At 34.7% G+C, this 124,055-nt stretch overlaps 4 protein-coding genes, 3 long non-coding RNA genes and 2 pseudogenes across 14 annotated transcripts in view; 5 read left to right on the top strand and 4 right to left on the bottom strand.

Moving 5' to 3' along the window:
- mus304 (mutagen-sensitive 304) overlaps window positions 1-15,494 on the top strand; it is a 56,188-nt gene extending 40,694 nt beyond the window's left edge. The window contains exons 8-13 of the mRNA XM_011063428.2: window positions 8,740-9,147; window positions 9,226-9,314; window positions 14,240-14,376; window positions 14,446-14,493; window positions 14,601-15,164; window positions 15,237-15,494. Coding sequence (XP_011061730.2) covers window positions 8,740-9,147; window positions 9,226-9,314; window positions 14,240-14,376; window positions 14,446-14,493; window positions 14,601-15,164; window positions 15,237-15,472 — 1,482 coding nt within the window. The 3' untranslated portion in view covers window positions 15,473-15,494. The remainder of the gene's footprint in view (window positions 1-8,739; window positions 9,148-9,225; window positions 9,315-14,239; window positions 14,377-14,445; window positions 14,494-14,600; window positions 15,165-15,236) is intronic.
- Window positions 1-19,468, bottom strand: part of LOC147909372 (uncharacterized) — a 42,652-nt gene extending 23,184 nt beyond the window's left edge. Inside the window, exons 1-3 of the long non-coding RNA XR_015545545.1 lie at window positions 16,372-19,468; window positions 5,369-7,078; window positions 2,959-5,233 (exon numbers count right to left, since the gene is read on the bottom strand). This is a non-coding gene — a long non-coding RNA (uncharacterized LOC147909372). The remainder of the gene's footprint in view (window positions 1-2,958; window positions 5,234-5,368; window positions 7,079-16,371) is intronic.
- Window positions 19,469-22,681: 3,213 nt separating this feature from the next.
- LOC147909371 (uncharacterized) lies at window positions 22,682-24,033 on the bottom strand (annotated as a pseudogene).
- Window positions 24,034-30,383: 6,350 nt separating this feature from the next.
- Window positions 30,384-34,213, top strand: LOC147909370 (uncharacterized). Its single transcript, XR_015545547.1, has 2 exons — window positions 30,384-33,449; window positions 33,838-34,213. It is a non-coding gene; the product is annotated as an uncharacterized LOC147909370 (long non-coding RNA).
- Window positions 34,214-39,098: 4,885 nt separating this feature from the next.
- On the top strand, window positions 39,099-48,874 carry LOC147909369 (uncharacterized). Its single transcript, XM_087407462.1, has 2 exons — window positions 39,099-47,847; window positions 48,481-48,874. The coding sequence occupies exon 1, from the start codon at window positions 39,225-39,227 to the stop codon at window positions 39,837-39,839; it is 615 nt and encodes a 204-aa protein (XP_087263588.1). The 5' UTR covers window positions 39,099-39,224; the 3' UTR covers window positions 39,840-47,847; window positions 48,481-48,874.
- A 6,100-nt stretch (window positions 48,875-54,974) lies between these two features.
- LOC105150398 (C2 domain-containing protein 3) lies at window positions 54,975-77,776 on the bottom strand. Of its 7 annotated transcripts, XM_087407485.1 has the most exons (14): window positions 77,490-77,505; window positions 76,733-76,815; window positions 76,346-76,549; window positions 75,270-76,180; window positions 70,325-70,426; window positions 69,695-69,823; window positions 68,102-68,377; window positions 67,725-67,996; window positions 67,254-67,403; window positions 66,992-67,177; window positions 65,930-66,919; window positions 65,635-65,826; window positions 65,249-65,517; window positions 54,975-57,043 (listed from the first exon to the last, which is right to left on the bottom strand). In XM_087407485.1, exons 3-14 carry the CDS (start codon window positions 76,510-76,512, stop codon window positions 55,627-55,629), a joined length of 5,061 nt encoding a protein of 1,686 aa, XP_087263611.1. In that variant the 5' UTR covers window positions 76,513-76,549; window positions 76,733-76,815; window positions 77,490-77,505; the 3' UTR covers window positions 54,975-55,626. The 7 variants fall into 7 exon arrangements, with proteins under 7 accessions (XP_087263611.1, XP_011061733.1, XP_011061732.1 ...); XM_011063431.2 differs by lacking the exon at window positions 76,733-76,815 and having other exon boundaries at window positions 77,490-77,776; XM_011063430.2 differs by lacking the exons at window positions 76,733-76,815; window positions 77,490-77,505 and adding an exon at window positions 77,557-77,776.
- Window positions 77,777-80,230: 2,454 nt separating this feature from the next.
- On the top strand, window positions 80,231-101,759 carry Sec3 (exocyst complex component Sec3). 2 transcript variants are annotated; one of them, XM_011063437.2, is made up of 12 exons: window positions 80,231-80,406; window positions 80,673-81,122; window positions 81,245-81,399; window positions 81,539-81,766; window positions 86,711-86,947; window positions 94,566-94,806; window positions 94,971-95,188; window positions 95,254-95,444; window positions 98,285-98,652; window positions 98,735-98,880; window positions 98,949-99,143; window positions 99,290-101,759. In XM_011063437.2, exons 2-12 carry the CDS (start codon window positions 80,675-80,677, stop codon window positions 99,440-99,442), a joined length of 2,580 nt encoding a protein of 859 aa, XP_011061739.1. In that variant the 5' UTR covers window positions 80,231-80,406; window positions 80,673-80,674; the 3' UTR covers window positions 99,443-101,759. The 2 variants fall into 2 exon arrangements, with proteins under 2 accessions (XP_011061739.1, XP_011061738.1); XM_011063436.2 differs by having other exon boundaries at window positions 80,231-81,122.
- LOC147909368 (uncharacterized) lies at window positions 101,614-106,736 on the bottom strand (annotated as a pseudogene).
- On the top strand, window positions 101,904-115,156 carry LOC105150392 (uncharacterized). Its single transcript, XR_846711.2, has 3 exons — window positions 101,904-102,557; window positions 109,747-109,993; window positions 111,215-115,156. It is a non-coding gene; the product is annotated as an uncharacterized LOC105150392 (long non-coding RNA).
- Window positions 115,157-124,055: the final 8,899 nt, after the last annotated feature.

The following is a 124,055-nucleotide window of genomic DNA, read 5'->3' as shown; positions in this document are numbered from 1 at the left end:
TAAGTATGATAACTTACTTAAGATGGTCTTAAAATACGAATCGACTATAAATATTGACTTGTGTATATTAAATATATATGTTTAAAGTATAGATGGGATTTTTTTAACTTTAGATCTTTCATTTCGATTTAATGCAGCATGTCTTTCATCAGAGACAATTTGGCGCATAATCTGTAAAAATGAAACATTTAGTAAAATTGTACTAAAAAGAGACAAAGAAGAGACTCTGTGACGGATGGCGAAATTAACACCAGCGAGCATTTCAATAATATTATATTTTAGAATACACTGTGTGTAATGTGTAGTGTATGTACAGAGTGTTTCATAAATGCATGTTAATATTCAGCGAATGAATCTTCACACTAAAATAATTAAAATAATTAAAAAATGTTATATGAATATATGCCCTACATATCTTAGTTTTCGAGTTATAGCCAATTAAAGAAAATGTTTGAAGTAGCTTGTATTTCAACACACTCTATTGCACTGAGACGTGTTACACTAGGCGTTCACTAGCGTCTGTGTAGCGTAACTCCGACACTAAACATTTTCTTTAATTACCTTAGTTTTTGAATTATAGATCATTGAAGAAAATGTTCGAAGTGTCTGTCTCGTGCTTTAACTTCTTGTGTCAATGACGGAAAAATCCGCATATTTCATTACGCCAATAAATCACTTTTGCAGTGCAGCAATTGAATTGATAATACTTTAATGTTTTTGAGGTCGCTGAATATTAATTTTGAAGTAAAAATTCCAAAATTCAAAATGGCTGACCCAAATGTGGCGGACCATACGAAAATTTTGATTATTTTTTATTTTTATGCATGAACTTTTTTATTTGATGAATTCCATAAAAATTTTATAATTAAGAATTTTTGAGGTAGCTGATTATAAATTTGATATCAGATTTTAAAAATTAAAGATCAAGGATCCAATATGGCAAATAATATAATAATTAAAACAATTTTTCCAAGTTTAATAAAAATTTTCGAAATTTAACATCAAGTTCATAATTAGCGACCTCAAAAACTCATTCCAAAATTTTTTAAGGAATTTGTCACATAAAAAAATTTATGCATAGATAGCAAAAAAGATCGAAATTTTCAAATATTCAGTCATATTCCGCCATATTGAGTCGACCGTTTTGAATTCTGAGCTTAAATTCCTGGTCAGTACCACAAAAAAATCTCAGGAAAAGTGACTTACTTTGTATTTCTAAGTTTATGGCATTGATAACATTTTTGGCATACAAGTTTTTCTTGTCTGACACTCAAGGGGTTAACGCTATTACACACCATTGAATTTATTTAATGTTAACAATATCCATCAATATTACAGTATGTAAACAGCAGTCTGTGTTGAAGCACGACACGTTAGGAGGCGGACACTTCGAACATTTTCTTTAATAATCCATAATCCAAAAACTAAGATATGTAGGATATGTTAATATGATATGTTTTACTTGTTTTATTATACAATAATATATAGATTCATCTCTTGAAATATTAGCATTTATGAAACACAAATAATTAAATTCAGGTTCAAATGAATATATCAATACAATAAAAATAATAACTTGTGTTGACTTTTTAGAGCATGTATAAAAATTAATAATTTATTTAATAAGATATAATGTAAACGATCCAATTCTTGTTTTGGGCTCTTCTCAATATATAATTATTCTACTCAAATTATTAACGTAGCAAATATTACAGTAGTTAAATGCATCTAGCCGAATCATCAATTATTCATTAAATGTTGGAAGAAAAGTTGATCAAGAGGTTTATCAATTTACTATGTATAAAATTTCTTGATTAACTATATAACAAAGCGGAAAACAATTAAAATTTTTAATAGGAAAAACAAGATATAAAAATTAATATAATGATTCACATGAATAAAAGTTAAACAAATTTAACAACCAATATACATCGAACTGTTTGGTTCACTGTGTGATAAAAGATAAATGTAATTATAATAGAAAACAATGTAAAATACAAAAAGAACATTAAAGTTCTGAGTTGAGATGAAAAATGCTCGACAATTATAAACATAATAAAGTCAGGTCAATCATATAAGTCAACTTAATAAACAAAGGAGAGAGGAGTGCTACGATTTTGTAAAAACATTTGAATATAAAGGATCCAAGAAAGTATTATTCTGTAAATTTGAACTATGTTTCTGTACCCGTTTCTGATCAACATATGACGCATCACAGTTTCTGCAATTTATTCAATACATTAGAATGAGATAATTTTGGAAGTGTTTTTTAATAAATTTGACTTTAATAAATTTAAATAGTTAATTTGTTGATATTTCTATAAGCTAGAGGAAAAAAATCAATCTTATTTCACTATTTCGTTTATCCTTATAACTTTAAAAAAAATTAAAAATTTTTGTAAAACGAATCCTTTACGAATACGCATGGCTTACAAAAGTATCAACAAATTAAGTAAATTTATTAAGGAATTGCTGGAATTGTCCTGTTTTACCGATGAAGTGTGATTAATTTTCCTTGACTCATATCTTTTAATTGCATTTACGGATTGAAAAATCCTTCTCCATAAGTAAAGAATCGACAACAATACTGGCTGTCAGTTACAATTTAATACGAAAAACGAAAGAAAATGAAAAAATTATAGTTTTGTCATCGGCTTCTGCAGTCGACTCGTCACAATATGTGCTGCATATAAGAGTTTCAGACCTTGTACATTTAAAATAAATAGCTAGCAGCGTTCAAAAAACCTTAAAGAACAATACTATGCTTGTAGAAATGAGCTAGAGATTTTAGTATAAGAGCACGAAATTGTGGAAAATTTCGTTGTATGCTACAAGTGAAATTGACATGAAACCATGAAATTAAATATTATTTTAGTTCCTTGATATTATTAGGTGTACAACTTTGCTTCCGCCGTTTTTTCCGAAATTCGAGGCTTTATTGTAAAAAACTGATAATACATTTATGATTCAAAGTATTGTCCATTGCTGGCCACTACTTTCTTCCATCTTTCGGGCAGCGTACGAATCCCGCGTCGAAAAAATTGGTCATCTTTTGGGGCGATCCACGAATCGGTCCAATTTTTGACTTCTTCATAAGACCGGAAATGCTGGTCAGCCAGGCCGTGTGCCATTGATCGAAACAAGTGATAGTCAAAGGGAGCAACGTCAGAATACGGCGGATGGGGTAGGACTTCCCATTTCAACGTTTTCAAGTATGTCTTGATCACTTTCGCAACATGGGGTCGAGCATTGTCATGCTGCAAAATCACAAAAAGTTCATCACATTTTTCTCGAAAATGGTTAGAGATAGGGAAAAGACACCTGTTATCAAAATTATAGGATAAATAGGGGAATTTATTTTGATGATTTTGAGTAACTATTAAATGTCTTTGGTTTTTGTACTACCAATAAACATTTTTTTTTAATGAGAAGGAATATTTTTTACTTGTTCTGTCGATGGTGCTTAATGAGCTGAATAATTTTGCATTATTTTTTCAAAAATTCAATTATTATTGATATAAACCAAAATAAGTCAGACTGAAAGTTTGGAACAAATTTTTTATTATTGCAATAAGTGTTCAAAACGTTCGCCATGTTGATCTAGACATGTCTGTAGTCTTTATGGGAAGTTTGCTTGGACTTCTTCTAATTCTTGAATCGTTATTTTTCGAAAAATATTTTTATTTTTTTTTTATGTTTTCTGAAGTGATAGGATATTGAAAGTAAGCTCTTTTTCAAAAATTAGTCTAAATATGTTAAATCGGGTGATTTCGTAGGGAATAACATAACATCATTTCTACCATTCCATTTATTTGGGAATATTCTGTGAGCTCTCGCCTATTTATATCGAAGGGATGGTACACTATTTAATTGAAGTCATATTCCTAGAGACCTATCTCTCAGGCTCTATCAACAGAATATCTTTTACTAAATTTGGAAAATCATTTCTAAGAAAATTAACAAACCTCTCGGTTATTAGAGATTCTTAAAGGAAAAAGAATGGTTCAATTAACCGAACGTCAATAATTTCTGCCAGAACATTAATACTTCACCAGTATTGATAATCCATAGTTCTCATCCATTGTAAGTTGACTTTGCTTTAATAATGCAAATTGTGCTTGTTAATGATTCCGTCAAATGTTGCTTCATCTGATCACTACATAAATCGAAAAATGTTAGAATCTTGTAATTATTTTTTGGGCCCACGTACAGAACTGGATCCTTATGTTGAAATCATTCTGCGAGAGTTTTTGGAGGGATCACTCTTTTGGAGTACCGATATACGATATGGGTGGAACTTATTTTTCCTAAGTGTGATGTATGAGTGACACTGAAGATTGGCACTAAAGACACTAATATTTCTATCGCAAGCAGTCTGACTTATTTAGGTTTATATTCCGATAATAATTGAATTTTTGAAAAACTGGAAACACGATTTCACGAGCAAATAGGATAAAAATTAAAAAATTAATTTTTTCTGGCACGTATAACTGTCACTTGAGATTAATATTTGCTTGATATAAAAGTTTTACAGCTTGTAGATGAAATTAAGTGAGGCAGGATTCAGATTACTTGAACGAGCAATAATGAGTATGGAACGAGCAATAATGAGTTTGTGGAAAATTAAGATTTAAAGGGTAGAAAAAAATATTTCTCCTAAAACGAAAAATTACGTGTTTTACAAGGATTTACTTTTTCCTCTTTTACAGATTCGAAAATCCTTTTCCAGGATTAAAGTATACACATTAATACGTGTCTGTGAGGTGGAATTTATTCTGAGAACGACAAAAAAATGTCGAAATTGAAATTTTAAGAATCATTTTTTGTTATTATCGGCACAAACTCCACCTCACAGACATGTAATTGCATAAATGCATTAATCCTGAAAAAGGATTTTCGAATTTGTAAAGAGGAAGAAAGTAATTGTTATACAAAAATTGATTAATCAGTAATACAGACGACTTTAGGATCCCCTTAAAGCCCCCAAAAAGACGCTCTACCAAAATTATTTTATTCTGATGTGATGTATAGAATAGATTGCAGAGACTGTGATGCGCGCGCGCGTCATATGCGTGGATATAAAAACGGATATAAAAACATGGTTTAAATTTGCAGAATGACACATCTTCCTTGGATCCTTTATATTCGAATGTTTTTACGAAATCTTAGCACTCCTCTCTCTTTTGTTTATTAAGTTGACTTACATACGAACGAACTTTCATTATATTTATAACTATTATTAGGTGTTGGAATTAATTCGTAGCGTTTTTTAATGAAAGAATGTTATTTATTTCACATGAGCATTAAAAAATACATTAATGAAAGTACTTCCCATCACTTGTAAAACGCTACGAATTAATTCCAACACCTAATAAATTGAGCTATTAGCATTATTTTCCATCTCAGCTCATATAATTAAAAAATAATATCATGTAAGTTAAAAAAAAAGGCGTCAAGTGTACGCGCTTGTGTGCTACTCCTTGAAAAAAAAAAATGATTTTCTATTCCAAACCTATTCCAAAAAAACATATTCCAAACCAATTTTCCAAAATGTCAAAGTAATAATAAATAAAAAATATATATATTAGGTGTTGGAATTAATTCGTAGCGTTTTACAAGTGATGGGAAGTACTTTCATTAATGTATTTTTTAATGCTCATGTGAAATAAATAACATTCTTTCATTAAAAACGCTACGAATATATAGGATGCCCGAAAAAAGTCGGGATATCTGAATATCTCGGAAAATATAAGTTTTACAGAAAAGTGTTTAAAAAAAAAGTTGTAGAGTTCAAACAGATCTATTTACTTATCAGTTTGACCTTGAGTGGCGTTACCAAGGTTAGGTCGAGGTCACATCGATTTTTTAAAATGATATATCTTATTTTTGAAACCTTCTAAAACTTAATAAGTGATATGCCATTAAAAAAAAATCGATGTGATCTTGATCTGACCTTGGTGAGGCCACCCAAGATCAAACTGATAAGATCAGTAAATAAATCTTTTTTTACCTACAGCTTTTGTCTGAAACATTTTTCAGTAAAACTTATATTTTCCGAGATATTCAAATCTCCTAATCTTTTTGGGGCATCCTTATATATTTTTAGAATTATTATTACTCTGATAGTTTGGAAAGTTGATTTAGAATAGATTTGAAATAGAAAGTCATTTTTTTCTTTAAGGAGCCCATATACAAGCGCGTACACTTAGAGCCTTTTTTTTATTTTTTTGTAAAAAAGTAATTTTGTCGTGATATTGTGCATTTTATATTGTTAATCGTGTAGTAGCACTAAGTTTCTTTTACTGTAAAATTGTTTCATTTAAAATAAATTTTTTTAGTTTATACTTTTATTATTTTTCAATTCTTTGTAATTAAGTTTTGCTAAGTTGGAATAGAAAAAAATATATAATTTGAGTAGAAATAGGAAGATCTTTAAATGAGAATAAAAAATATATATTACTTAGATTTAATTTTTAAGAAATAAAGGTTTGTAATAAAGGAGGAGGATTCATAAGGATCGATTTCAGCCCTATCCAAACTTTGTCCAAACTTTAAACTTATTCTTTCAGGTCAATTATATTTAATTGAAGTAATTTTAGCTTAAACGGAACGGTGATGTTGTCATATTTATACGAAAATTAATATTTTGAATACTATGTGTTTTATTGAAAAACCTAAAAAATAATGATAGTCGTGTTGGAAAATGATCTGAATCATTCTGGAATGGCAGAGTTTGTTCAATTCTCTTTACATTTGATGTCAATGCTCTTATACAGGGTGTCCCAAAAAGGTCGGAATACCTATTAGATACTATAGATACTATTCTGTGTAGTTTCAACGCGCGCACGGATATCACAAAAGAATAAATTTCACTGTCGAATATAGTGACGATAACGGAACTATTATAGTTTTCTCGACGTCAGATTGTCAATGGAGGCTGATAGAATTATCTTCGATAATTACAAAAAGCCGACTAAGCCAGATACTTAACTTTTAACTCGAATCACTTAATTGAACGCAAAAAGAGTGTCGTCATTAGATAGGTTGACAGAATCTTATTTCTATCCCATCCAAAATTCTACGAAAAGAAACATTTCTTCCTTAATAAATACATTGAGTAATAATGGATATCTTCTAAATTATTTTTATTCTTAATCATTAATAATAGGATCAAATCATTTTCCTTTAAAAATAATTTCGTAATGTTATTAATCGGAGAAATTTGGAAGTCTGACAAAAAAATTTTTTTGTCGTCCCATACATGAATAACGTGACATTAATCATTAAGAAATCTGTAAATACAATATCGATAGTATCCACCAACTAGACATGAACCATAGATTCGACAATATTAACTTGGATAATATTAACATCTTAGATTTAAAACAATTATATTGTAAACGGATGATCTCTGAAGTGATACACATAAAAAGACAAGAATTCAGTATAAATAGGCAAAATGACATAAACTGGTTTCCATATATTTTTCTTCCTATTAACAACGTTTTCTCCTCCCACTGAAGAAAAATGATTTCTCCTTCTCCACTAATTTGCTTTTCGTTCCTAATAAGATGTACAAGGAATGTTATTTTAAGAAATACTGTACTGTCGATATCACGTCATTCTCACAGAAGGTTATTCTTACCATCCTTTAATAATTAATTTGTATTAATTTGATTTAAATTTGTATTAATTGGACAATTATTGTGTAACTATTTAATGATCGCTATTGCTAGCAGGTACGTTTCAATTTAACATAAATATAAAACAAAAAAATGTTTTAGTATCAATATATTTTTTAATAGTATTTGAAAATCTTGTATCCGCACACAGCGTTTAAAAAAAAAATCTATGACATAATAATAATATTTTATACATGAATACGTAAGAAATACGAATTTTTATTATCAACATTATTAATTTGTCTAACTAAGAAATTGAAGACAGTAGTGGAAAAAAAAACATTCGGTTTTAATATGTAACATCATTCATTACTTCAACCAACGTAAGATTGAAAACAACTTGTATATTGTTAAAACATTCAGCGCAAAATTATAACATCTTTTAATATACTTTTTAACTACTGATGATGAAAATTTGACCGAAACATTTCGATCTATTAATTTTTTTTAACGTCAGAATTTTAAATAAATGGTATTTGCTAACAATATCCTGCATTGTGACTGTATGCTGGGGGGGGGAGGAAGGAGGGAGAGGAGGGAGATGGGGAAGGGGGAAGGAAATGAAGAGGAGAGGAGATGGGGAGAGAGAGAGAGAGAGAGAGAGAGAGTAAATGGACATGTACCTATTATACATTCAGACATTTACACAAAACTTTATTTATGTAAATTGATATTAGTCTCAAATATGCTTTTTAAAATATAATATTATAATTAAAATATAATCTTTAAATGCAAGTAAATACAGTAACAAAAGAAAGCATTTGAGATTAATAATTATAAATTTTGTAAGTGTCCGGATATAGGTATACTTATCCGGTCACACACATAACACTGGGACGTTTATCTTACTTGCTAAGTTAATAATTGAATAGAATAATTATACACATATTGAGAAAGGCCCAAAAAAGAGTTGGATCGTTTATTTATCTCATTATTTATCTCATTAAATAAACATGAATTTTTATACACACTTATAAATTATAACTTGTATTAGCTCTAAAAGGTTTTTTTATGAAACTCCCTATATATATATATATATACGTATTCTTTGTTTTAGCTGGTCTTAACTACAAGAGAGTTAATATTGAATGTTATAACAGTTTTGGAAACAATTTTTCAAGCTATGAAGAATGATGATATTCGAGATATGAACGACTTATATTTTTCTACAGTTTATAAAGATCATAATATATGTATTAAATCTGAATGTGAAGCAAATGCGTGGCATGAAGGAGAACGTGGTATCGAGGCTAGAAGATTGCTCGGTATACTTTCGCACATTAGTATTGAATCGTTATACTTAAGTAATTATTTAGCAGGAAAATCGCAATTGCTCACACGAAGTGATGAATGTTACAATTGTTATCTGCAACAAATGACACGTTATAATACATGGCCAAAGAAGGGCCATGAATTTGAAATGCTTGAGATTATTCTAGAATGTGTCACTTTAATAGAACATGTTGTAAGTACGTTCTAGTTTATCGTTTTAAATATTAATTTTTATCAAATAATTTTTAACAGTGATAAATATTATTTGCAGAGGAGATCTCATCAATTTACAGGTCTTATAAATGCAATTATAAAACTACTATGTAATGTACAACAGAAAGTGGGTTATTGTGATAAAGGGTATATTAATAGTATTATTATGATTGAACTGTCCGACAAAAATGGGTTTTTTTTAATACCGAAATAAGATTAGCCATTCTTTAAATGTTGTATTTCCCAAATTGCTTCATATTACAATTTTGAAAAATTTACAATTCAATTTACAAAAAGGGTTATTTTTACGTATTTTATCAGATTATAATTATGATGTACTGAAGAAGTTTCATTGTAATCAAAATTTAATTTGCTGTTAGGACTCTCAACTTTCAAAAGAATTTTTTAGTGTTGGATGCGGTTTATAAGATGATAGTTAATAAGGTTAATAGTTAAATATGGGATCTATTCCAGAAAAGCTATAAATTAAGGGTCCATTCTACCTTGAGATCAAAAAATTGAAAATTTTTTTTTACATAATTTGATAGCCTCAAGTGTAGAATATTGTGTTGAACCTTTTAACGTGGCATATAGGTGTAAATAATAAAAAAGGTAAACTTGAAACTTTAAACACGTTTTTCGCGACAATATTTTTCGATCTAACAGAAATGATAGAGCAAAAACTATTAATAAACGTATCGCTTTCAAATTTTGCACGATTACGTAATGTTTTTTCTATTGGATAGACTACAATTATACCAATATCAATGATATTTTTAAAACATATAATTAAAGAATGAGCAATTGAGAGTGCAAATATGCAGTAACTCATGCGTTTTATTTTAACAAAAAATATATATGTCAGCCTTACATAATTGAACGTTTCGGTTGCATTCAGCCATCTTCAGCGATGCTGAGAGTAATACAGTAATTATAATGTTACAAATAGTTATACGTTAATAGTAATAAAGAAGGAAAGTCTCAAATTACAAACTTTTTTGGATGAGTAACTGTCAGATAGTTGTTTGACTCAGTGAACACTAAAGAAAAATAGATATTGGTAAAGACAGTTACACATTCATGCAAAATATATTAAAGACATATTCACTGCACTCCATAACTGTACAATTAAGAGCGATATAACATGGTATCAGAAGATTAAAATTACACAACATTAAAAATTAGAGACATTTGTCTCGAACAGAGTTTAGTACAAAAAATGAGCGTTATGGAATAAATAATGTGTATAGAAATCAAAAAATAAAACAAACGGAGACAGCCAAATAAAGTTTCGAAGATATTAATGTCATAAATAAAAATTATGTAGATAGTCAAACATTTTATGATGTGCTACTATGATATTAAAACTTATTTAGAACGTTCGAATATGCATGGTGAAAAAACTTGGTGTCGGATTTAATATTTAGACCATTCTTTTGACGTCTAACATTAAGCATTTCTGAAATTAGTCTCCTTTCCAAATATTTTTTATATTGTCTAAAATTTTGGTGTTCTCTCAATCAAACTCATGCTCTAATTGTAATCAATATTCAAAAATGACAGATTCCCAGTTTTCTTATTGATGTCATTTCGACGTTCAGTTAGCCTAGTTTTTAACTTTCTGCCAAAATTGATATTTTTTTTATCGCAAAAACAAGAACACAATTTAAGGTAAAAAAATCAAACTTTTCTTTCAAATAACAGCCATTTTGTTAATTTTTATCTAAAGTCAATTATCATAGATCTATCCAGTAGAGACATTCTTTCTGAATAGGAAAATCGTTTTTTGAACTCTTTCCAATTAGAGATTCTCTAATTAGAGTCTAGCTACCTTCTTCCCAGTTTGTGACCGGTCCGACATTTTTCATCCATTCCATTTAAATGCATAATGAAAATACATTATCATGCTTCACTTTAAATTTATGATGCATGGTTATGGATTTACTGTCGTAATATTAATGATTAGACACTACTAAATTTTTACATTTTTTAAATTTTAATCGCCAGCTAGTCGCCTGAGCGTGTCAGAATGTTCATCAAAAACTACGAAGCTTATAGAGTGTCTCTATAGAGCTGGAACTTACAGTGCCATTGTAGAGTGAGATAAAGTGAAATAGCATGATTTTTCTCGTACAATTTCGATGAAAAATGGCGGCCACTTCAGGTTTACATTCTGATTAGAGGGTCTCTATTTCAAATGACTGGTGCGACCTGCAATACTTCCGTTCTGGCGCCATGTTCAAATCAGAAAAACTTCTTTCCCGAAATTTTATGTAGATGAACACTTTGACTTCATAAAATTTAAAATTAAAGAGAAGACATGTGAAGCAATGAAGTATATATATATATATATATATATATATATATATATATATATATAATATATATATAGTCCTTATTACTTTTCCCGAAAAAATTGCTAAAAATCGCTTTCTTTTTCAACCCACAAAGTAGAATAAACTCTTAGTCAATGATATTAACAAAAATTTGTAATTAAGAGGAAACCGGGGCACCATGGGTCATGGGGTACCATGGATCATCGATTGTTTAACATAATCTAGAATGTTTAAATTGATACTACTGTACAATACGACTGTTACTTTGTTTCTCTGCTTTTTATCTAGGTGGCAGTGATTAAATTTTATTGTATCGAAAAGCATCAATCATTAATGGTTTTCGTGCAATAGTAACTTTTTAATTGCATAAAAATGTTTTAATATTGTTTTTGCAGTAGAAGATGTATAAAAATAAAGTGCAAGTTTCTGCGCATTTTTTCTCAACTTACTATGTTATAAGTAATAATCTAACATTTATTTTTTATAGTTTTCTATTAAATGTATAATTAAATGTATAATTGGAATACCATGGATCATACATTAAATAGGTATTCATGATGAAACGGGACAATACAGAAAATATATGTATTAAAAGTTTATACTTCTAAGTAATCAATTTTATTTTATCATAATAAATTTTTTATCTTATATTAATGATTATTTCTCATTTGTTTTCTTATAACTTTCTATTTTGTCATTTAATAATTATTAGTTGTAATTATATTTTATTATATTAGTGATTATGTTAAGAATGTGTAGGTTAATTTAAAATACTTTCAACTTTCGTCACCGTTATTCTTTGCATAATCCTACTATTTTGTATGTGATTTATGGTACCCTGAGTAGGGGACACCGCATGACGCATTATGGGTCATTTCTTAAAACATATTTTTTTCTTAAAAACTGATAAATATTTACTAAATATATTTATTAAATTTTAAAGTCTGCATTATGCTTTAATTATTAAAAAAAAATAATACAAAAATTTATATGTTTAGATGCACTTTTAAGAATTTGAATTTTGGTGTCCCGGACTCCCCTAGATTTATTTCCACTTGAAAATTTTTTAGATTGTTGATCTGATGTCAAAATTAACAAATTCAAAATGATGTTCAATAGTGGATATCAATACTTGGAAAATGTCCAAGGTACCTATCATGGAACATGTCGGAATTAATTCCGATCGGAATTATTCCATTTTCTCTAGAAAACACAATACAAATTTAAGAAATAATTAAATAATTCCAATTTTTTCATTGTTTATAACGAAAACCTTTATTGATCATATTATAGTTATACGCGAGCATTAACATACGTTTAAATACTTCTTTCTTTGAATTCATAAGAAGGCAATTTGGCATGTATAATTATTAAAGAAATTTATTAAAATTAACTAAGTTATATACTGAAGATGGAATGACCAGATGGTCGAAAACGTTTTATAGATATATTACTTTTGAAATAAAGAATAATTAGGCAAAAAAAATATCTAGCACGAGGCTTATATGCTCATTTACAATTTTCATTTGTAAATTCAATCGGATTCCATTCCGACTTGTTTCATGATAAGTGTTCAGATTGTTCCAAAATATACAGATTTTTCACGATTTTGAATTTGTTAATTTAATATTAGATTCGTACGTATAACGATTTAAAAAAAAAAAGATAATTATTCGAATTAATGGATACCGCGTCGATGACTTTGACCTTGACATATGTTTTCAAGGCTATAATTTTCAGTGACCTTCAAAAAGTTTTAGGTGACGATTGCTGTTCGTTCAAAAGTTATTAAAATAAAGTTTAAAAATATGTCTTATATCTGCTATATACTACGAGCACAACTTTCCATGCAAAACGATTTATACTCCACTCTTTCCCTCTCTCCCTTTTATGAGATCAACGATTTTCCACGCAAAGCGAAGTTCATTCCATCTTCCCCCCTCTATCTAGGAGAAAGTCGTTCCTTGACTGGAGGAAGTAGGACTTCGTTTCGCGTTGAAAGTCGATCGCCTCTAAGCAAGAGGGAGGATGGACTTCGCTTCGGAAAATTGTGCGCCATTAGATAGAGGGAAAAGTAGAGTGGACCACTTTTCGCGTGGAAAATCGAATGCTCCTAGGCAGGAAAGGTATAGAGTAGTTTTTAATATTGTATATGATAGAAATAATACATTTTTGAAACTTTATTATGTTAATAACTTTTGAACGAATAGTGACCATCGCTTAAAACTTTTTGAAGGTCACTCATGACTTTGACAACATATGTTAAGGTCATCAGCGCGGAATCCGTTAATCCAAATAATTACCAAAAAATTTTCTAATTAAACATAATTGAAAGCTATTTGGTAAATTGTTAACACAGGATTCTCTTTTCCACACTAGACTCCATATTTAACTATGAATATTTTATTAACTATAGCCGATACTAAAAAGTCCTTTTAAGTATTGAGAATTCTAACGTATGTTTAATTTCGATTGTAATTAACTTCTCCAGCACATGTTGTGTATTGTTCTCTCACATATTATAGCTATAACAATATGTATAAAAATAGCCCTTTTTTTGTAATTTTATATATAAATTTTTCAAAATAAAATTTCGATGGAACAATTTGGAAGCGGATTCGTATTTAGCGCTTAAAAAAATTATGGAAAATGACTAATCTCGTTTTAGTGATTTTGTTTGTCGAACAGTACTATTTTGATGCTTATAGATTTTATGTAAGGGCAAATTTTTTCCAGATTGAAATATATTTGTCTTATATTTAAAGAACTCGTATTCTCAAGGCCATTATCACTTTGTTATGTTTCATTAGCGAACTTTATAATGGTTTTTAGTAAATGCGATATATTTGTATCAAAACTTTGTACAAGTTCGCGTAAGTATGTCTGATATGTTTAACAAAAAAGTTTGTCTTTTTAAACATTAATTATCATTATTTTAATAGAGTTAATGACAATAAAAAGATGGAAAGGAGTTTTACATTTTACACCAGGTTTGTTATATCATTTCGAAATAATCTGAAAATTTATGCATTTCTGTATAATAATGTATTTTATTTTTTAAAGGATATTCTTAATGATAAATGTTTTTGTGTTTTAGATGCTTGTGTCTTACAAATTCTTATGGCACAAATGGAGTATTTTTATTCGGACTTTCTTACTACAATAAATATGACGCATGCATTAATATCATCTATATGGCACGTCTTACAGAAAAATAATTTATTAAGAAGTGAAAGTTCAGAATCCTGTAATTGTTATACGAAATTATTACGATTTATAATTAATATGTTAAAAAAATGTTCTGAAAACAAATTAGATGTAATCGATGATATTGAATGGCAAGATTTATTTAAAAAAAAGAAAACATTTTATCACTTGAAGAGAATTAATTACAAACATCATGTATATCAGGTGAAATATAATAAACAGAATATAAAAGAACATCTGACAGAAATATATTCAGAAAAGTTGGATCGTAATTTTTGGTTCGATATGAAAAAAGTTCAATACAAAGTATTGAGACAAGGCATCAGATTTTTATGCCATCTTGCAATTTGTGATCCTGATTTTGTTATCCGATCATCTGATATTGAAGATTCATTTCATTTATTTATACGAAACATTACTTTTTTTGAAGATTTGGTACTTCATGAAAATGAACGTAAATATTATAATGCATTTCATAATGTATTGTTTGCTTTTCATGCAAGTATCATTTTTATTTATGTTTTAGGAGAAGCATTAGATCGTATAAAAACTACCTTTATCGTTGATAAAGGTATACAATATGAGACTGAGATACATCACGAAAATATACAGATTAATCAATTGCATATGACGAATTTTGAAAAAAAGGTTATTCCCACAACTGAGAAGTATTGTTATACTGAATCTATTGAAAATTATAATAGAGCATGCATGGCTATCAAAGCGTTGTATAATTCTAATATGGAATATGGAGACAATTAAATATATTAAATTCTAACAAAAATGCATTTTAATATTCACATCTATGGTATAATATATGGTTGAAAAATATTTTACTTTAAGATATGTATTTGCACACACACACACACACACACACACACACACACACACACACACACACACACACACACAAGAAAAAATATTTATAATACATTGATATAATTATAAAGTTGGAAATGTTTAAAAAATTTATATAGTGTCCATGATATAAATAGATTTATACTTATAATTTTATTATTTAACATATATCTTGACTGAATCATTGCCTTTTTTTTTAACATTTATAGATTTTAGAAAATACAGTAAAATAACTGTTTTATATTTTTATTTTTGAGAATACATCATAAAAAATTTATTTTATTACATTAAAACAATTTCTAGTATACTTATAATTATTGGATAAGAGGATATGTAATTAATTATTCATTAATTTCAACACCGACAAGATATTAAAGTCGGCTAATCTTATTGAAGTTCGCGTAACTGTTAAAATTTTAAGTGATTAAAAGTAAAAAATTGATAATAATTACTATTTTATGATTTATTAGTTTCGTAAACATCTATATATATTTAAAACTCAATAATACTCGATTTTTATTTAAAACAGATAAATATCCTATTTAAGGGAGCCCTCTTCAACAGACATGAGAGCGACTCACCTTTCTCACTTTTTTTAGAAACATCTCACTTTTTCTCACTTTTCTTATTTTTTTGTGTAGTGTAAATTACTGTTCATAAATTTAGGAGCGCTTGCAATTGTCTCGCATTTTTTTACAAAAACTTAAATATCTCGATGAAAAAAAATTATGGAGAAATTTTTTAAAATATAATATAAAGGCAAAAAATGTTAAAGTTAGTGGATCGAGGAAATAAACACATACCAGTGGTTTAATAGTATACAACTGTATATTTCACAGTACTACATAAAACAAGCAGTGTCTCGTATAAATGAATCACGTGTATACCGATTATCTCGTATAAGACTTGACTTGACGCGCGTGAGCGCGGGGATTAATGGCGTACATATATCAAGCGTTCGTAAAATCATCGCAAGCGAAGCGACTGCTGATGGGCTGCAGCGTTGTGCGCGCCACTCACTGTCTGTTGGAATGTCTGTCTCAACAAAAAATAGAGCTTCAAAATGGCGTTGGAGTTTTATATCTGAGACACTTTTTTTCTAAATTATATAAAATTGAAAATTGATTTCAATAATTTAACAATAAGGACTACGAGCCAGATTTTAATATATTTAAATTTTTAAACAGACATTTCGATCTTATCAAGTCTTCCTCATGTATGTATACAATATAGAAAATTAAACGCAAAAATTAATAGATTCATATAATTGTTGGATACAAATTTAAAATTACGTTAACATGATGGTCGTTTTTTCATGTATTTTATGCCGCAACAATAATGCTCTCTCTCTTGTAATTTTTTCTTAGGTACCATTCCTCTGTTGTATCAGTCACAATTTATCAATGTTAATGATCAAAATAGTTAAAAATGTTGAGTCAGGCGATAAATTAGTATAAACACATTCTGTTATAAAATTCATACAATAAATTATAGATTATAAAACTAAAATTAATAATGAATAAATGATCGTTATATTCATAAATTGTTCGTCTATAATCGTTAAGTATTAATAAATTATTTAATTATTTAAGTATATATATATATATATTAATTAAAAATTGTGTTCATATACCTCAAATGAGAAGGCCTAGCAAGAATTAATCCAATAATTAAAACAGTGAATCAAATTAATCTTGTAGAAGCAAATGCAATCAGAATAAAAAAATTGAAAATTGTTCAGTTGGAAACTTCTTGTGTTATGTTATAGCGTATGAGTGACATTCTGATGCTGTAATAGATTGTTGAAAGTGGGGATGAGATTGGGAGGGGAATATAGATAGAGATAGGAACGATGGAAGTAAGAAAGGAAGAAAGAAGACTAAGAAGGGGAAGGAGACTGCAAGATCTGTAGATAAGAATTAGGAAATGATTCCGTATGATTTTGTTTGTTTAATCTTAATTTTTGTTTTTTTATATGAATTTCGGAGATTAATCTTTTATTGTAAGACGGTTCTTTGTCTAAAATCTTTACGTCTTTCCAATTGAAATTATTGTTGTGATAATAATTATTGTTGTGATAATAATTGATACGATAAGTAATCATCGATGAAGAACTAATTTTTTTCTTAATATCCGAAATGTGTTCATCTAATCTTGTTTTTAATTTTATTTTAGTTTATCTTACATAATTAGCTTCACAGTCATCACAAGAAATTTTGTGATGTCACGTTGTGATTAGCCAAATGAATATATACATATAGAGTAGCAAAATCTAGTATGTCCTTTCCTCTAGTTACAAAGCTTTTTAATGTGTTTGGGATGGAATATACTAGTTTGCAATTACATTTATAGGCAAAAAATTTTCAGAGATAGATTTTATGTATGGAATTGTGAAAAATTTTTCTTTCATATGGATATTATATTTTATATTATTGTTATGTATGTAATATTTTAATCTTTTTTCTATTGTTGAAAAAATGAAGGAAAGAAGATAGCCATTATTTTAAAAAATATAGCATCAATCAAGTTCTTTTCATGAAAATGAGGATGAGACAATTTAATTATTTTGTCAACAAAACCAAAACCTCTCTTCTTATTATTAATGTTTATTTATTATTATTGAGCCATATATTATAATGTTATTTTTATTTAATATTTTTTATTATTTGTTGAAGCGCTGTACCGGGATGAAACTTCATTGGATAACATTTAACAAATAAACATTTTAAGGTAGAGATTTTTTTTTCTAAGTTTTAAAATGAAAAAATTGATATGATTTAGAGATACAGAGTGTTTGGGAAATAATGATAAATCTTTCGCAAAGGGGTAGAATGGACTAAACTGAAAAGAAAAGTGTTCCATTTTGCAATTTTCGCAATAATTAACAAGATATTAATTGCTAAAACTTGCCGAAAATTCTTCAATAATTTTTTACTCAAGTATTATCAACTTTACAGAAAAACTGTAAGAGACGAAAATTATTTATTTTCTTTTCATAGAACTCTACGAATTTTTTTAGAACTTTTTAGTACTGTATTTTCTCATTTTTAACAACATGAGAAAATGGTATTAAAAAATTCATACGCATTTCTTTTTTGATGGCCTTTCGAGACTTTTGTGAAAAGAAATAAATTATACATTCTCTTTCTCCTTCCTAACATCTTCTCTCCTTTTTTCCCCCTATTTTTTCGTTTTTCGTTCTCGATAATGTTTTTCTGCTTGACATTTCGTTATTTGACATCGTGTAAGTCAGATGCTTGTCACCTTTGCGAATTTGCTTATAATAACTTATCAAATAAAAAGACTATTATATTGTACCACGAAATGGACTACAGTCTTTTTTCTCGTTGTGTATTATTGAACTCTTAACAAATTTACTAAGATACATTATCATATTATTAATTTTTATGTAATTATTAGGTGTTGGAATTAATTCGTAGCGTTTTTTTAATGAAAGAATGTTATTTATTTCACATGAGCATTAAAAAATACATTAATGAAAGTACTTCCCATCACTTTCTACTACTTTTACCATCTTTCGGGCAGTGAATGAATACCGCGTCGGAAGAACTGTTCATCTTTAGATGAAATCCAGGAATCGAACCATTTTGTACAATCTTCGTAAGATGTGAACTTCTGCTCGCACAAGCTATGAGCTAATGATCGAAACAAGTGGTAGTCGCTGCAATATCAGGAGAATACGGCGGGTGCGGTAGCACTTCCCATTTAAGTGTTTCCAGGTATGTTTTTACCGGTTTTGCAACGTGTGGGCGAGCATTGTCGTGCAGCAAGATGACTTTATCGTGTCTTTCGAAGTATTCCGACCGTTTTTGCTTCAATGCACGGCTCAAGCGCATCAGTTGCCGTCGGTAGAGATCTCCAGTAACGGTTTCATGCGGTTTTAGCAGTTCGTAGTATATGACACCCTTCTGATCCCACCAAATACAGAGCAGGAGCTTTGAGCCATGGATATTGGGCTTTGCCACTGATGTTGATGGTTCGCCGGGCTTAACCCATGACTTTCTGCGCTTTGGATTGTCATAATGGATCCACTTTTCGTCACCGGTAACAATCCGATGCAAAAAACCTTTTCTTTTCTGCCGTTGAAGCAGCAGTTCGCACGTGAGAAAACGTCTCTCAATATCCCTTGGTTTCAATTCATATGGGACCCAATGTCCTTCCTTCTGGATCATGCCCAAACTTTTAAGACGTTTTCCTATTGTTGAGAAGTCAACTTCCAATGACGTAGATAATTCTTTAAGTGTTTGACATGAGTTTTCATTGAGCAGTGCCTGCAAATCGTTATCTTCAAATTTTTTCGGCTGACCAGGTCACTCCTTGTCATCCAAGTCGAAATCACCAGCTTTAAAACGTGCAAACCACTTCCTACACGTTTGCTCAGCCAGAGCATGTTCACTATACACATCCACTAAAATACGATGAGCTTCAGCTGCACTTTTGTTCATATTAAAGTAATGAAGCAAAACTCCCCGCAAAAACACTTTATCTGGCACAAATTTTGACATATTCAATGAATTATACAGTATTGTTATTTATGATTTCAAGAAAGGTTATGTACGGCAAATGACGTCCTATGATAGATGTTTACAATGTATACAGAACTATAGGTAACAACGAAATAGTGTACTGCTTGTGCCATCTCTTGTAAAACGCTACGAATTAATTCCAACACCTAATAATATTAATTCTTTTTGTTCACGGTTACTTTTCCAGAATTTTCTTATGACTTTGTTAATTTTTGATAAAAATGACTCGTAGCGTATTACACAGAAAGAAAAAATTTTATATTAAGGAATTGTAAGAATATTGTAAGACCACGTACGGATTTTTAATTTAGAACGACGTTTATATTATTGTAAAATTGCATTGAAAATGACTCGATTGGAGTTGAAACGTTTGTTTATTTTAACTGTTTTGTATTAATTTTGCTTATTTAAATTAAAATTCTTTTATACGTTATTGGCTCTTTGCCCTTCTTTTATACTACCTTTTAACAATTGATTTTTGTGTATGTATAACATGCGGTTTTGATTACACTCTTAACTTTAACAAAGAAGTGATCGTCAAGTTCATTTGAAAGCTTCTAGAACAATTTTAAATGATATATCGTTTCTAGACGTTTCTAAACTACATGCCGTACATACATGCCGTTAATTCTGTAAAATCGGCTTTACGGATGCTAATCTCGAACAGTCACAAGACTGTAATAATAAACTTATTAAGTTTGTTCAGATTCTAAAATTGGACCTAAAATACACTGTGGTAGAATTAAAACAGAGGCGCTTGTCGAAAATGTTCTAGCGCCATATGTATTAGAATTAGTACTGAGCGAAATATTTGGGTCCAATATCGGTTGCAACTGCATCAAACAAAAGCAACCAAAAAATGTATCCTGTTGCGGTGAAATATTTTTTAAAAGAGTATAATGTAAAAACTGCAATTTTAGATTTTTATGAGGATAGTAACGAATCATCTATCGTAATCAACGCTAACAATTATCGCTAACAAAATTATGGAATGTTTGAAAAATAAAGGATTGAAAGCTAATAAGATTGTGGCATATAAAAAAATAATGCGTCTATCAACTTCGGTAAACACAAGTCTATTTTTTAGAACCTCAAGATAAAATTAAATAATGAAAACATAATTCCTGGACATTGCAATGCACACATCCACAATACTGCGAAATATGCTTTGAAGCTTTTAAATTGTAGAAGCTTTTGTAATGAAAATATTTAATGAATTTTCTTCAAGTGCGAAAAATGTTTCTATTTTGCATGATTTTATTGATTTTCGGAATTCTAATTATATTAAACTTTTATGATATACTCCGACAAGATTTTTGATATTATTTCCAGCTGTTGATCGCGTGTTGTCATCATGGCCAGCTGAAATTATACTTTCTCGAGAAAGAGGAAAATGATTGTTCAAAAATTATATGATCATTTTTTGGAAAAAATTATATCGTCAATTTACTTGAAGTATACGTATATTTTGTTCATAATTTGATGAGTTTTCTTTCGACAAATCTGAAACATCTAGAAAGTGAATATATTTTTGATATATTTGATAAGCTAAGAATGGAAGTAAAAACTCGAATAAAAAAAAATTTCTTTGGGTTTAAAGCAATTCAAATGCTAAGAAATTTTCCTATAAATGAACAGCTTAGCTTTAAGGAAGATGCACTTTCTGCTTATAAACGAATTTTAAATTATTTAGAGAAGTGGTTTAACTATGTGAAAATTCCATTTATTATATGTGTAAACCATTTATTAATTTAGTAAAAGAAATTGAACTAGAAGAGGCTGTTCGTGTAGCTGAGAAATTTGGTATTGATTTCGATGGAGACGATTTATTTTCTAAACTTCATTTTAAATAAAATAAGGCAAACTTTATGTTCTGAGCAGCAAAGTATTTTAATTGCGCCATTGAATGACGTACGTAGCATATGAATGAATTATTTCCGATCCTCAGATTCTTCAAATTTGTTAAAAATAGTTTAACATACATTTATAATTCCACCAAACAATGCGCATGTTGAACAAATATTCAGTAAAATGAAGTACATTTGGAACGAAAGAAGAAGAAATCGTTTAAAAACAGAAATGATTAAGGCGGAATCATTATTTTAATATTTCATTATGTTGTGTTGAATTTTCAAAATTTATTAATCAAGTAAATGATAAGAGTAAGTCACTACTTTCATGCGCTAAGTCTAAAAAGAAATACAATTTTAAGAATGTTAAAATTTAATTTTTATAAAAATAAATAAATAGGATATATTAGGTATAGTAAAAAGAAATCCATTATTTTTCCAATAGATGGCTTTAGTAATCTGTATCTCGTCTACGCGTGATACAGATTACTAAAGCCATCTATTGGAAAAATAATGGATTTCTTTTTACTACACCTAATATATTATATGTATATATATGTATATATGTATGTATTTATATATATTTGTTTTTTTCTCTTAGGATTACACATTATTTACAAACACACTTATACTAACTTACACACTAACTTATTCTAACTTAACCTAACCTACAACTATTCCGCTCTCTCTCTTTCTACTCGCACTTGCTCACTCCGCTACTCTCTCTGCCTATAGATTTCCGTTTTCGTTTTTCCTTTCTCTCTCATCCACTCCCTCATCCATCCCTCTCCCTCTCCCCTCAGGCTCTTTTTACATGCCTTCTGCCAACTATCTTCTCCCTCATTTCAGCTCCTGTATTCCTCCCAGATAAGCTCCCAAGTCTCCCTTTGCCCTCTACACAACCGACATATCTTCCTATTCTCTTTTTCCCAATCCTCCCTTCCATTATCTCATTTCCAAGCCTAAACCTTGCTATCCTGTGCCATCTACTTTTCCCCTATCCTTTCTCCAGATACTTCAGCACTCCCTCCTCCTTTACACATCTATACCTTCTACTAAATCTCGATTTCCTTATTCGTTCCCATCTTTCATCCCTCTGTCTGATTTTTTCCCTCTCCTATATCTTTATTCCTCTATCCTTAAAAAACTGTCCCCTCTCCCTCTCCCATTTCGATAGTCTCTTCCCCCTCTCTCTTATTTCTTTCCTACATGCCAGCGCTAATTCGCTTTCCTTTTCCATATCCAATCTTTCTTCAAAACTGCATGCCCTCCCCGCTCTGCTTCTCACCATTTCCCTATGCATTTCTTCCCTTACTAAGTACACCCCGGTGTCCTTCCCTCTACCCCATCTTAAGAACCTTTCTTGCACTTGTTCTACTTCCTTTCTTTCCAATCCCATATCTCCACTCCATACCCCATCACTGTCCATACTAATATGTCAAACATCCACACCCTTCTTCTCCAATTTCCGCCACATTTCCTCTTCCCTATCCCCCATACCTGCCCCATTATTGTCGCTGCTTTTGCTATCCTTTCCTATATGTCTTTCCTGTCCTCCATTCCTTTGAAATATACCATAAATACTTGTACTCTTTCTCTTCTGTCTTTTTTCCTTTCCACCAACTCATCCTACTCATTCTCCCTCCTCTCTTCCTAAACCTTAATATCTTCGTCTTCCCTACATTAATTCAAGCCCTTTCTTATCCGAGTATCTTTCTAACCTTTCTAGCATACTCTTCATCTCCCTCTCCTCCTCCGCCATCAATATGACATTATTTGCATACTGCAGCGAATATATTCTATTCTCTCTTAGCCTTATCCCTCTCCTTTTACCTTCCTCATTTCCTCTTCTACATCCGCTATCAGTATATGAAATAGTACTGGACTTGCCGGACATCCCTGTCTTTCTCCCTTGCCGTCCAAAATCCTTTTTCCAACCCATCTCCCACTCTTACACTCTTACTCCTTACCTCTCTTAATATTTCCTCCATCTTCTCCACTAATCCTCCTCTTATTCCTCTTTCCTTCATAGAGCTTACCAACACTATTCTATTCACCGAATCAAATGCTGCCCTCAAATCCACAAATACTACTGTCATTTTCGCTCCCTTTTTTCTAATCTGCCTGTTTACCAAATAATTTAATGTATATATATTATCGTTCCCATCCCCTTTCTGTATCTTATACAACGACGGCATTCTCACCCTCCTATAATCCTCCACAATCTCCGTCCCCGCCCCCTTTTTCTAATTGGCACGACTATACCCTCTCTCCTCTGACCATTCCTTCCTCCCCATACTTTATTGCATAACCCCCATGCCTATTCCTCTATTCCTTCTCCACTATATCTCTACACCTCACTCGACACTCTATCTACTTCTATCGCTTTACCATCTTTCAGCCTTCTTATTATTTCCTTCTGTTTATTCCCCTCCTCCCTCTCCCCAGTCCCTCTCTTTTTCTCTCCCTCTGTTATTATCTTGTTTTTTACTCCTCCTAATTGTTTACGTCCTAAAAACTCTGTTCTCAACTTGATAAAAAACTTAGACTTACTCAACGGGTTATTGTACGTGATGTATGAATATGGCAGAAAAAAAGCATCAGTTCAAATTTGCTACTTAAGGCTCTTTAGTCGCGGCGGCCACGTTAGAATCGAAGAATGACACGTTAATTTATATTGTGTGCCATTTTTAAATAAAGACAATTTGGATGAAACAAAATGACGAGATCACTTTAAAACACTTGTAAAAATCGATGAAAATTGTCCTTTCTTCCCTTGACAGGCAATAAATGATTGTAAAAGGCATGTAAAGTGAGCCTATATTCGGGCAGAAACACACGGTCCGACAGCTGTTGAAACGAGTAAAATATATGCTTTTACATATAAAATTTCAAGATAACTTTAGTTTTCACCGACAATTACGACTTTGATAAATACGAGACAAATCACATTTTCACAATGAAGCAAATAATAACGAAATGGCACGCAACATAAATTTCATTCGTCAAAATATCATTTTTCCACGCCTATAAATTCGGCCATTTATCGTGGTGCGGCGCTGTAACACACAAATAAGCACGAGCCCATGTCCGTGTGCTCGCCTGCGGCGCGCCGAGAATAAACAAGACAGCGAGCTCCTTCTCACACTAATCGCTTGTTTCAAGCAATCGATAATGCTTTCTCGGCAATCTCGACTGCTCGGCGGCCCTAGTCAATAAGGGGCGGGGGAAATAACATGTAAGTTTTAATAAATTGTAGTAATAGTGTACCTCTCCTCTTAATCCAGAATAGTATAAATCATGTTAAAACACAACAATTTACGAGATATTTAGTTGTTTATGATTTTTTATGCGCATATAATATACTTCCCTTTCATAAACTCGAGTAGCAAGAATAGTTCAATAGAAATAGGATTTTACCGGAAAAAAATGTAAACTAGCATTTCTTTTCACGAAAGTCTCAAAAGACCATCAGCAAAGAAATGCGTATGTTTGAGACTCGAGACTTGTGAAGAAAATATGCGAAAAAAATCGGATAGTTGCAAAAAGTACGTTTTTCGCTTATAAAACGAAAGATATTGATCGTATGAAAAAAATCGATATAAAAAAATGTAGGTATTCGAAATAACTACAAAATGAGATGTGGAACATTAAAAGATCGATCTATTAATTCAGTAGAAAAAAAATTGAAAACCCGTATAACAAATTAAACTAATCAAGACTCCTTATAAATCAAAGAAAGGATATGGGCAGTAGCAGTCAAGCGCAGAAGACGTCGCGCAAGTAATATATCTAAGAAATGTGAAACTTCTTTATTCACTAACGCGGTTACATGTGCCACTTTTGAGCCTTCCTCAGAGACAACATAAACTAACATATATAAAAACTATAATTAATAAAAATTATCCTGACATAGTGAGCTCTCCTACATCGAGAATTTAAATGTCGAAATTAAAATCAAAAAGAGTGAAAGAAAAAGGAAAAGAAAAAAAAGGAAAAGAAATTAGGAAATATCGTAAAATAGAATATGGAGAACTAATTTATCAAACAATTTTAAGATTATAATTAATTATCCAGCAAATATAAAGACATTCACCAACATTATCAGGAGCCGATTCTTGAATTATTTTTATAGTAACGTTTGCGATATGATGCTCCTGATAATATTGGCCAGTCAATTTCAGACACAGTGAGTCATTTTTTGTTTTTTAGCTAATAATTTTCCGAGATGATAAATGGAAAAATATATCCTTAAAACGTTAATCAATTCCAAGAACAAGAAAGTAATCGATAAACACACCAGAAAGACTCATTACTTTACGGCCTCTCTTACTGCAATTTTTGATCGATTCGCCCCGATTATTTGTAGGCGTGTTCCTCGTCCCCCCGCGCGCTGAATGGTGCAGTTCGATGGATTGAGCTGAAAAGATGTGCCCTTCTTAGATTCAAGCAATCTCCTGCGGACTGGCGATGCTACAAGGGTTTGCGGAACGACTTGAATATTGCTGTCGTGAGAAAAAGTGCTTCCTCTCTATCTCCCTTACAACTGATTCCTTACTCCAATTCTGGAAAAATCTCCGTGCCCTTGGTGGTACACAATGCTTCTATACTTTTGCACTTCAGAAATCCTTCCCTCCTAAATAATCATTTTCTTGATACTCTACCTTCTTCATCTTATTCCTCTAACTCTTTTACTCACCTTCTTTCTTCCTCTCCTTCCCCGACCTTCAATTTTGTTCCAATCACTCCCAGTGATCTCTATAGTATTTTTAAGTTCGCCTAACTTCTGCTGGGCCTCTTGATCTTTCCGATCATAGCTCCTACTGTGCCTTCCTCAATGTCTTGATTCCCTTCTCTATATGTTAAATTTCTTCCTCTCTCACAAGTACCTTTCCCTCTTCTTGGAAACACTCAATTATTCTTCCCATTCCTAAAACCAATAACCCTTCTTCTTCTTCTTCTTTTCGCCCTGTCTTGCTCCCTCTTTTCCTCTCAAAGCTGCTTGAGTATATCTGCTTCTCACAGCTTGATACCTTCGTCTCCAATTTTAATATCCTTCCCTCCTGTCAATCTGGTTTTCGTCGATCTCACAGCACGATGACGGAATTATTTCACATCTCTGATGTCGTGCTTCATAATTTTGACAATTATCGCCTTACTTCCATCATTGCGCTTGACTTCACAAAGGCTTTCGGTACCGTCAATAATGATCTACTTTTAGCTAAACTGAAATTATGCTATCTTTCCCACCCTGCTCTCTCGCTAATCTGCTCGTTCCTTACAAATCGCACACAGCAAGTCCTTGTATATAATTCTTGTCCTCTTTTTTCATCTACTCGTGTCGTTCTCTCGGGTGTTCTCCAGGATTCCATTTTCGGACCTTTACTTTTTAATATCTTTGTCTCTGATTTGTCTAATGTTTCTCTGTCCTCCGAGCTCTTCATGTACGCAGATGACGTAATTCTTCTCAAATCCTTTCATCCATTTGATGTTTTAGCAACTTGTTTTGCTTTGAATACAGACTTAAAATCTATCGCCGAATGGCCCTGCATCTAAATCCTTTTAAATCATCTTTGCTAATTGTTGGTTCCTCCATTATTGTTATCTCGTATTCAGTCCTTTGACATTTCTCTATTCTAATTCCTCGCTCCTCCTCTATTAAGATTCTTGGTGTCCATGTTGACTCTTCATGGTCATTCCAATCACACGTGGCCGTCAAGTATCGGACTGTTTACGTCTGCTCGTTTTCTTAACTCCTTCGCCGCATTCTTTCCTGCTCTTAAAAACTTCTCACTTCTCAATTACTTGTTATTTTTCTATTCGATTACGATGTCGTCTACGTTCCTACTCTTAACCAACATCTGCTAAATCGTGTACAGCGTATCCAAAATTCTTGTCTCCGCTTCTCCTATTGTGTTCATAAATATAACCACATCTCTCCATATTATCAGAGATCTGGCTGGCTTAAAATTTGGCAACGTTTTATTCTCCACCTTATATTTTCTCTCCTTCGCTACTCCTCTATATCTGCGACGTCTCCTTCAAATGATTTTTTACAGTTAAATTATTAAAAAACGCCTTTAAAAAGTGGATATTTTTTTAAAAAATCGGAAATAATTTCATTAACGCATCAAATAGTCGTGTGAAGCATTCAAATTCTGACATTTTTCTACGAATTTAAAAAAAAAAGATTATCCTCCGATTATTAAGAACCGAAATAATAATTTTTTTTCAAAAAATCAATGTGACTCTAGTTTTTAAGATTAAGAGTCCGTCTGACACCAATTTGTCAAGGAAGAATTGAATTTACTGTTGAAAAATTTTCGAACTTTGCTGCCGAAAAAGTTTGTTTAAAACCATTGGAAAGTTGAAGAACGTGAGCGAGGCAGACGTGCGCCGGGCGGAGTGAGGGAAGTAGAGTTGATAAAAAAACATTCAATTTTTTTTTTGTTTCTTGAAATATGTTTTTAATGTTTTATATATGTTTTAAACAGCTTTAGAAAAAAATCATGTTTAAAACAAATATCTTTTAAACATATATTTAATATATTTTATTATAACGCATTTTTACTTTCAAGTATTTTAAAACGTTTCTGAGGTACATTTTAGCATTTAATTACACCTATTTCCTCAATTTTTTTCTTAAATTTGAGCGTATTTTCACATAAATATATGTATATCTGAATGTGTTATTTACTATTTAATTATTTGACTGTATATATTTTAAATTATGCAAATTTAAACAATAACATAGCATTTTGCTAATGTGGTCCTTTATGCGGATTGATTACTCACGGCTTTTTTGAGATTTTTATTTCAAAATAATTATTCCTTGAATTAATTATAGTTCTAATATTAATCTATAATTTACGTTACTTTAGATTTTTATAGGCTGTCGAGCTGCTTATATACAGGGTGTTTGGAAAATAATGATAAATCTTTCGCATAGAGGCAGAATGGACTAAACTGAGAAGAAAAATGCTCTATCATTTTGCAATTTCATAATAATTAACAAGATATTAATTGCTAAAAATTGACCAAAATTGGTCTTCAATAATTTTTACTCAAATACTATCAACTTTACAGAAAAACTGCAAAAGGCAAAAATTGTTTACTTTCTTCTTATAGAACTCTACCATTTTTTCAGAACTTTTTAGTACTGCATTTTCTCATTTTTACTAATATAAGAAAATACGGTATTAAAAAATTCTGAAAAAATTCTTAAAAAATTCTTAGAGCTCTATGAAAAAAAAATTAACAATTGTTGTCTCTTGCAGTTTTTTTTTGTAAAGTTGATAGTATTCGAGTAAAAAATTATTAAAGACTAATTTTCGGCAGTTTTTAGCAATTAATATCTTGTTAATTATTGCGAAAATTGCAAAATGATACAAGACTTTTCTTCTCAGCTTAGTCCATTCTGCCCCTATGCGAAAGATTTATCATTATTGTCCAAATATCCTGTATATAAAATGATGTATATACATGTGTTACATCCAAACCCTTGAAAATTTGGTCAAGGAGATAATGAGAGAGAATGGAGACGGTATGAAAGGACGGTCAGACTCAATCTCACAGGTATACGCACGGAGGCGAACACCTGTGAGTCGTACGCACCTTTTAAGTCCCGGCATGTGGGTCAACATTCGAAGGGACGCTATGACCTGTTCCACTGGATGGACAATGCGAACGTCGGTCCTACTTTTTCGGTCAAGGAACTTAATCCCTTTGACCCGGGACTGGACCTCGTGCGATCTCAGGTATTCGAGGGAAGTGAATACGAGGGGTGATTTTAATAAAAACAGAAGAATACCTTAAGTTACATTTATTAAAATAATAACCAAAGAGTTTTGTACATTATTACTTGTCTTTACAAAAATACATATTATCTATACTTGTGCGTGCGTGCGTGCGTGCGTGCGTGCGTGCGTGCGTGCGTGCGTGCGTGCGTGCGTGCGTGCGTGCGTGCGTGCGTGCGTGCGTGCGTGCGTGCGTGCGTGCGTGCGTGCGTGCGTGCGTGCGTGCGTGCGTGCGTGCGTGCGTGCGTGCGTGCGTGCGTGCGTGCGTGCGTGCGTGCGTGCGTGCGTGCGTGCGTGCGTGCGTGCGTGCGTGCGTGCGTGCGTGCGTGCGTGCGTGCGTGCGTGCGTGCGTGCGTGCGTGCGTGCGTGCGTGCGTGCGTGCGTGCGTGCGTGCGTACGTGCGTGCGTGCGTGCGTGCGTGCGTGCGTGCGTGCGTGCGTGCGTGCGTGCGTGCGTGCGTGCGTGCGTGCGTGCGTGCGTGCGTGCGTGCGTGCGTGCGTGCGTGCGTGCGTGCGTGCGTGCGTGCGTGCGTGCGTGCGTGCGTGCGTGCGTGCGTGCGTGCGTGCGTGCGTGCGTGCGTGCGTGCGTGCGTGCGTGCGTGCGTGCGTGCGTGCGTGCGTGCGTGCGTGCGTGCGTGCGTGCGTGCGTGCGTGCGTGCGTGCGTGCGTGCGTGCGTGCGTGCGTGCGTGCGTGCGTGCGTGTAGATGAGAAAGGTTAGAGGGTACGGGCAGCGAGGAACGTATTGCAGGAACACATCGGGCTGAGGTGTTTAAAAAACACGTACGTTCAATGTAAGATGTGGGATTTCCGGGGATATACACGGTCACTAATCTGTCCCCTTCGTGGGAGGGTGACGTATAGAATCGAAACATCCGATCCCTGTTGTCCGATCGGCTCGGAATTTAGCCGAAATGGGAGAGGGGGGAGTTGATCAGAAGGAGGAAGAGGGAGTGGGAATCGTTGTTCGTAAGGAGGAGGGAAGCGTTCCTCGAGAGGAGGAGGAGGAGGGAATCGTTGCTCGAGAGGAGGAGGGGAAGGAATCGTTCCTTGAGAGGAGGAGAAGGAGGGAATCGTTGCTCGAGAGGAGGAGGGGGAGGAAATCGTTCCTCGAGAGGAGGAGGGGAATAACCAAGGATTTCTTGGATATCGAGGTCGATAACAGGAGAAGAGGTGAGGTCTAACGGTTGCGTTGGTGAGTAAGAGATTTCTGTCGATTGTTCGACAGTCGATTGTGCCGGCGCGATTATGGGTGGCCCTCGGGATCGGTTCCGCCTACTCCTTCGGTTATAGGGGAGTCGTCCGCGTTTCTTAATGGTTCGCACTATGAACCGACGAATTAAAATTGGAATACGCGTGTATGTGTATTAATGCTCAATAATTGAGTTTTTTCATGCGGGGAAACGCGGGGTGGACTGTAAATAATTACAACTTACTATTTAGTAAGTTATTTTTGCCCCCAAGATATCGAGTAGATTCTATGTGAGTGGCCAACGAGATCCGGCGTCCGCGAAGAGCGTCTGATGGGCAGTTGACGTAGCGTATGGTTAACTTCAGTGGCGATTGGATTATAGTTCACACTCAGACGGAATCGCAACTGGCGTGGTTACCGCGGATTATACTGATTTCGAAGTGAACCGAATGCTTTAAAATTTGGTACTGACTCTCTGTGCTTCCGCGGGACCTCTATTTATACCCCCCGAAAAAAGGGTGTTAGGCCATTTGTCTAGGATGCTAAAGTTAGTTGTAAATGTCACGCGAGATTTTTATAACGTTTTATCGTAGTTGATCTAAAGTACATAGTGTAGTTTTGAGAAGAAGAGAAAGTGATTTATAGTTTTTTTAAAAAGCCAAGATTGCTTCGACACAGATGATGAATTCTGTTGCTCTCGCGGAAAATGTGACTAAATAAGCAGATGGTTACCATGCTATCATTGTCAGTTCCGAGTCTGGTTTCAGATAACGCTCCTGTTGGAAGTTATTCTATGCGTTTACGATTTTTTTTTTTTTTTAAGTGCGATATGACGCCTGTTTTTTAAGATAAAATTGTTAATCAGTCTCGGATGATAAACCCTAGATTTTTGCTATTGCATGACTTCAGTACATTTATAATGTCTTAGCAATCTTGTCTCTTTTCGAGCCTACATTAAGGTTATTATTCTTTCTAGGTTGATTGACGTTTACGAGTTTTCGCGGCGCCTGTCCGGTCCTTTTTCAATTCTATCAGTCCGTTATCAGAAGGCGCCACTCGGGTCTCGTAGACGCCAATCATAGTCGCGGCGAAGAGAAAAAAAATCGTGGCGTCTGTAGGACGTAACACATGTAACACAATACATTTTATTTTTTTATAACCAAATTACTGTTTTCTAAACAAAACTAACTTTTTAAGATATTTTTATGGAAGACCACATTATCATCCATGTTTTTCTTTGATTCACCATTATGCAATATTGCCATATTTTTATTAATAGTGTCCTAAGTAATAAATATTTCGTAATTTTGAGTCCAGAATTGATTCAACAACATTTTAATGAATGTAATCAAGTTTTAAACTTAAATATTCATTATTAACCAAGTAAATCGTGTAAAATGTAACTGGAGTATCACCTTCTTCTCTATTAAATAGAATTAAAAACACATTTTTTAAAAATAACGTTTTAAACATTTGTTTTAAATTGTTTTACAAAAAAGGATGTTTTATTTAATCTGATGTTTAAAACATGTTTTAAACATTTGTTAAAAAAAAATTTTTAACAAAACAACCCTGGAGGAAAGCCAGCGCGCAGTCGAGTGGAGAAAATCGGTCCGCTCAGCGATTCACGCGTATATTTGATTTCGTGCGTTAAAATTTGCTAAATTTACATTTTCTCAGCAATAAATTGACGTGGAAACCTGATTTTTTAAAATCTGGGGTAGCTCAACGAGATATAAACAAATAACTCAACTAAATGTTTCGCAAAGTAATTGCAACCATGAAATTTTTAGTTTTTGGTTTCTTGAATTTTTATTTTTTCAATTTATTACTAAAAAATCATGTTTAGTATGAAACGCATGTCTGATTAACAAATTTAAGTCACATTAGCTATGTTTCTTTATTTAACATGCTATAAAAAGTGTCCAATTGGACAATTAAATATATGGAATTATACAAAATTGTTTTTGTAAATTTAATTGCAGATGCAAATATGATATATGTAAACAAATAATAAATAATAAATAAATGTTAACTATTGAATATAATTGCAAAATATATTTTTCATGTAACACTAATTTATTTTTACATTTGCGAAAGTGTTATATCTTTAACAGTTACGCTAACATTTGGTAAATTATTTATTAATTATTTGCTCAAAGATGAAGAAATTAAGTTTTCCATAGATAGGTTTTTAGCGAACAAATGGCTTTTTTCGATGTTTTTTTATTTTTATTCTACTGAATTAATAGATCGATTTTAATGTTCCACGTCTCATTTTGTAGGTATTTCGAATACTTATATTTTTTTATACCGAATTTTTTTCCAAACAATCAATATCTTTCACTTTTTTTATAAGCGAAAAACATGCTTTTTGTAATTATTCAATTTTTTCACATATTTTCTTCACAAGTCTCGAGTCTCAAACATACGCATTTCTTTTCTGATGGCTTTTCGAGACTTTCGTGAAGAGATATGCTGGTTTATAATTTTTTTCCGGTAAAATGCTATTTCTACTGAACTATTCTTGCTATTCGAGTTTATGAAGAAGATGTATAGGGGAGACCGGGGCTAATAGATCGAGGCTCATTTTTCAGTTTCGAATTTTTACAAACGAAATTAAGAGATTTATCGAAAAAATGAATTCTACACCAATTACTACATACATTTAACTACCTAATAATATTTTAATAATAAGAAAAAACTAATAACTAATATAGAAAAAATGCATTTTTCTAATGCATTCCATCTGATTTAACTAGCCCCGGGATCGGGATATTCAAAGATTATTAAAATAAAGATTAATGTATTTTAAGCTACATCTTTGGCTACATATTAATAAAACTTTTATAAAAATATATTTTAAACACAAACATTCGCTTTGCAGGACAAAACAATACTTCTTTTTGCAAAATTTGTTCATTTCGTGCAAAAACACGTCGAATAAGCCTAGTTTTCGAGATTGGACATGAGGGAACTAAACTTATAACATTTACCACTGAGGAAAATCTCTTTAAAGGAATAAAATTTTGAGTAAGTACTATAAGAGTCGTCACTAAATGAGTCATATAATTCCACACTATGGTTAGTCTACTATCTCCATCCGTTCATTTTTTAAAAACATTAACAATATACGATAACACGAAAACAAAAAAAAATCTGTTGAACTTTATTAAATAAGAAGTATACTTACTATCTAAGTAGGAATCAAATATCTCAGACAATCATATACGATTGTAAAACAAAAACTTTAAGAATAAAAATAGGTGTACGATTTTTTTAAATTGTGGCATAATTTCTATCATAGATATGTTCGCAGAACACAAGAATCTTACAGCAGATTTAGCGGCAGTCCCTCTCGTGGGTTGTCACCTTGTCGTGGTGAGGGGGCTCCCCTATGAGTTGCCTCGCGGCTCGTGGGGGTCTAAGAGCAACCTATACAGACTCCTCCGCGACAGGAGGAATCTGTACGCCGGGTCCAGCACTCCAAGGGAGTCTCCTCTCTTCGAGGGAGGGACTCCTAGGGATCTCGTCCTTTCAGGACGGGTCCCGAATGTGCCGGTAGGGATTGGCGGTCCTGACTTCAATCGCCCGGTGGCACGGCACCGTTAAGGGGAATTTCTATTCCCTGCCCGTGCGGGTGTGGGCATCGATCCCCATCACGCCCGGGCTCCCGTGGGGCTCTCCCCTCTCCTCCTGGGAGTGGGGTGGTTTCCTCGGGGTCTTGGGCGTGGAACGCGTCGAGCGGGTGTCTTGCTCCCGCAAGGCAGATCGGCCCGTACGCTGGGTGCTCCTGGCTGCGGGCTGGTCCATGCCGCTGGAGGAGGGGGGGGTGGGGTCTCCGAGAGCTTCGGCTCATTGCACCGGGGGCCTCTCCCGCCTCGGGAAGTGCGGACTTTGTCCATAGGGGAGCACGGGGCCGTGCGGAATTTTTAGTCCGTCGCGGGGCCCTCTCATTTCTCCCGAAGTAGAGAGGGCTGCGCGGCCGCTCGGACATATTCCGAGGCTGGGCGCGCGATCTTTGCCTTCCCCTCCCCTCCGGGCCGCTCGGACGTATTCCGAAGCCGGGGCCGGGGGGGCGCCGAGAAATGGTAGCCCGGTGTTTCCGCGACGGCGTCCCTTCCGAAGCGAGATACCAGGCGGCGGATTTTATTGCTGGTCGCCACGGCGACTAGGGTCCGGAAGTGCGCCGCTTCCGTGACTTGAACCGTTCGTGGGGCCGCCTCGGGTGACGCCACCCGCAGCGGTGCCCTCGTGGTCGGAGGCGAAGGACCCCCGAAACTCATGAGTGGACTTGCACCACATCCGCTCACGGGAAGTAAGGGGCTGGAGGCCAGTATTCCCGATGATACATTCCGGAGACCCGAGTCATATGCCAGCTCCCTGGGGGAACTTGGGGTACCCTTCTCCTGGTTCCGGGGGCGGGGCGAGGGTATACCCTGGTTGGCGGAGCCGCTGCGGGCCGTGGGCAAAATCACAATGTCAAATAATCAGCAAACTACACAAATCGCGGATGAGGAACGCCCATCGAAGGGCGTTAAGGCGGAAAGTCGCCCGGCTACGAAGCAGAGGCGAAGCAGAGGATGGCGGAACCCCTCGGAAGGCGCATCCTGGCCCTGCTTGCAGCAATGTCGGGGCCCGCGCCGAGGCTGCCGCTTCGGAGGATGCTCTTTCGAGGATCGCATCGACGGCCTCGCTGGGATCCCTCGGTGGCGAAAGTCGGGACGGCCGTAAAAGAACGGCCGATTTCGTGATCTCTTCTGATTCCGAGGGGGAGATCACTAAAAGATCGAGAGGGAGGCCGGCCTTGAACCCCGAGCACGTGGAGAAATTCACAGCCGAGGCCAGGGCCAAGAGGGCCGAGAAGGTCAAGGCCCGCCAACTGCGGAGAGAACATCGGGCCATTATTGACCCTGAGGTGGCGCCCGTATCCGCGTCCGCGAAAGTCAGAGAAAAGGCCATTGAGCTCGCCCTCGAATATGATGAGCAACCGCTGTGTGCCATAACTGCCGTGGCAACATGGGAGCTGGGCACCATCACCAAAGCGGTGGAAAAATACCGCAATATAAAGGGGGACATTGTGAAGGACCTGTGGACGACCTATACCAAGCTTTTCGCGGCCCTCAGCTCGGTCGTCGCGAGCGGGGACACGGACGACGACCAGGCGGCCGACGGCGTCGCCGACCGCTCTGAGTCGGAGGCCTGGGCGGAGGAGAAACGGAAGCTCAATCAAGAGTTGGTGCTCCTCCGCTCCAGGAACACGATCCTCAAGCGCGAGAGAGAGAAAGGGAGAGATCAACCTCCCGCTGTACGGCGGCGTCAGTGCGGGATGGGGTGCCGGCTCTTGAATGGGACTCGATCATGTAGTGGTCGGGCCTAGAGAGCTCGACCGATGCCCGCAGTCCCGTCAAAACTCGAGGGGGGACTCGCGACGAGTCGGTCCGCTCCCAAGGAGGGAGAGGAGCTGCGAGTCCGCGTCACGGAGGAAGACCTGAGGACACCGTACTTCAGGCCTCTTTTGCAGGGGGTTGCAAAACAACTCAACCCCCTGGCGGCCGCGACGGACAGAGTCGTACCCGCCGGTAAAAAATCTCCAGTGAGAAAGAAGGGGAAGGAGTGGATGACGAGGACCAGAGGATTGAGAGGGTCCTCGAGCGGCTCCTCCCTCGCCTCCTGCGAGAAATGGCTCCGACGACGGCGCGGTTGCCCCAAAAGGGACAACCAAGAAAGGAAGAACGACCCGCCAAACAGGGCGGCCAGCCTCCCGCTCAATCGGCGAAGGGTGGGGCCGCTGCAAAAGTCGCCCCCAGGGCGAAGGGGGGCACGTCCAACATGCTCCATCCCGCCGTGAGGAGGGACTTGCCGCCCCCCCCCCCCGCGACTCAGGGGGGGCAGGAAGTGATGTTCTCTCATCGCCCCCACTACCTGGGCCCATGGCACACTGTTGAAGGCATTGGCGATGTCGAGTGACACCGCCAACGCCACCTCCCCCGCGATTGCCTGCTCCGAGAGGGCACGGACCTGCCTAATAGCATCAACCATAGATCCCCCACCAACCGGAGGCGCAATACGCGCGGAGGAGAAGAAGGACGGCAATGAGGCGACCTGGGCACAGGTCATCTCTAGGGCGGCCAAGAGGGCGGCCGCCAAGACGAGAAAGGCCGAGACGGCGCCGCCCCGGCCGCCTAAAAGTGGAAAACCCGGGGCCGCTCCCACCAAGACTGGGACCGGCGTGAAAACGGGTGGGGGGATGAAGAAAGAGGCACAACCGGAAGTCTCAAAGCTTCCGACAAGAGACCTCCCCTTCTGAGACTCAGACCGCCCATCTCGGCGGCAATCACAATAACATGCGCCGACCCGACAAACTACCAGGAGGTAATGGGTAAGGCGAGATCCTCGATTGAAAGATCTGGGGATGGAGGATCTACGTCCCAGGAAGGCCATCACCGGGGCCCTTATCTGGGAGGTAAGGGGCCCAGGGTAAAGGCCGATAAGCTGACGGAGGAGCTATCGGCCGTCTTCGTGAAACGAGATGACGTGAGAGTGTCTCTGTCCGTCGAGGATGGCCGAGATTCGAGTCTCTGGCCTCAATGATTCGGCCACCCCCACGGAGGCCATAAGAAAGGCGAAGGCCGCCGCTTGGCGCGAGCTCGTCTCCTCCCTGGAGGGATCCGTGGGGGAGGCCCTATAAGATCGTGAGGAAGAAGCTTCGTTCGTGGCCCCCTTCCCTCCCCTCGATAGCGGAAACTCTGGACGCTCGATTCCTGGAGGACGTCTTCTTTTCCACCAGGAAAAGAGACATTCCGGAGAGGGCTAGCCCCCCGTCGGGATGGACGGAGGAGCTGAGCGTCACCGGGGAAGAGATGGAGAAGGCCTTAGAGTAGGCCGCGGGAGGCCGGACCCGACGGCGTCCATGGAAGGGCCGCTCGCCGCTGCCCCTATCATCGGAGAACGTCTGAGGCAGCTCTACACGAGCTGCCTCAGAGAGAGAAGCTTTCCCAAATTGTAGAAGAGGGCCCGGCTTGTCCTTCTACGCAAGGAGGGCAAGCCGGTGGAGAGTCCCTCCGCGTATAAGCCAATATGCCTGCTGGACGATGCGGGCAAACTACTGGAGCGTATCATCGCTGCCTGCATCGTCCTGACCTGTCTCGCGGTCAATACGGTTTCCGAGAGAGGCTATCTATGGTTGATGCTATTAGGCAGGTCCGTGCCCTCTCGGAGCAGGCGGGGGAGGTGGCGTTGGCGGTGTCACTCGACATCGCCAATGCCTTCAACAGTGTGCCATGGGCCCAGGTAGTGGGGGCGATGAGAGAACATCACTTCCTGCCCCCCTATCTGGTGGCCATTGTGGAGGACTATTTCCGGAGGACAAGCAGCTGGAGTTCCACAACAAATAGGGACTCCAGCAGCAGAGGGACACGTCGTGCGGCGTTCCGCAGGGGTCCATGCTGGGCCCCTTACTCTGGAACGTCGCATACGACTCGGTTATCCGCGCGGCCCTCCCCCCCCCCCCGGCTGCTATGTCGTTTGCTACGCAGACGACACGTTGGTGGTGGCCGGGGAAACGACCTGGGAAAGAGCTGTGTGCATGCGAACGTTGCAGTGGCGTGCGTGGTCAGCTCCATAAGGGAGCTGGCCCCTATAAAAACGAAAGCGATCTTCTTCCATAATGGAAGGAGCGGGGTGCCCCCTCAGGCACACATCGTGGATGAGATCCGCATCCCGATGGGGCCTACTATCAAGTATTTAGGCCTGGATGGTCGCTGGGACTTTGTCGAGCATTTCGACATACTAGCCCCGCGGATGCCCTGCTCGGCCTAATGCCCAACCTTCGCGGTCCGAATGCGACGGTCAGGCGAGCGTATATGCATGCCGTCCTATCCGGGACCTATTATGGGGCCCCGGTATGGAGCGGGGAGGCCCTGGCCAGTCGTCGTATTGAAGGCAGATTGTACGCTGCGCAACGGCAACTGGTCCTAAGAATCTGTAGGGCCTACAGGTGTCGCATGTGGCCGCCGTGGTCCTCGTGGGGATCCCCCTTGCCGAATACATGGCTGACGCTCTGGCGGAGACCTACACCAGGGTGAAGGCCATCCGGCTACGTGGGGGGGGGGGGGTTGTAACCCCGGGGACCATTGACCGACTGAGCAGGAAGGCCCGTCGGCGGGTCTTTCGGGAGTGGCGTGCAACTCTCGAGAACAACCCGCCGATAACGAGCGTTCGGACCGTGAAGGTCATCCTCTCCTGTCTTCTAAAGAAATAGGTTGGCAGGGGATGGTGGAACTCTGCCACATGACGCAGGTGCTCACCGGATACGGCTGTTTCGGGGAGTATCTGCGTCGAATAGGAAAGGAGCCGACCGCGCGCTGCTTCCATTGCGACGGGGACCGGAACACGCTAGAGGCTTGCCCGGCCTGGGCAAGCGAGCGCGATGTCCTGGTCCGTGAAATAGGAGACGATCTCTCCCTGCCGGCCGTTGTTAGAGCGATAGTCGGCGGGGAGAGCGCCTGGACGGCATTTTTCTCCTTCTGCGAACAGGTTATGTCGCAGAAAGAGGAGGCCGAGAGAGAGAGGGAGCGGGTGATCGTAGCCCTCCTCCGTTGCCGGGTGGCGGCGGCGACGATGTTGGTGGTGGAGGGAAGGGAGGTAGGCGGCGGGGGACCACGCGGGCGCCGGCCACAGCCGGGTCGCTCGTGCCCCGGGCCTCTTCTCGCGCACTCGCGCCGCCGGTGTCGTTCCACGGGACGAAAATGGCGGCAACTTCCCTCCCCGATACCGGAGGAAACGGAGAATGAAGATGAAGACGACGAGGATGCGTCACGGACGCGGGGAGCCGTGAAGCGGCGGCGAACGAACATTGAGGACACATCGCCGCCGAACCTGGTATGATCCTCCGCGTGTAGGGTCTAGTGTTTCGTCCCTGTCGACCCGTCAGTCCACGACTGCGGAGCTAAGGCGGGGCCTCTGCCCCCCCGCGCGCGGGGGATACGCCGCACCACGAAAAACGTTTTTCGTGGCGCGACAAACTAGCAGAAGAAACTCTCATTTGGCGCTCCTTGAGGGGCTAGGGATCCTGGCAGGGGCCGAGATCCCCAACCCCCGCCCCCCAACAACAACCGGGAGGGCGAGTGCGGGGGTGGTGTCTCCCTCCAGCGCCCGATTCGGGCAGTCAATGCCATGCGCTGCCCGAGGCCGTCTCTCCGACGACGGGCGGGATTGTTTCGACAACAACCGACCGGCCAGAGGGGCTCCCAGAAGTATGCTGCACGCGTTCCTGGGAGCCCCCTCAGCTATGGCTCATTCAGAACACCCGGAGGGGTTTTAGTGGATGCAAGTCCCACATAACCCCGAGCTTTCCCCCGAGGCCCGGGGTATGCATCAGACATTTCCCTTCCGTTACCAAAAAAAAAAAAAAAAAGACTTGGCGGCAGTCGCTGCTGCGTGCTTAGACACGTTTACGCGTGTCTCGCGTATTTTATTTTTAATGTAGCCTCGATTATTCTACTTATTTCTATAGTCAACTGACTCCGGTCTCCCCTACTTTGGAAAGTGATCAACAAAATAGATAGAAATAAACATAATTATAAAAATAAAAACATATTTAGTTAAAATAAAAATTTTTTTATATTTACTTTAAATTTATAATAAATTGCAGGATGCATGTAACTTAAGTAATAATTCATTCATCACGATTAAATTGCACGAAAAAAAATTTAATTTTTGTGATTACGTAACTCGCCAGTGAAAGGATTACTTTATATAGTGGAACAATTGAAGAGAATGTTGTTTATGCTATTATCATCTAATCGTTAAACGGTATAATCTAAAAGCTTCCTATGTCTTGCTAATAATATAACACCTTCACAGCACAAGCGTCTCTGGAAGAGAAGCGGTTGATATTTTTGTAATGCAACAACTTAAACCCGCTTACCGTTATTTGAAAAAAATATTTTTAATTTACGTCGTTGCTTATCTTCAAGAAAATGTGGAGATTGCATTCAAAACTTACCATCACTCTTTACAAAAATGTAATTATGAAAAATAAAAATGAGAAAAGACGAAAGAAGTAAGGAATTAAAAGCAAGAAACAGAAAACAAAGAGCCCATTATAGAATACGTTAAAAAAAAACAAAACCGTAAGAAGGCTAGAAAGCAAGAGAGCAAGAATGCAAGAGTAGATAAAGGAAAAAAATTGTCTGCTATTTCTAACGAATTAATTTTATTTACAGACTTTGATTTAATTTTCTTATCAGTCATTTTAATGTTTCTTATTAATTTCTCAACTGGACATTTCAATTCGTTGCTGTTTATTATTTGTAAAACAAGGAACAACGAATCAACAAATTTATCGTTTTTAGTTACATAGTAATAGTCTATATATTTGAAACTGCATACAAATTATTATATCGATAGTATTTTTATTACAATCTCATCTGCGTTTAAAAGTTATTATAATATGAAAGATAAGAATGATTGATAGAGAAATTTGAATTTAAAAGCATTTTTAGTCAAAACGGATTTAAACCAACCTTGATTGGATTAATGATGTTAATAGTACTTGTACATTTGAATATTATCAAATCCTTCATTAGTAGTTCAAACCTCCGCACTTAAGTTTTCAAATTTGTTATACTGATCATTTTTCTTATTCATATAAAAAAAATTGTCTTAAGATTAGCCAACTTTTCTGTCAACTTTTCTGCTAGCTCTTAAATATGTAATATTATCTAATAAATTGAGAATTTTTAAGAGTTTTTCTATTTAACGAGCATATTCCGTTATTTGCTTTTGAACTGTAGATGTGGTAACTCAGCGAGGACGGCCGACTAAGCGCGAACGATATGTGTCAGATAAGAGCATAAATGTTCATTAACATTTTTTTCAATTGTGTACTCTGTTGCAAAATAATCCATTCATCACAGGCAAGGTACGTAAATACAAAAGTTAAACTTTTTTTTCGTAATTAAATCGTGCAATTTAATCGTTATGAATGAATTACTAGATGCATGTAACTTAAGTTACGTGTATTCTGTAATTCATTCTAAATTTGAAATAAACGTGATAAAATTATCATTTTGCCTAAATGTGTTTTTATTTCTACGTTTAGCTACGTTCATTTGTGTTTATTTTGTTGATCATTTTTTTTAAATAAGTTTAAACTTCATAATTAAATATGTTAATAATGGTAAGAATTAATATTTTTTAAATAATGCACTTGATATATACTCTTAGTCCCGTTCTTAGAACGCGCTTTTATTTCTGAAATTCTATAATGTGACATAAAGTACGAGGGCAAGTCAATAAGTTCTTAGAAAATCTGTCAGAGGACACTCGCAGTGTCATGTCACATTGTTTTTTGACAAGTAGCATCTTTCAGCTGATTACTGTCAAATTTTGAGCGGAATTCATCGCGTGCTTTCATTTCTGTAGACGATTAAAACGAACAATCTTTTTATTTTTTGCAAAATGGAAAAAACGAGTTTTGTGCAGTGATCAAACATCTATATATGAAAGATTTAACGCCAAAAGAAATCAAAGCCAAGTTGAATAATGTTCACAGCACATCTGTATCAGCGTTTGCGACTGTATACAATTGAGTGAATGAATTTAAATGTGATCGTCCACATGTGATGCACCTCGTTCAGGACGTCCAATTGAGACTGCTACGCCAGAAATCATCGATAAAGTCCACGATATTGTTTTGACTGATCGACGAGTGAAAGTGAGCGAGTTTATTAAGGCCACAGGCATATTACATGGCACAGTGATTTCAATTTTACATGAACAATTGGGTATGAAAAAGCTATCGGCAAGATGAGTGCTGCGTTTACTCATTGTGGACCATAAGCGCGACCGTGTGACGATTTCAAAACAATCGGAGATGTTTCAACGTAATCCAGATGAATTTCTGTGTCGATTCGTTACTGTGAACGAAACATGGATCCATTACTTCATACTCGAGACAAAGGAACAGTCAAAACAATGGACTTCATCGAATGAACCAGCTCCGAAGAAGGCGAAAATCGTGAAGTCGGCCGGAAAGATGATGGCCACAGTTTTTTGGGATGCACGCGGTATAATTCAAATTGATTACCTTCCGTCGAAGTAAACGATCAATGGCGATTACTACGCAGCCTTATTGGATCGTTTCAACAACATTTTAAAGAAAAAATGTCCTCATTTGGGAGAAGAAGTGCTCTTCCATCAAGATAATGTACGTGCCCAGCACCGATGGCCAAATTCAACAAATTTCAACGAATTGTTTCCCCATCCAGCATATTCACTAGATTTAGCCCCCTGCGACTATTTCCTGTTTGGACTATTTCCTGTTTGAAACCTGAAGAAATGGTTCGGAGGAAAGAGATTCACCACCAGAGAGCAGCTCATCGCCGAAACAAAGGCTTATTTTGAAGGATGGACAAATCATATTATTCGGATGGCTTGAAAAAGTTGGAGAATCGTTGGATCAAGTGTATCGAGCTGAAAGGAGACTATAGAGAAATAAAAATGAATCGATTAAAAAAAATGTGTTTTACTACGTTTTTTTAAAAACTTATTGACTTTCCCTCGTATAATATATTAGTGCGCTAACATCGTAAGCGCATTTTGAATACGGGCCTTAATATATTTATATGTACATATATATATGTATATATTACGGATAAAGTCCACAAATGAGCACTGTTGACATTGCTTAAGCTGTGTCAACATCGCACACGATTGTGTTGAGCAATGCTGACATTGTACAGCAGGCAATGTTGACACTGTCCACTTGCGGACACTTTTGCCCCGTGACACATATAATAAAACCTAGATAGCAGGATGTCGACAGACTGGTAGCAGATTTGAAAGATGTTAGCAGACTGATGTCGCATTCTATTCTTATTCTATTGACAGAACCTGTTAACATTCTATATAAACAGTAAGACTGACTAGCAGAAATCAAACACGATCTGATAGCAGATTGCGAGCAGAAACCGAACAGAATCTGCTGACATAATTTAACAGCAGATTGGCAGCAGAAAGCAAGAGCAAGATCTGTCATTTTTATTTAAATCGACCTGGTTTCTTATAAGAAATTTTGCGTACGTATATATAAACAGTTATATATAATTATACATAATTATATATTTATATATACTGATGGAAACAATCAATACAGTTTTATTGCTAAAATATTGATTAGCTTCACATTTCAAAATATACATGAGAAAATTATAAAATAGTCAAAAAAATATTCAGAGATTCAGAAAGCACAATCAGAAAGAACTTGGGAATCTCTAGGCGATTTGTCTATTTGATTTATATACGCTAATTTTTATAGGATTCCTGGACGTTTTCTTCTTACGAGAGCAAGTCCATCTCCTGGCGAGACCATATATAAAAATAACAGATTTGCTCAATTTTTGCTGCCAATCTAACGCCAGATTATGTCAGTAGGCTCTGTTCGGTTTCTGTTCACAATCTGCTGTGTACAATCAGGTTATGCAGCAGACTGTTTGGTTTCTCATCAATTTGCTGGCATAGCATGTCAGCTTTATCATATTTTTGACAGCAGATTGTTTGATAGTACAAACTCTGTGTACAATTTGTTGCCTTTCTGTAATTAATAAAATTGGCAGGCTCTGCTCAAAATGGTGGATCTGTCTCCACAGGTTTGGCTATCAGGATATACATGTATATATACGTGTGTGCATAGGTGCATGCGTGCACGTGTATATGCGTGGTATATGTGCGTGTGCGTGTTTTATATACATGTAGAATGAATCTGATAAAATGTATAGTACATTTTTTCAAAAATGACTAAAAAGGAGAGATATTTGTAAATAATAGAAATAAAAAATAAATAGTCATCATTAAAATAGTAATTATTAAAGGGGTATAACACCTTTTACGGCCAAAATCGACCTCATTTTCAAGATTTTTTTTTACATACAAAGAAGTGCGCAATTCAAAATCGGGTCTTTGGGCTTTTTTATTTACATATTAAAGACACTGAACATATTTTTTGTTTTTGAAAAATCATCATGGTTTATAAAATAAACGCCGTCAAAAGAGGCCGCTAGCGTCGCGTATGTCTTGCTGATGTACACGATTGTGGCTGACTGGAGTGACCTAAAGCAAAAATACAAATTGGTTCTTAATCTGTGATAGTTTGGCTAAGGTAGTACCGGTGGATTTTAAAAAATATCAATTTTTGAGAAAATGGCGCGACTTTGAAAAAAAAAATCGAATTTTCGCCTAAAAATCTGACATAAAATCGATTGCCAAAAAAAATCTAGTGATTCTTTTTAAAAAAGGCTGGGTAGTACCATAAAGGCACCCATGCTGAGTATAAAGATATTTGATTTTTGTCGATCGGATAAAAATTGTGGGCGTTGTAATGTACACCAGCTTGAAAAATAGTGTTTTTCAGAAAACGCGTTTTAAGTTTTGGTACGAGAAATCTTGCAATTATTAGCTTATTACCTTAATCGGCAATGCCTGGCCCGTACAATTGTCCTTCCAAATTAAGGTCCTCATCATCTTTAGCCTTTTTATTGGACATGTCAAGTCTCCGAGCTGTTTTAGCTTCCGCAGTCATGGCGCGCTCGGCTGCGCGGATCCGCCGTTCATCGGTTTTTATGCAAAAGTTGTAGCAGGTGGTACCGATCGTTAAGTTAAAAACTTGCATAATTTCCAATACACTTTTTAGGCCATCGTTGAAATTACAAACAGCAATATTTGCAGCAATATCAACGATCGCCTTGCTGCTGTGGACCCCTTTCGGCGCTATAGACCACAGCACAGAGTTGAAGCTCTCGTTGTTATTTTGAGTATACCCGTCAAGACAGCGGGATAATAAATCGTCAGAACTTAATTCTTCGTAGATAGGCTTGACTGTTTTGAAAACTTCATCCCGAAATACTTGACAAACACAAGAGAAAGGCAGCGAGCTCGGTGAGCGCCCCGAGGCCCTCTCCTCGCGCTAGAGGTAACACACAAGCATAGCTGTTTTCGACGTGAAATAAATTCAAGATCGCTTAGGCGTTAATGGGATCATATTCTAGACATCTTAAAGTATCATTTAAGCCAATAAAAAATTTTTTTTATTTTTTGAAGCCGCAAAGGTATTATACCCCTTTAATATATTGGATTAATTGAATTATTTGAATGTCGCACTATTATATATCAGATATTTTAATACAACAATTATATAGGGTGTCCCATTTTAAATATTGCATTAAAATTTCTTGAAAACTAGGATAGATATGGAAAAATATTTCAAACAAAAGTTGTATGATTCGGAAGAGGACATAAGATGGTATTTTGGATGGTGTTGTTGTCATATCGATTTTTTTAAATGAAACACCATATTTTTTATTCCAAAATCTAATAGCTGATGTCGAAAGTTTTCCAAAACGCTATAAGAAAATATTTTTTCATTAAGTACTTTTTGAGTTATGATGCTTGAAAGTTACAGTACCGTCGGCATTAGCATTACGCAAAATATTCGACCGACGACTAAAACCTCTTAAATGTTGTTCAGGATCATGTCCTAGCTAATACTTATAGTATACTTTCATAGTATATTTCTTTTTTTCATTTTTACGTAGAAAATAAGAAGAATAACCAATGATATCTTCAAACTAGACAACTTTTGTTTAAAACATTTTTTCGTATGTACCATAGTTTTCGAGAAATCTTAATGCATTATTTAAAATGGGGCATCCTGTACAACTTTATTGAACATTATTGAATGAATAAAAAATATCTCTTTCTATTTAAAAAAAGAATACTTTGATAAATAGTATGAAAACCAAGAATATTTAAAGTTATTCAAAAACATCAAAATATATTCTCTTATACATACATTCTGTCAAAAAAGTACCGGGAATTGATCATTTAAAAAGCCCGCTTAAAGGAATTGTTAAAATTCTTTTTGTCGCTAAGTTGGCATAACTGTCCTCTATACTGACGCGGAGTTGGAGTGCCATCTATCATTTAATGTGATTATAGTGCTCGATTTTATCAGTTCATCTCAAGTGTGTTTTGCGATTTTTACAATGAATGAAAAGATCAAACAAAGAATTTGTCTCAAATTTTGTATTGCAAATGGAATTTCGTGTGCCGAATCGCTGAAGATGTTACAGAAGGCTTACGGTGAATCAACTTTATCAAAAACACGTGCATATGAATGGTACAGTGCATTGAAAAGCGGTCGAGATGTAGTGAAAAACCACGTCAAAGTCGATCAAAAGTCAAAGTGATGTTAACTGTTTTCTTTGATTGTCGTGGTGTTGTGCACTCGGAATTTTTGCCAGAAGGTCAGACGGTAAATAAAGAATATTATCTGGGCGTTATGCGGCGTTTGAGAGAGCAAATTCGTCGAAAAAGGCCAGATTTGTGGAAAACAAACTCATGGATTTTGCACCATGATAACGCATCATCTCACAAGGCTATCATTATGAACGAATTTCTGACCAAAAACTCAACAAATATCATCGAACAACCACCGTATTCACCAGATATGGCTCCGGCTGACTTTTTTCTCTTTCCAAAACTCAAATTACCACTTCGAGGCACTCGTTTTCAGTCGATAGAAGACATAAAAGAGAATTCGCGGCGAGAACTGAAGTCGATTCCGGAAAATGCGTTTAAAAAATGTTTTGATGATTGGATTATTCGTTGGCATAAATGTATTATTTCGAAAGGAGTCTACTTTGAAGGCGATACAATAAATTTGAATGAATAATAACTATTTTGTGTTTTATTGACCAATTCCCGGTACTTTTTTGACAGAATGTAACTGTTGTGTGTTTCGCGGATTTTCTCCGTGTCTAGATCCATTCTTGGAATGCCAAGTTTCGTGAGTCTTGCAGTCCACTTCATCAGGACAAGGAGCAGCCTGATACTAGTAAAGAGTATTACAAAACAGTTATATAGAAAGCACCCGTGGAAGTCTCAAGAATATTACTCTCTTATATATTTATCCTATAATTTTGATACAAGTATTTTTTTATCTTTAACTATTTTTGAAAATAATGTAGTGAATTTTTTATCAGATTCATTCTGTATATATATGTATATGTAAAAATACAATAAAATTATTTTACATACAATGTAAATATGTAGAGTATCTCAAAATTTATGATAAATATTTTAAGTACTAATTTTTTAAAAACTAAAAATTTAATTTAAAAATTGCAAATGACATGGCTAAAATTTCGCGCGCTCAAAGATAGCAAAATAATTATTGTGAAAGTACGTCCTTGAACCTCATATCTTTGATAATAAAATTTAGCACTTTCAAATTAATTATCTTGTCATTATTGAGTGCATGAAATTTTTGATTTGTTATTTATAAAATTCTTATTTTCCCATTTGAAAATTATCATAGTTTTAGCATTTTCGTATTATATTTTTCATTTTAAAATGTTACAAATAATTTGTTTTTATAATATTTATTGTCAATTTTGAAAACACTCTGTATATAATTACATTTTCTATATAAATATTAATATAAATTATTTGTTATTGTTTGTTTCAGGAAGGACGTTCCAAAAGCGCATCCAAGAAAGGTTTTTAAGAAGACGTTTCAAGCGCAGATAAATTATTTCTTATTAAATTATTATATTTAAATTATTTCTTATTATATAAAAATAATATTATTTAATAAAGTTACATTTAATATTGTAATATTTAAGATAATATTGTATTGAAATTATATTATGAGGTTATATTAAGATTATATTATTTTATATTTAAAATTATATTTCACTTATAAGATTATATTTAATAATATTAAATAAGGTTAAATACTATTAAATAATATTAAATAATTCATATATTAATGTATATTAGAACTTAAAGTATTATAAGATTAAAATATTATATTTATATTATAATATTTTAGAATTAAATAAAATGTTATTATGATACAAATAATGATGATGATAATGTAATAATAATATTGATAATATATAATGTGATAAGAATAACGATGATGATAATGACAATAATAATGAGAATAACGATGATAATAATGATGATAATATTATTGAAGCAATAAACAATTAAATTTTAACAAAGTTATGTCTTGTATTATTTTTTCCTTGTAAAAATTTTTCATTCATTTATTGTTATTTTATTATATTATCTTTAACTTATATGTATTTCAACAATATTTATTAATTTTCATTACTTTCACTAACTTTTTTTATGACATACTTTCTAATTTTATATTTTTTATTTGCTTTTATTCTCATTTGCGGATTTTTAACATTACTAAAAAAGAATTACAGTTCAACAAAATTTATCTACATCTTAACTAGAAGGAGATAATAAGATTAACAAAGGATATCTTTAGATATCCTTACTGTTAGTCTTATTGTTTAAATGTCCTTGTTGTATTTATTAGATATCCCTATCTAACAGGAATATCTTTATTGTTTGAATATTCTTACTTTTTATTTAAATACTCTTTATTTAAATAACCTTATTTTATCATTTGTTTTCAACCTACGGATTTTCTTGATTCAATAATTTTTATTTTTCTCATTAAAGCTGGTTCAAAGTTCTACCGAAATGTATAAATTAATGAATTATTAAATAATTTAAATTTAAATATATTTTATTGATTATTAATTTACGTACTACTTATTGAGTTGTAATCTCATTAGCCCTTTTATAATTTTTAATTTATCTAACAATTATCTTGATTAAATTATACAATATGTATATATATAATTATTATAAATTTATATTTTAATTATGCCACGAAAAATAGAATGTTCTTTTGAAGAAGAAGAATTTCAGCAACAACGTCGTAAAAGAAAAGCAAATAATCAACGTCAACATAATGAAAATATAAGAACTTTAAATATTCTAACACCTACAATTATACACATTCAAGATTCAATAGTATGTGATAATCGAGTAATAAATATAAATAAAATAAATGAAGGAAGTTCTATAAATGTTACACAAGTATGCCATCAACAAAATGAATATCAATCATATATTATTTAATAAATCACGTAAGAGAAACCAACCAAATATAAATTTAAATATTAATAGTTAAATATCCATAAACGATTTAACAGAATATTATATAGGTCCCATGGACATACGTTGTATTTATTGTAATGCAAAACATTTCGTAACTGAAAAAATATCTAATAAAGGAAATTCATTTCATGATTGTTGTAATCATGGTGCGTTTTATTTGGAATCATTATCTCAATCTCCACTATTTCTTTGTAATTTATTTAATGGTAGTCATATAAAATCCAATAATTTTTTTCAACATATTCGCAATTATAATAGTTCTTTTCATTTGCATCATTTAATAGTAATTTAATTAATTTTCAAAATAGGCGACCAAGTTCATATTGTCTCAAAATACAAGGTCAAATTTATTATGAAATAAATACATTATATGCTGCTCAAAATGAAGATCCGAGTTATGATCAACTTTTTATAGATTCTAATGAAGTGATAAATTATCGTCTTATTGAAAATTCAGAATTAGATTTAAAAATCATACAAAATCATGAATATATAATGCGAGAATCTAACGTATTTGAACTCAACTTTATCAAGTGAAGAATTACAAAATCAACGATGATTAGAAATAGAATCTGAAGGATTATTGTCAGAATTATAATTATTATTTACGTTAAAACCAGGGTTGTATGGATCAATGACGATATAAAAATTAATGAAGCTGTTTTTCGTACAACTGATGGAGAAATTCCAGAATCATTGAAAATTTCCATCATCATGGAAAATCTTCAAAACATTCTAAATCGTATCTTGAAGAGACCAGAATGGATGAAAATACTTATCCTTATTATCGAAATAATGGCAAAAGCTTTGAACGTCCTGATGAATATGTAATTGATAATCGTTTGTAATTCCATATTGTTCCTGTTCTATATTATTTATAAATTATTTTTTAATTGTCATAAATGTTGAGATAGTTTCAAGTATCAAATCGATAAAATATCTATATAAATATATTTACAAAGGACATGATGTTACTGCTATAACAATTGAATCAATAACAGAAAATGTAATTATTGATCATGATGAGATACGTAATTTTATAGAAACTTATTATGTTGGACCTATAGAAGCCAATTGGCGTATTCTTGAAAAAAAATTACAAGATGAAAGTCATACTAATGCGTTTGCCAGTTCATCTTCCAAATGAACAAAACATTATAATTGAAAATGAAATTAGTGAAGAAACAATGATTTCTGCTTTAAATCAAGTTATAATATTAATTGATTATTTTTCTTTAAATTCTCATGACGAAGAAGCAAGACAATATTTATATATAGAAGACATGTATCGTGTTGGATTAAACGTAAAAGTCACTTTAATTATATAGGATGAATGTATAATATTTCATTAGTTCAATACAAATGGAATTATTTCACTTATGGCTGTTATTACTCACTATAAAGGGAGCTACAAGTTTCAATGATTTAAAAACTGTAAATGGAGAAGTATGCCAATCGCTTTTAACAATCTGTTTAGTTTTAGGTTTAATTGAAGATGAAGAATGGAAACGAGCTGGAGTAAAGCCGTTGGATGGATAATGACAATTATTCGTATATTATTTGTACGTATATTATTACTTTGTCAATCATTGCATCCTGAAGATTATAAGCGACACTTTGGTATGATACAAGAGCAACAGAAAGTTTATGCATACATCGGCGCTATGTTTTTGTAATGAAGGTAAAAGTTTCGCTGATTTTTTTATAAATGGAACAATACAACAAGACAGAAAATTATGGAAATTAAAATTATGTGACATTTAAAGAAGCTATAGAAATTAATATGAGACATATAAATAACAATTAAAAAAAAGAAATTGTAGATCTTAAATAGACTAGATAAATATTAAATAGACTAGATAATTGTAATCACAATAACAATTGCTTTTATATCGATGGTCCAGGTAATTCTAGTAAAACATTTATATATACAACTATATATTATTTAGCCAAAATTCGTAATAAACATGTATGTATGATGGCTTTTACGGGCATTGCAGCAACGTTACTGCCAACAGGAAGAACTGTTCATAAAATATTTGAATTGCCAGTTCCATTATTTATTGATTCATCATCTAACATTAAAATCCAATCAAAAGAAGCTCAATTTTTGAAAAAAAAACAGATATTTTTATTTGGGATGAAGCGTCAATGGCGCCAAGATATGTTTTAGAAATTATGGATCGAACATTGCATGATATCATGAATAATAATTTTTTGATAGAAAAATTATTATATATTAGATGGTAATTTTAGACAACTTCTTCCTGTTAAAGAACATGGTACTTGAAATTATTAATCTCTTAATCAAATTTAGTACAATTTGGAAACATTTTATAAATTTTTCTTTAATGGAAAATACGAGTTCTCCCAGAAGAAACTGAGTTTGCAAAGTTTCTATTGAATATGGGAAAGAGATGGAATATTGATCTAACGATATGTTATACCGTGATCTAGCAGCGCCAAGTGTTTACTTCTTTAACTTTTTGCGGTAATACTTGAATGGACAAGGTAACGCAATTATGGATTGTATTCTTTACTTAATTTGAGATTTAAGTTGGCGCCAGTTGTTATTAAATCTTTTATACGAATGATACATCATTAAAGTTGATATTATTTATTTAATTTGGTATCCGAATTATATGGGATTTAACTTTGCGCCAATTGTTGATATCAAATCTTTTATACGAATGATACATATCATTAAAGTTTATATTATTAATTTAATTTTGTATGGAATTTAACTTTACGCCAGTTTTGTTGATATTAAATCTTTTATACGAATGATACATATCATTAGAGTTAACTAACAAAAGATAGTATCATTTGCGTCTTACTTTTTAATTGATAGAATTTAACTTGATTAGTTAAGATTGTAGCATTTGGGTTTTAATTTTTCATTTGATACATTAATTTTTTTTCGAGAAGTAATAATTTTTGCCAGATTTTCTTTATATCAGATGATTCATCTCATTATTGTATTCATAAAAGTATTAAGGGTTATCACAGAAAATGAATTTTAAAATTCTGTAAGTTTTCCAGGTTTTCCTGATGAAAATAGAAAATTTTTCATGAGTAATATAAAATATGTAAATTTTAATTTATTTAGACTCACGGATTGTAGGAAAAAAATAATCTATTATTAAAAATAACGCAAAAAAAAGCTTAGTAGCATAGTACAATTTTGGGTGCAAATTGAAGCCACAGCAAAAAATAAATTAGTTTTGGGAAAAAAGAATGTAGTTATGACGAAAAAGAGGGATCAAATAAAATTACTGAATAAAATAAATTTTAATTATTTTATTAAAATTGTTTAAAATGCACAAGTTTTGAATGTATTTGACTAATAAACGTCAGATATAATATTTAAAAAATTATAACAATTATTTGAAAAATAGGAGCAGTTTCAGGGAACTGTGAGCAATTTCGAAATTCTAATCTTTTTTACATTTTCTCCTGACTTTTCCAGGTCTGTGGTAAACTTGAGTAAGATAAGATTATAAAAAAAATTAAGTTTACAAATTATTTAATATTTATTTATGTCAATATATGCTAAAGTGAAGTTTAAAATATCTCGTGAACACTATTGGTTTTTTTGATAGCTCTAGTTATACTTTTATATACAGAATATAGTACTTTTATATGCAGAATAATTAGGGGAATCATATTATGTAAAAAAATCATACAATTCCATTTTTAAAAAGTGGACGTGACCCTTATATCTTTTTGGCACCTAGAAGAAAAGTAGCATGATCACAATATGTTCCCCTTATTATATTATTTGAAACCTTCTATTTCTACTTTCATCTGAAACGTTTTTTCCTATCATAAAGACCAAGCAATTTCAAATGTTCAAGTTAAATGAGACATCCTATATATTGGGTCATTTAAAAAATATCCGCGGTTTTTTCATTCAAAAATTGAACAAAAAACCGCGGATACTTTTTAAATGACCTAATAAATGACCTATGTCGCTGCGCTGGGATTAGCGCCGAGACACTATCATGTCTCTTATGTAATATGTAATATGTAAATAAATGATTAAACAGGCAAAAATGATTATTTATAATTATATAAAATTGCAAAAAATAAGAACTTGCTCAAGTATTCATATTCATAAAGGCTGATGCAAAGATATAATAATGCATCCTGTTACATTGGAACAATGGACAAGTAGAAACGTATCCCTCAGTTTACTTAAAAGATTAAATCAGATAAAATTTGTTCGATTCCAAATATATGATCTTTTATTCAATACTATTCTCCTGCTATTCTCTTTTTTTGCTTTAAAAAATTTTTTATACAGATTGAATTTTCACTTTAGTCTTAATAGTTTTACATTGTATTTTTTGTAAATTATATTATTACATATTATATACACAAAGATTATATAAAAAATATGCGTACATTATACATAAATAGTAAATATTTCAAATAATATATAGTAGTTTAAATATTCAGAATAACAAAATTCTCGACACATTAATATTTATCTTATATTATTATTATTATTATTATTATTATTACATATACACAATCATCAGTCAGTAAAAGTTCTGAAACTCAGTTCGAAATGAAATGTATTTTCTTCAATGAAAAAAAAACATGTACATATAATAAATAAATAAATATATATATATATATATATATATATTATATATATATATATATATAAATTTTATATTAAATAAAAGCATTAATTCATTTAAGTATATCTTAGTTTCAAATAGTTAGATGTTCAGATTAGATACGAGATTTTCAAATAGAAAGATATCATCAAATTTTTTTCAATGAAAAATTTGATGAAAATATTTAACATTAGTATTGACGTTAAAGGAATCCTAAACCAACAGAAATTACCGACAATTACAGATTACTAATTTCTTCGAATTGGCTTTATAAATCACCAAATCCTTTTACACAATAAAGGTACACATGAAAAAAACACTGGCCACACTAAATTTGACGAGAAAATAGGGAAAAAATTAAAAATTCATTTTATTTCAGCTCTTACAGCTGTTACCTCAGGTTATAATTCCCTTAGTACAGAAATTCTATGGGTCATATGTACCAAATGGTACCTTTCTTAAAAGCGTATGACATGCACAAACAATTCTGAGCGAAATTCTTGAGAAATTGTAATCGAAGGCCTAACAAAAAAAATTTTCCAAAATTAAAGTCGTTTTTTTTGTATAACAATTACTTTTTTTCTCTTTTACAGATTCGAAAATCTTTTCAGGATTAAAGTACACACATTAATACACCTCTGCGAGGTGGAATTTATTCGATAAAAAATTTCAAAATTAAAATCTTAAGAAAAATTTTTCTTCTTAAGAAAAATTTTTTGTTATCTCAGCATAAATTCCACCTCACAAACACGTATTAATGCGTATATTTTAATTCTGGAAAAGGATTTTCAAATATCTATAAAAGAAGAAAAAAATTGTTATACAAAAATTACGATTTAGTTAGTAATAGACGGCTTTAAGATCCCCTTAATACTTATTCGTTTCACAGAATTTAGTTTGATGAATTATAAAGAATGTATAACTACGCTATATTATGGAAAATGTACTTATATAATTTTTTATATTCTAATCTAATTTATTACAAATTTCGTAAATATTTAGTTGTCTGCTGATACATCTTGAATATAATTTTGCTGCTTTGCTCCTAGCAATGTTTTAACTTCTTCTGTAGGATTTCCACCCTCAGGCGCTTGTCTTGATATTCCAGTAACAGATAATTCAGATACGATGGAATAATTTTTTATTTCAATTTCAGTTTGTTGTATAGATGACTTGTCGAATGACATAATAGCGGTCGATTCTGTATTATTATCTGATGTTAAATCATTTTCGCTAGATTCATAAATGACGGTCATATCAATACTGTTATCGATATTTTCTGATATGTCCGAAGGTGTCAAGCCAAAAAATTCTTTATCACATTCTAAAACAGTTATTCTATCTTTCATTTCTGTATCATTTTGAAATACACTGTTTTCTTTTAAAAGATCAATATCACTGTGCACTGTGAAATTTTTTATGTATCGATTATCTAGCTGTTCCACAACTTCTCCTTCCGGTGATACAGCTGTAATTTGCAAATCTGGCACCAAATGTTGATATAAAAGCGGATTGAATATGCTATCTGGGTTCATATGACGTACGTTGGAAGTTATCAAGTAAGTCGTTAATTCATCACAAATTGCACTGTCGTTATTTTCTTCTGCGACTAATTCCTCACGTATTACTGTTGATATTCTGTTATGAGGCATTTCGACGGAAATGTTTTCCTCAATAGTTGCTTTAGAAGTAAGAAAATTTGCCGTGCTCGAGCTAGCATATTGTTCATTATCAGTTTGAGTGAGCACTGTACAGGTATTAATACCATAATTATTTTTGTCTTTGTCTTGTGAGTTATTTTTATGTTCCCGTAAATTCGTGAATAACTCTAGAATGTTTTTTCTTATTGGTATGGTCGTTTCTGAAGATGACTTAGGTGGCAAATCTAAAGAAAGCTTGTCAAGCAAGTGATTTATATGTGCTTTGGTACCTCGCACGGGATATTCTGTGTTATTGTCCGATAAATAATTATATGTTGAGCTATATCTATTTTGATACTGATTGTGATAATAGCCAGGATGTTGGCTGAAATGTGCATTGGAACTCGAACAACACCCAAGAGCAGTCACTTCGAAACTTATAGCTCTACTTTTATTAGATGCTGAATCAAAACGTAGATTACAATTGCTGCTTAAAATGGAAGAAGTTTGCTTTTCGTCATTTACAACATTTCGATCATTTTGTATTCCACATTGTTTTGACATTTGTGATGTTCCAGTATTAAAATATTCAGAAACTGTAGATTGTGGATAATGTGTAATCTTAACGTTTCTATCATTAGTATTTTCATTGTCAATGTTTAATTCAATTATATCAAAATCGTTATCAAATTCATCTTCAAAAGCCGTGTTTGTGACATCATGTAAACGTGACTGCAAACGTTTTGTGATCTCATCTAGTTCCGTTAATTTTTGTCTGTAACATATGTTAAAATTAAATCTGCATGAAAAATAACAAAATAATCATAATCAATATAATAATTATGGTACAAACAAAATGCCATGTGAAAGCCGCCACAGTTGTCCATACTTAAATAATATATTCACAAAGCAATATATGGCAAACAATGGAACGTACAGTATCATTAAAAAATAGAATCGTTTTATTTAAAACATTTTTTTTAAACAAATGTTTAAAACACATTTTAAACATCAGATTGAATTAAATAACGTGTTTTTAAAAAATAATTTATAATAAAACAAATGTTTAAAATGTTATTTTTTTAATGTATTTTTAGTAGAGGAGAAGATGATATTATGGCATCTCAATTAAATCTTATACAATAACTTAGTTAATGATCAATATTTAAGTTTAAACCTTGACAATTACAAAACATAATTAATTTACAAAGACTCCTTACAGTTCAAAAAAAGTAAATGAAAAAAGCATAAATAGGAATCAGGCGCGGTAATCGTTGCGCGAAATAATATACAAATGTAACACAAAATTCGTTACTAAATTAACATGCTTATATGTTTCGACTCATTTTTTAGCTCTCTACAAAGACATAAATTACTATTACAAATACAATATAAGGGAGACCGGGGCACTATGAGTCATAAAAATTCAAGCTCTTAAAAGTACATCTAAATATAAAAATTTGTGTATGTATATATATATATATATATATCTTTTTTTTATAATTAAAACATAATACATATTTTAAAATTTAATAAGTATATTTAGCAAATATTTATTAAGTTTTTAAAAAAAATATATATTTTTTAAGAAAGGACCCATGATATCCCATACCGGGGGTACCATAAGTCACACACAAAATAATAGGATTATACGAGAAATAACGGTGACGAAAGTTGACAAGTATTTTCACAATTAACTTACACATTCTTAGCATAGTCACTAATACAATAAAATATAATTACAACAAATAATTATTAAATAATATAATAGAAAATTGTAGGAAAACAAATGAGAAATAACCATTAATATAACATAAAAAATTTATTACGATAAAATAAAATTAATTGCTTAGAAGAATAAACTGCCTTGGCATGATAGCGTCACGGTGTAACAGGCAGCTACTAAACAAATAATGATAATTATTTACAATAAGGAATCCCTCCCCAATGACCTTGACATATACTATCAAGGTCATGACTCTGAGTGACCTCCAAGTTTTAGCCGTCGCTCGTTATTCATTAAAACGTTATTATAAAAAAAAAATTGAAAAATGATGTCTCTTTTTTACTATATAAAACAGAAATTTTCTGCTTTAAAATATATTTTATGTGCGATTTTCCATGTGAAGCGAGTTTCACTCCATCTCCCCCTCTCCCTTTCCCTAGAAGCGTTCGATTTTTCACGCGAAGCGAGTTTCATTTCACCTTCCCCTTGTCAAGGAATGCACGACTTTTCACGTGAATCCAGTTCTACCTCACCTCCTCCCTTGTGAAGAAGCATATATTTTCATTCTTGTAAATATTGCTTTGCGTGGAAAGTCGAATATCCTTTGGCAGGGTGGGGGGAGGGGGTGGGATGAAGCTCGCAGGGACATGACAACACGTCAAGGTCAAAGTTTGGGGAGGGGGGGAGATTTCCTAATATAAATAATTAAAATAAAAAATAATTCCAAATAATTCCATAAGAAATCACTAGAATTCGTTAGCGGAGATATTAAGAAGAGTCATATCATCTACACTGGCACCTTAATATAATCTTCTCTATGTTTAAAACGTGTTTTTTTTTAAATATAATTTTTTTTCTAAAGCTGTTTAAAACATATAAAACATTAAAAACATTTATAAACATATTTAAACAAAAACTGAATGTTTTTAAAAAAAACACCATTTTGACCAATCCTGCTAAAAAAATATATCACCTTTAATTTTTTTTAACATAACTTTCATTAAAGTGAATCGAATATATACTCAAATTTGTATAGACATCTGGGGATCGATTATGGATTTTGAAAGGTGAAAATTACAAAAGTGAGCAAAGGTTACTAGGTATTGACCAATTAAATTATGAATACTCTAATAAATTTGTTCACTTTTGTAATTTTCACCTCATTTGAAGATACATAATCGATCCCCTGGTGACAGGTGCACCTTAGTACACGCATCAGCAGGAATGATGTCCCCTGGCATTCGGTCCCATGGCGCTATACACTCATACCGAAGCGCACATGTACATGTTGCTGGAAACGTGGAGGAGACGAGAATCGTGAAGAGAGAAAGTAGTGGGGGGAGGAAGAGGGCGCTCCGATATTCTGTCCTTAGCGCAAGGCGATTGAGAGAGAAAGCGTAATCGGCTCGTAATGTCCTTCGCTGTCTTACACATTTGTTACTAGTACGAGTGAGATATCCTGGTATCTCTCGTTCGCCAATATTCATAATAATATTTTTATTATGCACAGAATATTGTAATTATGCATAACAATTTTTAATACTCCAAAAAATTTTTGTGCTAATTACAACATTAAGTGTAATTTTGAGATTCATTGTAATAACTTTGCATGCATTTATAAATTTGCAGTGTGCAAATGAAATTAAAATTTTGTGTCGCAAGATTGCAAAATTAAATTTACAATTAAATATGAGAACATATAATAAAATAAATAAATAAAATATGATATAATGTAATGCCGCGTGCCGAACGCCAGAGGACACCATTCCTGCCGATGCGTGTACATAAAGTATAATGAGATTTGACAATATACACTATGATTCTTTAATTTTTTATTAATTTTCCAAGTACAAAATCACATTTTTGTACTTTCTTTGCTTCTCATGTTGCAACTATTGTTTTTACCGTTTAATTTTAGCAGTTAGATTTAGTTTTACATTACAGCAAAGATCCTCGAGATGCTCGAGATATGAACAAACGACAACGGTAATCATTTTAAAGGACCACAAGGATGGAAGGAGTTCGCCCAACAATTTGGCATCTCCAAATCAACAGTGATCAAGTTTCTTAAGCTTGAAAGATCCAGCGAAGCTATATCAAGAAGAAGAAGAACAGCCGACCACAACTTTTCTCGTCAATAACAATATCCTTAGGATGTTCCGCAGTAATCCACATCTCCTCATGACGCCGGACATTTTTGAAGAAATATCGATTTTTGAGAACAGTCTGATTCATCCGTACAGATCATACGTCGTTTGCAGATCGGAAGACTGTATGAACGACGACTCCTGAAAAAACCATTCATTTCCACACAAAAATGGAAGACACAAATGAAATGGACCAAAATGCACTCCAACGATGGCTTGATGTTTTCTGGAGCGATGAATCCATGTTACACCATCATAATCAAATAACATAAACTTATTTTTATTGCTCTAGAATACATCAAACCATTGTTAAGGTGTCTAGTTGAGATGTGCTTTGGTCCACTTGATCCACTGCGCCTTCAACTCTTTGCGAAAATAGTTTCTTCATGAATCGCCGTTACAGCATATAATCTGTACGAATGTTCAGACTATTTAGAAGTCGAGATTTCCTCAGCAATGTCCGGCACCGTGAGATTTGAATTGCTGCGGGATATGCGAACGATGTTAAGGATGTTGCGATTGACGAGAAAAGTAGTCGTCTGTGGTCATCTATTCTTCTTTTTCTTAACACAGTTTCGTTGGTTCTTCTGATGTTTAAGAAACTTGATTACTATTGATTTGGAGATGCCCAATCATGATGTTGGGCGAATTCCTTATACATCCAGCCTTATTCGTGGCTCTTTGCTTTCTGTTGTACGTCCATATCTCAAGGATACATCACTACGGATTTTTGCCATAATATAAAACAATAAATCTAATTATTAAAATTACATGACAATGGTTGCAATATGAAAGACAAAGAAAGTACAGTAAAATGCGATTTTGGGAAAATTATTAAAAATTTTAAAAATCATGATATATTGTCGAATATCATTATACTTTATAATATATAGCGACATACAGAATGACGGATTGCCTATTCATGCAGGCGCGCGCGTTTGTTACTACTGCGTATAAGGATTAATCACTGCGTCGGTATCACTCGTATATCTTTTTCGCATATAAAGTTTGTAGCGTCTGAAGTTTTGGTACATTTGACAGATTTCCGTAGCAATTACAACAGAAGTTGAAGTGATGATACAGATTATAAAATGAATTTTATCAAGAAAATCCTAAGTATTATATCTTCTTTATTACGAGAAAAGATCTATCATAATCGATCATAAACTAAATTATAATATAAATTAAATGATATAATTTTATTACTTAACCCTTTGAGGCACAGTGTCACATATTACTCTTTTTTAACCTCAGTTTTTTATGTTTTTCATACACTTTCCAACATATTACTATAATGAAAAGAACATTATCAGTTTTGTAGAACATCAGTTGTTATAAAAAAATCGCGAAAACATTCTTATTATTGACAAAATGTATTTTATAAATAAATAAACTGGAAAAATTCATCTCTTTTTAACAATATAAATATGATTGTGATTAATCAATAATAACTAATTAGCCGAAAATGAAGTCCGAGAGATTTTTTGGATCGCTGATTACGAATTTGACCTCAGATTTTTAAAATTCAAAATGGCAGATCCAAAATGGCGATTTTGAATTTCGAAAATCTGAAGTCAGATTCGTAATCAGCGATCCAAAAAACTCCCAAGTAACAAATTTCAACTGAATTCTACGTAAAGAAAAATGTATGCTTCAAAGAGTTAAATTATTTTTTGCACAAAACGTTTATGCATAGTACGAAAATCAGCAGTTAGCACATATGTGCAAAAAATAGTCGACTAACAAAGATCCACTGTAAAAATGACAGAAATAATCATCAACTCTTACAATATTTATTTTGATATATTAATAGCCGTCGGAGCGGAAATCCGTCACAAATATATTAAAACTTCGGACGCTACAAACTTTATACGCGAAAAAGATATGCGAGTGATTATATCGATGCAATGATTAAATCAACGTTGTGAACAAACGCGTGCCTGCATGAATAGGCAATTCATCATACATGATCTGTATGTCGTGCACCCCGTACAAAATATATCTGCTACCAGGTGTTGTCTACTATATAAGCGCATCCGATTCACTTTGACGGAAGTTATGCTCAAAAAACCTAAAAATGATACGCTTTTGAACGATACTGTACTTATCATGAGACATCAATCAAATTAATTACAAATGTTTTCACTTTGGATTTGAATCTTTTTCAGTTATGAAAATCAGATGCAAATTGAGTTTGTGGGATTTCTGACCGCGGGAGTTTATATTAGCTTTGCTTGTGTTTGATTTATTTCTTGGAGTCATACAAAACTATCTTTATTTTTATATTAATAACACTAGTTATGATAAAAAAAATTATTCGAACTGGACTAGATATTTCCTCATAAATTTTTTAATGGTGAAAGCGAAGCAAAAAAATTTCAGCACGTCAGATTTCCAAGATAATTGAAATTAACTTCAACTTAAATTAAATTCAAAAATGGTTTTTTTCGATCTTTATTTGATATTTTTTTTATAAAAAAAAAGTTAATATTTTGAAGTTCCGATCAAAAGTCATAAATTGTTTATTTTCTATAAAATGTATTTTTTTATTTCAATATCTTTAATAATGTTATAAAAGATTTAAATACAGAGTTTTTCTTATTGTTAGATAGCAAATTGGAAAATCCTTTTATAATGAAGTCATGCAAAATCTCAAAAAATTTCTAATTTGTAACTATCAATACATATACACAGACCACACAATTTTTATCTGAAACATTTTTTTTTAGTGTGGTTTTTTAGATATTCGAGGTGGACAATTAAAATATGTGCGTATGTGTATGTATACATATATACAGGGTGTTCAAAAAAGTCGGAACCCCAGATTTATATGGAAGAATGACATTTTTAAAAGAAATATTTCAGATAAAAGTTGTAAGGTATAAAATAATAAAAAGATCTATTTATAGATCTTATTAATTTGACCTTGGATGGCATCGCCAAGTAGGTCAAGGTTAAATCGATTTTTTTTAATACCTTATTTTTGATGCCAGAATTTAATAGATGGTGTCAATTTGTCAAGAGTTTTTCAAAACACTGTAATAAAGTTATTTTTCATTAAGTATTTTTTGAGTTATAAGGTTTGAAAGTTACAGTATCGGTATGCATTAGCATTACGCAAGATGTTCGATCGACGATTAAAACCTTTTGAATGTTTAGGATCATGTCCTAGATAACATTTGTGAAGATCAAGACCATTGGAGATTATATCTTTTATTTTCATTTTTAAAAATAAATTTTTAGTGTAAAAATGGAAATAAAAGAAATAATCTGCCTTGATCTTAACGAATGTTATCCAACACATGATCCTAAACAATATTCAAGAAGCCGGACACCTTGCGTAATGCTAATGTCAGCGGTACTGTAACTTTCAAGCCTTATAACTCGAAAAATACTTAATGAAAAATAATTTATTACAGTGTTTTGAAAAGTTCTTAACAAGTTGATACCAGCTATTAAATTCTGGCATCAAAAATAGGATGTTCCATTTAAAAAAATCAATTTGATTTAGATCTAATCTTGGCGACACCATCCAAGATTAAAGAGATAAGAGAGAGATCTGTAAATAAATCTTTTTATTTAACCTTACAACTTTTGTCTGAAACATTTCTTTCAAAAATGTTATCCTACCGAGTAAATCCAGAGTCCCAACCTTTTTTGAACACTCTGAATAGAGTATTTCTTAAATACAGTCAATACTTTAGAAGGTAAATCTATATACACTAAAATAAGTAAAAAAACATCATGTATGAACATATATCCTACATATTTTAGTTATTAACTTATGAATGATTAAGGAAAATGTTCGAAATGCCCGCATTGTGCGTCAACACACGCTACAGCTTAGCACGTCTTGACATTATCTAATATTTACAAACAATATCCATCAATATAAATCGGACAGAATTTTACAGTCATGGCAGTTCTGGCAAAACTTGGTTTATGTATGATGGTGCGCTTCTTCATTTCCATCTTGAAGTGAGAACATTTCTAAACACAGTCTTCGCAAAGACGAGACCCACTCCATGGCCATCATGATCTCTTGATCTTAATCTATTAGATTTTTATTTTTAGGGCCATTTAAAATCTATTATGTATTCAACGCGTCAGTGAAAACAATGTGGATGATTGCGAGAAAGAATACGAAATGGATTTGAAACTATTCGAAGAATACCTGATATTTTTGAACGAGAAGTGTCATCATCTATAACTTGAAAACTAAGATATGTAGGACATATGACGGTTTTTACTTATTTTAGTATATAAATTTATCTCTTAAAAGTATTGATATTCATTTACAAAATACCTATATATGTATATATACATATACATATATATTTAACAAAATCTATAACAATAAATTATATTGTGTGTCAATAATCACAAACTAGAAATTATAAGTATAACAACTTCACAGGTGAAAAATGTATTATTTTAGAAAAACTCTATTTGAATCCTTCATAACATAGCTAAAAAGTAAGATATTGAAATTAAAAAAAAAAAAAATTTTTTTTATAGGAAATGAATAATACATTCATGACTTCTAATCAGAATTTCAAGGTAATGTTAACTTTTTTTGTTAATGTCAAATAAAGTAGAAAAAGTTTTTTGCATATTAAACCTCAATTATTTTGAAAATCTAACTGTTAGTGAAATTTAACTTGTAATGTCGTTTTTAACATTCAAAAATCAATAAAGGTAACCCTATACGGACAATAATCACTGATCAATAATATTGAATCAGTAATACTGACAGTATGCATAAATATTTTTAGTAATTTTACAATCTTACACGATTACTATTATTGACAATATATTTCACGTTAGTTTTACGTACGTTGTCTATTGTGACAAAATTATGACATGAATTCTAATAAAGCGATATTGTGATGCTCAAGAATCAAAATCCAGATTACCATCAGTATTCTATGTCAATCCATCAATATTAATCATACACAATCAGTAATATTATCAATATTGTTAATACTAACAATATTATTGACCATATAAAGTCGACTATCTTAAGAAACATCTGGTCTAGTTCAAAGCAACTTAAAAAAAATTTTTTGTAAACTAATGTAATTATAATAATTCTGGCATCACTTACTTCAAAGATGATGATAAGAAAGATATAGAAACGTCTTCTAAATTATGACCAATATGCGTATTTAATTTACAATCATTTTGTACATATTTATTATTATTTTGGTTTTCATATGATATTTGATGTGCACCATTTAATTCTGCATTAGTGCAAGGTACATTGTACAGAGATGGCCAGTTTGTTTGCAATGAATTACACCTTGATAAATTAATAGAATTAGTTGGTGCAAATTTTCCTAATGATGATAAATTATCCAGAGGTGTTACACTTATCTAAAATAAAAGTAACTTTATATACATATATGTACGTGTGTTGATGGCAGGGAAAATGTATGTATATGAGATGTTTAAAATTAATATCTTTAGATAGAAACTATTACGAAAATTTACTTTAATTTGTCCATTGCATTTTCCAGTAAAGTCCATGATATGAAACCATCCAGATACTGTGGGAAATCCAGTTAGCAGAATCGAGAGATCAATAGCGGAAAATCCGATTACAATGTCTCTTCTTAAATTTATGTCTTTAGATATATTTGGATCAATTAAATGCCACACTTTGAGAATTAATCTTTTCTGATTCTGAAAAATATCATAAAAATAAAATATAGATTAAGACTATATAATATCGCATAGACTGAATCAGACTAAAACATATTTAAAATATGAAAATGAAATTACATACATTTAAAAGTAACTCTGTTGATAGCTTTACATCGCATTTCCAATTCCATTTCGGATTGCAACTATATGGACAAACATTTGTAACCATATATGAATTTAATTGATTAGTAGAATTGAATTTATGAGTTAAATCTTGAAAGGTTACATATGTACTTGGTTCCATCAATTCATTCAGTCCTTCAATCTTTGGCAAATGTAGCGCACATTCGATTTCAATCATAGATCGAAAAAAAAAACTGTTGCAATTAATATTTGATTCTATTTTTTGTACATTTTCTTCCGTTAAAGAGGAATTGGAAAAATTATTAGCATTATTTTGCTGCTGATCTAAATCTTCATATTCAGCACCGACACCGACACTCCTATACACTTCCATAGGTAATCGAAAATCGTTGTTCGGATTGCAATCATCGGTAAGACTATTACTATTTAATGTATTTAATTCTGTATGTATTTTTCCTTCATTTACTTGATTTATATCTGTTTGGACCGATTGATTTGTACTAATTTTATTAATATGTAGTACATTTGTCAAACGATCAACTAAGGCTCGTAAAGCCAAGTGTTCCGAAGATACAGCTTCTTGTATTGGTTTCTGTGGTCTCGCATTCTTTAAACTTGAAATATCTGTCTGACTTTCTTGAGACTTATAATCAACAGATGCCAAATCTCTATCGAGCATATTATAAACATGATAAGCAAAATTATTGCTGTGAGTGGATTGCTCCGAATTGAGATTTGATACCTCATGAATATTATACTGTAAATTCTCTTGGCTGTCCATTGCATTGTTAGTATTGTTAGGAATATAACAGTGATAACTATAATCTGTTCGCGACATATTATTGGTATTTCTTAGACCTCTTGATACTTCTAGTAATGCAATTTGTTCCGCAGTACCAAGCGCGACGAGTGCAAGAAGCTTTCCACAAAATTTTCCGTTTACTGGGTCGTTAATATTAACCCAACCATCTACACTTATTACAGGATACTGTGTGGAAAAATAAAAATTATATAATTTGAAAATTAAAATACATTTAATTATAAAATAATCAATCATTACCTTCGATAATAATAAATGAGGGAAAACAAGTGGATCTCTATAAGCGATGTATAATTGATGCACAGGTAGCTTTGCTATTCCTAAGAGATTATCTATACCACTATTTTGCCGATTATATACTTCTATGATTATATAATTATCTTTGATTCTCTCCAGTAATTCTATACCATGAAGTAAAGGTACTAACTGAAATAAATATTTCTAAAGTAAAACTTATTTTTGTGATAATTAAAATTACTTTGTTAAAAAAAAGTTTTTTTACTTGAAAAAAATGATAAAACGGATTTTTTGTATTATTGCAAATTTGACTTGATGCTTTATCCTCTCGCCAAAACGCTCTACATATCAAATAGGTATTAGATTCTGGCAAATCTTTTCCTTCAGCTACATATATCAAACCATGAAGTAAAATCTAAAATTGTGTAAACAATATAACACAATACATATTTATTTAGAATACCATTATATCTTGAATATAGATGAATGCTGCAATACGATTTGGTTAGTCATGGCAAAATATCCAAGCCTTAAATAAAATAACAAAGAGACATGAGGAGGATATAATTATTTTATTTTCTATTGCCTCTCATTGTTTATTGCTTTACGAATTCTATCATTTTGCTTTATAAGCATTTGTGTGTGTTTATAATAATATTCAATAATTTTTAATATAAATAAACAATGCAGTATTGCATTCATTCAATAAACTTTAATTTATATCACTTAAAACTACCTTATCTTTAATACCATTTTCTGGATTACTTGTATCAATTTTTTTATTATCTAAACTTTGTTCTCGGTGCTCTGTCATATCTTTTGTAATAATCATATCCTTATTGTTACTACTAGTCAAACATTTAATTTGTTTGGCAGAGACAGAGGAAACTTCGCAATTAGATTTAGAGGAATGAGTTCCGGTTGCACTTTTATATTTATTATCATTTGGGTTTGTCAAGGCTTTCTTGTTCAAAATAGGAAGATTTTCTTTTTTAGATATTACAGCATCTGGTGAAATAATTTGATTACTTGAATATTTGACAAAATATTCAGTATATCTAACAATAAAAATTATACCTAACAGTAAAAATTATATCTCAATATTATACTCACCAACAAATTCTTTTCCAAAATGAATAAAATCACAACCTAATTCTATTGTAACTTTTAAATCACCTATTTTGATACCTTTATTTACAATAACTATACATTGGGTACTACTTAAGTTTGTGGTATTTGTAATATCACTGATGTTTATGAAACCAAATCCTAATCCAGTTGGAAGTTTTTGATTATGATGTTTGACAAAAACTTTAAATCTCAAAGGAAAATTTTTATTTATATTATGTCTTGATATACTATAAATACCCTCAGAGTTAAAGTTAACAACTGTAAAAATTATATTTATCTTCTATTAAATATGTATTATATTTTGATTAAAAATATGGTAAATATCAACAATAGGAAACCCTCGGATGATTTTGATCTTGATATATGTAGTCGAAGTCATGACCCTGAATGACTTTCAGATGATTTTAGTTAGTGCTCGTCCTTCATTTAAACAGTGCTCGGAATTAGTTGCCCATTTCGGGCAGATTCCTGAGGCGCCCCCACTACCACTTGAGACTCGGCGGCCGAGCTCACGTGACGCTGTGTCCCAGAAGCGTTGCGATACAAAAAGTATGCTGGGAGCATATCTTCCGGTAAATATCATTAAAATATTTTCTTTCCTACATGATTTTTATTTTAATATTTAAATTTTTTATTATTAACATATTATGTGTATATTCTACAATAATATTAGGTGTTGGAATTAATTCGTAGCGTTTTTAATGAAAGAATGTTATTTATTTCACATGAGCATTAAAAAATACATTAATGAAAGTACTTCCCATCACTTGTAAAACGCTACGAATTAATTCCAACACCTAATATAATAAGCAATAATATAGTAAGCAATTATTATAATACTGTAATTACACATAATTACTGAAAAATGTTCCAATTCACCTCCCCCTCTCTCTCCTCCCTGCTTGGGGCGCACGACTCCTACGCGAAGCGACTCTCTTTTTTGTTTTTAAAGCAGTGATTTTGTAGAAACACTAAGTCACTGCTTTAAAAACACAAATTCACTACTTTACAAACAAGTTCACATGGGTTCCGACTTTCCACGCGACTTTTGCTTCACTTTCCTTCCTGTCTTAGGGGTTCCACACAATAAAAGGAACAGAGAACAGAGAATAAGAATTTCAACCAATCAGAAACTGTATATTCCACAATACATAATTTCTGATAAGTTGAAATTCTTATTCTCTGTTCTCTGTTCCTTTTATTGTTCGGAGCCCCTCATAATATAATAGAAATAAAACGTTATTTTTTCAAACTTTCCGTTATTGTTAAAGCAGGAGGGGAGGAGCTGCTTTGAGTAGAAAGTCATTACGCACGCAAGAGAAGGTATAGAATAGCTTTTAATATTGTATAAAGCAGGAATAAATTGTTATTTTTTCAAACTTTTTTTATTGATAACTTTTAAACGAAGGACGAGCACCAATTAAAACCATCTGAAAGTCATGACCTTGACAACATATCCCAAGGTCAAGGTCATCCGAGTTGGGTCCCCTATTGTCGATATTTACCAAAAATATAATATATATGTATATAATATTTGCATTTTAATAAGTTTTCAACAAAAATATAACTTTTTACCTTGACCCACTTGTTTTTTAGCATATGTTCTTGTAAACTTAGTTTCTTTACTAGATTTATTTGCCTGCTTTGTAGATCCAAATGTTGTATCATACTGAATAAAATATGTCAGTGATAATGGTACATCATCTGTTTGAGAAAAAAATTATTATTTAGCGGAATCAAATATATTTGGCACATTTGTATGTCTATGTATATATACTTATAAAAATATGTTAACAAATTTGGAAGGAGCCTGTTTGCCTACACGTCGTTTGTCTACATCACTTTTGCTGACAATTCGTTTGCGCACAAAAATTATTGCCTACAGTTTGATTGCCTACAAGCACTTTTGCGCACAAATAAAAATTCCAGATATAAAGTTTCATTTGCCTACATGTATTATTGCTTACAATTTGATTATCTATAATACATACATCATTGCCTAATTCGATTACCTACATGTACTATTCTTTGCTTTAAAAATACAAATTATTTTCTTACTTAACTTAAACTTAATTTTATATTTGTGCGCAAAAGTACTTGTAGGCAAATGATGCTGTAAGCCAGCAATCGATTTGTAGGAAAAAGAAACCATCTCAACATATTTTTATAGAATCTTCGCAAAATATAAAATAAAAAATTACATACATTGCAAGCATGTGGATTTTGCACGTCTATATCCCGCGGATGTCAATGTAAAAGATTCAACAAAAATTTTTATACTATTAACATAATCTAGAGGATATGTTCCTGAAATAATACAAATAATTCATATGTAATTCATATGTTATCAATAAAAATTTTAACATCAGCTATAATCCATTTAATGCTATAAATTTTTCAATATTTGATTGACCAAACAGGATATAGAAATCTAAAGGAGAGAACACAGTTGAATAATCAATTTCGATCTTCTTGCATGTGATGAATCTACAGCAGAAATAAGTTGATTTATATTCGAACATTTCGACCAATTGTAAATAATATTTTTAATGAAAGGGTCCTGCATTAATTAAATGATAAAATAAAACCTGGTAAATTGAGTTATATCCACAAATATCTATATTAGCACTAGATCGCTAACTTCCGAGTTGATTTAATGGCGGCGACAATATGTGTTATATATGTGTACGAGGACAAGTCAATAAGTTTTTAGAAAATCTGTCAGAGAGCACTCGCAGTGTCACATTACTTTTTGACAAGTAGCATCTTTCAGCTAATTACTATCAAATTTTGAGCGGAATTCATCGCGTGGTTTCATTTCTGTAAACGATTAAAGCGAACAAACCTTTGTATTTTTTGCAAAATGGAAAAAAATGAGTTTCTTGCAGTGATCAAACATCTACATATGAAACGCCGAAAGAAATCAAACCCGAGTTGGATAATGTTCGTAGCACATCTGCAACAGCGTTTGCGACTGTATACATTTGGGTGAATGAATTTAAATGTGGCCGTACAACCACATGTGATGTACTTCGTTCACCAACACATCCAATTGAGGATGCTGCTACGCTAGAAATCATCGATAAAGTCCACGATATTGTTTTGACTGATCGATGAGTGAAAGTGCGCGAGCTTGTTGAGGCCATAGGCATATCATATGACACAGTAATTTCAATTTTGCACGAACAATTGGATATGAAAAAGCTATCGGCAAAATGGATGTCGCGTTTGCTCACTGTGGACCATAAGCGACCGTGTGACGATTTCAAAACAATTGTTTGGAGATGCTTCAACGTAATCCAGATGAATTTCTGCATCGATTCATTACTGTGGACGAAACATGGATCCATTACTTCACACCCGAGACGAAGAAACAGTCAAAACAATGGACTTCATCGAGTGAACCAGCTCTGAAGAAGGCGAAGACCGTGAGTCGGTCGAAAAGGTGATGGCCACAGATTTTTGTGATGCATGTGGTAATTCATATCGATTACCTTCCGTCGAAGCAAACGATCAATGACGATTACTACGCAAACTTATTGGATCGTTTCAACATTTAAAAAAAAAAACGTCCCCATTTGGCGAAGAAAAAAGTGCTTCCATCAAGACAATGCACGGGTTCACACATGCCCGGCACCGATGGCCAAATTCAACGAATTCCGCTACGAATTGCTTCCTCATCCAGCATATTCGTTAGATTTAGCCTCTTGTGACTATTTCCTGTTTCCAAACCTGAAGAAATGGTTCGGAGGAAAGAGATTCATCACCAGAGAGCACGAAACAGAGGCTTATTTTGAAGGGTTGGACAAATCATATTATTCGGATGGCTTGAAAAAGTTGAAGAATCATTGGATCAAATGTATCTAGCTGAAAGACTATGTTGAGAAATAAAAATGAGTCGATCAAAAAAAGTGTTTTACTATGTTTTTCTAAAAATTTATTGACTTGCCCTCGTACCATGTGTGCATCATGTATGTGCAAAATGATTGGAGTGGCCAAGTGAATGAACTTAATCGGATATCCAGCCATTTACAGCATTTTAGTCGAAGTTAGCGATCTAATACTAGTATAAACATCTATAGTTGCATTTTATAATATAATTATTTATAATAGTAATAAAAGATAATATTCTTGAGGCTTCCACTACTTTCTATATAAAGATTATGCGTTTCGTGAGTTTCCTCCGGAACCATTCTTGGAATGCCAACATTTCGTGAACCTTGCAATCCATTTCATCAGGGCGAGGAGCAGTCTGATACTGAGCTATCCAGGTCGTTCCTTTTTATATTACGCTACTTGTTGGAGTGGTGGGGGGAAGAGAATTGGGAGTGGGAGGAGAGGTGGGGAAAATTGGTCAGTCTTCAATAACCGGGAGAATGATTTTCCATTTTATTTGTATATTTATGTTGAAGCCATTATCTCTATTTAGATTGTTAGGGTGTTTTTGTATCTCTATAGTTTCTCTATACTTTCTTGGAAAGTATATGATGTAATGTTGGCTATTGTCGTTTTGCCAAACAGTATTTGATGTTTTGCTTCGATATTGTTTTCTGATAATGCTGATTATGTAACATATTTTAACCTGACATCACGTTGGTGTTCTTTTATTCATAGTTGATCATTCTCCCGGTTTCTCCAATGTATATTTGCCAGTAGGAACAAGGTATTTTGTATACTCTTGCGAAACTAAATGGAGATCTTTAGGATTTCTTAAGATTTTCCTATCTTTTTAGTTTAAAGATAGTTCGTTTAAAGATAATTAATTTAAAGATAATTCAGATATTGTGTTTGTTTAATATATCCTGAAAATCCGATCTGTTGTTCCTTTGTCATATGGGAGAATGGATAGGATTCTTTCATCTGATTGTGTGTCAGAGACCGTTGTCTTGTTTGCATACAAAAAGTTTGACAAAGATTCAACTAATACAATCGCACCAAGATTCTGGTGGAAAAAAACAACATTCCCAGTAAAACCAAATCAACATTAAAACCTACAAATCCTCTCCCATCAAAACTATACGGTCACAGACTACCAAAAGTACACAAATCAAACATCAGACCGATTGTCAGCGCCATACACTCTCCGACATACAACTTATCCCGCTTCCTAGCACAAACACTACAAACCTTTCACTGGAAAATCCAAATCACACATAACTAACTCAACGGACTTCTTACAAGATCCAAAAAAAAAATCCGACTACGTTCCACAGACTTCTGAGTTTCGACGTAGAATCCCTTTTCACAAAAGTTCCAATAAAAGATACATTAAACATAATAAAGGCCTCGCATGAAGTGACTGCCCTTCGACCTCCCGCTAATAGAGCACTGCTTAACAATCACTTACTTCTCCTATAACAATCAATTTTATGAACAAACTTCAGGAGTGGCAATGGGCTCTCCTATTTCTCTTGTAATCGCCAACATCTTCATGAAGCATTTTGAGAAAGAAGCCCTCAGAAAAACACTCAAAAAATCAGAAGTTTGATTATGTAGACGACACATTTGTGATATGGAGACACGGCAGAGTCGAACTCCGTAAATTCCTTATTTTCCTCAACAATCAACATCCAAATATCCACTTCACTATAGACATAGAGGAAAACGGAAAACTCCCCTTCCTAGATGTTCTTGTCTCTAAGAAGACGGTACCTTAGGCCATCAGAAAACCAACATACACAGATAGATACCTACATGCCAAGTCACCCAACACAAAAACAGTCTGCAATCAGCTCACTCGTACATAGAGCTTTCACCTTTCTCTGACAAAGAACATCTACAAACAAAATTCAATTATTTAAAATTAGCCTTACAGAAAAACGGACACAATAAGAAAGACAATCAAAACAATCAATGAAATGCAAACAAGACAACGATCTTTGACACACAATCAGAAAGAATCCTATTCATTCTCCCATATGTCAAAGGAACAAGATCGAATTAGGATATTAAACAAACACAATATCCGAACTATCTTCAAATCACTCAAAAAGATAGGACAAAGCTTAAGAAATCCTAAAGATCAAAGACCTCCGCAATATACAATACCTTGTTCCTGCTGGTAAATATACATTGGAGAAACCGGGAGAATGGTCAACCTATGGATAAAAAAACACCAACGTGATGTCAGGCTAAAACACGTCACGCAATCAGCATTATCAGAACACAATATCGAAACAGAACATCAAACTATTTGACAAAATGATCACAATAGCCAACATTACATCATACTTTCTAAGAAAGTATAGAGAAGCCATAGAGATACAAAAAACACTCTAAATAGAGATAATGGCTACAACATAAATAAAATATGGAAAATCATTCTCCCGGTTATTGAAGACCGATCAATTTCCCCCACCTCTCTCCCTTCCTCCTAACCACAATTCTCTTTTTTCCCCCCACTACTCCAACAAACATAATATAAAAGGAACGGCCTGGAGGAATAGCTCAGTATCAGGCTGCTCTTCACTCTGATGAAGTGGACTGCAAGGTTCATGAAACATTGGCATTCCAAGAAGGGATCTGGACACGGAGGAAATCCGCGAAACGCATGATCTTGATATAGTAACAAAAGATGTCATAGACACAATGCTCAATAACAGATAATTTTTAAGCTGTGATGTGTCAAATGTGTTCTGTGAATTTTATACCTTTGACGCACCACAAAAAATTATCCACTATTGTGCCTTATGTCATTTGTTTATCACATTATAAGTTACATTATATGTTAAAACTAACTCATTTCATCTCAATTTTCCATATAATTAATACTAGGTATAAGAATATAAGATATTTCATTGCCAAGAATGCGCACTCATCTTCAACATAACTGCTGTTTGATCAACCAAAGCGTTGTCCTAAATTTAGGATAAACATTTGATGGTTGTCTTGATTTAATCTGCTGGCCATTATGCGCAATGAAATACCTTATATTCTTATACCATGATTAATACAGCCTTTCAAATGAAGAAAATTATTTCCAAGGCGTGTTGGATGAAGTGCTTAAAAACACAGATTAATTAATTTTTTTATATAGAATTATATGCAAACAGGTCAAAATCATGCGATGGTTATCCTGCAAGATCCATAAAGCATTTGTAGCATCAAATAAACCACAATTATATATAAATATATCTATTACTTTACAAACCTTTCAACTCTGTACAAGTCATATTTTTATCCAATACGTCTTCTTCGGGACTGTCTAATTTTATAGAGAAACTTTGATTCCATCCAGTATTTATATTATCTTTATCAGTTGCAATTATTTTAGGCATCAGATCTATTAAACATGATGGTCTTAACATATTCAAGACTTTCTTTTCTTCTAAAGAAGACATTTCCATCCCTAAAATATACTTGTCAAGTTTTTCTTTATTTTCTGATGAAGTATTAAAATGTAATTCATTACTTGATGAACTATCATTCAAAGTTGAAGAATCTTCTTTATAAGTTTCTTTTAATATCACTTCTCTAAGATACTGTGCTTTAGCAACAATCTGAGCAACTAACTTGTCCGTTACCATTTCATTCGATTTTTCTTCTTGAAACTCTGATTGGTTGGTCTTGAAAACAGATCTATACATATCATATGTATCAATCTCTCCAAATTTTTTAAATTTCTTCTCTTTAGTATTCTCTGCATCGTTGTAAGATTTCATTGGCATTTTTCTATTGTACTGTAAATTGTCAATAGGAAATAATAAAATATCTCTATCTTCTTCTCTGTCGTATTTACATGTTCCCATTTGTATATTGGAATAATGAAATAATTTTGTCAAATATGTTAATTGTAAAGAAACATATAGTTTTCCTATTTTATGACCATCGTTACTCAATATCGGAATACACTGAGAATAATATTTGCATGAAAATATCTTAGATAATTCTCCTATATATCCTCTACCAATAATCTCATAAATATTCTCTGCAAATATTACTATTTCTATTGCATTACAATTTTTAATATAATCTGCAAAAAGTGTTGCATTAGTTTTTATAGCATATACTTCAGTTACATCCTCATTTGTTCTTTCTGTTTCTGTAGTACTATCTTTTGGTCTAAGAAGAAAACAAAAAAATTGTTATATACAACCACAAAAAAACAATTAGATTTAATCAATATAAGCTTAGATATTGTTTTTGATATAAATAGATATTATTTAATTATATTTAATTTGTCATAAAACAACTTGCTTTAAAAAAAGTAGGAGTATTATAAATCACCTGAACTTTGCATTATCATGTTCGCCCCACCAAGAAGCCACTACTGTAACATCACCAGGATTTGTTCTAATCCAAAGGACCTCACTGATAACGAGTCTTAGACTGCCATGAACCTTGCCTTCTACTAATGGTGGTAAAGATCTATTAAATTTCGTTTGTGAATCCATTTGTTTCCTCCAAGGCGATGCATAATTAATCTTTCACCTATCAGAAGTGTCAGTGGATTTAAATTAAAAATGTGCTTGATAATTATGATAATCATGCAAGTGCAACAATATAACTCAATAGGACAGCCAAGATAATTGACGAACGCACAAATTTCTAAGACATATAAGAATAAGTTCAATCAATAGATTTGTTGATAATTATACAGTTTAGCACAATCACCTCAAAAATCAATAAAATTAGGCTCATTCGATGCGTTTTTGTATGAAATGAAAGAATCTGATAGAAATAAGCGTCGCTCTATCCTGTGAATCAAGATATTAAGCGTTAAAGTTGACGATTATTGAGGTTAGGATAATTATTTAGAACAGCCTCCTCCCTATCCCAGTTAATATCTTAATATAAATATACTCCTTCGACGCGTTTTTACTCAAAACAAAAGAATCTGGCAAAAAAACGCGGCAGTCGATCTCGTGAATTGAGTTATTAAGCGTTAAAGTTAGAGACTTTAGAGGTTAAAATATCTGTCATTCTGACTCGATATAGCACTATATATATACTGCTTTAATTGCACAAATTCACTGCTTTAAAAAACAAATTTATTACTTTAAAAGCACAAATTCACTGCTTTAAAAACAAATTTATTGTTTTAAAAATACAAATTTACTGTTAACTCAAAGAATTTGCTTAAAGCAGCAAATTTTTGTTTGTAAAGCAGTGTATTTAGGATCGTAAAGCAGTGAATTTGTGTTTATGAAACAGAGAATTTGTGTAATACAAAACGTATATATAGCGCTGTATCGAGTCGGGAGGACAAGTATCTTAACCTCTAAAGTCTCCAACTTTAACGCTTAATATCTCAGTTCGTGAGGCAGAGCGACGCTTACTTCTGCTAGATTCTTTCGTTTCATGCAAAAACGCATCGAATAAGCTTAATTTTATTGATTTTTGAGGTGATTGTGCTAAACTATATAATTACCGATTTGTTTTCTATTGCTAAAATGTTTGCAATAGTTAGAAAACAAGAAATGTACATATGTACATACGTATTAAAATTGAATTGTCTTCTTCCACTTTTCCTCCTTTTCCCTCTCTAGGCCATACAGACTTCCATGTTCACAGCATACATAGTAGCGCAACTCTCTGTCGCAACCTTTGTTATTAATGTTGGTCAAAATGGAGTGCGCATGTGTGAAATAAGTAAGGGTCCGATTACATGGAGCGCGATACGCGATACAGTAATTAATGGCTCCTGCCAACCAATGAACATACAATATATTAGAAGTTGTAAGCTTATTGGCTACACATTTACCACGCGGCAAACGTTTCCGCGTCCAGTGAGCAAAAGCCATAAGAGTGAAATCACACAGAATGCTTTCCATCTACGACACAGCGATCACCTCATCCTTGTTTAACATTGGCGAACAATAAGGATATAACGATTTGCCAGAAGTGTCACGCCGTATCACTTCTGTGTCTCTTATTGGATAATAATTTTATACGTAAATATTATACAATTTTTTACATTAAAATGATCCAAATGACTTATGTACGTACTTATTATTTCGTATCCTATGTGTAAAATGGAAATACTCTAAAACGCCAACCGAAAATTGACAACCATAACCAGAGTGTTATGATTATGCTTTTCTGCTTAGAGAGCTTATAATCAGAGTGGCGTCATATGAGAGATGACGTCATATTTTAGCGAAATTCTGTGAGAGAGAAAGAGATATATGATCTCAGTCTATCCAACAGACTGTTAGTTTTAGTTAGAGTTAGGTGCAACAGTATTGAACGACATAGATACGTAAAGGTACATTGATAAAAATAAAATTATCAAAATTATTTTAGAAATATAGTTGGATGTACAATACCGTTTTTGTAATAATTCATTAAAAAAAAGATATGTTATGAAAATAATTTTCGAAAGACACAGAACGCCGAATTGAATTGGTTAAAGAGTATAAATGGCAAATATAAAAATTGGACACCGTCAAAAAACTCATCTGTATGTGAGGTAAAATAATTTATTCTTTATAAATAATGTATTTAAAATATTAAAATAAAAATGTAACATAAAATATACACAGATTAATTATAATATCTGAAGTGTCTTGGCACTAAGTATATGTATAGTCATCACATTGGCTACGAATTTAATTCTTTCTCTTTTTATCATAATCTTTTCAATTCTATATTCATTGCATTGTGAGTCTAAATCAAATAATATGATAATTACGATATTTAATATATAATATTTTATGAAATGGTATATTTTTTTGAATTTTTTATTTCTTTTATATTATTACAGATGCATTTTGCTCCTAAAATGTAGGAACAGAGAATGGATAATAAAGCGCATTTAATAGCGCAAATAATGTGCAATAAATAACGTTTTGTATAAAGTAATGTGCAATATTACAAAATGTATAATATTGCAATAGTACAAAATAAATGAAATTTTGTAATAAATAATATATGTAAAAATTTTATTATTTTATATACAATATTTATTTATTATCATTTTTTAATTTGTCACAATTTTTGAACATTTTTTTAGTATGAATTCAAAATTTAGAAAATAATGTGTTTAAAAAACTGGAGGGAATGGCTAAAACATGGCGGACCAATCACAAGTGATACCCGTATGGCGTCACTCTGATTATAGGCTCTCTATTTCTGGTGTGTCTAATCGTGCCGTAGCGTGTCGTTGAAAAGCAGCGCATTCGACGCTATGTCGATGTGTGTCGCTTAAAAGCCTTGATGGAAAGCACCCACAGTGTGTAATAGGACTGCGGAATAGAGAATGCGTTATTGAAACAACCACTCAGCGCTATTCCGCATTGATGTTGCGAAATAGCGAGTGAGTCATTGTTCTTGTAATAAACCGTCATATTTTGAGAGGTTAAAATAATTTGATGTTGATTGATATAATGGAATTGCGTAATGTCGAGACGAATGAAGCAAAATGACAAAATCTGAGTGTATAAATATAGATAAAAAAAACAATGATGCATTACGTGCGATTTCAATGTGTTCTTTTCCGCACTTTTTTATCACATCAGTTTTGTATGCTATGTTCGCACGATGCGAAAAAATGATAGTAAATGCGTTAAAGCAGTTCAAAAAATTGTTGAGATTGTAAATATTAATTGTATAACATTAAACACTACAACAGTGATAATTGTTTTTACAATTTAAAAAATTATATTTCATTTTAATAAGTAAATTATTAACATAAAGTTAGTAATTTTCAAATTATATTTATGCTGGATACATCTTTGACATTATATGAACATAGCACACAAAACTTGCGTGATGGAAAAGTGCGGAAGAAGCGCTGATTGGTTACTTCAATAACGCATTCTGTATTCCGCAGTCCTATTCCGGACCGTGTGATTTCATCCTAAAAATGTCTGGATGACTCATAAATGTTTTTAATGGTACTTCATAACTCTTCATACGAAATACAAACGATTCCATATATAAACTTTTGAATTTAGATCCGGTACATGGTCCAAAAAAAAATGATTAATTGTAATTAATAAAATGTCTCACAAACCTTTTTATTTGAACTTCAAAACTCTTCATACGAAATACAAACGATTTAAAATGATAATTTTAACTGGAGGTTTTGTTACGTACATACGAACCAAGCGTCAATTTTGATGACGTGACCTATTTTGACGCTTAAAATGAGCGTCGAGCGCCTGCATGAAAAGATACCTTTAAAAGAACATACTTTAATTGACTTGCGTGCTGACAGATTTCTTAACCTGAATAGTCGTCTTTAATAATTAATATCTCGGTTCGCGAGGCAGAATGACATTTATTTCTGCCAGATTTCGTTTAATGTAAAAATGCGAATAAGCCTAATTTAATTGATTTTTAAGGTGCGAGAGGCTAAACTGATAATTATCATTAAATTAATCTGTAACAGTTTACAGAAATATAATCTGTACACTTAAATATATAAGACTTAGGACTACCGATTACCGACTCATTGTAGAATCAGCGTTATAAATATTATTTCTACTATTATTTCTACTATTGTTAATAATTAGAGTTACTCCGAAATGGAAGATACGAGCAAACAATATTTAAGCAATAATGAAGATCATAAGTACAGAATATAAACTATGTATTAATGAAATTCTAGCTATGGCTGCTATACGACATACTTTGCAAAGAGAAGTATTTACTCTTAGCGATGAAAAATTACTCAGCGTATGCTACGTTAGTAAAGCTTACAAGAAGAAAAAGATGAGTTTTCTGTGTCTGGCTACGACAACAGATACTCCAGGATCTCTTATATTGTATCAAGTAAAGAAGAATGATAAAAATGTTTATAAAAAGAAACAATCATGGCCTCTAAACGATATACAAATCATAGATGGTGTAAAAAATGATTCAATGGACATAGAGATGCATATTGACAAAGTTTACAAATGGTCATCCACTACTGTACAAGAAAGGCGAACGTTTATTAGTAATTTATATACTTATTCGTGTAGCTTAACTCAGAGGCCAGAATTTAAAAATATTCCTAAAGAGTGGCTGATTGATCCAACCGCATTGAAGGAAACTGATAGTATCACATTTACACCTGGTATGTCTTTATTGTTCAATTTAATGAGTTTGCGATTGCTAATGTCTTTTTTTATATAATTATATTCATAAGAAAATTTGTTAATGATTGGTTTTTCTATTTAATAATATAACAATTTTTAGATCTTTTGGCATCACCTATTAGTTCAGATTATCAACCCATTACTGAAAAAGAAGCTGCTGACTTAAAACAAATGATGGAAAATTGTGAATACGCTGTTTCCAACGCTGAGCTTTTTATGGAAACTCTTTCAAAAGATCTATCTATTCTTGATGGGGTAAAATAAATACTTTTTGTATAGAAAACTTATTGTAGAAATATAAGTAATACATATAATACATGAAAGAAATTTAAGTAGAAATTTAAGTATGCAAGTTAATATCGCAATATTAATAGTTTATTAAATTTTTCCTTAGGAAAATGTACATTCAGTCTTAGCATCAGAACAGAGAGTAACACAACTGATGAATAGTATAGACGCAGCAATAATCGAAGCTTCTATCGTAGAAACGCGATTAGCGGCATATGATGAAGCTTTAGGAAGAATAAGAGAAGTTATGGCTCGAGTTGGTCAAAAAAATCAAGCTATACATACAGCGAATAATAATGCTAAGCTTTTGTTGGATAAGTTAAATCTAGTAATTGTAAGTAAAGGAGAACAAAATATAATTATGAAATTAATTTTTTTATTATTAGGGTACTGATATTCAGATACGATCCTGGAGGCGCGCGCAGGGAACCGATGCATATGAGTGAGTTGGATGCTCACTGAAATAAGATAGCAATATTTCTCAGAAAGACCCGAAGCCCACCAATCTATCTGAAGACACGGTGTCTTAGCGCTAAACCAAGCGTAGCGATATCTATCTTAGTTAGCGGATAGCCTACTCAATGTAAATAGAGCACGGAGATTTTTTCTGTATTGATTTGAGATTGCATGAAAACGCTTTCCTTCAAGATGCCGAAATCTTTATAGGCAAAATTGGTCTCAATTGAAATTGATAAAAATATTTATGATGTTTTAAGAAAGCCGGACCAAATTTATTATAAGTGTCATTTTACCTACTTGTATAAGATAACTTTATATTCTGTAAATCGACACGAGTAAAGTAGTATAAACAAACAATATTTACATAGATCGAAATTATTAGCAGATTCTGTCTCCACAGCTATTGACACTGCAAAGGCAGTAATTTGCCAATAATTTTGATTTATACAAATGTTGTTTATGTTGTTTGTTATTTTGCTCGTGTCGATTTATAGAATATGAAGTTATATAAATAGAACAACGCTTACAATAAAGTCAGTCCGGCTTTGTAAAAACATAAATATTTTTGTCAATTTCAATTGAGGCCAATTTTTCTTCTAAAGATTTCAGCATTTTGAAGAAAAGCGTTCTCACTTGATCTCGAATTAATATAGAAAAATTCTCCGCGGTCCATTTACATTGAGTAGGCCGTGCACCAACCGAGATATATTCGGATAGAGTATAGTAGTACAGTCAGTAAGCTTCGAATCTCCTCAAGAAATGTTGCTATCTCATTTCAGTGAGCGACTCACTCGCACACAGCGGTTCTCCACACTCGCACCCCAGGATCATATTCGAACATCCGCACCATGATAGAATTAATAAGGTGAAACATTTCCGTGGATGCACGGTAGAAAAACGAATTTAGGTAATGTTTGATTGGTTGTTACAGTATAACCAGCGCTATTATATATAGCGATATTATATAGAATTATATAGAAAAGTGCATATTGGGGAACATTTGATTGGTTATTTCTAGTATTGTTATCATTATTATGTGCAATATTTCACCTTATTAAGAATTGACAGGAGAGACTATGGAAACCTCTAGTTGAAGACGAATTTCTTTATGCTCAAATTATGGCTAAAATACTGAATGAATCGCGTTTTAATTGTGATATTTGTAATGGTAAAATAAAAAATTAGAAAAGACTCTTGAAGGCTCGTACAGAGCGATGTTTTTTTAGAAAATAGACAAAATAAAAATTGTTCTGATATCTCCTGATGTGTACTATAGTGCAGTTCAGGTATACATAATTTTATTATTAAGAAATTTTCAAGAATCAATTTGCAAAATCCTGCTCTGTACAAGCTTCATAAAAAAAGAAGCCAAAAATGTTTTATGATGTAATATTACTTCTTGGAGATAAAATATCAGTATAAAAACAAGTATCTGCATTGTAAATAAGGAGTATACCATTTTATTCATTAAAATGTTTTTAAGAATGAAACTGCAAAATTTGATTCTTTAACAGGTTTTGTAGTTAAAATATAAACCAAAACGAGTTTCATATTAAAAAATATTTTTTCTACGAGATGATATATGGTAGAGTCTAATAGTGTGCAAATATGTAGCTGCACACATACAAATGAAGTGCAAATGAATTAGCTTGTCACTCCTGTCGATCCTTAATTCTATCATGATCCATACCTTACTTAATTATAAAATGATAGAAGCTTGAGATATCTGTATTGGGAGATATAATTCTAAATGTTCCTAAATATATGTTTGTAGATTGTTTTCTTATTAAATTATTGTTATGACTTTCTTTAAATCTAAGGATTTCAATTACAAATGCATTAAATAAATTTTATTTTTTAATAAATCGTTGTTTACATCACGATTTTCAAAATAATACTTCAATGTTGTTCATTTTTTAATTTTCTCTCTTTCTCTAAATAATATTTTCATAATTCAACTATATTAGATAGCCTTACTTTATATTAAAAATAATAGATTTTATTATATTATACGATAAATAACTTAAGGGGATCCTAAAGTGAAGCTCGAATTCTGACGAGGTCACCAGAAGTCGCTGTTTTACAGCATATCGACATATCTTTATATCATATATATTACCACATCAATATCTCACGCAACTGTGATACATGCAATTGCACGTTTGTGTCAATTTTCATATAATAAATTCGTCGCAATAAAGTGTCTATGTACAAGGGGAATACCAAGTAATGTCGGGGATTTTAATGCGCATTTTATAGGCTGTTCTTAAGCGAAAAAAAAAAAACGATACGTATCCGGTCGTTTTAGTCATTGGCCATAGTTTCGAAGAAATCGATTTTTTAAATAATTATTGTAATAATTTGAAAAACGTATTGTATAGAAAAATATCAATATCTTTATAAATTTATTTCATCGAATGTTAAGAATAAAATTACATCTAAATCATTCTGAATTTCGGATGATGATTTTGAACAGCAAGTACACCGCGCGCCAATCAAAATATTGCTCGCTTCAGTAAGCATTCGATTCGCTCGTGCGCGCAGCGATTCTCCGAACTAAAGAAGTATTTCATAAAATGATAGAAATGTTTATGATGAAATTGCATATGCTAATAGAGTGGAAAATGTGATTATTGATGCTGGAACAAAACAATATCTTTGTCGCTTTCAAAACAAAATATAATTGATTGGAATATAATTGTGGTCCAATTTTATACAACTAGCTGAAAAAGTAAAAATTTCGAAATTTTCTGAAAGAGCAGAGATTATTGAAAATAAAATTGCGGAATTTGTAGCAGACATTCGTAATTTATATAATACGTTTCAAATAAATTAATATATAAATATGGCAATTACTATTTTGGATAATAATTCATTAATTGTCAATTGTCAGAGTAATAAAGTGGTGATGAAATATTAGAATTAATCGTGTTAATATCTTCTTGTGTGATGCAGTCTTCCGCCAAAAGTCCACGCTTCATCTTCTTCGAAATCATTTCTGCCACAGTTTTTCGCAATTTTCTTTCCAATAATTCTCTGCTTTTTCAGAAAACTTGGAATTTTCTGCTTTTTCAGCTAGTTGTAATTTATATAAAATTTGAAGCCCCTACCACAAATTTTCAGCCCATTAGTTACATCTTATTTTGAAAGCGATAAAGATGTTGTTTTGCCCAGTATATCAATAATCACATTTTTCACTCTAATTAGTATATGTGTGATTTCATTATGAACATTTCTATTGTTTTCCATGCTAGTAAATTTTTTTATAGAAACACTTCTTCAGTTCGAAGAATTGCTGCGCGCGAGTGAGTCGAATGCTTACTGAAGTAAGCAACATTTCGACTGGAGCGCGGTCTACTTGCTACATTCAGAATCATCATTCAGATTCAGAATCATCCACCCAGATGTAATTTTATTCTTAACATTCGATAAAATAAAATAAAATTTATATAGATATATAAATTTATATTGATATTTTTCTACATAGTACGTTTTTTAAATTAACCAAATTATATTTGATAGGCTCTCGAAATTCAAACTATAATAAATATTAATTAACGGGCCATGAGAGCATACACAGCGCGGTATTTGAAGCGCAATACATAAAATATATTTATTATAATTTTATATTACTGTACTAACATTATATATTTGACTTCCACATGAATAATATTTTAAAATAATATGTCTATAATTTATTTCTATATATTGTATCATAATCGCATTGCGTTTTGAATTGTGATCTGCAAAGACGAAGGTTATCCAACGAAGAAAATTAATTAAGGCATTTCTCAATTAAAAAGTAGGGATAGGCTCATTCTCTGTTGAACGCAATGACCATCTTCAACATGTGCGGGGGGATTAGAATATTGGAAATTATATGGATTGCTGATGATGGTTTAAAATAAATCGAAATGTTCAAGAAATTGGTTATCAACAAGTACAGTAATGTAAAATTATAGTAAATATATTTTACGTATTGCGCTCCAAGTACCGCGCTGTGTATGCTCATTGTTTGTTAATTAATATTTATTATTGTTTTTTAAATTATTACAATAATTATTTAAAAAATCGATTTCTTCGAAACTATGGACCAATGGTTGAAACGGCCGGACACGTTCTTTCGTTTTTTTTTTCGCTCCAGAACTGTCTATAAAAAACGCATCAAAATCTCCTACACTGTCACCTGTTCCCCTTGTAAATCTAATTCCAAGAATTTGATGTTGTTTGTTCATGCGAATTTGTGTCTGTGGATCACAATTTCATAAGTCATATTGCAAAGCTTTTATATCAAGCAAATGTTATGATATTAACTGTTCTAACGTCATATGGACTAAGAAATGAACTAATAAAGATTTCAATTTAAACAGTTTTTTTTGTCCTCGACATAAACTTCACCTCACAGACACTTATTAATGCATACGCTTTATCCTGGAAAATGATTTTCAAACATTTATAAACTAGGGAAAAAGTAATTGTTATACAAAAATTATTGCGTTTAGTCGGTAATACAGACGACTTTTAGGATCCTCTCAAGATTTAAATATTAGGTGTAGTAAAAAGAAATCCATTATTTTTCCAATAGATGACTTTAGTAATCTGTATCACGCGTAGACGACATACAGATTACTAAAATCATCTATTGGAAAAATAATGGATTTCTTTTTACTACACCTAATATATGTAAAATATCTCTACATTAATTTGATAAAGAAACATTTATAAAAGATATGGCATAACTTTTTAATCAGAATTTTCTATCAGATCTCATTTTAGTTTGTTGAAAAATACGAACCTATATAATTTTTTTCTTTTTAAGTTGCAATTAGATATTCCTGCAACGTACCAACATACCTTGAATGAAGCCGAACTTCCAGGCGAAAGAGAAGAGCTTGGCCTTGCTGGTGTAGCCCTCTTAAAAGCTATCACAGCACCTCTTCCACCGGGCTTAGACAAACTAAGTGCTGTTACTGAACAAAAAAGGCGATTGGATAAGCTTAAAGCAAAATTCTCAGTCATTGTTGCTAGACATTTAAACAATCTTTTTATACACTTGGTAATTTCATAATTGTTTTTAATATTTCATCTCTTTTTTTAAAAATAATATTGGATTGGAGAAAAAAATTCTGCGGAATTTTGTTAGCTCAAAATTATATACAGAATGTATTTGTTGCGAAATTTTCGTCTATCTGGTGAGAAAGTTTAAAGTTTTTCTTAAAATATGTCTTGAAAACTAACGTGGTTCTAATATTAAAACATATAAAAAGTAAGAGCATAAAAACGTTTAATGTTTTAATTAATGTAATAATAATTAAATATCACAAATTATAACTTGTGCTGTGGTTTTTTATGCTCTTATTTTTTATATGTTTTTCTTAAAAGTTTGTTTTTAGAAAATGTTCCTATGATTTTTTGTTATCGAGTTATACGCGCATTAAATAAAAGAGCATTCTGCTTTTGATCGCTCATAACTCCATTAAAAATCATCGTATCATAATTAATAAAACATTCTTGAAGTTGAAACGTTGCTCTATCAAGTGATGTAACTGCTAATTTTTCTTTAAATAGAATATATGTATAGGTGCTTAAGATAAATCCAGATATAAATTGAATTTTCCATTAAATATGACTTTAGTGGATGACTGTTGGTAAGTCACTGACGCTCAGTAAGTCAGATGTCAGGAACGTGTATAACTTCAAAATGTCAGAATTAATGAGATCAAGTGCGGAATACAAAGAGCGGTGATAATTGAAGCGCTTCGCGCTGGATGTTCGCCGACCGAAATTATTCGGTTTTTCGGATACCTGTGATCGACTGTTTACGACATCGCGCAAAAATAGAAGTGCAGATGCGAAGAAGTCCGAAGAAAGTTCTGCTAACCCAGCGAGGCAGAGTCTGGATCAGATTCCAGAGAGAAGATTGCAAGGACATCGACTGTCATTCAAAATGTTACGCTCGTCGTGAGTTATTCGCTATGCACAACCGAATTGTCAACCCGAGTGAACATGCACGCTCAAATCGCGGAAACAACACGTAAATTATAAAAAGGCTCTTTATTAACACTCGCACAAAGGCAACAGCTCATAAGTTACAGCGAATAATGTTTTAAAGGAAACGGATACATTGACAGTTCAAAACCCGATCCAACTCTAACGGCGTCTCCTTGGAGCAACCACCTGTCAATTCTTCTCACTCGTGATACGATTCAGCGCGTAGAAAATCGAAGCAGCGCGGATATAACACTGCTCCCTCTTTCCTTGTCGTTCCGACAATCATAACTTCAACGTCCAACAAATATTTCCAAACAGCTTCACGCTTACTCTGCGCTGTTGCACAGATTACCGAGCCCCCGTCTCATGATCACCGCCTATCTCCCCTACCGGGAGGCTTCCAAACAAGACTTCTTTCGATTGCTTTACCAGAGCCACCAGAGCTCTCTAGACTCCTTTTGACTCTTTCCTGGACACCTTGAGTCCTTGATTCTTTTTTTGGACAGAGGATGGGGAATTTAGTTTTTACCGCGGTAAAAACCTCTGCCTCCAATCCCTGCCTCAGCATTTATCCTCCGTTCCGCGGGAAAAACCACTGCTCAAAAGCGAGGCGGACTTCTAAAAAAAAAATATTTCTCCTAAATAAAGATTATGCGTTTCGCGGGTTTCCTCCGTGTCCAGATCCATTCTTGGAATGTCAACGTTTCGTGAACAGTCCACTTCATCAGAGCGGGGAGCAACCTGATACTGAGCTGTTCCTCCGAGCCGTTCCTTTTATATTACACTTTTATATTACTACTTGTTGGAGTAGTAGGGAGAAAGAAGAGAATTGTGTGGTTGGGGGGGGGAGAGGTGAGGAAATAGGTCGGTCTTCAATAACCGGGAGAATGGTTTTTCATATTTTATTTATGTTGTAGCCATTATCTCTATTTAGATAGGGTATTTTTGTATCTCTATGGCTTCTCTATACTTTCTTAACAACATTACGTCATATTTTCTTGGAAAGTATGACGTAAACAACATTACGTCATACTTTCCAAGAAAATATGACGTAATGTTGTTAAGAAAGTATAGAGAAGCCATAGAGATACAAAAACATCCTAAAAATCTAAATAGATATAATGGCTACAACATAAATAAAATATGGAAAACTATTTTCCCAGTTATTGAAGACTGATCAATTTCCACTACCTCTCTCTCTCCCTCCTAATCATAATTCTCTTCTTTCTTTTTCCCCACTACTCCAACAAGCGTAATATAAAAGGAACGGCCCGGAGGAATAGCTCAGTATCAGGCTGATCTTCGCTCTGATAAAGTGGACTGCAAGATTCATGAAACATTAGCATTCCAAGAAGGGATCTGGACATGGAGGAAATTCGCGAAACACATAATCTTTATGAAAGCATCCGTGGAAGCCTCAAGAATACATTTCTCCTAAAGTTTTTTTTTTCATTTATTATTTTCTTATGTGTCAATCCCGACCTCTCTTCTACTGCCGCCAGAATCGCAGAACGAAATCTCTCTCTCCATGATGTGCGAATGAGCTCGAATCTTATACTAGTACTGAACTCTATGATGGGGAAAGAGTAAACGCAGTAATTAGTTTATGCATAAATAGCTTACCTAATTCTTAAATACTTTGAATATTCTTTCTTAAAAGAAATTCTTAAATACTCTTTTTTTTATGTACGGGCTCCGGAAGACCTAACCTAACTTTCTTCTAATTGTCTCTCCGCATCAGGAGCCAACCTGTCCGTATGAACCACTTTTCTCCTATGTCTAGATGTTCTACGGATACCAAAGACTACGTCACTCAGCTTGTTGACTATAGTGAAAGGCCCTTCCTAGTTACTCTGTAGCTTAAGATTCCTACCCTTTTTTTTACGAGGATTAAAAAACCAAACTTTCTGTCCTTCACGAAACTGTATCTGTTTAGCCTTCTGATCGTACCAGACCTTCATGCGTTCGGATCTAATTTTCATCCGGTCATGAATTTGACTGTGAATCTGCTTAAGTTTTTCCCTTACTTTCCAATGTATCCTCCTATCGACCCTTTTTCCTCTATCTCCAGTGGATTTCGTCTTAACAAACTACGAGTAACCTGAGGCGTCTCGACCGAAACATACTTCAGCGGGGGACACTGGCTGCCTCATGTCTCGAAGACCTATAAAAACAATAAAAACATTGAGATCCAACGATCCAATCCTGTTGATTTCCGGAAACGAACTTCGTTAAATAGCCCATAATCGTCTGTTGCTGACGCTCTCAAAAAAGGAGAAACCATCACGAAGGAAGTTTATCTCTGGATTCTGAAGACTGTAGTGAAGCCACGATGGAAACTACAGCCTTCGGAAGGCTGTACATTTTTTAACAAGACGGCGCACAAGCTCACACAAACCATTTAGTGCAAAATTGGTTTTTTAACACCGTGAAACGCGTTTTGGTCCAAAGAATTCTATCCTTCCAGATTTAAACCTCCTAGATTTCCTTTGAGGCGTTATTGAAAGGATGTCTAAGTCCAGGTACCCCAATGTGGCAACTCTTCAAACTGTGGCAACTCCACTATTGAGGCAGTGATATATGAATTTAAACAAGAAGCAGTTAAAGAGAGCGTACTCGCGTTTTAGATAAAGGATTGAGGCAGTGATCGCAGTAAATGAGGGTTATATTGAGTAATAGAACTCAGAGAAGATTCAAGCGACGTACAAAACAATGTTTGTGTATTTTCAAGTTTTTTCCGAATAAAATGACGATTTTAATAAACTGTTTGTTTTGTACAGATTTAGCTGACGCACCATATACATTTGAGCTAAAAATGTGATATTACTGTTCCTTTTTCATTGCGCATAAGGATAGTAATATCAATTTTTTTATTTCTATTTATTTATTTAAAAAATTAGTATGATACTATTCGATAAATTAACGTTTCAGCTTTAAGAATCTATTTTTTAATTGCAGATGATTGTACGATGATTTTTAATCGAGTTTAATGAGCAATCAAAATCAGAATGCTCCTTTTTATTTAACTCAAAAACAAAAAATTGTAAAAACATTTTAAAAAACAATTTTGTAAGGAAAACTCCAAACTTTCACGATGTAGATAGTCGAAAATTTTCGCAATTTTTTTTTGGCACGTAACAGATCCACAAAGTGAGAAATAAAAGTTTCCTTTTCTTTAACTCGTTTTCTATATACCGGGTGTTCCAGACCACCCGTACATCCCTTTTATCATCGCAGGGTAAGATCTAATCATGAAAGTGTTAAGACAAAAGTTATAGGGTTTAAAAAAGATCTATTCAAACTGATCTTATCAGTTTGATTTTAGGTCGCGCTAAGGTCAGGTCACGTCGATTTTTTAAAATGAAACACCCAATTTTTTATTCCAATATCTAATGGCTGATATCGAGAACTGATCTTTTCAAAATATTAATAAAATTATTTTTTATTGAGTACTTTTCGAGTTATAAGGCTTGAAAATTACAGTACCGCCAGCATTAGAATTACACAAGATGTTTGATTGACGGCCTAAAACCTCTTGAATATTGTTCAGGATTATATTTAGAATAACAAAATATATAGATACATATATATATTAAAAAATTGAAAAAAATATTTATAAATATATATAATATGATAGAGAACGCCAATGAACGATCAAAAATTTTAGATGTTTTAAATAATATGATACATATTCTTTGTTATTTAAGATATGATTGCGCGCCGAAACGTTCCGACATTCGCGTATATGAAATTAATTTATCTCAAATGTGACTATACGCCAAAACGTTCAGACTTTCAACACATTCAATCTGAGACGCTAGTAATCCTCCCTAAATTAAGTTAAAATAACTGCAAAGAATTTCAACAACGAAGGGGCTTAAGTTAGCGCGAAAAACAGTGCGAAATTTAAATTATATAAATTTAAATTATTTATACAGTTATAGTTTTAATTTGTGACAATAAAGAATTTCTTGTAATTTTAAGTTTGAACAATTTTGTTACAGTGGAGTTGAAGAATTTACAATTCTTTCCATCCGATCAAGGAACTGGTGTGAATGTAACGAAAATTATTTTTGTCTTCGTCCTTGCATCATTGTAGCAAGAATAAGAAACGACAAAACAGAGATCGATTGCGTATCATCGCTGAATATTCTCACTTCTCGCACTTTCATCTCATGTAAAAAAATACGCGCGATTGGCTATGAGCATAGTGAAAATACAATATCCCTCACGAGAGCAAAAATCACAAATGTGAATGCGAAATGCAAGTGATACATAATCAAAGTGATACATAACTTTTGTTGTGACGCACGTAAGCACACATGTATATGTATAATTTATAACAGAATATAATTTATTTCAACATTAGGATATTTATGAACCGTATATTATTCAAATAATTAACATAATAAAATTACCTATATGATCAAGTGGATCTTAGTGTCCAATAATATTTTTAAGTGAATTTTATAATATCTTACAATTTCATAATTTTCGTTTGGACTGGAAATTTTAAAATTTACGCAAAAAATATTATAAAACATGAAGATTTGCTTTGACCATCTCATTATCTTAGTTATTTAAATAATTTATATATTTATATACTTAATATATTTATATACTAATCTATATAATTTTCTAAATGTATTGTCTGAGATTTTAAGTAGATCTTGAATATCCCGTAATAGTCTTCTTATTAAATTCAAATGTCTTGCGAATTTTATTATTTTTGTTGTCATTTTCCTCTATACAAAGCATAAAAATAATTTCCATTACTGGAAATCAATAATCTATAAATAGAATGGCTTTTAATATTATAAATTTCAACTAATTTTGACCAATCTCGATACGCTTTAACACCATTTGATATAATTTGACATAGAATTTCTTGTCGAGTAATGTCACGTGAGAAATGTCGCATTTCCACTATGATGAAAACTACCCAATCAAGTGAGAGCTCACTTTTATCATTTATACTAGGTTTCGAGATACACAATCGATCCCCAGATGATGATCACATAATGTAACATAGCTTATTATATTGATAAATCCGTTTTACCGCTTTTGTATATTATACTGAAGATGGCTCGAATTTGAGCCAAAACATATGTTTTATGTAAACATTGACTAAGAATATTACAATAAATAATTTAAATTTATAGAATTTAAATTGCGCACTGTTTTCCGCGCTGACTCTTTAAGCCCGTTTGTTGTTGAACTTTTATTTTGATTTCGAGGAGTCCGTTAATTGTTTGTAAAAAAACCTTATTGCGAAAAATATTACCTCAGCCAGGATTCAAACCTGGGACCTCTCAACTTTCCAGGGCGAGTATCTTAGCCAACTCGACACTAAAGCTTCAGAAATATTCTTCGCAATACTGATAGTGAGAAAACGGCAGCATGTTTTAAAATTAACAAATGACCGTGTAAATGAGAACATAAATATGTATGATAAAGAACGCTAATGAATGGTTAAAGATTTTAGACGTCAAATAATACGATATATATGTTCTTTGTTGAATCGAAATATTTAAGATATGGTCGCGCGCCGAAACGTTCGGACATTCGCTTATATGAAATTAATTTATCTCAGATGTGACTGTGTGTCGAAACATTCGGACTTTCAACACATTCAATATACAAGGTGTCTCAGAACTCGCGTACCGCCCTTACCATCGCATTCTTCGTGAAGTTCTAAAACGAAAAAATTTTTTAATGCTCATGTGAAATAAATAACATTCTTTCATTAAAAAACGCTACGAATTAATTCCAACACCTAATATATATACCTACAGTAAATGAGAATAAATTAAAATGAATAGAAATTCATTTCGATATTTCCGAATTTGCATTTCTGATTTTTCAAATCCATTTGAATCCATGAATACATGTAAATTCAACACGGTGAATAGTTATTTCGTATTTTAATTCATGAATACATTCATATTTAACATGATGAATAGCGCATTTTGTATTTTAATTCATTTCAATCAAAAAATAATGTAATACGAACAGAAATTATTCAAATTCAACATGAATAACACATTTCGTATCCATTTCTATCCATTTGAGTCCAAAAATACTTATGTTGTAAATAAGCGCGCGCCATGAATACATCCTAGTTCAAAATTATAAATAAGAACAGTGTTGTTTGAATTCATTTCAATTAAAAAAAAAAATCAACATAATTTATAAATTGTGAATACATCATAGTTTAAAATTATGCAAGTACACACTTTTATTCAAATAAAAAAAGTTATGACGGAAATATGTAAGTTATGAATTTATATCCGAACATAATATTCAATAAGAATATTCCTATTTCGATCGAAATGAATAAAAAAATACCGTTATATTCATAAAGAATTATAAATGTTATTGTAAAATCAAAAGAATATTTATAGGAAATTTATTTTCAAGTCGTTTTATCCATTTCATGAACAGAAATCAATTTATGCCGTCAGATATCGATCTATTTCATCAATCCAGCTCCGAGCTCTAAACCACGAACATAAATTAAAATAAATTGCAATTTTTAATTAATTTCAATCCATTCTCGTTTTTATTTTATATATGTGTGTGTGTGTGTGTGTGTGTGTGTGTGTGTGTGTGTGTGTGTGTGTGTGTGTGTGTGTGTAATATCATAACAAGAATATTTTTATCAATTTCTAATCAAATTTTAGGGTAACGATATTGGAGATACATCTACTTCCATGACGGATTTAATATTACCGGCTCATCAAGGAGTTCATAACGAGCTCGTACCATATACTGAATTGATGCAGCTGTTAAGAGCATTAGACAATAAAGCCTTTGTACAGTTAACTAAGGTCTATACTGATACTATGAGTAAATTGTACAAGAGAGATCTGAAGCGCTTTTTCGAGGAAGCTAAAAATAAGCTCATTAACAAACGTCTACAAGGTAGAACAATAGAAGATTTTCTGCAGTAGAATTTCAATTAATAAATAAACAATAAATGAAATGATGAGCATTTAAAAGCCTTAATAGTTAGATTACAATTATTTTAACACTCTTCTACATATATCATTCTCCTATTATATATTAATAAGAAGGTACGTTTTAAGTAAACACATCGAGGTCTAGTGGTCAAAAGGGTGAAGATTTGCTTAATCCGGCGCCTATCTGTTTGCTGAGTGGTGAAATATGGACTCCAATGGACGAAGGAAATCTTTTAGATTCAGTCCTCAATTGTGTACTTTCGCAGATGCAGCCAGTATGTCTCGCCGAACAAGGTTTCTGTGTCTCATTTCTTCAATTGGATTCTGTTCTGTCGCCCTCCAAAGTAAGTACATTGGTAAATTTTTATTACAATTTTTTATAACTATGAATGTTTGTTGCTTTGTGCAGAGTAGCGAGATGGAAGAAGTAGAGAACGTTAACAACGGTGCAGCAAGTCCTGGGTCGGTAACTTCGACGGCAAGCAAACGACTGGAGCGTCAGGTAAACGAAGATGTTCGTGCGACTATGGCCGCGATATTCCCGTCATTGGAAACAGAATTGAACAACTTTATCAGTTTTCTGGACAAAATTGACAGCTTGTGAGTTGATCTTTGAAAATAATGATTTCTAAGGTTGCCAACAGACCTGGAAAGTCATGAAAATATAAATTGATTAGGGAAAACCCGGAAAAGTCATGAAAAATATGAAACAACCTGGAATTTCAGTTTATTGATTAAATTGCTCTATTTAATTTGTAATATTCCTACTTCAGTTTAAGACTATCAAATAGTTGGTGCACAGTTTGCTTGAACTAGAAATTGCAAAAATTTATACAAGAATAATATTAGACATTAATGATGATACGACCAAATTCACTCGTTTGTGTTGAACATTTCTCGGTTCATTTTAACTTAATAAAATTTAAGATTACATATTTCATATTGGTCATGAAAAATTCTCCACTATGTATCTTGAAAAGTAAAGAATTTCAAAATTCATTTTCTGTGGCAACCCTGGACTTCTGCATTTAAAATTATCCATTTTAAATAAAGGTTTCAATTATTATAATCTCTTTAATATACTCTTGTGTACACATTCCCACACCCCCCCCCCACACACACACACACACACACACACAGGGTGTCTCATAAATTTTTGCCAAGCGCTTTTGTGTAGATAGAGCGAACTAAATTGAGTCGAAAAGTCCTCTTTCATTTTGCAATTTTCGCAATGGTTAAGGGGATCCTAAAGAAGCTCGAACTCCGACGAAGTCACGTTACTAGAGGTCGCTGTTTTTCCAGCGCATGGTGAAAGGGATAACATAGTGTGTGCAATTTGCAAGCATCTCTTTCTCTGAATCTTCGCTGTCTCTGTCTATGAATGTCGATCAGAGACCAAGGCTGCCAACTGTGAAACGCTAAACATGAGGCGATATTCCGTTTTTATTTTAAAACTGTCTTAAATAATGCTCTAAGATGCTAACACAGTTTTCGGATTGATTTATAACATTTTAAGACTATACTTAAGACAGTCTTGAATGTAAGAATCGACTATGAATACCGACCTGCTTCACGTTGTGAAATTTATGTTTCTTTTTATAGAAAGAGAAACATAAAATGTGTTCTCTTTCTATAGAAAGAGAAACATAAAGTATATTAAACAAGGAAAGATTCAATACCAATTTCACGACGCCAAACAGACCAGTATTCATAGTCATTCTTGCATTTAAAATTGTCTTAAGTACAATCTTAAGATGTCATAAGTCAATCTCAGGACTGTATTAGCATCTTAAGAAACATTATTTAAGATAGTTTTAAAATAAAAACGGATTATGAATATCGCCCTATGTTTACACAATTGACAGTCTCTTAGTTTCTTATCGACATTCATAGACAGAGATAGTGGAGATTCAGAGAGAGATGCTTGCAAATTGCACATACCATATTATCTCTTTCACCATGAACGCATCGACATATTTTTATGTACTACCACACCAATATCTCACACAACCTATGATATACGCAGTCACACGTTCGTGTCAATTTTCGTATAACAAATTCGTCGCGATAAAGTCTAGATTTTATTCTAACAACTCGACGTTATTTTTTCGTGCAAACTACATGTTTATTACGTGGATTATTTTTTCTTAAGTGCAGATTGCAAAATTTTTGTATCAAGCAAATGTTGTTACGACTTAACAGCTTGAGACATGTTATACTAAGAAATAGTAAAAAATATCAATTTTGAAATTTTTGATCGTTCTCGATCATAAACTCCATTTCACACGTATTAATGCGTATACTTTAATTCTGAAAAGAATTTTCGAATCTGTGAAAGGAAAAAAAAGGATTTGTTATCCAAAAATTACATGATTTAGTACATACATTCGATAATACAGACGGCTTTAGGATCCTTTTAACTATTGCGAAAATTGCAAAATGGTAAAGGACATTTCGATTCAATTTAGTCCGCTCTACACAAAAATACTTGGCAAAAACTTACTCAGGGATACCTTGTATACAGGGTGCATCACCAAAATCCGGACAAATTTCAATTTAAATTTTCCATTATATTGTGCCTCCGCCAGAGATTGTTGTTGGCGTATGAGAAAGCCTGATGTTTCTAATAAATAGTCATATTCTCAAAATGAGCGCGATGTTGAAACCAAATGCGGAGTATAATTGAAGAGTCGCGATCATCGTAGATCTTTGCGCTGGGCGCTCAGCAACGGAAATAATTCGGTTCTTTGGATACCCGAGATCAATCGTTTATGACGTTGTGGCAAAATATACGGTTTTAGAACAGTCCAACGAAGGTTCCAGTATACCAGTGAGGAAGAGTCACTCGAAAGAACACACTGTGAGGACTCCCGTAGTCGTTGAAAGGGCTCAAGCGCTGATTTCGGATGACCCAGGGCAATCGTTGCGCGTTTTGATGGATGTAATGAAGCCGTGGAAACTGTGACGTCCGGAAAGCCATATGTTTTTCAGCAGGATGGTGTACCGGCTCATACGAGTCATTTGATTCAAAATTGGATTTCAGACAACGTCGATATGTTTTGGTCCAAGGAATTTTGGCCTCCCAACAGCCCAGATTTAAATCCCTTGGACTACTACATATGGAGCGTAGTTGAAAGGATCACAAACAAGTCTCGGCATCCCAATGTGACGTCATTAAAAACCGCTATTACAGCGTGCGTGCGAACGCTTCAGACCGAGAATAGAAGCTGTCATTTAAGTTAATGAGGAATATATCGAATAATTGTGCTCTATAGGGATCCTTCAAATGCCATGTAAAAGGATTTTTTGTAATATTTAATTTTTCATTAAAAACATTTTGTTTAAAGAAATTGTTCGATTTGTCCGGATTTTGGTGACGCACCCTGTATATATATGTCTACGTATATGTTTGTATGCACTTGTGTGTATACTATTTACAGTTGGTGCATGTACGTATTAGTGCGTTTATCACAGCATGTCATGTCCGCTCAAGATACCGGCTCGTTTTTATCGATGACATTTGCATCCTCTCTGATCCACGTAAAACGAGCATTTGATAAATTCATGCAAGCGCAATTACAGTCCATATTGTGCGATACAAAAGTTAATCGTCGACACAAATGTGGTATATTACCATACATAGAAAACTTCGGACCATTTGCGAGAACCGCGGAGAAGATTTTCCGCAATTCTGATAGAAAGGTTGATCTCGAGAAATGGTACACGAAGCTTGTGAGTACTATGTTCGAGGCTATTGTTATTCACAGTCGAGAACATCATAAGACGCCTCAGGAAGTAATAAAAATGGGTAATTAGAAATTATAGTACATAATAAAATTATCTAATTTCAATTATTAATAATTATTGCACTTAATATGTCATACTTTTAGAAAATTTTCATCATCTCTATGATCTTCTCTCACAACTAAAAATTTCGATTTTGGACCACGAGCGGAAAGAAGCCAAACAAAAATATCAAGATGCGCTTCGCGCTTATGTTACGCAATATTTTGGACGACCTCTTGAAAAACTTAATGTAAATTGCCATATAAAAATACTTCACTGTAATTATAAGAATATTATTTAGGAATGTTTATTTTTCAGCTTTTTTTCGAAGGCGTACAAGCCAAGGTAGGCGCCGGTGTAAAAGAATCTGAAGTCAGTTATCAGATGGCCTTTAGCAAGCAAGAATTGCGACGCGTAGTGAAGGAATATCCGGCGAGAGAAGTTAAGAAAGGTTTGGAGAATTTGTATCGAAAAGTTGAAAAGCATCTATGTGAAGAGGAGAATTTGTTACAAGTAAGTAGAATATGTGAGAAATGATATTTTTGATGATTTAACGATAATTACAAGTCCTTATAAACATGAAATAATCCTTAAAAGCAAGAAAATTATTTTCTCGTCTTTATCTACTTTTTATATACTGCTAAATTCTTAATTTCCAGGTTGTTTGGCGCGAGATGCAAAATGAATTTATCGCGCAGTATAGAAACATTGAAGAACTAATACAACGCTGTTATCCAGACAGCAATGTAACACTCGAGTTTACCATACAGAATATTTTAGAATTTTTCTCGGAAATAGCGCGATCTCATTAAATCAAAATCTAATTTTCTCTTCACTATTACTCTATTTGACTAGTATTACTATAACATATTATATGAATTCTAATATCTATTGATATAAGAATAATTAGAGATACACTGGATCTTAAAATTATCGGATATCCGGCGTCAAATTATTTTCGGATGTATGATATTCGGATATCTTGCCGGATATCTGAAAAATGGCTTTCAAAAAGAAGAGCAGTAAGTAGGGAAATATAGCGATAATAATTTTATTTATCTTCCCAATGTGAAAATAAAAAGAGAAAAGAGAAAAGAGAAAGGAACTGTGCATGAAATTCAACTAAAATAAAATGACGCAAGCAATCAATATAAAAATCTCAACCGGATACCGGATATTTCCCGGATATCCGATACATCTTGAATAATAATTATAAATTTATATAGAGTTGTAATATAACTGTGTGCGTGCGTGCGTGTATACAGGATGTTTATAAAGTCTGTTACCACCCCTATATTTTAGAACCAGTTCAAAATTGTGAAAAACTATGAAATACATGTTCGATCATTTCGTTACTCTTTTAAAGGGATCGAGGAGGTTGCCCTTCTCCAAGGTGGCTTCAACTTAAAAATTTTAAATGGAAATCTCGCTATTGTAACGTATTATTTGAAAGGGCATAAAAAAAGAAAGTTTTTGGTTCAATGCAGAGATTGATATATTGACCTGTTCGGGAATTATCAAAGTTTGAAAAATTCTATTTGTTTTTATTTTCAATATGTATTGTATTTATTATTTGCAATAATTGTTCAAGATGGGCACTGTTCACTTTTTGACAATAAAATAATGAATCCATAGTGAAGAGTAACTGAGATCCAAATTGCAAAACTCTAAATTAACTGCGCATCCAAAGTGAACTGCCGATATCCAAAGCATTTTCGGCCAATTTACACTATGTATTGTTTTTCGCTGTGCGTAAGGTATGTGTTCGCGAAAATGTTATTGTATTTGGATTCTTATAATGCGCTCCGAATCACAACGGATTATAGTAGTTTGTAAAGACATCTTTTTTTTTATTACTCCCTAGTGTTTTGCACTGTTCTAAATTTAGGATATTCAACAAAAGAATTGGCTTAAATTAATGGTATGCAGGAGAAGTGTCTATTAATATTTCTTGAATCAATACCGTTATATACAGTAGAATCTCTCTAAATTTGGCCCCATGGAACGATAAGAGTGGAATACCAAAATTATAGAATACCCTCTCTATAGCACGAGTTTACCAATTACCACGTACTTGCGCGAATGCAGTTGCGCACGTTATCTATCAAAGTGTACTATAGTGTACAGACGGTGACAGATATGCCTTAACACTGAAATTATACGAATATTGGGATATTCAGAGCACGCTCTCCCAGTTCTCCGTCTCTAGATATTCGTACATATACATCATCTAGAGATGGAGAGCGTGCTCTAAATATGTTCTAATATTCGAATAATTTTAGGCGTTAAGGCATATCTGTCATCGTCTATACATAATCTTAATAGAACAAATCATATGTATCACATATTACGTATCACAAAACAATACATTACACAAATAGTTATACATAACCTGCATGAATTATATGCATTGCATACACTGTGAGAACCTAGTACGAATAGGTGCAGATTAGAATAGATCAGAATTTACAGTGATAGAAAGGGAATACGGACGTCGAGCTGTGAGCAACATCTAAAGGACAGAAATATCTTTTTATCCTCTTCTATCCTCTTTTGGCACACACGCAGAAAGAAGAAAACTCACTGAGCAGAACAGAAATATACAATACCTATAAGAGATGGAAAATAGAGCGTGAATGAGGCAAAACCGGAAACACATCGAAACACGAGCGCATTTTGTGAAGTGTAAAACTGAAATTTTATGTACATATAATAATGGATGCGTGCAGCAAAATCATTTTATGAATGTCTGCTGAAATAAGATCATTCTTCTAGATCTTAAAATATAATTTAATCAGCGCGAAGAAAACTTCCAACAATTGCGAAGTAAATATTTTGCTGAATACAGAGGAAGAGAGCCAATGAGATTTTATGAATAAATTAAAGGATAACAACAGAGATAAATACATAAATAGAAATAAAATTTATTTAAAAATAAATAGTATAAAAATGAATGAGCTTAAAAATAAGATTTGAGTATTAATTACCTTTTCAAAAGTATATTTAATTTTTTGTTAGATAAATAAGTATTTTATTATAGTGTATATATAATTTGTCAATTTAAATTCAAATATCAGTGACAACAGAATTACATAATAATGCAAAGTAATAAATCAATATACAATTACATTTTCTTTCTATCTTCATTTTCGCCCTCTTTTTCATTTTCATACATCGGTGTTTCAAAAAAATCAAAATTAAACAAAGAAATTTGTGCATAAGTAAATACACACACACACACACACACACACACATATACGCACACACAGAGCATATATAGGTCATGCCGCACACTACGGAAAATCCGAAGTAAATAGCGAAAGGAACAAAGACTTTGGTCCGTTTAGTCATCGCGTCGCCGAGCGTATATCAATCTCCGGCGTTCTCTCATCGCGTCCACGATAGATACACGTTATTGACACCGCGATTCAGTTGGCGCCATAATTCGTTTGATCTCGCGGCTGTTGTCTCAGATCGCCAATCGGGATTCGAGTTCGGGCATTTTCGGCGATCGGTGAAGGAAGTGGAAATCGTGGAAGTTCGACGAGACCAGTCAGTCAAAAATCGACCACAGTGCCGAATGTTTCGAGCTCGCTCGCGAATTTAATCTAAGTACGTTACGAATCTAAATGTGTTACGAAAAGATAGCTCAGGCAATTACACTCAAGGCGTTGCTACAGTAGCTCAAGATGTTTGCCCCAGGCGTAGCTACCGCGTGGCTCAGGATATTACTCCCACAGCGTCGCCACGAATCCGGGCATCTGTCCTTTAAACGTTCCGAGTGTAATTCGTTCGTAAAAAACGTAAATTATGAATATTTTTCATAACAAGATTTTATTAAGCGGTACTAAGCTTTGGTATTGCAAGATTGTTTCTTTTCATATTCGATATACTGAGGAGGATATTGTAACACTGCACATAAAACTTGTAAGTACAGAAACTCGAGTGTATTAATGAATACGCGATTATAAGTGCGCGCGTTATGAAAAATGGATTGTACCGAAACGGAGATAAATATACGTTTAAACGACATCTTATCTATTGTGGTGTCATCTCAATATTCCTGACGCGTCCTGACGCGAAAATTAAAACTACGGTGCAACCACGAAAGTGCTTGTGCCGATATACACAACATTATGGTGCCTCCTGTGAGGTATTCTTCACACACACACACGCAAACAAAGACGAGATTATGTTATATGGATCAAGGTCGGCCTGCTTTATATCCAGGACGGCCTGCTCCATACGGTTAAAACGGATTTCCAATAGCGGTGCGGCCAAGTAAATGTAAGGATGCGATTACATGGAGTGCAGTACGCGGTATAGTAACTAATAGTAACTAACTAGGCAACTAAGAAACCGCGTATCACGTCCCACCTATTTCTTTCGCTAATATTACATGAAGCGCGGTTTGCGGCATGGGCTAGTAACAAACTCACATTACTATACACTGTTATGAACTTTTTAATTGAATTAATTGATTTAAACGTAATTATTAACTAAATCTGTTTAAAAAATAAGAGTATCGATAAAGTGTGCATAAAATTAAGTTAATATATTTTAAAAAATTCATACCAATATAAGTTTGTCATTAGCCCGCAAACTGCGCGTAAACCACACTCCATATAATATCAGCGAAAGAAATAGGCAATGCGTGATACGCGGTTTTCTAGTTAGTTACTATTAGTTACTGTACCGCGTATCGTGCATATTCTATTCTATTCTTCGAGTTGGCCCTCGCCACTGATAAACGGCGGCGACTAAAGCCAGACCGGAGATCAGAGCCGAAACCTGAAACAGCCAGAGGGAACCCTCTGGAGGGAGGTGAGGGGATTAAACCCCCCTCACCCCTGGATTCGCGGACAAAACTTTTAGATTCAACGATTTCAGGCATTGATCAGTCGACACAAGGTGTCCTTGAGGAGGATCCTTCAGCACACAATGGATATCGATAGGAGAGAATGGGAAGTGCTTTTTGAGGTAGACTCGGAATCTAGCGGATCTACCTATGCATTCAACGCAATAAAAAATAATATGATTAATGTCTTACCTGTAATACCCGCAGAAACATGCGGGCGAATCTGTCATGTCCTTCCGATGCAGGCTGTATGCAAGGTTATAATGATTAGAGTGTATCCTAGAAATAACAACAATTTCTTCCTTTTTAAGCGATTTATTAAAAAACCATGGTTTAGATGAATTGTTTCTGTAGAAATAATCGTACAGTTGCCCCTTATATAATAACTTACTAGTCAAATTACCACATGAGCGTACGTACAAACAAGCACCGTAGCCAACACCGTTCAAAATTTGTGAAGCTAGATGTCGCCTTCAGCTAATAATTTACGGTCAAATGATATCCGACCCATCGTTCCTAAACGTCGCGCAAATTCTATCCAATTCATATACACGTTCTGTAGGATGGATTCGTCCCACTGCAATTTACACCGCCACATCTTGCATTATTTTCTTCACGTATAACACGATAGGCTAACAAGCCCATTGGATCAAATATTTTTACGATCTCCGCCAGAACGTTTCGCTTCGTACAATCTCTTCCACAATCTCGATAGTGTGAGCCGTATAATCTAGTTCATCGCTTCGCTCCACGTTACTCCTAACGTTTTTAGCGAACGATTGTTATCTACGTCTAACAAAAACTCTGCATGTAGCACATTGGCAGTTAAATCATCAAGAATCCATTCGACGCCCACTGTCATACAACAAACTCGCTTTTCGCCAATAACGCGATTATTTTGTCTCTGATTTTGCGCGTCTCTTCGATCGTCTCCGCGCCGGTCAGCAAATCGCCTACATATAAATGTGCCTTGGTAATTTTTGCTGCTCTAGGATAGCTGTGATACTTGTTATGCGAGTTTTTGTATAGTGCGGATTGCTAAAAATGACGCCGAGGAAACACCGAACGTAAGCGTATTAAGCTAGAATGTTTTTATTTCCCCGTCTATGCGGATCTCACAAGATCCTTTGATATTTTCGATCATCTTCATGCAATCGTACTTGTCAATACGTCTTTTCGATGTAAGGACATATTTATACGTGCAAAAACGAACTAAATGCGTGAATAGTTTATTTTATATCATAGACCTTATCATTAGCGCGTCGTTCAAGGATATATCGTTACTCGTTTTCGCATCGAACACTATTCTAACTTTTGTAGTGCTGCTCGAATCCTTAATCATCGTGTGATGCGGCATATAGAATCCGTTGTCTCCGGGATCGTTTATTACATGTGCTTTAACTTTAAGTGCTACTCGAGCATATTCGATCTTTAATGCCTAATCTGCGTTGAGTTTACGTTCTAACGACGTTAAACGTTTGAGCGCAACATTATGAAATTCATCAAGATCTGATTGATCTACGAAACGGCAAATGCACATCCAACCGTGTAACGTCCATCTAATCGCGGGAAACAGTTTCCATGAAATATGCTTCGCATTGAATTTCTTCGTCTGATTTCAGCTTATCTCGAGCGATTTCTTTGATTTTCCAAAATTATTCTACTTGCTTCTCTAAGCTAGTTAAATGACATGTAGCGGAGTCCGACGTATCTTGCGCCGATGCTTCCCCCGCGAGCACCCCAGTCTAATCGCGTCTTCTGTTATTATAAATCATGGTCCTCTTGCGACAAATCAATCTGTCCGACAGAAAATAGCGACCGAGTAAGAGATCGACAGGACGTGGTTTATGAAATTCCGGGTCGGCTAGCCTAATATTTTGAAGTAACTTAAGTGAATTTCACGGGAATGTCACAGATGGAGTCAAATCTGTAATGGTCGGGACCATGTCAGCGTTTTGCTGAAATCATTATGAAATGATTAAATCACCTATACCATTCTCTTTGATTCGGTTCTCGTAGCATTGATCGCATCAATCGGTATCGACTGCTTGGTCACCGACACATTCAGGTACCTCATTATGGTCTCAGAAATAAAATTTGCTGTAGCGCACGTGTCTAACAACGCTCGAGCTTTAATATTCCGTCTGGAATATAAACTAACGTGCTTGTTAATAATTGGGACACGCAGTGAAACATCGATGCGAGATTCATTTCTCTATCGTCGGATGATTCAAGTTGTCAATTGGATTGTGAAATTTTAATATGGGAGGCTTCGGACATCTTCGCACGATTCTCGTCGTGCAAGAGCATATTATACCGTTTCCGAAACCTTCGGCCTTTCACACCGCGATCCGCAGACCGCCATTCTGTATATAAACTCGTATATTTCATGATCAGGTTTAGGGAACTCGTTCTTTTTTTAACGTCGCTTCTCATTTGTCCATCGCGACTCTCGGCAATTTATTTTCGAGTAAATATACTATCATTTCGGGACCGATTGTAACTTCTAAGATTTTTAATGACGCAGTATGCTGTTGAGCATCATTAGCAAGCTTCGTTAAATCATTCGTTTCTTTCTTTCCAGCGCAGGTAGATTTATTAATAACGAGAGATGTCGTGAAATCAGGATTCGCTTCACCTCGTAAGACCGCTCTAACAACATCCACGCGTTAGAGTATCTTATTCTGTCTATGGAAAAAATCCTTATTTTATTGGTGGCTTCACCCATAAATGACGGCTTCAGATAATGCAACTTATCGATATCTGACAAGATCGATTGAGTACCGATCATATTCGGAAACGCGTTTTTAAATGACAACCAACTCTCAAATTTGCTGTCAAATGTGGGCAGCGACGCATCCGGTAATTTTTTTTCCGTTTTGTACTTGCTATGGTGTTATCGATTCATTCTCATTGCTTCGCTTGATAAGTCATTACCGGCGTCCGATGTATCCGGATTTAATATGTTCTCGGCCCTGCCTGCGAGTGCATAAAATTCCTGTATGTTTTGTAAATTCGGCTGGATGATCGTCATTGGAGTCCAAGACCGCGAATTCATCATTATAATTTTCGTATGTATGATATAATTTAGTTAATCTGGTAATTTGCACTTTCAAAGACGTTTTTGTATGAAAAGCTTGAGTCTCATGGCCATGATTATATGATTTGTATAATATAAGGCGTATAATTTTGCTTATACCGTTTTTTTCCGAAATTCGAGGCTTTATTGTAAAAAACTGGTTATACATTTATGATTCAAAGTATTGTCCATCGCTGGCCACTACTTTCTCCCATCTTTCGGGCAGTATACGAATCCCGCGTCGAAAAAACTGGTCATCTTTTGAGGCGATCCACGAATCGATCCATTTTTTACTTCTTCATAAGACCGGAAGTGCTGGTCAGCCAGGTCGTGTGCCATTGATCGAAACAAGTGATAGTCAGAGGGAGCAACGTCTGGAGAATACGGCGGGTAGGACTTCCCATTTCAATGTTTCCAAGTATGTCTTGACCACTTTCGCAACATGGGGTCGAGCATTGTCATGCTGCAAAATCACTTTATCGTGTCTCTCGTTGTATTGCGGCCGTTTGTCTTTCAATGCTCGGCTCAAATGCATCAATTGCGTTTGATACTGATTGCCTGTGATTGTTTCAGTCGGTTTTAACAGCTCATAATATACTACGCCGAGCTGGTCCCACCAAATACAGAGCATGATCTTGAAGCCGTGAATATTCGGTTTGGCCGTCGACGTGGAAGCATGGCCGGGAACTCCCCATGATTTTCTGCGCTTGGGGTTATCGTAATGAACCCATTTTTCGCCCCCAGTCACAATGCGATGCAGAAATTCCTTCCGTCTTTGCCTTTCAAGCAGCTGTTCACAAGCAAACAAACGTTCAACATCTCTCGGCTTCAACTCGTACGGCATCCAATTTCCTTGCTTCTGAATCATTCCCATGGCTGAATTTTCCCATGGCTTTGAGACGTTTTGAAATGGCTGGTTGAGTCACTCCTAATGATCGTGCCAATTCTTTTTGATTTTGACAAGAGTCTTGATCAAGTAATGCCTTTAATTCTGCATCTTCGAAAACCTTCTCTCTTCCACCGCTATGCTGGTCTTCGACGTGAAAACCACCGTTCTTGAAGCGTTGAAACCATTTACGACACGTTCTTTCACTAATAGCGGCTTCACCATAAATATTTGAGAGCATTCGATGAATCTCAGTCGCAGATTTCTTCATATTGAAGCAGAAAATTAAAACCTCCCGCAAATGACAAGAATTTGGCTCGTAAACTGACATTTTCAATCGAGAATAACTTTATGATGCAGACACAAATCGACTAATGTTTCTATGGGATTATGTTGACAGATGCCCAAGTTTATTGTGTGACGTCTATGATCTATTTATTTCGATCACCACTTACCGCTAAAGCCATCTATACGAAAAAGGTATAAGCAATGTTATACACCTAATAATTGTATCGAACGCATAGGGATACAAGCATGATCAGGAAAGAAGAAATAACTATGGCGGACATGTCAGACAAGTGTGGGGATGAAATTTGCGCATAATAATGGCTGATTGGACATGATTTTTTAACCACAACGCGTCAAAGCCGGTCATTGTTCTATTGTGCTTCCGTAACGCCATCAACCGCTATCAACATCTGATGAACTCAGGGCGACTGTTACCAACGCCGATTAACTTAATTCGATTAATTCAATCAGTATAATTACTATTATAGACCAAAGATTTTTATTACTTTTATCATAGTTAAGTATAGGAAGACAGAGAGAGATAGAAGTATTGAAAGTGTGCATTAATTTTGAAGAATTTTCAAAAGATGGCGTAACTAGTACTATCACAGAAGAAAAATTTTTTGCATCGTATTGTGAGGGATGACAAAAAATGGATACACAATAATCCAAAAAATCATGGTGCAGGCCAGACGAACCATCAACATCGATAGCAAAGCCGAATATTCATGGCGCCAAGCTCATGCTCTGTATTTGGTGGGATCAGGTGGATACAGTGTATTATGCTTCAACCCAACGAAACCATTATTGAGGAACAACCAACAACAGTTGATGCAATTGAACCGAGCATTGAAGTAAAAATGGCCAGATTACGCGAAAAAATACGATAAAGTAATTTTCCAGCACGCTCGGCCAGCACATGTTGCGAAACCGCCAAGGAAACGTTAGAAGCGCTTAACTGAGATGTCCTATCACACCTGCCATATTCTCCAGATATTTCCGATTACCTATTTCGATCGATGACTCATGGCCTGTCTGAGCGGCGCTTTCATTATGAAGATCAAAAATGGGTCAATTCGTGAAGCCTCAAAAAAATATGTCGTTCTTTTGACGTGGAATCCACCTATTATTAGAAAGATGGGAAAAAGTAGTGGCTAGCAATGGATAATATTTTGAATGATCAATTTGTAATCATTTTTTCACAATAAAGCCGTATTTTTATTAAAAAATCCCTTAAAATTAATGCACACTCCCAATATATCACGAAAAGATAAGATTGATAAAATTAAGAACGATATACAGTCTTGCTGTTGACTACACTGCTGATTGAGTTAGACCCATTTTCACAATTCATGATTAATTCTTAATCGAGGTTCAACTTGTTTCTCATTTTTTTCCAATTCTAAAATTGGAAAAAAACAATAAATAAATTGAACCTCAGTTATGAGTTAACCGTCAGTTGTGGAACTGGGCCTTAATTGTCGATTAAGTTAATTGGCGTTGGTAACAGTCGCTCTCGGAGAAGAACTAACGTTATTTTTCGTCATTTTGATATTAAAATAATGTCTTTAATGTCTTTTTGATGTCAAAATGACAGCAATGTTAGTTTTCTCTCTCTCTCTCTCTCTCTCTCTCTCTCTCTCTCTCTCTCTCTCTTCCTTCCTCTGCCTGGGAATATGTAGATTTATTGCGTCGCAACCATATACATATAGGACATTAGTTCTCTGCTAGACCACTTAAGGCATGACGATTATTCTCCGTTTCCATCACTTAACATAGAGCTTACGCTTCTTTTCGTATACGTTCTGTGATCGAACGACTTAAGGTGCGATTATACGGAGTATGGTCGGAGAAAGTCCATATGGTGCTTCTTCATCTCCTTCCTTTTCAAATAATTCCCCACTTAACAATGACTTCCACAATTTCCCATTATTGCCTTGTAAGAGCAACATTTGCAGCCCTGAGAATAATGTTAACTTCAACAATAACATATTCAAATGCCTAGATCCGCAAGGGGAACAGCCTTTATCAAAGATATTCAGACATCGTCTCTGGAAGTTCCTGTGAGGAACTCAAGAATAGAGGCTCTCAAGGCAAAAGATCGACAACTCCTCACACGCGCTCGAGCTTTAGCCACGCAAGTCCTGCTCTGAGCCAACACAGGAATAAGAGTAACCCCTTGTCGTCAGGCTGAATGATGGCCCTAGATATCAGATCTTGTTCGCCTAATGGAGGCTCACCATCGTTCTCAGGTAATGGGATTTTAACAATAACAACTCATCTAACGAACACTACTATAACAGCGAGCAATACAACAGAGAAAGCGAGCCTGAACCTGTAATGGATAACATCCAATTAATACTTTCTAACTTTATTAGACAAATAACTAACTTCATGCAGAACAATGTTAGATCTTCCTGAGATAATCATATGACAAGAGCACATACAACACGCAATTATTTGAACTCCTCACTTGGCGGCTCACAAACTTACTATCCAGGTCCTAACTGGTACCACCAATACAACTTCTTTACACAATAATACACAATAATGTACTCATTAAGACTTCTTTCACACAATACTATCGCTGGTTCTACTATAGTTTCTCGGAACTGCAGAGGGCTTCGTAACAAGCTTCCAGAATTTCACTCTCCGGATAATAACTTTGACATTTGGTGTATTCAAGAATCCAAACTCACCAACGACACGCCCCTATATTCCAAAACGTATAATTTTGTCAGAAAAGATATCAGCACTTCTGGACAAAGTGGCATCGTTATAGCTATCAAGAAGATACTAAAATATGATTCTTTAGATCTTTTCAGTCATTTCACGGTTGAATTGATGAGGATAAAAATTTATATCGATGTCTCTCCATTCACTATTATCAACCTCTATAGACACCCTGGCAAGAATATGCCACATTCTTTCAACAACTCTTTTTTTTTTATATTTTCGGCTTAACTAATTATTATGGGCGCTATTATTATGGGCGATTTTAATTCTCACAACGCAAAATAGGGATGCTCCTTAACGGACGCCGTAGGTAGACGTCTCTTTCACTGTAGACCAGCACAACCTCCTTCTGTAACGATAAAAATTCTACTCTTCTTAGTGACTCCTCTTAGTGACAATATTTCGATTATAGATTTAGTTATCGCAACACCTAACACATACATTCTCATAAACTGCATCACAAGCTCAGAGACTCTTACTAGCGATTATTACTTAATCATACTATGATTAAACTCTAAAGTTCAGCCTAGAACGCTGTTTCACGCTACAAAATTAAATTAGATGCTCAACAAGAAAACATACTCTATAGTAAGCTCATGAACAAGCCACTGTACTCTTCTTCACACGACAAAGGCGATCTATTATTTATTATAGATATGGAAAGTTATATTATAGAAGCTGTTTATTCCTATTCGTTAGTTATATTATAGAAGCTGTTTATTCCTTATTTCCACCAGATTCAAGATCTCCGGCCTCCAAGCCTGTACCTTAAGTACGTGCCTTCACCGTGGTGGACTCAGGAATGCCAACAGACAGAAGACAAACGCAGGGACGCTAACAGGAAGTACTATCGCGTTTCTAGTTCAGAAAACTTTGACGCTTACAAACGCGAAGGAGTGTAGAGAATCTCGAGAAGGACTAAAAAACGCAAGTGGTGAGAATTCTGTCAGAGCTTCAGTGGCAAGACCCCTTCTACCCATTTATGGAATCTTGTCAAGGCTTTTAAAAATAGGCGTTCAATCTCGTTTCCTCGATCTATTGAGAATATCACGCACAAAACGTGGCGATTAGCAAATTGTATCCTCCCTCTTATCGCGCGCCCGATTTCTTGTAGATTCCAGAAATGGAGGTTAGAGATCTTAATTGCAACCAAGGCATCGTCTTTGATTTAAATAAATCTATTACAATGAAAATATTAACGCTCGCTATCAACTCAATGAAAAAAATCGCCTCCGAACTTGACCAAATCGACTATGTCACCATCAGGAACTTCCCTCAGGAATATTTGAAGGAACTTCTGGATATTCACAACGGAATATTTGAATCAGAGATCTTTCCGGAGGACTGGTCGCAATCTCTGGTCGTGCTTATTTCCAAGCTCAACAGGGAATTAGACCGATATCACTGCTATCCTGCCTATACAAAGTCTTGGAAAAAAATCATTTATTGGAGCTTGAAATGATGAGAGGAATCCAGATCTCTGCTTCCAACTAATCAACTTGGCTTTCGTCCTATGAGCTCCTCCACGGATAATTTGATGATCCTCACGAATTATACACAAGGCAGGTTCATCGACAATGCACCTACAGTCTGCGCTTTCTTAGACATTGAAGGAGCCTTTGACAACGTAATTCCTTCAATCCTTGTGGAGGACCTTTTCCAGCTCAGTATTCCTGCTAAAATTAGGAAATTTGTGTACAATCTCGCGGCTGAAAGGAAAATCTCATTCATTTGTGATGGAGAATTAAGAGATCCTTGGCTTTTTTTCCAAGGGCACTCCACAGGGCTCCACGCTTAGCCCCCTTCTGTTTAACCTATATTGCAAATATTAATGATTATTTACACGAAGATACATTACTTCTCCAATATGCAGACGACATCGTAATTTTCAGCACAAATCATGACATTGAGAGCAGCTCTTGATTTAGCGCTCTTTGAATAACCTACACGGATATCTAAGAAGCAAGGGACTCGATCTCTCACCCTCGAAATCGCGCTGGGTGCTATTCTCCAGGAAGAGATCTGATCCTTCGGATCTATCTCTCTCTATGACAACTCGATGATCCCTCAGACAACTTCTGTTACTTTTCTAGGAATTATCCTAGATTCTAAACTTAAAGGAACACTTAAAATTTTTAGTAAAAAAGGGACGTAACTTCACCAACATCCTAGCCATTCGCTGGAATGAAATGGGGCTCGCACCCCAGATTCCTTCTGTGTCTATATGAGCAATTTTTAGATCAGTTATTGAATACAGTTGCCAAATTTTTAGGATTACTCAAAGGTAATCAAAACGAATTTCAACAGCTAGAACAGCTGGTCAACAGGAACATTCGCATTGCCTTAGGGTACAGGAGATCGACGCTAATTAACATTCTTATGGTTGAAGCAAAGGAAATCCCGCTCGATCTAAGAGTTGAATACATGTTGTATAAATACATCTGCAGAGCTATGGCTAGGAGAGGCTCCCCCGTCTTTGAGAGCTTTGAATACATCGAATAAGTATACCTCGGCTAAAAGACAACAAACCCTCGGTGCTATTTCTATTCTTAAGCACTACATCACTCAAAAGTTTGTTCTCAAAATTCGAAGCTCAAATCACCCTCTGGTCTTTAATTATAACCTAGAAAGTTTCACCTATGTACAGGGTCCGGCAAAATGCCACATTTTGCACCGCCACTGTCCCCGAACCACTGAAGAGAGGGGGAGCGTAGTCGGTTGGTAGCTCGCGCCTTGCCATTTCAGTTGTCGTCATGAATTGGACGGGCGAGCATCGTGCCTTCGTTATCGAAACATTTATGAAAAGTAACGAATCTGTGATTACGACGCAAAGAACTTTTCGTACTCACTTCGCGCTTGGTAGACATGCTCCAGTTCCAGATCGCAAAACAATACTGTTGTGGGTTTCAAATTTTAGAGCTACAGGTTCAGTTTTAAAAAGAAAATCAACTGGTAGACCCAGAAGTGTTCGGACACCTGAAAATGTTGCAGATGTAAGAGAAGCAGTTGAACGATCTCCTAGCCGTGTATCGAAAAAAATGGTCGCCACTTGGACTCTGTAATTTTCAAAACTAAATAAAAACAAATGGCATAGCATAAATTTTCAGTTAATAAAAATAAAATCTAAATAGCATTTACAATGGTGTTTTTATTAAAGATTAAAATGTGGGAGATCATTTTGCCGGACCGTACATCAACTTGATGATTCTATGACATCTCTATTTAAACATCTCTATCTAATAACAAGATATGCCAGACTCGCTTTCGGGAACTTTCCTCTATACATCTCAAAAGGTCCGCTGGTATTCACTGACGGTTTTAAATCCGAAAATGGAGCTTCGGTTGGCGCCAGCGTTTATTCTAAAGAACTTAACTACTATATTAAAGACAAACTAACCCCAAAAATCTGTCTTTTCGGCGGAGGCTTGGACGATACTTCAAGCTGTTCTCCTCAATGAAGATTGATGCTGCGACACCGCTACTATATTTTCGGATTCGCTCAGCGTGTTACGAGCTATCTCATTGCATCAACGTAAGGATTCTAACTACCTAGTTTACGAGATCAAAGATCAACTCTGCAGACTCACTCGTCACGGATTCACTATCAACCTTGTATGGATCCTGGGATACAAGGGCATTCCTGGCAACGAGAGAGCTGATAGTTTGACAAGAGAAGCTGCCCTTCGCGGTCATCGACCCAAATTCAGAGTGTCTTATCAAGATCTCCTGATCTTATTCAACGACTCGTTGAAGACTAAACTCCAAACTTACCTAGATCACTCTTTCTCCTATTAGGTGTACATTCTGTCAAAAAAGTACCGGGAATTGATCATTTAAAAAGCCCGCTTAAAGGAATTGTCAAAATTCTTTTTGTCGCTAAGTTGGCATAACTGTCCTCTATACTGACGCGGAGTTGGAGTGCCATCTGTCATTTAATGTGATTATAGTGCTCGATTTTATCAGTTCATCTCAAATGTGTTTTGCGATTTTTACAATGAATGAAAAGATCGAACAAAGAATTTGTCTCAAATTTTGTATTGCAAATGGAATTTCGTGTGCCGAATCGCTGAAGATGTTACAGAAGGCTTACGGTGAATCGACTTTATCAAAAACACGTTCATATGAATGGTACAGTGCATTGAAAAGCGATCGAGATGTGGTGAAAAACCACGTCAAAGTCGATCAAAAGTCAAAGTGATGTTAACTGTTTTCTTTGATTGTCGTGGTGTTGTGCACTCGGAATTTTTGCCAGAAGGTCAGACGGTAAATAAAGAATATTATCTGGGCGTTATGCGGCGTTTGAGAGAGCAAATTCGTCGAAAAAGGCCAGATTTGTGGAAAACAAACTCATGGATTTTGCACCATGATAACGCACCATCTCACAAGGCTATCATTGTGAACGAATTTCTGACCAAAAACTCAACAAATATCATCGAACAACCACCAGATATGGCTCCGGCTGACTTTTTTCTCTTTCCAAAACTCAAATTACCACTTCGAGGCACTCGTTTTCAGTCGATAGAAGACATAAAAGAGAATTCGCGGCGAGAACTGAAGTCGATTCCGGAAAATGCGTTTAAAAAATGTTTTGATGATTGGATTATTCGTATTGGCATAAATGTATTATTTCGAAAGGAGTCTACTTTGAAGGCGATACAATAAATTTGAATGAATAATAATTATTTTGTGTTTTATTGACCAATTCCCGGTACTTTTTTGACAGAATGTATAACTTTGCTTCTGCCGTTTTTTTTCCGAAATTCAAGGCTTTATTGTAAAAAACTGGTTATATATTTATGATTCAAAGTATTGTCCATCGCTGGCCACTACTTTCTCCCATCTATTGGGCATCGTCGTACGAATCCCGCGTCGAAAAAATTGGTCATCTTTAGCGATCTTGAGGCGATCTACGAATCGATCCAATTTTTTACTTCTTCATAAGACCGGAAATGCTGGTCAGCCAGGCCGTGTGCCATTGATCGAAACAAGTGATAGTCAGAGAGAGCAACGTCTGGAGAATACAGTGGGTGGGGTAGGACTTCCCATTTCAACGTTTCCAAGTATGTCTTGACCACTTTCGCAACATGGGATCGAGCATTGTCATGCTGCAAAATCACTTTATCGTGTCTCTCGTTGTATTGCGGCCGTTTGTCTTTCAATGTTCGGCTCAAATGCATCAATTGCGTTTGATACTGATCGCCTGTGATTGTTTCAGTCGGTTTTAACAGCTCATAATATACTACGCCGAGCTGGTCCCACCAAATACAGAGCATGATCTTGGAGCCGTGAATATTCGGTTTGGCCGTCGACGTGGAAGCATGGCCGGGAACTCCCCATGATTTTCTGCGCTTGGGGTTATCGTAATGAACCCATTTTTCGCTCCCAGTCACAATGCGATGCAGAAATTCCTTCCGTCTTTGCCTTTCAAGCAGCTGTTCACAAGCAAACAAACGTTCAACATCTCTCGGCTTCAACTCGTACGGCATCCAATTTCCTTGCTTCTGAATCATTCCCATGGCTGAATTTTCCCATGGCTTTGAGACGTTTTGAAATGGCTGGTTGAGTCACTCCTAATGATCGTGCCAATTCTTTTTGATTTTGACAAGAGTCTTGATCAAGTAATGCCTTCAATTCTGCATCTTCGAAAACCTTCTCTCTTCCACCGCTATGCTGGTCTTCGACGTGAAAACCACCGTTCTTGAAGCGTTGAAACCATTTACGACACGTTCTTTCACTAATAGCGGCTTCATCATAAATATTTGAGAGCATTCGATGAATCTCAGTCGCAGATTTCTTCATATTGAAGCAGAAAATTAAAACCTCCCGCAAATGACAAGAATTTGGCTCGTAAACTGACATTTTCAATCGAGAATAACTTTATGATGCAGACACAAATCGACTAATGTTTCTATGGGGTTATGTTGACAGATGCCCAAGTTTATTGTATGACGTCTATGATCTATTTATTTCGATCACCACTTACCGCTAAAGCCACCTAGGAAAACGGCGGAAGCAAAGTTATACACCTAATATTCCATCGCTGCTCATAAAGGCTCTTCCACGTTTCGAGAGTCAGCGACAATTCATGTCCGCAGTGGTCTCCTAGAACGATCTCTACGTAACTCAGCGGACCAGCGTTGATTCCAATTTCCAAAAATTTGTAGCCCGTAGCCGTCAGGTCGTAACATCTACTCAGTAAATGCACGATGCTCCATGTTGTGTACGTACACATGTTAAAAAATGTTTCTTTTATATAGAACATTGAAACTTACATGGTACTGCAGTCCTTCGTTTCATATGATGCGTTGCTGTCTTTAGCAAAGTACATTTTTCAGCCGTTCGTACAAGCAGTTATCGCAAGACTGATTGCACCCGCGTAAATTGCGATGTATATGATAAAATTTCTAGAATCGAAGAGGGAGCAATCCTCCCCTCTTTCCAAGAATCGCGAATATGTCGCGATACATTTTATCTCATTTTTACGTATTTTCTTTTTTCACGAGTTTATCAATGTTTATACTTTATGATTTATATTTCGATGGCATCGATGATGCCATTGATGATGAGCACGTTGGCAACTTTGATGCTTTTTCCCCAGGACATTCCCAATATCTTGCTTTTTCCTTCGATGGACTTGGCGAACTTTGCGACAATGGACGGTACTCCTTTCATTTGATCGATTTTCGGTATATATTCTTTTATTCGGTCAGTATCTTAACGCTCGCAACTGAAGCTTACGATTGAATGAAAAAAGTTTTATACAGTATCTATATATATTGCATATATGTACTGTCAGTTCGGACATGTCGCAACGCGTTTAACAGAAGCGTTGATGGTTTCGGATACATACATACATACATGCATACATACATATATACACATTTATACGTTACATATACGTTTATATATATATATATATATATATATATACGTTCATTCATACGTACATACATATACGTTCATACGAGTACATATATTATAAAGGAAGGGAAAAAGAAATACGTAATAAATACGTTAATTATTACATATTTTTATTTAAAAAATTTTTTTTCAACCACCAGTTATATATTTTTAATACATTTTCTAACGCGCAATTTTTAACATGTTATCCACATCGCATAGTATTAGCAATATCCAGATTAGTTAAAGATTCCATGTTTTTGTAAACTGCATCCAAGGTCTCGATGTACATGTGTTCTCGTCTAAAAGCAAGTTCCACAGCCACGTTCGTTTCTCGCCTCCCTTAACGTACATGATAGCATCATCCTCAAATATAGCTGCCGTGATCAGGCATTTCGCCTCGTTGTACAGGACGATCTCGTTCTCCCATAGCAATCCATGGTGATAAGCACTCAACCAGGAAGCGCAAGACCTATCGGATCTTGTCAAAAATTTCCATGGCACAGGATTCATAAAAATGTAATGTGTGAGAACAGTCCCTTGTTTCAGCACCGCCACTTCCTTCACGGTAAATTTTTTGTTAATGATGAATCCTTGCAGATCCACGAACGTTGGCGCAAGCATGTTGTCGAGAAGACTGTGGTCGATTGCGGTCGATTGCAACGTAGATTTTATACCGTGTCGGAGGTGCACTTAGGTGATTTTGCGCACAACGTCAATGGATTATACTGAACCACGCAATCGTGTATGATGAGATAGATTGTATTTGCGGGTACGTTCTCCTTAAATTCAAAATTTAATCGCATGTCCATGATGCCAATCAATTCTTGATCAATTCGATCTGTCGAGAGCAATCGATGATCACGAACGAGCCATTACGTAAAAAAGTTGTAAAGGTGAAACTCGAAATACTCGTATCCGTAGTAGTCTTTGCAGAAACGCGCGTACAAGTCGGACAGAATCGCACATCTGTTTTTATCAAAATCCAGATTCAAATCATCATACGGATAACATTCCGAATTCAGGTAGAGTTTCATTAATTAATTTGTAGTCGTCGAATCGACTTACGAGGGCAAATCAACAAGTACTTGTGTTAGTAATGAAGACGCAAGCTTTTCACAAAAATTTTTTTTATTTTTCAACGTCAACCCCTTTTAGGAGGATACACTTTTCCCAACGCTTCTGCCATTTTTTTAACTCCTCAGAAAAATACGATTTGTCGAACTCTGCAAAATATGCTTTTGTTTCGGCGATGATCTCCTCATTCGAATGTAAATTTCTTTCCACCGAGCCATTTTTTGGAAACCCAAGTTTGGAAACAAGAAGAAGTCACAGAGGGCTAAATCCGGACAGTACGATGGATGCGGCAGCAATTCGTAACGCAATTCGATCAATTTGGCTGTGGCGACTGCGGAAGAGTGAGCCGGTGCATTGTGAGCAATCGCGGCACCCATCGGGCCGACAGCTTTTTCATTCCCAAATTATCATGCAAAATATTGAATGCCGTGACGACACGCCTACGGCCTCTGCTACTTCATGCACTTTCGTTCGGCGATCAGCGAAAATCATGTCGTGGACTTTTTCAATGATTTCCTCAGTAACCACGTCTGCCAGGCGGTCTGGGCACTCTTCATCAAAAACAGATGAACGATCACATTTGAATTCGTTGAACCAATATCTGACGGTTATCATGAAGATTATTATGATGATGAAGAGTTCCCATAGACAGCATCCAACTTCGTTTTTATTTTTTCGCACGTTTTTCCATCCAAAAATAAGAAACGAACCACGGATCGATATTGCTCTTTTTCCATTATATCGGAAAACATCAAACACGCTCACTACGAATTGCTGTCAAATCAAGACTATTGCATGAATCACTCTGAAATTTTGTATGGCGTCATTTGGAAGATAGTAGTATCGACATGATGATAATGTCAACTTGCATTAGCAACGTCGCTTGTCTTGAAACACTTATTGATTTGTCCTCATATATCCTCGGACATGACGTTTTTTCGACCTATTTGCATAGCGAAAATGACGTATCGCGACTTTTCGAGCTGAATAGCTGTCTTGATGGCCCACAAATGCTTAGTTGTGCTCTGCAAGAGCGGAAACTCATATAGATTCTACGAGCGAAAAGCCATGTTCAGATATCATCCGCTCTCCAAAGCGCGCAGCATCGACAGCTTATTTATCTCACTCAATATTACGTGCGACATTCACCATTATACTTTGAATAATTCGAGCGTTGGCTCTGTCGCCGGATTTCTCGTCAGACAATTGTTGTCGTTGCGCGCTTGTATTAAAATCAACTTGTGACGAGCGTGGATCACCATGCGTTTGTAATCTTCGCAAAATCCCAGCAGTACGTAAAGCGGTACACAGAAATTAAAATATCCGGCCGCAGTAGTCTGCACATCCCAGCCGGCATTCCGCAGAATCATGCTTCTGTCAGATGACACTGTTACATAGTTTTTGAGCGTGCTAGTTATGCCCACATGTGCGAGAATGCACCGCGCGGAAAGGTTCGAGTGAGAGAACGGCACACGATTGATATGATACACGACAGTAAAGAGAACTTCGTTTCTTTTTAATTTAACAAAATAATTTTCTTTAATATGATCAGTTACAGAGTCAAAAAATATAATTAATTAAATATTAGATTAACAGAATATCAAATGCGGTCACCTTTTCCAAAATTGTATTTGAAATCGCGGTGATGGAAAATCTCAGCGATTTTCTCGGTACTTTTGAAAAGATTCGTTTTATAGCGGTTTTCACTAAGCGGTTAGCACGGCAGTTTTACGAAGCGATATAGTAGCGAGACTATAACTCTAAGAACTCGAAGAACTTTTAGAAGTGAGAACTCTAAGAAGTCTAAGAATTCTAAGCGGTGTAAACGGTCTAAGCGGTGTAAACTATCTAAGCAATCTGCCCCGGAGGGACGGCGAGATCGAAGCATTTATTGCTTTCGGTCTGGGCTTTCTTCTTGGGAGAAATCCAATTAAATTTTGCCACAATCGTAATTATCACGTGGCATTGGTTGTACAAAATTGATTGGCGCTTTCGATTCTTTTCTAACAACGTTCAATGTAACAGTCATGCGCGACAGAAAATCCGTACGCGGGATTGGTGACAGCGCGTGACGTATTCGTCGGAGCGCGGCGCTCGCGTCCGCGAATTGAATTGTTCTAGAACTTTCAATTGTCCGTTGCCGGTGCCTGTTTGCGTGTACCGAATTGTTTTGAAAAGACTAAAGAACGATGAATCCCTGACTTTGACGAGGCTTAATGTCAGGCTCGAGATGAAATCACGAGCTCGCCTTGTGCGTGCGTTCAATAACAATTACTGTCGATCGACCGAAGGAATTCTTACCTTTTTTTTTTCGAATTACCGATCTCAAACACCACATTTCTGCTACGGTCAATTTCCACACCATTGAGTTCATATTGAATCTCATCGAATATGAACGCGACGCAATTATTTCCCAATGCCACGTGAGCACCCTGGACCACTTTCTTCTTCGTCAGTTTTCTTCCTCGACGTATAGAAAGCTTTCGTATGGCAGTGTGTACAGATCCTGTTGCTGTATGGGTATTCTTATTTCGTCGCTGTACCCGAACGTTGTGTTGGCGAACGGGCTGTACGTGTGAGTCTCAATTTTGACAATGCGATCGTCGAAGATCAGCTCTTTAATGTTTAGGATATCAGTCATCTCAAATGTTGCGCACCGCGAATCCCAAAGACTTTAAAAATGTTAACGTTCGATGCGCTGAGCTTCTTTCTAATGCAGCTGGATGAGCGAGTGTTATCGAGCTGGCATCGAGTTAACATCACCGGCCTTGTAAAGAATGTATTATTTCTCTGCATATGCTCCGTTCCATTCAGCACGAGCATCTCACGCTCACATTATCACTGTCGCCGTCGTGCACCGTGATCTCCTCTTCGCGAAAATCGAGCAATCGTCCGTTCTGGTCGACGACGCGTATCGTTAGATCCGTAATGCTCCGTGCGATGATCGGCAGGTAAATGATCTGCGTCGACCTCTCCGATATCTTATATCCTGGCGGCACGCTCGGCGAAAATTCATGTATCGTGTACGCGCTTTTTTACTGTACGTGTCCGCGGTCACGTTACATTCTACGCAGATAATGTTTACGTTCATTATGTTGATCGACACGTTCGATTCGTGCCACTTTTGCGGCCGCAGTATACGCTTCGACGAGAATCCCAATAGCAATCCAATGCTGTTGGGCTTGCCAAAGTTTATTCTGTATGCATATCTAATCTCGTATCTTATCGTGTTATAGTTTGCACGGAGCGTAATCGAGATTCTCCACCCTCACCATTTTCGTCAACGATGTCATTGTTGTTGTTATTGTCACTACACACTACGTCAACGATTTCAAATGCGTCGCGGTACGTTTCCGTAAAATCGCGCGTTTCAAACATTCATTTATGTCTCGCATTTTGTATGAACCCTCGGGAATTGTAATTTCAGCACCGTCTTTGGCAAAATAAAATTTGTTGTTTGATTCGTTCACGTTCGTGTGATAAGTCTCAAAAATCGCCAGACCGAGCTTGTAATCTCCGTCACTCAAATCTATGACGAGAAAGTAGTTCGCTGCGAGGACGGTGTTCTTCCCGCTCAGAATAAGCGTCAACGACATGACGGAAAAAGTGTTCGACTAATACTAAGATTTTACAGCACCTCGTCAAGTTTTTTAAGTTCACACGCGTCTATCGTTTGTAGAAACCGCAGACACATCTGTCCGCAGAAGCTCTGATAGGACGTACGATTGTATTCTATCGTCACCGTTCCCGAAATATCGCAGTTCCTTGAGCGGTCGAAGATTACCGAAACTATCAAATTACACGACGCGGTTGTTCCTCTTCGCGTACATTATCCAGTGAGTACCAGGCCCCGTCACATCGTTCAGATTCACGATACCGCTTTCGTTGCGCGCTGCTCGTCGATAACATGTTACGCATGAAAATGCCTCTAAAAGTATGGTACGCGCTTACGTCTCGTGAGCTCGTTCAATTGCACATTGGTAGTTGCGGTAGATGGTATTTTTATCGTCTTTTTGGCGTTTTTTTTTCTTTGTATAATAGCTACACCCTTTCCACGTTTGTACCCTTTCCACGGGCCGAGATACAGTCCACATCCATATTTGTATGGAGCGAGATACAATCCGCGTTCCTATTCGCACTATCGTGATGTTGCAGCTCTTCGAGCTGACGTCGTGCGGCTTTGCTGTCGTTTACCGCTTTCGCCATGCTAGCCACTCCGCCGATCAAGGACCTGAGCGCGCCCCCATTAGCAGAAATAGTAACGCATCGCCTCGTTTCGCCATCGGAAGTATCCTCTTTTTCGTCGCTTTTTTCCTCGTTTTCTTCTTCGGTTTCATACCCATGCCGATCTTGATCTTGGCTTTCATCGCTGCCCAGACGGCAACAGCGGCGGCTCTCTCGCAGAGCCGAATCTCTCGCGACGCGTCCTAGCGCCTTATCGGCGAGTACTTGTCCGCCGTGTCTATCGGTAAGATCGTTGCTCCGAGAATACGCAATGTAGTGTTCTCGGCACGCCGCGTCCAGCCCGCGTTATGCCCGCGTCACCTCTAGTTAATCGCTTCGTAAGCCGAGTGCCCGGAAAACTGATAGTCCGGAATATGTAACTCGAAAGAAAGCGCGTTTATTGCTCGATTCAGCAGACCGCCGCGACGGCAACATTCGCTACAGTCCTTTGCATCTTTGATGCGGGATATGCGTCCGCTGCTACGGTTAATTGTAGTGCTCGTTGCAGTGACGATACATGTCTGGGACAAGCTTCGAATCTCCGAATCTGCCTTCACGTGTTCCGGAAACTTGTCAGACATATTCGATGTAGTCATCGAACACACATAAGAGTACAACTTATATATTGCAATTGCTTGGCATTCAAATCTCGAATATCGGAAGGATGGCACATCGCGAGATACATTTTATTATTGCACAATTCGTAGATTCGCGCACTTAAATAATCGTTCGAGAGCGCGTAGCCTTTAGTGTGAGCATGAAATTCGTGCTGCAATCGCTGACGATACACGTTACAAACTGTGACGCAAAATTGCGAATGATGGGAGGAGCGCGGAGAAGCGCAAGCACGGCGAAATGCTGCCGAGTACTATATGCGCGATCATTTACGGCTCGTCGAATTGCGGTAAAACCAACGTTCTCATAAGTTTGCTCAAGAGTCCAAACGATGTACGTTTCGAGAACGTGTACGTCTACTCGAAATCGCTGCAACAGCCGAAGTATTGATATCTCGAAAATTTATTTTCGCCTATCAACGAAATCGGCTACTTTACGTTCTCCAACAACAGCGACGTCGTTCTATCGACGAAGTGCGCCCAAATTCTATTTTTATCTTTGATGACGTGGCATGCGATAAGCAGGATGCGGTGAGAGAATATTTTTCGATGGGCCGCCACACGAACATTGACTGCTTCTATCTCTGTCAGACGTACGCGAGGATACCTAAACATCTGATACGCGACAATCTGATCTGATATGCGAACCTGCTGATCCTATTCAAACAGGATTGTACCAACTTGAAACACGTTTACAACGATCACGTAAATACGAACATGTTGTACGACGAATTTTTTGCATTGTGCCGTGATTGTTTGCAAA

This window comes from Acromyrmex echinatior, chromosome 6, assembly GCF_024713525.1.
Source record: "Acromyrmex echinatior isolate Ae372 chromosome 6, ASM2471352v2, whole genome shotgun sequence".
NCBI lineage: Eukaryota > Metazoa > Arthropoda > Insecta > Hymenoptera > Formicidae > Acromyrmex > Acromyrmex echinatior.
Note: the sequence above shows the minus strand (reverse complement) of the source record. Positions and strands in the feature narration are given on the sequence as shown.

Coding starts and splice junctions, on each gene's coding strand:
- Sec3 (XM_011063436.2), top strand. CDS start 80,624: ATGAAGATCATAAGTACAGAATATAAACTATGTATTAATGAAATTCTA. Junction 94,807..94,970: donor CATTAACAAACGTCTACAAG/GTAGAACAATAG, acceptor GTACGTTTTAAG/TAAACACATCGAGGTCTAGT. Junction 95,445..98,284: donor CTGGACAAAATTGACAGCTT/GTGAGTTGATCT, acceptor TACTATTTACAG/TTGGTGCATGTACGTATTAG.
- LOC105150398 (XM_011063431.2), bottom strand. CDS start 76,512: ATGGATTCACAAACGAAATTTAATAGATCTTTACCACCATTAGTAGAA. Junction 65,518..65,634: donor AATGCAATGGACAAATTAAA/GTAAATTTTCGT, acceptor CTTTTATTTTAG/ATAAGTGTAACACCTCTGGA. Junction 57,044..65,248: donor TTCTTATCATCATCTTTGAA/GTAAGTGATGCC, acceptor CATATGTTACAG/ACAAAAATTAACGGAACTAG.
- LOC147909369 (XM_087407462.1), top strand. CDS start 39,225: ATGGTGGAACTCTGCCACATGACGCAGGTGCTCACCGGATACGGCTGT.